Source organism: Nicotiana tomentosiformis, chromosome 2, assembly GCF_000390325.3.
Source record: "Nicotiana tomentosiformis chromosome 2, ASM39032v3, whole genome shotgun sequence".
In the NCBI taxonomy this organism is placed as follows: Eukaryota; Viridiplantae; Streptophyta; class Magnoliopsida; order Solanales; family Solanaceae; genus Nicotiana; species Nicotiana tomentosiformis.
This window is the reverse complement of record NC_090813.1, coordinates 44,871,504-45,015,682: the sequence shown is the minus strand read 5'-3', so window position 1 is coordinate 45,015,682 and position 144,179 is coordinate 44,871,504. Positions and strand designations below refer to the sequence as shown.

The 144,179-nt window shown below is 38.3% G+C and overlaps 11 protein-coding genes, 1 long non-coding RNA gene and 1 other non-coding gene across 15 annotated transcripts; 9 read left to right on the top strand and 4 right to left on the bottom strand.

The window, feature by feature from the left end:
* Positions 1-12,463: 12,463 nt before the first annotated feature.
* LOC138906449 (uncharacterized) lies at positions 12,464-15,573 on the bottom strand. The gene is made up of 2 exons (XR_011413844.1): positions 14,995-15,573; positions 12,464-12,735 (listed from the first exon to the last, which is right to left on the bottom strand). It is a non-coding gene; the product is annotated as an uncharacterized lncRNA (long non-coding RNA).
* Positions 15,574-49,467: 33,894 nt separating this feature from the next.
* LOC138904716 (uncharacterized) lies at positions 49,468-50,328 on the bottom strand. Its single transcript, XM_070193222.1, has 3 exons — positions 50,233-50,328; positions 49,882-50,076; positions 49,468-49,839 (listed from the first exon to the last, which is right to left on the bottom strand). The coding sequence occupies exons 1-3, from the start codon at positions 50,326-50,328 to the stop codon at positions 49,468-49,470; spliced, it is 663 nt and encodes a 220-aa protein (XP_070049323.1).
* Positions 50,329-56,258: 5,930 nt separating this feature from the next.
* On the top strand, positions 56,259-57,830 carry LOC104095424 (glyoxylase I 4-like). The gene is made up of 3 exons (XM_009601565.4): positions 56,259-56,530; positions 56,851-56,965; positions 57,228-57,830. The coding sequence occupies exons 1-3, from the start codon at positions 56,361-56,363 to the stop codon at positions 57,534-57,536; spliced, it is 594 nt and encodes a 197-aa protein (XP_009599860.1). The 5' UTR covers positions 56,259-56,360; the 3' UTR covers positions 57,537-57,830.
* Positions 57,831-60,429: 2,599 nt separating this feature from the next.
* LOC138904715 (uncharacterized) lies at positions 60,430-61,332 on the top strand. The gene is made up of 2 exons (XM_070193221.1): positions 60,430-60,638; positions 60,768-61,332. Exons 1-2 carry the CDS (start codon positions 60,430-60,432, stop codon positions 61,330-61,332), a joined length of 774 nt encoding a protein of 257 aa, XP_070049322.1.
* An 80-nt stretch (positions 61,333-61,412) lies between these two features.
* On the top strand, positions 61,413-62,859 carry LOC138904714 (uncharacterized). The gene is made up of 4 exons (XM_070193219.1): positions 61,413-61,814; positions 62,026-62,185; positions 62,269-62,428; positions 62,604-62,859. Exons 1-4 carry the CDS (start codon positions 61,413-61,415, stop codon positions 62,857-62,859), a joined length of 978 nt encoding a protein of 325 aa, XP_070049320.1.
* An 8,260-nt stretch (positions 62,860-71,119) lies between these two features.
* LOC104095423 (B-box zinc finger protein 19-like) lies at positions 71,120-74,478 on the top strand. The gene is made up of 5 exons (XM_009601564.4): positions 71,120-71,619; positions 72,680-72,776; positions 72,917-73,032; positions 73,125-73,361; positions 74,069-74,478. The coding sequence occupies exons 1-4, from the start codon at positions 71,527-71,529 to the stop codon at positions 73,347-73,349; spliced, it is 531 nt and encodes a 176-aa protein (XP_009599859.1). The 5' UTR covers positions 71,120-71,526; the 3' UTR covers positions 73,350-73,361; positions 74,069-74,478.
* Positions 74,479-75,631: 1,153 nt separating this feature from the next.
* LOC104095422 (fructose-bisphosphate aldolase 1, chloroplastic-like) lies at positions 75,632-78,327 on the bottom strand. Its single transcript, XM_009601563.4, has 6 exons — positions 78,081-78,327; positions 77,039-77,308; positions 76,852-76,961; positions 76,676-76,766; positions 76,129-76,398; positions 75,632-76,036 (listed from the first exon to the last, which is right to left on the bottom strand). Exons 1-6 carry the CDS (start codon positions 78,249-78,251, stop codon positions 75,758-75,760), a joined length of 1,191 nt encoding a protein of 396 aa, XP_009599858.1. The 5' UTR covers positions 78,252-78,327; the 3' UTR covers positions 75,632-75,757.
* A 5,390-nt stretch (positions 78,328-83,717) lies between these two features.
* TRNAE-CUC (transfer RNA glutamic acid (anticodon CUC)) lies at positions 83,718-83,790 on the top strand. The gene has a single exon. It is a non-coding gene; the product is annotated as a tRNA-Glu (tRNA).
* A 20,904-nt stretch (positions 83,791-104,694) lies between these two features.
* LOC138904713 (uncharacterized) lies at positions 104,695-105,931 on the top strand. Its single transcript, XM_070193218.1, has 2 exons — positions 104,695-105,457; positions 105,834-105,931. The coding sequence occupies exons 1-2, from the start codon at positions 104,695-104,697 to the stop codon at positions 105,929-105,931; spliced, it is 861 nt and encodes a 286-aa protein (XP_070049319.1).
* A 2,150-nt stretch (positions 105,932-108,081) lies between these two features.
* On the top strand, positions 108,082-108,627 carry LOC138904712 (uncharacterized). Its single transcript, XM_070193217.1, has one exon. The coding sequence runs from the start codon at positions 108,082-108,084 to the stop codon at positions 108,625-108,627; it is 546 nt and encodes a 181-aa protein (XP_070049318.1).
* A 5,950-nt stretch (positions 108,628-114,577) lies between these two features.
* LOC138904710 (secreted RxLR effector protein 78-like) lies at positions 114,578-115,012 on the top strand. The gene has a single exon (XM_070193216.1). It carries the CDS (start codon positions 114,578-114,580, stop codon positions 115,010-115,012), a length of 435 nt encoding a protein of 144 aa, XP_070049317.1.
* A 6,048-nt stretch (positions 115,013-121,060) lies between these two features.
* On the top strand, positions 121,061-122,877 carry LOC104095420 (probable pectinesterase 53). Its single transcript, XM_009601559.4, has 4 exons — positions 121,061-121,460; positions 121,599-121,788; positions 122,043-122,485; positions 122,611-122,877. Exons 1-4 carry the CDS (start codon positions 121,126-121,128, stop codon positions 122,759-122,761), a joined length of 1,119 nt encoding a protein of 372 aa, XP_009599854.1. The 5' UTR covers positions 121,061-121,125; the 3' UTR covers positions 122,762-122,877.
* Positions 122,878-123,140: 263 nt separating this feature from the next.
* On the bottom strand, positions 123,141-131,138 carry LOC104095421 (PHAF1 protein At3g51130). Of its 3 annotated transcripts, none has more exons than XM_009601560.4 (15): positions 130,821-131,138; positions 130,539-130,621; positions 129,836-129,910; positions 127,200-127,267; positions 126,977-127,082; positions 126,815-126,875; positions 126,544-126,710; positions 125,554-125,616; positions 125,008-125,055; positions 124,781-124,894; positions 124,605-124,704; positions 124,435-124,511; positions 124,023-124,127; positions 123,823-123,881; positions 123,141-123,365 (listed from the first exon to the last, which is right to left on the bottom strand). In XM_009601560.4, exons 1-14 carry the CDS (start codon positions 130,912-130,914, stop codon positions 123,834-123,836), a joined length of 1,209 nt encoding a protein of 402 aa, XP_009599855.1. In that variant the 5' UTR covers positions 130,915-131,138; the 3' UTR covers positions 123,141-123,365; positions 123,823-123,833. The 3 variants fall into 3 exon arrangements, with proteins under 3 accessions (XP_009599855.1, XP_033511802.1, XP_009599856.1); XM_033655911.2 differs by having other exon boundaries at positions 123,141-123,379; positions 130,821-131,063; XM_009601561.4 differs by having other exon boundaries at positions 126,550-126,710; positions 130,821-131,063.
* Positions 131,139-144,179: the final 13,041 nt, after the last annotated feature.

The following is a 144,179-nucleotide window of genomic DNA, read 5'->3' as shown; positions in this document are numbered from 1 at the left end:
TATTTTATAATTTTTGTTCATTATAAGTTCAGTTGTTACTAAAAATTATGAGTACCACATCTCATAACTTGGAATCTAACTTTGGTTCTTAAGGCGTGATTTGGCGATAATTACTGGTAACCCAAATGCTTAAAGTAGAATAAGAAAATCATGGTGCGTAAATATTCATCAACAAAGGCTCACTATTGGAGGAAGAAATACCTTTGTAGTTGCCTTAAGACTCCAGAACTGTCAACCTAATAAGATACTATAAACATTCTAGTCATGGTGGAATTGGGGTGGCATGTGGGTCGGGCCTGGTCCTAAGTGAGCTTCGCGGGCCCGGTGCTAAGTGGGTTGGTCCTAGGCGGGCCGGTCCTAAGCGGTCCCGGGCTTCGCGGGCTTCTCATTGGAACAGGTCCGGGACCGGGACCACGAACTAGCGGTCCCGTATTAAGTGGGCCGGTCCCGGGCCTAAGAGGACCCAAACGGTCCTAAGCGGGCCCAACGAAAACTTTTTATTTTTTAAATTATTTTATACAAGTTAGAGAAAAAAAATGGTAATAAAAATATCTAAGGCAATTCCTAGTAAATTAATTATAGAATTGTCACCTAAATTTTTTAATTCAAATTTAAAGACAAAAATATTGTAAAGAGATATTCAAAGCAATGCGTTATAATATATTTACTATACTATACTATATATACATCTTAAGATATATAAGCTATATTCGATTTACTTTATATACATCTTAAGATTTATACATTAATATTCGATTTATATACTATATATACATCTTAAGATACATTTATATACTATCGAATATGGCTTATATATATACACTAAATATACATCTTACTATATTAAGATGTATATATAGTATATCGTAAGATGTATACTATCGAATATGGCTTATATACTATGTATATAAATATATATATATATATATATATATATATATATAGAGAGAGAGAGAGAGAGAGAGAGAGAGAATATACATCTTACTATATTAAGATGTATATATAGTATATCGTAAGATGTATACTATCGAATATGGCTTAAGATATATATCTATATATATATATATATAGTATATACTATATTATACTATATGTATAGCTTAAGGTATATAAAAAGACAAAAATATTGTAAAGAGATATTCAAAGCAATGCGTTATATTTTTATTATAGCATTAAAAAATCATGGCAATATCTTTCTTAGTCTTCCTCCCCCTTATGGAATGAGCACAACAAGGTTCTAATTCCACCATTGAGAAGAAAAAGAAACTAATCAAGATGTGCCAAAATACAAGTTACATATTAATTTACATAGTATCTCTTACAAATTTCATAAATCCTTCAAGGTTCGGAGGAATTTCCGTTGGTGGTGGCGGAAATGAAGCTTGGTCATCACCGCTTCCAGGCGAAGCATCATCCTCCGTAAGTTCAGCTAGTATTTCTTCATAAGTTTCGTCTACCTCTGGTTGTGATTCAGCAAGTCCAAAATTTCTTTTTTCCAAACGGATCCAATCTCTGAAAAGTACTGATTTTTTCAAGCTCTCCCTCATAGACGCTCTATAATCACCGAGTTGAAGTCTTGCTTGACTGAAAGCGCTCTCTGATGCCACTGTTGAAGCGTGAATAGTTAAAATGTCTCGGGCCATCCTTGAAAGAATCGGAAAGTGTTTTTCTTTGTCCTTCCACTATTCCAAAATATTAAAGGAGTCGTCGGGATTCACTTCCTCAATTCCCTGTGACAAATAAATTTCAAGCTCGTTTAGTTGTGAAAAATCACTAGTACTAGAACCTTGAGAACCCCTGAACCCTGCCCAAGCACTAAGTGCTCTTACTCCCGCAGTTCTTTTAGATGATTGAGAACTAGAAGAAGAAGAAGAAGGAGTTGGAACATTTGATCTAGCATGATCTAGTGCAACTTGATAAGCATTATAAATAGTTTGAACATTTATTTTAATTGAGGCTATTGCGTCCGCAAGTGTAGACAACTCCTCATCTTCAAGTGCTAAACCATTATAAACAGTTTCATACCAAAATTGAGGACCTCCTAATTTCATAGTAGGATTTAACAATGCAGCAACACCATGAATATGGGGAATAGGAAATAAATATTTTTAAATTTTTTTTTCTCATGGAATCAATAGCAAGTTGATAAATTTCTCCACCCTCTGAAAAATGATCAAACAAATTTGCAAGTTCTGCAATATAAACTAAACAGTTAGAAATAGTAGGATAATATTGTCCAGAAAATTCATTTGTAGCAATATGAAATTTTTCTAAAAAATCTACAAACATTTTAACATTAGCCCAATCCGCATTTGTAAGGTGCTCATCATCATCACTTACATGAACATTAAACGTTGAGTTTATGGAGTTTTTATATTCATATGCAATAACTAAACTTTCATACGTGTAATTCCATCTAGTTGGACAAGGTTTAGGAACCTTTCTTTCTCTTAGGCCAAATTCATCGCATCTTTTAAAATATTCTCTAAGTCTACTTCTACGGTTTGAATAAAAAAGCCAATTAAGAGCCATTTTATAAGCAAGGCTACAATATTTGTGTTACTAGTAGCATTATCCATTGAAACTGACATTATTTTATCACTAATACAAAAATATCTACAAATATCCGTAATCGTGCTAGAAATAAACTGCCCTGTGTGACGTGAATTAATTATTCTATAAGCAATAATGCGCTTTTGCATTATCCAATCCTCATCAATCCAATGACTGGTAACAGTAAGGTAATCACAATCATTACCACTTCTACCAATATCAGTTGTAATAGCAACACGATAATTTATATGAGTAAATAAATAGCGCAAATATTGTTCATATTCATATTTATATTTATAAATATCACTCTTTACGGTTGTGCGAGGAAAACCTTTATAAGTAGGATTATAAACTTTTCTAATATAATGCACAAAGTGAGGGTTAGAAGGAAAACTATAGGGTAAGCACATAACAGTAACCATTTTTATCAATTCTTTCCGATCTTTATTTGGATCATAATATAAAATACCACCGGTAACAGTGTTAATTCCCGGTTGAAATTGATTTGACCCGGTACTAAGGTCAACCTGACTAGGTGCACTTGTCCCCTCGGCCAAAGCTTTCATACGAAAATATCTAGCTTTATCTTGAGGGTGTAGCAATATGTGTCTAGTCACGTCAAACCCCCCCCCGACTTCCAACATATTTAAAAACTAACTCTTTGCCACAAGTTTTACACTTAGCCCTATTTTTTTCTCTTAGTTGAGTAAAAAATGGCCAAACAAGAGATGTTTCTGCCCGTTTAGAAGGTTGTCTAGAAAAAGTAAGGGCAATAACAGGAGGGTCAGACGGGAGATCATTTGGATTATTATTAGTTGGGTTAACTTCAGGAGCAGGACTAGTGGGTGTATCGTCATCCGGTTGCGTTTCATCAAAATCTATTTCTTCATCATCATTTTCATCAATAGTTGGATTACCATAAAGAGCATTCATATATTCATGGTTTAATTGTTCATCGGGTGCAATATTATGGCAAAATTGACTCTCGATAAATTATAATAAACTATTATCGCTATCAAGAATAGCAGGTGTAGGACGGGTAACAAGTTTCGGCCGGGGAGCCGGGAAAAGTGGAGGAGGAACAGATTGGCCACTAGATTCACCACTCTTGGATTTTTTCTTATTTTTTACTAAATATTTTTTTTAGGGAATAAGCCATCTTAATTAATCAAGCAAAGTAAATAAAACAAACAAAACTATAATATTAAAACTTAAGAGTTGGAACGAGTTTACCGAATTGACGAATAACTTATTGAAAAATAATTATCGTTGAAGACTTGAAGACTTCAATTCACCAACTTCATAATTTTGCACAAATTGTAACAATTAAGTAAGAAATTATAGAAGAATATTAGAGAGAGATTGAGAGAGATTGATGATTTTGTGAAAAAAATGAAAGAATGAGGGGTATTTATAGTTGAAAATAGGGGAAAAGTGTAATTATAAAAAGTTTGGGGTTAAAATAAAATTTGGGGGGTTAAATGGCTATTTTGCAAATAGCCAACGGCTATTTTAGCAGACCAAACGGCTAGTTTTTAAATGGCCAAACGATCAATTTTTTTTTTATTTTAAAATTATCCGTTGGGCCCGTTTAGGACCGCTTGAACCGGCCCACTTCTGAGCCGGTCCCGGTCTCGCGGGCCTCCCCTATGAGACCGGCCCACTACCCGACCTACCACCCCACGGTCCCGGTCCTATCCGGTTAGGACCGTTTAGGCCCACCGCCCATGTGGGCTTGCGGTCCTGGGCCGGTACCCTATGGTGGAAAGAAAATCATGGTGGATACTCGGTACAGTTCGACATGGCGGAAAAAAAATAAAGAGAAAAGCTAGAAGAAGAAAAAAGAAATTTAAAAAGGTAGAATATAATAAACATAGTGACTAAATATATAAATGAATATATGGTTGTTTGTATTTTTATGTCTCTCTTCCTGAGTTCAACAAGTGACTACGAAAGAGATGACTAATCTGTTGAGGAAAAAGTACAGTAAATAAAAGGGGTTTAATGGTTTATTAATGGATTTTTTTAATAAAAAAAAAGTCTTTCTTAAATTAGGTGGCTTTCCGTTAGGTTGAGGGTATTTTTAAAAAGTTTGGCTAACGGTAAGGGTAGATATGTCCTAATAATATAACGATGGTAGATGTGAATAATATACCAAAATAGAGAATTATATTTGACCTTTTTTCCAATAAAGAAATTATTAAATTTAAACAAAAAATGAGAAGAAAGAAGCAAAGGTCCAAAAGGGAACAAGTAAGCACTTACTGCACACATTCTTAAATAGTTTGACCAAGTACTACATGCACCACACAAGCCCGTGAGCTAACGTGCTCCACCTTTATCCATAGAGAGCATCGACATCCTTGTTATAAACTTACTTTAGGCTTTTCAACATGCTTGATCCTTTTTTAACTATTATTTTAAAAAAATAGCATTATTTATTATTTATTTCATAAAGAGTACTTTTTTTCATTATTAGCATATTATAAAAATTAAGATCAACATTTAATAAGTTAACCGACTCACTAATCACATGAAGTTCTTTTTTTGTCCATCTCCATTCTCCCTTTCCAACATTCATTTTCTTCACTCCATTTTTGAAAATCTGATGCATATGTAAATGTCAACTAAATTCAAGATGTATTGATTTATACGTCTTTTATACTTTGTGTATCAAGTATCACTTTAATTCAAAATGTATTTTTATGTATATAATTTTTGTATATTTATTTGTGAAGTGTCATCTTATTTTAAGATGTATTTTTAATGTATATTTCAAATATATTTTATATGTCAAGTGCCATTTTGATTCAGGATATATTTTTTATGTATATTTTTTTTATATATTTATATGCCATCTTAATTAAATTTAAGATATATTTTAATGTATATTTCACATGTCTAAGTGTCATCTTAATTGAAGATATATTTTTTATGTATATTTTTATATATTTTATATGTGTTAATTCAATATTTTATATATATATATATATATATATATATATATTTTGTATATATTAACATATATTATTATCGAAGTAAGATCTTTGTGTTAAGAAAGGAAGAAAGAAGGAAGAGAAAAACTTAAGAAAGATAATTAAAAAGAAAACGAATGGAATAAATTTAGAAAATATATTGGCTTCGGCAGAAAACAAAATGAAGAAGATGAAGAAAAGGAAGGAAAGCTAATAGATAAAGAGGAAAAAAAGGCATGATTTTTGTACAAAGAATTATTGACTTTTCATTCAAATTGCTTATGTTTACGGATTAATAATTAATATTCCTATTTCAATGGAACCGTGTGCTATAAATATAAATATTTTTCTGCCACAACTGTAATATTGGATTTCATGCTAGAAATTTGTTATATTTCTTTTAAACTATGACAGTTATGTAAAGTTCCCTAAACTTTATTATTGTGATACATTTGTGTCTTTTGAGAAATTTTATTTTGTATGAGACTCACTTATCATGTGGCAAACACAACTTGTATGAGACTCCATTAAACCTCTGCTAGATGCATTTTGGGTCCCACTTTCAGCAAAAATTTGTCAACTCCCAGCCCTTGTCCCATTACTCTCTCCTCTTCCAAATTTCTGCAACTCCCTTAACTCAATGTTTCCATTTACCAGAATTCATTGTTTCTAATTCATTCTCTAATTATCTTTTCTCAAGCAATTGATCATTTTTCAAAGACACTAAAAATTCAAGCCCATAAAACACTTTAAAGAAGAAGAAGAAGAAGAAGAAGAAGAAGAAGAAGAAGAAAGATGTTTTGTACTTCAATACCACACAGGGGGGGGAGGGGGGAGGTGATTTGTGTGATGTCCAATTTTTTGCGTGCACAGATTATAGAAGGACCTGGTTCTTTTATGTATTCCTTATACTACTGTTGCGAAATAATAAATGTGGAACGTAAAGAACATAAGTATTTTTACGGGAAAAATACCTAGCTCAAAAGGTAAAAAAAACCACGACCTACTACCTAGTAGGATTTTTTTCCAACACTTCACTAAATCACTGAGCCAAAAACAGCATTTACAAAACTCTTTGTAAACCTAAGGATTACCTCTAACCCTTTGTGGCAACTAGTCTCTAGTTGTTGTGACAACTTCAAGTTAACTCTAACTTGAATACAACACTCAGAGTACCTAGTACAATTACTTCTAGATAAAGCTGAAAGGTACAACTCAAAAGCCTTACTACAATGAAACTAGAATAAAAGACAGACACTTGGAACTGGTACTTCTATCTGGTTCATATAGCTTTAGGTTCGCACACTTGAATCACACAAAAATTGCTTGCAAAATGCCTTGCTATTTTTCTCTCAACTCATGTTTAACTTCAGCGTTTGTGCGCTCCTGTAAAATGAGAATATCCTACAATATATAGAGTTAGTAGAATAGGAAATAACTAGAGTTCTAATGCTATACTCTTCCATGGTGAAAAAGTTCCAGTTATCTTCTACTTCTAACTCCTCCATTATCTAGGATAAAGTTCTCTTCGAGTAAGGAGTCCTTCTCCTTATCACTTATGCAATCTTTTCGTTCAGGAGATATCATATATAACCACTTAAGCTTATTTCCTTCACGTGCATGCCTTGTGCTCGAATCTGCCCGTGTTTGTGTATATTGTGTATGAATCTGGTTCATACTTGATTTTCTTTGTCAATCATCAAAACAAACTTACTTAGGTCGACAAATTCTCCCTTTTTGATGATGACAAACTCTGTGCTTTTCATAAGCATAAGACATGTTTCAACTCAGCTCAACACCAATACAATGTTAGAATACTTTTCATTTTCAAAGTCACAAATCATCAAGGACCAGGATCATTAGGTTATAAACATCACAGTCCACAGTAAATAAGCACAACATATATTCCCCCTTTTGGCATAATCGAAAAGTTGCATAATTATATTAGATAACCAGATATTAATAGATATTACTCATAGCCATTGTGGCTACTTCAAATGTAATCATGGAGCCAAGCATCATATATCAATCTAATGATATTAGCTATCTAAGAAGCATCAACCAACATTTAGAGCACAAAATAGTTGATTAACATTGTAACTAGTCATCCACAAAGCATAAAGAAAAATAAAGATACTGGATCATAAGCAAAAAGAAATCCCATCCGGGTCATTGGTTTGTCTAACTAGGCCAGGAAGGTTTCAAGGCTGGGAAGGACCAGGTTCTTGGTTTCTGGCCTGAAGTAGCTTTAACATATCATGAAGAATGCCTTCATTCTTCTCCTTATCCTTTGCAAGCTCAGCCCTGAGAGCATCCCTCTCATTTTCTACTTCAGCCAGCCTCTTCTTCAGCCTCTCAATATCAGCATTCATAGCCCCACTTTCTTGCACCAAAGCTCTTACTTTGCTATTCACAGGCACCTTCTTAGATGAACCAAGTTCTTTGGTAGCAACATGGACTTCATAGTCACAAGCAGTCAAGGTGTTTGCTCCAAAATGATCCTTGCTTGTACTAACATCCCATTTCATGAGGGGTACCTTGAAGTGAGCAAGTACAACCGTGAGAATGAAACCATAAGGTATGGCATGAGTTTTAGTGCCAGTTAGAACCCTATCAAGAAGCTGGATGATAAACCCAGGCCAATTGATCTGCCTCCCACTGTCCAGGCATTCCATAAGGATCGGGTCTATGAATGTGGCAATGTGCCTTCTTTCCTGCCTGGGCAACACAACCTTGTTAGAAAATTCAAACAACACTTTGTGGGGTGGCTTCATCTCACTTTTGTATACAGCCTTGGGCTGAAGCTCTTCCTCATTGTCATCAAACTTCCTTGTAATGGCAAGTGAGATGGGGAGGTTTTCTAGGCTTGGCCATTTTAACTTTTTGCAATCATTGTACTCTTCCGCAGATACTCCTAGAATTTCTCTCAATTCCTTGTCATCAAAGCTCACAGTCACCCCCTTACCACACTGGTGACTCTGCCATTTTTGATCTCACAATTTGCCATGAACTCCACAATCTCAGTTCTGGCAAGCTTTTCATCCATCTTAAGGACCTTGTCTTTCCAACCCTGCAGTTATAGCTTTTCCAGCATCATCATCATGCCTTCCTCCTCCAAGTCCCTAAGGAGTCTACCCTTCAAGATGGTTATTTTCCTAAATTTAACCGTCATGTCCTGCTCTTCATCAGATTCCTCTTCTTCTTCACTCTCTTTTTCCTCCACTACTTTCACTTTTCTAGACTTCATGGCAGACCTGGTTCTTTTTGCCGAGGTAGAAGGCTCTGCAGACTTTGTCTTAGAGGGAGACTTCTTTTTGGAAGTCTTTAATTTCTTTGCCTTTGGAGTCACAACCTCCACCTCTTCTGCCTTCTCTTTATCATGAAGGATCAGGTCCATCTCCTCAATTTCAACTGCCTTAACAGGCTCACACACTTTTTTCTTTCCCTTTGCAGTAACTTTTCTTTTACTTTTTGCCAAGGCCTTTTCAAGTTCAGCCTCACTCTACTTCTTCTGACTCCTTGTAGCTCTTCCTCTTATGGGATGAGTCTCTACAGGGATAGAAGAGGCAGCCCTTCTCTTCTTGTTTGCCCTAGTAGTTCTAGAAATTTTAATTCCTAAATTCTTCTTCCTTTTTGGATTATAGATGTCAGACACACGTTTCAGTAGGTATTCGAGGGGTTCCTACATAGATGGAACATGTTCTTTAAACCTCTTCCTCAACTTAACCAACCCCCAACAGCTTCTCCAGACCCACTGCCCCCATTTTCTCTCAAACTGTTTTCCTCTTTAGCAGATTCCTCACTCCACAATACCATAGCTCCTGTTTCTTCAGTCAAAACAACATGAGTGGATGAAGATTCAGCCCCTCCTTCTTTTCCCATTCCCTTCACATCACCTTGAGCACCCTCATTCTCTTTTTCTTTTTTCTTTTTATCTTTACCACCAATTTTCCCAAATTTAGTGGTTTTCAAACCCAGACACAGTTCCTACCAGAACAAACCTATTTTCCAGATTTTCAGATTTTCCAGTTCCTACCAGAACAACCTCAAAAAATATTTCAGATGTAATTTTAGGACCAGATGTTACCTGCTCTGTTTCAGATGAAACCGTCTCTTCCCCCTTAGTAGCAAACTTAAATTATTCTTCAGATTTTTGGGGTTCTTGTGCCTAGGTTGCTTTCAATTGTTCATATAACTTCTTGGATAATTCACTCCCTGCCACTGTCTTACGAGCAATAGCCTTTACTTGTCCTTTCCTGGGTGTAAGGTTGGTTAAAAGTGTGGGTGTGGATTCTTTGGATGGTGATGAGAGTTTTTCAGAGAGGTTAGCCATTGATGATGGTAGAAGGAATATGTGTGTGTTTAGAAGATGAAAGAAGATTAAGAGAAATATTTGGCGGCTGGAAATTAGAAGTGAAGAAACGGCTAAGGCCAAATCAATATAAATATGGAGAATTTAATTGGGTAACGACAAATTTTTCATAAGCTCAGAAGTCTAATCAAACTTGGAGTCATTTTAAAAAGACGTTGAGGACTCTCCCTAGAATCTAGGCACTTATTGCGTTTTGGGACTCTCACTGGTTCATTTTATAACGGATAAGCTCAAGGAATGTTAGGATTAAATAGGACTCTCCTTTTGATCAAAATCCAAATATAATTATTTCAAAATATGCAGAGTGGAGAGTACGTACCAAGTAATCTTGATGAACCAGGTTCTTCACTGAGAAATCTCTTGTGTAAGTCTGAATTTTTTAAGAGAATAAAGATAATATCATTAGAGATTAATGAGATATTTTAGCACATGGCACAAGAGTATACTAGTGAAAGTATGAGACTGAGCAAAATCTAATCTAATTATGTACAAAATTCACAAATTATCTAACCAATTTTTGAGTTTGAACTGGTTCCTTTTAGGTGATCTTAATCATCCCTAATTCTAATATGTTCCTTTCAAAGTGATCTCTACTTAGAGCTTTTGTGAAGATGTCAGCTATTTTCTTGTCAGTAGCACAATATTCCACAGTGATCAAACCCTTTTCATAGTTGTCCCTCAAAAAGTGATGCCTAACATCTATTTGCTTAGTTCTTTTGTGATGAATCGAGTTTTTGGTCATACTAATTGCACTAGTGTTATCACAAAAGATGGGGATACAACCTATATCAATTCCAAAATCCATTAATTGTTGTTTGATCCACAACAATTGAGCACAACAGTAACATACTCAGCTTCAACGGTAGATAAGGCCACATAATTTTGCTTTTTGGTGGCCCAAGACATAAGATATGAACTAAGAAAATGTGCCATACCTGAGGTATTTTTTCTATCCACAAAAAAACCTACATAATCAGCATCAGCATATCCCACTAAGTTGAAATTACCTCATTTTGGATACCATAGACAAAGGTCAATGGTGCCTTTTAGGTATCTCAAGATTCTCTTGACAACAGTCAAGTGAGACTCCTTTGGATTTGCCTGAAATCTAGCACAAAGGCCAACACTGAAAACAATGTTAGATCTGCTAGCAGTAAGATATAACAAGGAGCCAATCATTCCCCTATACAACTTCTGATCAACAGATGAACCAGCTTCATCTACATCCAATTTTGTGGTTGTTGCAATATGAGTGTCAATTTTCTTGGAGTCTTCCATTTTAAACCTTTTAAGCAACTCTTTCACATGCTTCTGATGATGGATCATAGTTCCATTTGAATTTTGTTTAATTTGTAAGCCTAAGAAGAAATTAAGCTCACCCATCATACTTATTTCAAATTCACTCCCCATTAGTTTAGCAAATTCTTTACGTAACTTATCAATAGTTGCTCTAAAGATTATATCATCAATATATATCTGAACTACCGAGAGATCTTTACCTTTTTCTTTCAAGAATAAAGTATTGTCAATTTTTTCTCTCTTGTAGCCATGCTCAAGCAAGAGTTTTGATAATCTTTCATACCATGCTTTTGGAGCCTGCTTGAGCCCATAAAGTGCCTTGTCAAGCTTGTACACATGATCAGGACATTCCTTAATTTCGAAGCCCAGAGGTTGCTTGACAAACACTTCTTCCTTTAGATAGCCATTGAGGAAGGCACTCTTGACATCCATCTGATGGAGAGTGAATTCCATGCAGGCAGCAAAGGCTATAAGGAGTCTAATTGCTTCCAATCTTGCAGCTGGAGCAAAAGTCTCATCATAGTCTATGCCCTCCTCTTGACTATATCCTTGAACCACCAATCTTGCCTTGTTCCTTGTAGCTATTCCATCTTCGTCAAGTTCGTTTCTGAAGACCCATTTTGTGCCAGTTACTGGTCTGTCCTTGGGTCTTGGTATCAGATGCCAAACTTGACTTCTTTCAAATTGGTTGAGTTCATCTTGCATTGCATTCACCCAGTTTGCATCCTGCAAAGCCTCAACAATATTTTTACGTTCAATAAGAGATAAAAAAGCATCAAAAGCACAAAGATTCTTCAAAGAGGATCTGGTTTTGATTCCATAGGTTGGATCAGTAATTATATTCTCAATGGGATGAGAACTTTTATACTTGTAAGGTTTCACAACCAGTTGGTTTCCCCTAGAAGTTCCTTCAATATTTTGTTGCTGAGGAACAAGTTCATGGACAGGTTCCCTCGAGGTTTGAGGATCAGTTTCTTTTAGTTCAGTTCCCCTTGTCACATTGCCTTGGGTGGAAGGACCCGTTCCATCACCTGTTCCTTCCTCTGGTGCAGCTTCAATATGGGCTGTGGATTCATTTGAGTTTTTTACCAGCCCAATTGCTTCATCATCATGTTCCTGCCTCTTAGAAAGTGTCACGACCCAATTCTCTTATAGGCAGTGATGGCGCCCAGCGTCGCCGCTAGGCAAGCCAACAGTGGACTAACCATGTGATTTCCTCTTTCTAATAAATTTTCAAGTATTTAAATTTTCATTAGTTAAAAGATTAAGAAACAACAGATTTAAATAAATAAAACGAAAGCAGCTGAGTGCAATCATAACAATAGTAATAATCCAAAATCATAAAATCTGCTAGTGTGTGTGCCAAGACCTGATTGTACAAACTCTAGCTACTGTCTAAAACAAAAATAGACAGAAAATGAAAGCAAATGAGAGACTCTAGGTGCTGCGAAACAGCTCGGGAAGCAGCCCACCACTAGGCCTTCGGGTAACGGGGATGCGCGCTGGTATGTCCACCAGATGCACCTGCCTCAGATCCTGCACGGTTAGTGCAGAAGTGTAGTGTGAGTACATAAACAACATGTACCCAGTAAGTATCAAGTCTAACATCGAAGAAGTAGTGACGAGGGGTAGACAACGACACTTTTACCATGGGCTAACAATAGCAGTACAAAAGTTCTAAATAAGCATGGATTATATATATATGATAATAATAATAATAATAACTCATTAACAAGCAGGAAATAAATAATTTTTTCACACATCGAAATTTCCAACTTAATTCAATCATATATGATTTCAACCTCTCAAGCCATGAAATGATATCAAATGTATAATTAAACTCCGAGTATTATCACGCACGATTATGCCGAGGTCGTACAGCCCGATCCAAAATAATATGTACATTGCCGAGGATCGAGCGGCATGAACCATAGATGCATTTATCTACTGTCGAGGCGTTCAGCCCGCTTCACAAGAAGAGAGGATACTTTATAAGCATTTGACTTAAACGTTATTAAAGGCTAATGCCTGTTACACCCCATTTTAAACTGGTTAAAATAGAGTACAACATATAGGCAAATTCGAATTTGATTAAAGTAATAGAGTCGCCACCTAATTATTTCTTAAGTGAATTAGGACACCTAAATTGATTAAAGTAATTTAATAAAGTATAACTATGTTAATAGTCTATTTAACCTAAAGATTCTAGGTAAGGGTTCAATTAATCTAAAGGGAAGGTTTTTAAGGCACCCTTTAAGATCAATATGAAATGGTTAACCGAACGGACTAAAGTTAAATAAAGCTAACTGTTGTAATGTAATAAATTGATTAATAGGATTAAATAAAAGGTAATAACTTTGATTTGAAAGAAAGATTGTCACGAAAAGAGCCAATTTCAAAAGCACGATTTGAAAAAATTCGAACGAAAAATTCCATGTTGCTTTTAAAATGGAAGTTATTTCAGAACAAAATGAGTTGAGGCCAAAATGTCTTATTTTGGGAAGAAAGTACACTTCTGCCACACAAATAGGTTAAGGAACCAAGTAAATCAAATGTGATTGAATTTAATACTAAAAAAAAGTCAGGTTTTATTAAACACCCTTGTTTATAGTTACGCCCTCTCCCAATGTATCCAAAACTTAAGAAAGAAAACCAGGTTTTGACTTGGGTAAATAGCGAGCTTAGCTGTTTCAAATACTACCCCAAAATTAAATTGGTCTATCACCCTCACTTCTTAATGAAAATAAAAATCTTCATGCCTATGTCATATTCTATGTAAAAGGTGTCTTCATTATTAGCTAGAGTAAAGATTTTAAATAGCTAAAAGAGTTGGTCATAACAAACCCAGGATCAAAACAAATATGCCACTAAACAAACAATATTGTTAGTCACAATATCGGAAAAGTAACATAAGCTAAGTAACAGTGAAATGATCGAAAGCCATATTTCGGTTTCCAACAGAAGATTTTATATTCTTTGATCTGTTGTTTAGATCAGTTGCGGACCTAAAATTTTGTGCAAGCGGGTTCAATCTTAGAAGTATATAAATTTAGTCGTAAAATAGTAATTGTCAAGTGTGTTCAAATAAAATATTTATGCAAAATTTAAACAGCTTTAATACTAATTTATACATATACACAAGCTGCAAACAACTTTAACAATTTAAAAAAGATATTTTAAAATTGTACACTTTTAACAACTTTAAATGGCATTCTTCGCATATCATCAACAACTTTAAAAAGATATTTTGGTAGAGTAAAAACTACAAGCTGCAAACAATTAGTTTCTTTAGACTAGACAAAACACTATTAAGTCCTAAAAGTATGTCTAACGAATAAATATGTACACTTTTCTGTTCGTACTTAAGTTACTTCAGATAATTCCATATTGTTGATGTCAAAAACTTTTAAAATGTTCGAACATGGACTGTTTTATCTATCAAACGAGCAGACAGGTAGATTTTCCTATAGGCATGCTCTCTAAAACATAAAGTCTCTTCTTTCTTTTTTAATCATTTAAGAGCAGAAAAAGAAAAGAACATAATAGTTTAACAGAAAAACAATTCTTATGTCATATTAACAATTGCTTAATAAAAGTAGTATATTAATACTGAAGTCATGCTCCCTACGTTATATATTGATTAAACAGGATATCCTTTCTTTTACCTAAAAACATGGTATCTAAAGGGTGGAAATAAATCGGCACTAATAGCACTCAAACAAAATAGACAACAAACCATGAATATGTTGCGAAGAATCGACAGAATAGAAAAGAGAAAAAAAAACGAACACTGACCTTGCTGGGTGCAGTGAACTGGGATGATGTTGGCCTCGAATCTACTCTCTCGTTATGAAAAGATTCGAACCTCGATCGGAAGAAAAGTTCTGTAAGAGATTTTTTGAGTGTTTTAGAGACTATAACAGTGATGAGAGTGGCAAAGTAGTAGTGTTCAAAAGGTGACTGGTTCGTGTGTCTAGTCACTAGTGTAGGTGGATCCAGCTCTCGTGTAAGCCTTTAAACTGAACTAAACGACTTTAAGAACCTTGAAGTTCCGAAATGGTGGCGGCCAAAAAGTCTCCCCTATAACAACTCCAAACAATGGTATTTATAGGGAAAAATATTTGAATTTCGGATTTCAAAATTAGTCAAATGGAGCCGTTTGAATTCGATTTTTGGATTCATAATCAGATAAGTGAAAACCCCAGCTTTTCAGTGAGGTTGCAGGGAAAGAAAAAATAAAATCGATGCAAAGAGACGTTGGGTCAAAGCAAGGATGAGTTTGTGCAAAAATTTCGTGTATTAGTTCTGTCGAAAGTTGAAAGGGACTGAGATTTAGCATGAAAGTGGAAAGAGGTTAAGATGGGGTGTCTGCAATTGTTTAGAGACTAGGGCTTTGTAATCTAATTAAGTCATTTGGGCTGCTAAGACAAGTTGCTAAAGGACTTGGGTTTTGGGCTTGAGAGGAAATAATTGGCGAGGAAACAATGGACCTTGTCTTGGCCGAATTTATGGCCCTGTTCTTTCTTCAAATCAATTTCCTTAGGATTTCTAATTAACTTCTTTAGTCATATTATAATATATTAAGTAGATATTAATAATTATATTAAAAATACAGTAGTAGTAGCAATACTAAGGATGTTAATAATAAAATTGATAACAATAGTAATTCTAGTAGTAGTAGTAATAATAATAATAATAAAAATAATAATAAAAATAATAAAATAATAATAACAACAACAACAACAATAATATATAGTAAATGAAAAATAGCATTGTAAAATAAAGTATTTGATGTATTAATAAATTAGAAACTCAAGAAAATTAATTGGAAGAAAGGAGGGACAAAATTGGATGTCAACAATACCCAATGTAATACAAATTCCATTAACGGTCTTTCACAATTACTCTAACAAGTTCTAATATAATTTAGGAACTTTAATTAACAAGTAGGGTGCAAATATTTCAAATAATTCATGATTTGGGACCTAACACTACCCGGACATAAGCATAATTAGTAGCTACGCACGGACTCTCGTCACCTCGTACGTACGTAGCCCCCACAATTAGAAGCAAACATTTATTTAATTCACCTATGGGGTAAATTCCCTCTTACAAGGTTAGACAAGAGACTTACCTCATCTCAAAGCTCACTTTCCGGCCTCAAATTCACTCTAAAGCTTCAACTCGGTACCGAACAATCTGAAACTAGTCAAATGTTGTATAAATCAATTAATATATGTTCAGTTCATATTCTAACTATTAGAGTGATTACCCAACCCCAATTGAAGGATTCCTAAACTTCATCCTCGGGCCCACGTGCCTGGATTTCGGAAATTTTTGAAGAAAGTTGTTGCCCATATCACGAACTTAAATATAATTTTTCACTCAATTCCATAACCATTTTCGTGGTTAAACCCCATTTTTATCAAAATCTAGGTTTTTAGTCTAAACCCATAATTTTTACAAATTTACATATTAAAATCTACCCATAATCTATGTATTTAACTTACATTACATAGAATTTACTTACCTACAAGTAGCTAGGTGAATACCCCTCTCAAGAAGCTCCAAAATAGCCCAAAAGTGAGAGAAATGGGCTAAAAATGGCTTAAGTCCCGTAATAAATGAAGCTTACTGCCTCCAGGACTTTCGCTTTTGCGGCTCCTTGGTTGCATCTGTGGCTCTGCATCTGTGGAAAGGGCCTCGCAGATGCGGTCCTCCCCTCAGCTGGCTTTCCTCGCTTCTGCGACCAGCGGCTCGCTTCTGTGGTGAACACGTCGCACCTGCGCCTTCCCCCGCTTCTGCGATCGTCTGCTTCGCACTTGTGCCTCCGCAGGTGCGGTCCTTCCCCCACTTCTGCGATTTCATGGCAGCCTTTGTTGGGCCACTTCTGCGGTTGCTGGCTCGCTTCTGCGAGCTCACACCTGTGGCTGGCCTTCCGCAGGTGCGATTGCACCAGAAGCTGGATGCTTCAGCCATATCCGCTAAGTCAAAAACTTGGTCTGCGCCTTGTCCGATTAACACCCGAGACCCCTAGGGCCCCGCCCAAACATACCAACAAGTTTGAAATCATAAAAAAGTCTCGCTCGCACCCTTGAAACGCATAAAACAACATCAAAACTAATAATCACCCCCAAACCAAATTGAATCAACTTATGAACTTCAAATTCTTCCAACTTACTCCGAACGCGCCGAAACATACTTAAACTACTCAAAATGACACCAAATTTTGCGTGCAAGTCTTAAATCACCATATGGAACTATTTCCAAGCTCGGAACCCAAAACGGACATCGATAACACCAAAACCTACTCTAAACCAAATTTATAGAACTTTAAAACCTTCAAGGTGCCAACCATCAATATTAAGCGCTGAAACGCTCCCGGGTCATCCAAAACCCGATCCGAACATACACCCAAGTACAAAATCATCATACGAATCTATTGGGATCATCAAATCCTGGTTATGAGGTCATTTACTCAAAACATTGACCAAAGTCAAACTTAGCCTTTTTTGCCAACCTTAAAGAACCGAGTATTCCGATTTTAACCCGAACCCTTCCAAATACCAAACTAACCATACTCGCAAGTTATAAAACAGTAAAAGCACATATGAAAAGTCTTATTTAGAGGAACGAGGACCTAGAAAGAGAAACGACCGATTGGGTCGTTACAGAAAGAATGTTAGTTTTATCAAAAACCACATGTACACTTTCTTCTACACGTATAGTTTTTTTGTTATAAATATTATAAGCTTTATTATGTGAAGAATATCCCAAGAATACTCCCTCATCACTTCTGGAATTAAACTTACCTAGGGAGTTTTTACCATTATTGTGCACAAAGCACTTGCATCCAAATGCCCTAAGATGAGATATATTTGGCTTTCTCCCTTTAAGTAACTCATAAGGAGTCTTCTCAATAATATGTCTAGTCATGCACCTATTTATGATGTAGCATGCAGTGTTCACAGCTTCTGCCCAAAAACTATGAGGCAGTTTACTAGAAAGAAGCATAGTCCTAGCCATTTCTTCCAATGTCCTCTTCTTTCTTTCAACTACTCCATTTTGTTGTGGAGTCCTAGGAGCAGAAAAATTATGATTTATGCCATGCTCATCACAAAATTCATCAAATTTAGCATTCTCAAATTTAGTACCATGATTAAACCTAATTGATGCAAGTTGATTACTTAGCTGTTTCTGAGTTTTTCTAACAAAAAAGTGAACATGTCAAATGCTTCATCTTTAGATGTTAAAAATAATGTCCAAGTAAACCTAGAATAATCATCAACAAGCACCATAACATATCTCTTATCACCCATGCTTAGTATTTTTATTGGACCACATAGATCCATATGGACCAGTTCCATCGTCTTGGTAGTGCTTACCATTTTCTTGCTTTTGAAAGAGGATCTTACCTGTTTCCCCCTTGCACAAGCCTCACAAACTTTATCTTCCTTGAACTTAATGTTAGGCAACCCTATCAACAAGTCCTTGGAAACTAGTTTGTTGAGTTGGCTTAGACTAGCATGTCCAAGTCTTTTGTGCCAAAGGAGGGGATCATTATCCAACACACTTAAGCAAGTGAGTTCATTATCTGAAAGTGCGGACAGATCCACAACATATATTTTGTTCACTCTTTTTCCCTGCAAAACTATCTTGTCAGTGGTAAGATTAATCACAAAGCATTTTGTAGAGGTGAATGCTACCATGTTACCTCTATCACACAATTACGATACACTTATTAGACTGTACTTCAGTCCATCTATCAAGTAGAGATTCTCAATAGAGTGAGGATCAGCCTTACCTACCCTTCCAACCCCAATGATCTCACCTTTCTTCCCATTTTCAAAGGAGACATTACCTCCTTTAAGGTCCTCAAGTGAAAAAAACTGGTTCTTGCTTTCTATCATATGCTTTGAGCAGTCACTATCTATGTACCATATTTGACTGTTCCCTTTCACTTGTACCTAAGTTTTTTTTATTGGATTCTCCAATGGACATAAGTGCTCGTTTATCCTCATCATCATCATCTGAGCTTTCTCTGTAATGACCGGCCAGTCGTTTTAAGAGTTATAACTCTATTTCCCTTTTTACTGCTCATTCTGTACTTTATAAATATTATGTGACTTATCGGGGTAGTCGGTTCGGGTCCGGAGAGATTTCGAAATAAATTGAGACACTTAGTCTCAAGGTTGAAAGCTTAAGTTGAAAATATTGACTTGATGTTGACTTATGTGAAAATGACCCCGAAATAGAATTTTGATGATTCCAATAGCTTCGTATGGTGATTTTGGACTTAAGAGCATGTCCGGAAAATTATTTGAAGGTCCTTAGTTAAATTAGGCTTGAAATGGCCCTTACTCTTTTACACCCCCCAAATACCAAATATAAACCAAATTATAACATATCAGACCCTAGCACACCTTTGCTACCCCAATTTCCCCAAACCAGGTACCTTTAGATTTTTCATCTCTTTTTCTTTTCTACTCCTAGCTATTTCTTCCTATTTTCCTATTTCTCTCCTCTTTGAGCTCGATCAGCAGATTCCCAAACGAGGTGCTCATATTTAATTTCAATTTCGCCACCCTAATCGGCGATCGGAAACTCGTTCTATCTTCTTTTCTCTGTCGATTGTGTTCTTTGGAAAAATACGAAAATATTTTAGGTTCTTCATGCTAATTTCGATTTCAATCATGGAGTTCAATTAAAGTGGAGTTGTCGTTCGAGGTCCGCTAATAGATTTTGGTCGCGGTTCCTGCTCGATTTTGTCGTTGTTTTTCTCACTTGGATTTGAAGCCCTGTACTCTCAGATTTCTCATATATTAAAGAAGATTCGAGCCGATCGGAGTCGGAAAATCGAGCATAAGGCATACTACTTGACTGATTGAGTGTGGTTTGAGGTAAGTTACTTGTCTAACCTTGTGTGGGAAAAATTCTCTTTAGGATTGGTATTGATATGATAATTGTGATGTGTTAAAAGTCGTGTACACTAGGTGACGAGTGTGTACACGGACTAAATATAGAAGATTATGTCTTTAAATCGTGTAGATCACTGTTGCATATTAATTAAATTATTTTATCTTGTTATATTCTTCATCATTGATTTAATTTCTATACTTTAAATTTGCTTGACCTTTTCCTACTAATTGTTTTACTTGTTTAGTTGAAACTTGGTTTCTTTTATTCTATGCATTATTTGAAGTTTGAATGTTTTAAATTTAAATATTATTAATATGAAGTAATTGATATTTTAAATTTGGTATTGAGGCAACGTGTTAAAAATTGTGAAAATATTATTTTTGCTGAGGTATTTATTCTCAAATATTTTGTAAGATTTTTGTACTCATTGTGATTGAGCCGTGAGCTCCCTATTGTGGAAAATATTATTGTTGTTGATTTATTTTGGCAATTTGAAATATTTGAGCACTTGAGGTGCAGATTGTAATAAATTATGATATTGATACGCATGCGGTGGTATAAGGTGTGAGTATTGAAACGCATGTGGTGAGATAAGGGCAGCTTGATACACGTGATTAGCAGAGGAACTACTAGAAGTCATGCGGTGTGATAAGGGTGGCTAAAACGCGGGATGTTATTTCGAAAAAAATGTTTTCTTTAAAATTAATTGTGAAGGCTCCCGCGATGATATAAGAAAATGAGATATTGTAAATTTATTTATGATTTGGGACTACGAGGCGGTACCTCGGGAGTACCCTTGTTGATATTTCTTTATGGTTGCAATTACCTTTGATTATTGGGTACCGCTGTGGTGTACTCATACTACGCTTATGCACATCTTTTTGTGCAGATCCAGGTACTCTCTATCAGCCCAGATATCAGTGACTACCTGTGTACAAAGATTTTGAGGTATATCTGCCAGCGTCCGCAGACTCCGGAGTCCCCTTCTATCCTTATTATGTTGTTTCCTTATTTTCTTTAGACTTTGATGTATAGAGACACTAAGGATAAATTCTTAGAAGCTTGTGACTTATTCCTACTGGGTTTTGGGAGTTGAAATTATTAAATTACAGTACTTATTTATTCGATTGTTAAGGATTAAATTTCAATTTATATTTAGTTATATTCTGCATTGATAGGCTTACCTAGTCTTAGAGACTAGGTGTCATCACGACATCCTACAAAAGGAATTTGGGGTCGTGACAAATTGGTATCAGAGCTCTAGGTTCATAGGTGTTATGAGTCACAAATAGATTTAGTAGAGTCTCGCGGATTGGTGCGGAGACGTCTGTACATATCTTCGGGAGGCTATGAAATTGTTAGGAAAAATATTCACTTCTTTGATTCTTTATCGTGCGTATTTGTTGATTTCGAAATTTTAAACCATTGTCTTTCTATTCTCTCACAGATGGTGAGGACACGCACGACTGAAACCGATGATCAGACACCCACGCCCCCTGTTGGAGCCTCAAGAGGCCGGGGCCGGGGCAGAGTCGAGCCAGAGGCCGAGGAAGACCACGTGGTGCAGCCAGAGCACCTGCACGAGTTGCTGCAGTAGAGCCACCAGTAGCTCCGATTGGAGAGATGGCACCTGAGACGCCTGTTACTACCCCTGCACTTCAGAAGACTCTTGCCAGTTTCTGAGCATGTTTGGCACTCTAGCTCAGGCAGGGTTATCTCCACTTGCTCCTGCCACATCTCAGGCTGGGGGAGGAGCACAGCCTCCCGCCTCCCATACCCTAGAGCCACGGGCCCAAGTTGACCATGCCCTAGAGGTTATACCAGTGCAGCAAGTTGTCCTAGTTCGACACGAGGTGAGGGCAATAGTTTCGGAGGGGGAGCAGCTCGGGCTCGAGAGGTACAAAAAGTACCAGCCTCCCACTTTCAGCGGTTTAGCTTCAGAGGATGCTCAGGGTTTTCTTAAGGAATGTCACCGTATCCTTCGTACTATGGGTATTGTGGATTCTAGTAGGGTTTCTTTCACGACATTCCAGCTTAGAGGATCTGCCTACTAGTGGTGGCGGGCATACGAGTTGGATTGTCTGGCTGAGGAAGCTTCACTCACTTGGACTCAATTCTCAGATATGTTCTTGAGGGAGTATGTTCCTCAGAGTCTTAGAGATGCATGGCACACATAGTTCGAGCAATTGCGCCAGGGTTCTATGACTGTATCAGAGTATGTGGTCCGATTCGGTAATTTGTCTAGGCATGCACCAACCTTGGTTACTACTGTTCGAGAGCGGGTTCGCCGATTTATTGAGGGGCTCCACCCTTGTATCAAATTCAGTATGGCCCTAGAACTGGAGATAGACATCACATACTAACAAGTGGTGTTAATTGCTAGGATATTGGAAGATATGTGGATACGGGAGAGGGAAAAAGGGAAGCTAAGAGGCCCCAAGATTCTGGCACATATAATAATTCTCGTGCCCCAGCTGCAGCCCGTCATGGTAGAGGCTATGTGAGCTATCCTATTCATTCAGCACTTCCAGCTTCCAGTGGTATTCCGGCTACTCCCAAACCTCAGGTTCCATATTATGCATCGCCAGTGTCTACTGTACCTCCTGTACGGGGTGCCTTCAGTGGGCAGTCTAGTCGATCAGGCCCGAGACAGTCTGTCACGATCCGAATTTTCCCACCGACGGGACCGTGATGACGTCTAACATTTCACTTGCTAGGAAAGACAACATTAGAGAATCATTAAACTAATTCCTTATTCCCATTCAGTAATTAACAATAATTAACTAAGATGAAATATAATAAATGCGGAATATCATAAAACTGTATTAATTACTGCCACCCAGATCTGGAGTCACAATTCACAAGCATTCTAGAATTTACTACAAGTAATAGTCTGAAAGAAATACAACTGTCTGAATGAAAGAAAACAGTAGGGCATAAAAGATAGATGGGGACTTCAAGGTCTGTGAACACCAACAGATCTACCTTGAATCTCCGGACAGCGGACCAATAACAAAATCTTGATCAACCTGAGCCGGTATCAAAATCTGCACAGAAAGTGCAGAGTGCAGCATCAGTACAACCGACCCCATGTACTGGCAAGTGTCGAGCCTAACCTCGACGAAGTAGTGACGAGGCTTTGGCAAGGCACCTACAAATCAACTTGTACAATTTAATAGTGTATATACAAATAATAGAAATGAAGAACTAAACAGGAATTGTCGGGAGGGGAACATACCGAGGGGAATACAAGATAAAGAACTACACAGAATGATCACCGGAGCAGTCAATATACCATGAATCAACAGGAATAGTGAATACAGTAAGGAAAAATGCACGGCATCACCCTTTGTGCTTTTACTCTCAATCTCACCATAAAATTAATAGAAACAGCACGGCATCACCCTTCATGCATTAACACTCATAATATGGCACGGCATCACCCTTCGTACATTAACACTCACAATATGGCACGGCATCACCCTTCGTGCATTAACACTCACAACATGGCACGACATCACCTTTCGTGCATTAACACTCTCCCTTACCATAATGCAATGCATAAATAACAACAGGGAGATAGAATAATAAGTACAAACCTTACTTCAACATTTGGTTCCATAATATCAATCCCAACTTTGAAATAAAAACTCAATTATCACCAGAAAATCCGTAAACATGATAAGAGCGATAAATTGAACAACACTAGTATAACATGTAGCAATTTGGCATAGGAAAGAGACAATATAAGAAAAACAGAGAAACATGAAAAACAGGTAAATTGGCGGCGCATAAGTACTCGTCACCTCACATATATGCCTCTCACATGAATTTTACTTAGCAAGTAATCTAAGGTTCCTAATTCCCTCAAGTCAGGGTTAGACACAACACTTACCTTGCTCCGAAGGCCACTTAATTCTCAATCACAGCTTTTTCTTTGGAATTCACCTCCAAACCACTCGTATCTATTCAAAAATGACTCAATAATATCAAATATTGCTAAACGAATCAATTATATTGCATAAATTAAATTTCCCAAATTTTCCTCCAAAAAGTCAAAAAATCGACCCCGGGCCCGCTTGGTCAAAACTAGAGGTTCGGACCAAAATTCATTTACCCATTCATCCCCGAGCCCGAATATATAATTGGTTTTGGAATCCGACCTCAAATTGAGGTCTAAATCCCCAAATTCCCGAAATCCCTTATTTCTACCCTAACCCCTAATTCTACCATGAAAACTCTAGATTTTAGGTTGAAAGTTTAAGAAATATAATGGGTAATTGAAAGAAAATGGTTTAGAATCACTTACCAACACTTTGGGGAAGAAATGACTCTTGAAAAATTGCCTCACACCGTTTGGTTTTTGAGAAAAAAAGAATTTTTGGCTAAATCTCGTGTTTGGATTCTATTAAGTGCTGGGCGACAGTGTTCATCGCGTTCGCGAGAGCACTGTCACGTTCGCGAAGAGTATAGGCTGCCAAGCCTTCGCGTTCGCGAGACAGTTCTCGCGTTCACGTAGGCTACCCTTCCATGGTCTTTGCGTTCGCGAGACAGTGTTCGCATTCGCGATGAAGAAAAGGCTGACTCCCCCTCCCTAGTGCCTAACACTACGCGTTCGCGATGGGCTTGTCGCGTTCGCGAAGGGTAAAGCCCCCATCACTTCGCGTTCGCGACCAAGCCTTCACATTCGCGAAGAAGAAATCACTGCCACATCAGTTTACTCTTCGCGTTTGGCAGAGGACCTTCGCGAACGCGAAGAAGGACATGCCAGAACCTAGACTCTGCAGAAAAAACCAGATTTTCAAAGTCCAAAACATCCCGTGGCCTACCCGAAACTCACCCGAGCCCTCGGGGCTCCAAACCAAACATGCACACAAGTCTAAAAAACCCATACGGACCTGCTCGCACGATCAAATTGCCAAAATAACACCTAGAACTCTAAATTTAGCACCAAATCAAATGAAATTCTCAAGAACACTTTAAAGTTACTATTTTCTCAACTGGACGTCTGAATCACGTCAAATCAACTCCGTTTCTCACCAAATTTCATAGACAAGTCTTAAATATCTTAATGAACCTGTACCGGGCTCCGAAACCAAAATACGGACCCGGTACTAACTATGCCAAACATCAATCAATTCTTAAAAATAAAAAAATTCCACATTTTTAATTTTCATCAAAAAATCATAACTTGAGCTAGGGACCTCCGAATTCGATTTCGGGCATATGCCCAGGTCCCATAATTCGATACGGACCCATCGGGACCATCAAAACACGGATCCGGACCCGTTTACCAAAAATGTTGACCGAAGTCAACTAAAATCAACTTTTAAGGCATAAATTTTTATTTTCATCAATTTTCAACATAAAAGCTTTCCAGAAACCTGCCCGGACTGCGCACGCAAATCGAGAAGGGTAAAAATGAGATTTTTTAAGGCTTAAGAGCGCAAATTCGAGTTCTAAAATATAAGATGACCTTTTGGGTTATCACATTCTCCACCTCTAAAATAACCGTCCGTCCTCGAACGGACCTAGAAAAGTACCTGGGCTGGTGAAAAGGTGGGGATATCTACTCCGCATATCGAACTCGGACTCCCAAGTAGCTATCTCAATAGGCTGACCGCTCTAGTGCACTCGATCTGAAGGGTAACTCTTTGATATCAACTGGCGAACTTGCCGGGCTAGAATTGCCACCGGCTCCTCCTCGTAAGTCAAATCCTTGTCCAATTGGACAGAGCTGAAATCTAATACATAAGACGGATCACCGTGATACTTTCGAAGCATGGACACATGGAATACCGGATGAACAACTGCTAAACTGGTTGGCAATGCAAGCCTGTAAGCCACCTCTCCCACTCTCACCAGAATCTCAATAGGTCCGATATACCTAGGGCTCAACTTGACCTTCTTTCCGAACCTCATTACACCCTTCATGGGTGATACCCGAAGTAACACTCTCTCTCCGACCATGAACTATCACGACCCGAAATTCCCACTTTCGGACCGTGATGGCACCTAACATTTCACTTGCTAGGCAAGCCAACGTTAGAAAAATATTAACCAATTTTTAAATTTATTAATAACAAAAAACTGAACACGGAAGTAAGGTCTGAAATATAGTGATTAATCCATAAAAACAACGGTGTCTAAATACCATCCCAGAATTTGGTGTCACAAGTGCACGAGCTTCTAGAATAATACAAATAAAGGTCTGAAATAAAATAAAGCTGTCTGAAAATAAACATACAGCTAAAGTAAAGTAGACGGGGACTTCAGAACTGCGAATGCCGTGCAGTTATACCTCAAGTCTCCTCTAAGTAGATGAAATCCGAGTAAGTCTATGGTATGCCGCTGGGACCAACTCCAAAATATGCACAAGAAGTGCAGAGTGTAGTATCAGTACAACCGACCCCATGTACTAGTAAGTGCTGAGCCTAATCTCGACGAAGTAGTGACGAGGCTAAGGCGGGTCACTTACATTACCTGTACGCAATATTAGTAACAACAACAATAATAGAAATAAATCAGGTAATTCATTTATAATAATTGAAGCCAACTCAGCAGTCATAACTAATTGTCATTTCCATCAATTCTGTTGTAGCGTGTAACCCGCTCTCACAATATATTCACATTCAATTCTGTTGCGGCATGCAACCCGCTCCTCCAATATATTCATTTTAATCAAGTTTGTTGCGGCGTGCAACCCGATCCCCCAATATATATATATATATATGTATGTCGACTTTTAAATAAGTCTGTTGCGGCGTGCAACCCGATCCTCCAATATGAACTTTTAATAAGTCTGTTGCGGCGTGCAACCCGATCCTCCAATATATTCATTATAATCAATTCTGTTGCGGCATGCAACCCGCTCCTCCAATATGTTCATTTACCAATTCTTATAGAAGAATTTTCCCAATAAATGCAACAATTAATATAAAATTATAAGACAACAAGTATACAATAATTATGATTTAATTATGAAACAAACAAAGGCAAATATCAAATTATTATGGAAATTAGAGAGAAAATATGCAGTTTAATATTTAATATGCTAAATGTCAAATAACAATTAAGGAAAATAATTCAAATAGCATGTAACAATCAATGCAGAAATTCAAGAATTAATATTTGACAAAGAATAGGAGAGAAATAATTATTATAATAATTAATTCATAATTTTTCAAGTAAGCATGCAAATAATTAATTTGACGACGTATAGACACTCGTCATCTCGCCTATACGTCGTTCACATACAATTCACATAACAAATAATTTAAAGTTCTATTCCCTCAAGTCAAGGTTAACCACGACACTTACCTTGCTTTGCAAATTCCAATCAATTACTCGACCGCAACTTTTCCTTTTAAATTTATCTCCAAAAGCTTCAAATCTATTCACAAACAATTCGATATACTCAATACGAATCATAGGAATTAATTCCATATGAATTTACAAATTTTCCGGATAAAAAATCCGAAATTCATTAAAATATTTGACAGTGGGACCCACGTCTCAAATCCCAGAAAAACTTACGAAATCCAAACACCCATTCCGAGACGAGTCCAGCCATACAAAAATTATCCAATTCCGATGTCAAATGGACCTTCAAATCTTAAATTTTTATTTTTGGAAGATTTTATAAAAATATGATTTTTTTCCAACATTTCACGGATTCATGATATAAATGAGTATGGAATCATGAAATATAATTAATATAGGATAAGGAACACTTACCCCAATGTTTTCCCATAAAAATCGCCCAAGAATCGCCTTATCCGAGCTCAAAAATGGAAAGGGGTTAAAAATGGGACGAATCCCATTTTCGAGAACTTAAGTTTTATTTCTGGGAATTTTACCCTTCGCGAACGCGGTCAGTGCCTCGCGTTCGTGAAGCACAAATTTGTGCTGTCCAATTTTATACTTCGCGAACGTGAGGGCTACTTTGCGAACGCGAAGCTTACCTGGCTTGGCCTTCGCGAATGCGAGATGCCCTTGGCGAACGCGAAGGCAATTGCCCTGGCCAGCCCCTTTCCCTTCACGAACGCGAGGCTTCGATCGCGAACGCGAAGCTTTGAACCTCAAGCCTTCGCGAACACAGTCACTATGTCGCGAACGCGAAGCACAAAATGTGCCATCCCCAATTTGCTCTTCGCGTTCGCGAGAGTACCTTCGCGAATGCGAAGAAGAACACACCAGAAGTCTGAAGTCTGCAGAAAACCAGATTTCCTAAGTCTGAAATCATCCCGTAGCCCATCCAAAACTCACCTGAGACCTCGAGGCTCCTAACCAAACTTGTACATAAGTACTAAAACATCATACGAACTTGCTCGCGTGATCAAATTTCCAAACTAACACCTAGAACTACGAATCGGATACCAAATCAAAGGAAAATTTCAAGAAAACTTTAAAACCTTTATTTTTACAACCGGACATCCGAATCACGTCAAATCATCTATGTTTCTCACCAAATTCGACATACAACTCATAAATAGTATAGTAGACCTATAACAGGCTCCGAAACTAAAATACGAACCCGAGGTCAATAAATCCAACATCAGTAATTTCTTAAAAATCATTAAGCTTTCAAGCTTTTAATTTTTCATCAAAATTCCATATCTCGAGCTTGGGACCTTGGAATTCGATTCCGAGCATACGCCCAAGTCCCAAATCACGATACGGACCTACCGGAATTGTCATAACACTGATCTGGGTCCGTTTGCTAAAAATGTTGACTAAAGTCAAATCAGTTGAGTTTTTAAAGCTCTATTTTACATTTTAATCCATTTTTCACATAAAAACTTTTCGGAAAATTGTATGGACTACACACACAAGTCGAGGAATGATAAATGGTTCTTTTCGAGGTCTTAGATCACATGATACTTATTAAATTTAAAGATGACATTTTGGGTCATCACATTCTCCACCTCTAAAACAAATGTTCGTCCTCGAACGGAGTTAGAAAAAGTACCTGAGCTGGTGAATAAGTGTGGATATTTACTCCGCTTGTCCGACTCGGACTCCCAGGTAGATGCCTCTACCAACTGACCTCTTCATTGCACTCTAACTGAAGGATAACTCTTAGACCTCGACTGTCATACCTGCCGGGCTAGAATAGCCACCGGCTCCTCCTCGTAAGTCAAATCTTTGTCCAATTGGACTGAGCTGAAATCTAACACATGGGACAGATCACCATGATACTTCCGGAGCATAGACACATGGAACACCGGATGAACCACTGATAAACTAGGTGATAATGCAAGCCTGTAGGCTACTTCACTCACCATGTCAAGAATTTCAAAGGGTCTGATATACCTAGGGCTCAACTTGCCCTTCTTTCCGAACCTCATTACACCTTTCATAGGTGAAACCCGGAGCAATATTCTTTCTCCAACCATGAATGCAATATCACGAACTTTACGATCAGCATAGCTCTTTTGCCTAGACTGAGCTGTGCGAAGTTGATCCTGAATAATCTTGACCTTATCCAAGGCATCCTGTACCAAATCGGTACCCAACAACCGAGCCTCTCCCGGTTCAAACCAACCAACTACCGATCGGCATCGCCTTCCGTATAATGCCTCATATGGAGCCATCTGAATGTTCGACTGGTAGCTATTATTATAAGCAAACTCCGCAAGTGGCAATAAATGATCCCAAGAACCTCCAAAGTCTATAACACAAGCGCGAAGCATATCTTCCAATATATGAATGGTGCGCTCTGACTGTCCGTCTGTCTGTGGATGAAATGTTATGCTCAACTCAACCCGCGTGCCTAACTCACGCTGTACAGGCCTCATGAAATGTGAGGTACACTGCGTACCTCGATCTGAGATAATAGACACGGGCACACCGTGAAGGCGGACAATCTCACGAATGTAAATTTCAGCTAACCTCTCTGAAGAATAGGTAACTGCCACTGAAATGAAATGTGGTGACTTGGTCAACCTATCTACAATGACCCAAACTGCGTCAAATTTTCTCTGAGTCCGTGGGAGCCCAACAACAAAATTCATAGTGATACGCTCCCACTTCCACTCAGGAATTTCTAACTTCTGAAGCAAACCACCAGGTCACTGATGCTCGTACTTAACTTGCTGACAATTCAGACACCGAGCTACATGTGCAACTATATCCTTTTTCATTCTCCCCCACCAATAATGTTGCCGCAAATCTTGATACATTTTGGCGGTACCTGGATGAATAGAATACCTGGAACTGTGTGCTTCTTCAAGAATTAATTCACGAAGCCCATCCACATTAGGCACACAAATACGACCCTACATTCGCATAACCCCATCTTCCCCCACAACAACCTGTTTGGTATCACCGTGACACACCGTGTCCTTAAGGACAAGTAAATGAGGATCATCATACTGCCTCTCTCTGATGCGCTCATATAAAGAAGACCGAGCGACTGTGCAAGCTAGAACCCGACTGGGTTCTGAAACATCTAACCTCACGAACTGATTAGCCAAAGTCTGTACATCTGCAACTAATGGCCTCTCACAAACCGGAATATACGCAAGACTGCCCATACTCACAATCTTTCTACTCAAAGCATCGGCCACCACATTGGCCTTTCCGGGGTGATACAAAATAGTGATATCATAGTCTTTCAACAACTCCAACCATATTCTCTGCCTTAAATTAAGATCCTTTTGTTTGAACAGATACTGAAGGCTACGATGATCAGTAAATACCTCACACGAGACACCGTAGAGGTAATGCCTCCAAATCTTCAGCGCATGAACAATGGCTGCCAATTCTAAGTCATGAACATGATAATTCTTCTCGTGAACTTTTAACTGCCGCGACGCATATGCAATTACCTTGCCATCATGCATTAATACTGCATCAAGCCCAATATGAGATGCGTCACAATATACCGTATACGATCCTGAACCTGTGGGTAATACCAACACTGGCGCCGTAGTCAAAGCGGTCTTGAGCTTCTGAAAGCTCAACTCACACTCGTCTGACTATCTGAATGGGACACCTTTCTGGGTCAATCTTGTCAATGGGCTTGCTATAGATGAAAACCCTTCAACGAACCGACGATAATACCCTACTAAACCCAGGAAACTCCGGATCTCTGTAACTGAAGTAGGTTTAGGTCAATTCTGAACAGCCTCAATCTTCTTAGGATCCGCCTTTATGCCTTCTGCCATTACAACATGCCCCAAAAACGCAACTGAGTCTAACCAAAACTCATATTTTGAAAACTTGGCATATAACTGATTATTCTTCAAAGTCTGAAGCACACTCCGAAGATGTTTCTCATGTTCCTCTCGACTGCTGGAGTAAATCAAGATATCATCAATGAATACAACCACAAAAGAATCCAAATAAGGCTTGAACACCCGATTCATCAAATCCATAAATGTTGCTAGGGCATTTGTCAACCCAAATGACATCACTAGGAATTCGTAATGCCCATACCGAGTTCGAAAAGATATTTTAGGGACATCAGATGCCCTAATTTTCAACTGATGGTAACCAGACCTCAAATCGATTTTCGAAAATACCTTGGCACCCTGAAGCTGATCAAATAAGTCATCAATTCTTGGCAGCGGATATTTGTTTTTGATAGTGGCCTTATTCAACTGCCGATAGACTATACACTTCCGCATAGAGCCATCTTTTTTCTTTACAAATAATACTGGTGCACCCCAGGGCGAGACACTGGTCTAATGAATCCCTGATCAAGCAAGTTTTGTAATTGCTCTTTCAATTCTTTCAACTCTGGCGGGGCCATACGGTATGGTGGAATAGAAATGGGCTGAGTGCCCGGAGCCAAATCAATACAGAAGTCAATATCTCTGTCGGGTGGCATCACCGACAAATCTGCAGGAAATACTTCTGGAAATTCACGAACAACTGGTACTGAGTCCATAGAAGGAACATCCGCACTGGGATCACGAATATAAGCCAAATAGGCTAGACACCCTTTCTCTACCATACGCCGAGCTTTCATATAAGAAATAACCATGCTGGCAGAATGACCAGGAGTTCCTTTCCACTCTAACCGAAGTAACCCCGACATAGCTAGGGTCAATGTCTTAGCATGACAATCCAATATAGCATGATAAGGAGACAACCAATCTATACCCAAGATGACATCAAAATCTACCATCTCAAAAAGTAGAAGATCAACACTAGTCTCAAGATTACAATTGGAAACAACACTAATGATAGACATGATCTACTATAACAGAGTCTCCCACCGGTGTAGATACACACACAGAAGCACTCAGAGAATCACAAGGCATAACCAAATATGAAGCAAAATAGGAGGACACATATGAATAAGTAGATCCTGGATCAAATAGAACTGAAGCATCTCTATGGCAAACTGGAATAATACCTGTGATCACAGCATCAGATGACTCGGTCTCAGGCCTAGCTGGAAAAGCATAAAATCGGGGTTGGGCCCCACCACTCTGAACTGTGTCCCTGGGACGACCTCTCACTGGTTGGCCTCCACCTCTAGCGGTCTGACCTCCACCTCTAATGGCCTGACCTCCACCTCTAATAGCCTGACCTCCACCTCTAGCTGGCTGAGCAGGCGGTGAAGTAACCGGTGCTGGTATGATGGCACGAGAATCTTGCCGAGATCTGTTACTCGCCAATCTAGGGCAATACCTCCTGATGTGACCAATGTTCCCATACTCATAACACCCATCCTGATGCCGTGGTTGCTGAAGCTGAAGTTGACCCAAATGGGCCGGATAACCGCTGTAGTAACTCTGGAGTGGTGATGCACTGATAGGAGCTGAATATGCACTGAATGCTGGCTGCCCAGAGTAAGGCATAATAGGACTGTGAATCCCTGAAGCACCGGGAGATGTATGAAGTGCTGAATGAAACGGTTTGGGAGGATGACCCCTACCAAAATTACCCTTGCCTCCAGACGAGGCACCACTGAAACCACCGAACGGACGAGGCCTCTTGTCGGACCTCTGCCCTCTCTCTTGTGAAAGAACTATCTCGATCCTCCTTGCGACATTAGCAGCCGCCTAAAAAGAAATTTCACTTCCGGTCTCTTTGGCCATTTGAAGCCTGATAGGGTGAGTGAGTCCCTCAATAAACCTCCTCACTCTCTCTCCCTCAGTAGGTAGTAAAAGGAGAGCATGACGGGCCAAATCCACAAAACAGGACTCATACTGAGTAACAATCATACTGTCTTGCTGTAGACGCTCAAATTGCTTGCAGAATTCCTCCCTCAGTGTGATAGGAAGGAACTTCTCCAGAAATAGCTGAGAGAACTGCTCCCAGGTAAGTGCAGGCGATCCAACTGGTCTGGTTAATGTATAATCTCTCCACTATCTCTTGGCGGAACCCGTCATCTGGAATACAGCAAAATCAACCCCACTGGTCTCAACTATACCCATGTTCCGCAGTAACTCATGGCAGCATTCAAGATAATCCTGTGGCTCCTCAGAAGATGTACCACCGAAGTGAACTGGAAAGAGCTTGGTAAACTTATCCAGTCTCAATAAGGCCTCAAAAGACATGACGGGCCAATCACCGATCTGTGCTGCAATAACTGACTGAACTACCCCAACTGGCGGGGCTGCTAGAGTGGTTATGAACCTTTCGGGACCTGAGCTGGTCCAATTGGTACATTCTGAACTGGAGCCTCCTCCTGAAGATCCACCTAAGGTTCTACAACAGGTGCGGCTGCTCGAGCTCTGGACTAAGCTCTACCTCTGCTTCTACCTCAGCCTCTGGCGCAACTTCGGCCTCGACCCTTACCCCTAGTAGTAGCTGTCACTGGGGGCTTTGGCTCCTGTCCGGTTGTAGACGCAGTGCGTGTTCTCGCCATTTGTGAGAGGACAAGAATAGAAGAGTTCAATCGTCAATGATAGAATAAAATCGCACGACAGAGAAGAATAGAAGTGAAATTGTTCCTAAACTCCATAGCCTATGAGAGATAAGTACAGACGTCTTCGTACCGATCCTTCAGACTCTACTAAGCTTGATCGTGACTCGTGAGACCTATGTAACCTAGTGCTCTGATACCAACTGTCACGACCCAAAATTCCCACCTTCGGACTGTGATGGCGCCTAACATTTCACTTGCTAGGCAAGCCAACGTTAGAATAATATTAACCAATTTTTAAATAATTTTTAAATTTATTAATAACAAAGAAATAAATGCGGAAGTAAGGTCTGAAATATAGTGATTAATCCATAAAAACAACAGTGTCTAAATACCATCCCAGAATTTGGTGTCACAAGTGCACGAGCTTCTAGAATAATACAAATAAAAGTCTGAAATAAAATAAAGATGTCTGGAAATAAACGCACAGCTAAAGTAAAGTAGACGGGGACTTCAGAACCGCGAAAGCCGTGCAGTTATACCTCAAGTCTCTCCTGAGTAGCTGAAATTCAAGCAAGTCTATGGTATGCCGCTGGTACCAACTCCAAAATCTGCACAAGAAGTGCAGAGTGTAGTATCAGTACAACCGACCCCATGTACTGTAAGTGCTGAGCCTAACCTCGATGAAGTAGTGATGAGGCTAAGGCGGGTCACTTATATTACATGTACGCAATATTAGTAACAACAATAATAGAAATAAATCAGGTAATTCATTTATAATAATTGAAGCCAACTCAGCAGTCATAACCAATTGTCATTTCCATCAATTCTGTTGCAGCGTGCAACCCGCTCTCACAATATATTCACATTTAATTCTATTGCAGCGTGCAACCCGCTCTCACAATATATTCACATTCAATTCTGTTGCGGCGTGCAACCTGCTCCTCCAATATATTTCTTTTAATCAAGTCTGTTGCGGCGTGCAGCCCGATCCCCCAATATATATATGTATGTCGACTTTTAAATAAGTCTGTTGCGGCGTGCAACCCGATCCTCCAATATGGACTTTTAATAAGTCTGTTGCGGCGTGCAACCCGATCCTCTAATTTGGACTTTTAATAAGTCTGTTGCGGCGTGCAACCCGATCCTTCAATATATTCATTATAATTAATTCTGTTGCGGCATGCAACCCGCTCCTCCAATATGTTCATTTACCAATTCTTATAGAAGAAATTTCCCCAATAAATGCAATAATTAATATAAAATTATAAGACAACAAGTATACAATAATTATGATTTAATTATGAAACAAATAAAAGCAAATAGCAAATTATTATGGAAATCAGAGAGAAAATATGCAGTTTAATATTTAATATGCTAAATGTCAAATAACAATTAAGTCACATAATTCAAATAGCATGTAACAATTAATGCATGAATTCAAGAATTAATATTTGACAAAGAATAAGAGAGAAATAATTATTATAATAATTAATTCATGATTTAAACAATTTATGATTTTTCAAGTAAGCAGGAAAATAATTAATTTGACGACGTATAGACACTCGTCACCTCGCCTATACATCGTTCACATGCAATTCATATAACAAATAATTTAACGTTCTATTCCCTCAAGTCAAGGTTAACCACGACACTTACCTTACTTTGTAAATTCTAATCAATTACTCGACCATAGCTTTCCTTTTAAATTTGTCTCCAAAAGCTTCAAATCTATTCATAAACAATTCGATATACTCAATACGAATCATAGGAATTAATTCCATATGAATTTACAAATTTTTCGGATAAAAAATCTAAAATTCATTAAAATATTTGGCAGTGGGACCCACATCTCAAATCCAAGAAAAACTTACGAAATCCAAACACCCATTCCGAGACGAGTCCAACCATACAAAAATTATCCAATTCCGATGTGAAATGGACCTTCAAAGCTTAAATTTTCGTTTTTGAAAGATTTTATAAAAATTTGATTTTTCTTCCACAATTTCACGGATTCATGATATAAATGAGTATGAAATCATGAAATATAATTAATATAGGATAATAAACACTTACCCCAATTTTTTCCCATGAAAATCGCCCAAGAATCGTCTTACCCAAGCTCAAAAATGGAAAGGGGTTGAAAATGGGACGAATCCCATTTTTCAGAACTTAAGTTTTGTTTCTGGGATTTTTACCCTTCGCGAACGCGGTCAGTGCCTCGCGTTCGCGAAGCACAAATTGGTGCTGTCCAATTTTACACTTCGCGAACGCGAGGGCTACTTTGCGAACGCGAAGCATACCTGGCTTGGCCTTCGCGAACGCAAGATGCCCTTCGCGAACACGAAGGCAATTGACCTGGCCAGCTCCTTTCCCTTCGCGAACGCGAATCTTTGAACCTAGGGACCTTGGAATTCGATACCAGGCTCCGGAATCAAAATACGGACCCGAGGTCAATAAATCCAACATCGGTAATTTCTTAAAATCATTAAGCTTTCAAGCTTTTAATTTTTTATCAAAATTCCATATCTCGAGGTAGGGACCTTGGAATTCGATTTTGGGTATACGCCCAAGTCCCAAATCATGATACGGACCTACCGAAATTGTCAAAACACTGATCCGGGTCCGTTTGCTCAAAATGTTGACTAAAGTCAACTCAATTGAGTTTTTGAAGCTCTATTTCACATTTTAATCCATTTTTCACATAAAAACTCTTCGGAAAATTGTACGGACTACGCACACAAGTCGAGAAATGATAAATGGTGCTTTTCGAGGTCTTAGAACATAGAATACTTATTAAATTTAAAGATAACATTTTGGATCATCACATGAATGCAACATCACGAACTCTACGGTCGACATAACTCTTCTGCCTGGACTGAGCTGTGCGGAGTCGATCCTAAATAATCTTGACCTTATCCAAGGCATTCTGTACTAAGTCTGTGCCCAACAACCGAGCCTCTCCCGGCTCGAACCACCCTACTGGCGACCGACACTGCCTACCATATAATGCCTCATAGGGAACCATCTGAATGCTCGACTGGTAGCTGTTGTTGTAGGCGAACTCTGCAAGGGGAAAGAACTGATCCCACGATCCTCCGAAGTCTATAACACAAGCGCGGAGCATATCCTCCAAGATCTGAATAGTACGCTCGGACTGCCTGTCCATCTGAGGATGAAATGTTGTGCTCAACTCAACCCGCGTACCCAACTCACGTTGAACTGTCCTCCAATAGTGCGAGGTAAACTGCGTACCCCAATCAGAAATGATAGACACGGGAACACAGTGAAGACGGACGATCTCACGAATGTAAATCTCTACCGACCGCTCCGAGGAATAGGTAACTGCCACAGGAATGAAATGTGCTGACTTAGTCAGCCTGTCCACTATAACCCACACGGCGTCGAACTTCCTTTGAGTCCGTGGGAGTCCAACAACAAAGTCCATAGTGATACGCTCCCACTTCCACTCAGGAATCTCCATCTGCTGAAGCAAACCACCGGGTCTCTGATGCTCATATTTCACCTGCTGACAATTCAAGCACCGAGCCACGTAAACAACTATATCTTTCTTCATCCTCCTCCACCAATAATGCTGCCGCAGGTCCTGGTACATCTTGGCAGCGCCCGGGTGAATAGAATACCGAGAACTGTGAGCCTTCTCAAGGATCAACTCACGAAGTCCATCCATATTAGGCACACAAATATGACCCTGCATCCTCAAAACTCCGTCATCTCCAACAGTAACCTGCTTGGCACCACCGTGTCGCACTGTGTCTCTAAGGACAAGTAAATGAGGATCGTCATCCTGCCGATCTCTGATGTGCTCAAACAAAGAAGACCGAGCAACTGTACAAGCTAGAACATGGCTGGGCTCAAAAATATCCAATCTCACGAACTGGTTGGCCAAGGCCTGAACATCCAAGGCAAGCGGTCTCTCACCAACTGGAATATATGCAAGGCTACCCATATTGACTGACTTTCTACTCAAAGCATCGGCCACCATATTTGCCTTCCCAAGATGATACAATATGGTGATATCATAGTCTTTCAATAGCTCCAACCACCTTCTCTGCCTCAAATTGAGTTTCTTCTGCTTGAACAAATACTGCAAGCTCCGATGATCGGTGAATACCTCACATGGCATGCCGTAAAGATAGTGCCTCCAAATCTTCAACGCGTGAACAATGGCTGCCAGCTCTAGATCATGAACATGGTAATTCTTCTCGTGAACCTTCAGCTGCCGCGAAGCATATGTAATAACCTTGCCACCCTGCATCAATACCGCACCCAGACCAATACGAGATGCGTCACAATATACTGTATAAGATCCTGAACCTGTGGGTAACACCAATACCGATGTCATGGTCAAAGCAGTCTTGAGCTTCTGAAAGCTCGCTTCACACTCGTCTGACCACCTGAATGGGGCACCCTTCTGGGTCAATCTGGTCAATGGGGCTGCTATGGATGAAAACCCCTCCATAAATCGACGATAATAGCCTGCCAAACCCAGGAAACTACGGATCTCTGTAGCTGATGTGGGTCTAGGCCAGTTCTGGACTGCCTAAATCTTCTTAGGATCCACCTGAATACCTTATGCTGATACAACGTGACCCAAGAAAGCAACTGAACTCAACCAAAACTCATATTTTGAGAACTTAGCATATAACTGGTTGTCTTTCAGAGTCTGAAGAATGATCTGAAGGTGCTGATCATGCTCCTCTCGACTGTGGGAGTAGATCAATATATCATCAATAAACACAACCACAAAGGAATCCAAGTAGGGTTTGAACACCCGGTTCATAAAATCCATGAATGCTGCTGGGGCATTTGTCAGCCCAAATGACATCACTAGAAACTCATAATGCCAATACCGAGTCCGAAAAGCTGTCTTAGGAACATCGGATGCCCTAATCCTCAACTGATGGTAGCCAGATCTCAAATCAATCTTTGAAAACACCTTGGCACCCTGAAGCTGATCAAATAAATCATCAATCCTCGGCAATGGATATTTGTTCTTGATGGTGACTTTGTTCAATAGCCGATAATCTATACATATCCTCATCGATCCATCTTTCTTTTTCACAAACAACACAGGTACACCCTAGGGCGAGACACTAGGTCTAATGAAGCCCTTATCAAGCAAATCTTGCAACTGCTCCTTCAATTCTTTCAACTTTGGCAGGGCCATGCGATATGGCGGAATGGAAATAGGCTGAGTGCCCGGAGCTAAATCAATGCAGAAATCAATATCCCTATCGGGTGGCATCCCTGGCAGGTCTGCAGGAAACACCTCTAGAAACTCACGAACAACCGGCACCGAATCTAAGAAGGAACCTCCGCACTAGAATCGCGGACATAAGCCAAATAAGCTAGATACCCCTTCTCGACCATATGTCAAGCCTTCACATAAGAGATAACCCTGCTGGCAGAATGGCCAAGATTCCCTCTCCACTCTAATCGAGACAACCCCTGCAAGGCTAAGGTCAGTGTCTTGGCGTGACAATCTAATATAGCATGATAAGGTGACAGCCAATCCATACCCAGTATGACATCAAAATCAACCATGTCGAGAAGTAGTAGATCTACACGAGTCTCAAGACTCCCAGTGGTGACCACACATAAACGATAAATACGATCTACAATAATAGCATCTCCTACTAGTGTGGACACATATACAGAAGCACTCAAAGAATCACTGGGCACAACCAAATAGGAAGCAAAATAGGATGACACATAGGAGTAAGTAGATCCCGGATCAAATAGAACTGAAGCATCTCTACTGCAAACTAAAACAGTACCTGTGATAACAGCGTCAGATGACTCAGCCTCTGGCCTGGCTGGGAAAGTATAACACCGGGGCTGGGCCCCACCACCCTAAACTATGTCCCTAGGACGGCCTCTAGCTGGCTGGTCTCCACCTCTAAGGGTCTGACCTCCACCTCTAACTGTCTGGCCCCTACCTATGGCTGTCTGACCCCTGTTCTTGGCTGGCTGAGCAGGTGGTGCAACAACTGGTGCCGTAACCATGGCATGAGAACTCTGATGCTGTGAGATGCCCATTGCCCGAGGGCAAAATCTAGCAATATGCCTCGGATCGCCACAAGTATAACATAACCTCGACTGTTGTGACTGCTAGCCCTGAAACTGACCCCGTCGACCTGAATAACCACCATGATAACTCTGGAGTAGAGGTGCACTAATAGGAGCTGGTGGTGCACTGTAGGCTAGCTGGTTGGAATAATGCATCTGAGGGCCACGACCACTTGAGGCACTGTGGGATTCCTGGAGCGCTGAATGAAGCGGCCTGGGAGGATGGCCTCTACCAAAAGTACTCCTGCCTCTAGATGAGGCACCGCTGAACTCACCGAAATGACGAGGTCTCTTGTTAGACCCCTGACCTCCCTGAGTAAGAACTATTTCAACTCGTCTGGCGACATTAGCAGCCGTCTGAAAAAAATCTCACTCCCAGTCTCCTTAGCCATCTGCAATCTGATAGGCTGAGCAAGTCCATCAATAAACCTCCTCACCCTCTCTCTCTCGGTGGGAAGCAGAAGAATAGCATGACGGGCCAAATCCACAAAACATGTCTCATACTAAGTAACAATCATATTGCCCTGCTGGAGAAGCTCAAACTGACGGCAACGCTCCTCTCTCAATGTGATAGGCAGAAACTTCTCTATGAAGAGCTGAGAGAACTGGTCCCAAGTAAGAGCAGGCGATCCAGCTGGTCTGGTCAACAAGTAATCTCTCCACCATTTCTTAGCGGAACCAGTCATCTGAAATACAGCAAAATCGACCCCATTGGTCTCCACTATACCCATGTTCCGTAAAACCTCGTGACAGCTGTCAAGATACTCCTGGGGATCCTCTGAAGGAGCACCACAGAAGTAAACTAGGAAAGAGCTTGGTAAACCTGTCCAATCTCCATAAAGTCTCAGAAGACATAGCTGGCCCATCTCCGACCTGTGCCGCAATAACCGGTTGAATTAATCCGACTAGCTGAGCTGCTAGAGCCTGATACTGGGGAGCTATCTGCTCCGGAGCGGGAATGGTAGGATTCTGGGCTCCTCCTCTAGCCTGAGAGACTGTTGGTGCCATGGGAAATGCGCCAGTCTGGGCCACACTCTCCATAAGGCCCACCAAACAGACCAAAGCGTCCTGAAGTACTGGGGTAGCAATGAACCCCTCCGGAACCTGAGCTGGTCCGGAAGGAACAGTCTGGGCTGAAACCTCCTCGTCAAGCTCTATCTGAGGCACCACTGCTGGGGCCACTACTCGGTTCCTAAGCTGAGCCCTGTCCCTGCCTCGGCCTCTGACACGGCCTCGGCCTCGACCTCTGCCCCGCGTAGGAGCTGTTACTGGAGGCTCTGACTGCTACTCGGCTGAGAAAGCGGTACGTGTTATCTCCATATGCGAAAGAATAAAAGTAGAAGAGTTCAATCAGTATTGAGAAAGCAAAATCGCACGACAGAGAAGAATAGAAGTGAAACTTGTTCCTAAACTTCATAGCCTCTGGAAGATAAGCACAGACGTCTTCGTACCGATCCTCCAGACTCTACTAAGATTGCTCGTGAATCGTGAGACCTAAGCAACCTAGTGCTCTGATACCAACTTGTCACGACCCGAAATTTCCCCCCGACTAGACTGTGATGGCGCCTAACATTTTACTTACTAGGCAAGCCAACGTTAGAGAATCATTAAACCAATTCCTTATTCCCATTCAGTAATTAATAATAATTAATTAAGATGAAATATAATAAGTGCAGAATATCATAAAACTGTATTAATTACTGCCACCCGGATCTGGAGTCACAATTAACAAGTATTCTAAAATTTACTATAAGTAATAGTCTGAAAGAAATACAATTATCTGAATTAAAGAAAACAATATGGCATAAAAGATAGACGAGGACTTCAAGGTCTGTGAATGCCGACAGATCTACCTTGAATCTCTGGACATCGGACCAATAACAAAATCTCAATCAACCTGAGCCGGTATCAAAATCTGCACATAAAGTACAGAGTGCAGCATCAGTACAACCGACCCCATGTACTGGTAAGTGTCGAGCCTAACCTAGACGAAGTAGTGACGAGGCTAAGGCAAGGCACCTACAAATCAACCTGTACAATTTAACAGTGTATATACAAATAACAGAATTGAAGAACTAAACAGGAATTGTCGGGAGGGGAACATACTGAGAGGAATACAAGATAAAGAACTATAACAGAATGATCACCAGAGCAGTCAATATACCATGAATCAACATGAATAGTGAATACAGTAAGAAAAAATACACGGCATCACCCTTCGTTCTTTACTCTCAATCTCACCATAAAATTAATAGAAATGGCACGGCATCACCCATCGTGCATTAACTTTCATATCATGGCACGGCATCACCCTTCGTGCATTAACATTCACAATATGGCACGGCATCACCCTTCGTGCATTAACACTCACAATATGGTACGACATCACCCTTCGTGCATTAACACTCTCCCTTACCATAATGCAATGCATAAATAACAACAGGGAGATAAAATAACAAGTACAAACCTTACTTCAACATTTGGTTCCATAATATCAATCCCAACTTTGAAATAAAAACTCAATTATCACCAGAAAATCCGTAAACATGATAAGAACGATAAATTGAACAACACTAGTATAACACGTAGCAATTTGGCATAAGAAAGAGACAATATAAGAAAAACAGAGAAATATGGAAAACAGGTAAATTGGCTGCGCATAAGTATTCGTCACCTCACATATATGCCGCTCACATGAATTTCACTTAGCAAGTAATCTAAGGTTCCTAATTCTCTCAAGTTAGGGTTAGACACAACACTTACCTTGCTCCGAAGACCACTTAATTCTCAATCACAGCTTTTTCTTTGGAATTCACCTCCAAACCACTCGTATCTATTCAAAAATGACTCAATAATATCAAATATTGCTAAAGGAATCAATTATATTGCATAAATTAAATTTTCCAAATTTTCCTCCAAAAAGTTGAAAAATCGACCCCGTGCCCGCTTGGTCAAAACCCGAGTTTCAGACCAAAATCCATTTACCCATTCATACCCGAGCCCGAATATATAATTGGTTTTGGAATCCGACCGCAAATTAAGGTCTAAATCCCCAAATTCCCGAAATTCCTAGTTTCTACCCTAACCCCTAATTCTACCATGAAAACTCTAGATTTTAGGTTGAAATTTGAAGAAATTTAATGGGTAATTGAAAAAAAATGGTTTAGAATCACTTACCAACACTTTGGGAAAGAAATGACTTTTAAAAAATCGCCTCACACCGTTTGGTTTTTGAGAAAAAAGAATTTTTGGCTAAATCCCGTGTTTGGATTCTGTTAAGTGCTGGGCGACAGTGTTCATCGCGTTCGCTAGAGCACTGTCGCATTCTCGAAGAGTATAGGCTGCCAAGCCTTCGCGTTCGCGAGACAGTTCTCGCGTTCGCGTAGGCTACCCTTCCCTGGTTTTTGCGTTCACGATGAAGAAAAGGTTGAGTCCCCCTCCCCAGTGCCTAACACTATGCATTCGCGATGGGCTTGTCGCGTTCGCGAAGGGTAACGCCCCCATCGCTTTGCGTTCACGACCAAGCCTTCGCGTTCGCGAAGAAGAAATCCATGCCTCATCAGTTTACTCTTCGCGTTCGCGAGAGGACCTTCGCGAATGCGAAGAAGGACATGCCAGAACCCAGACTCTACAGAAAAAACCAGATTTCCAAAGTCCAAAACATCCCGTGGCCTATCCGAAACTCACCCGAGCCCTCGGGGCTCCAAACCAAACATGCACACAAGTCTAAAAATATTATACGGACCTGCACGCGAGATTAAATTGCCAAAATAACACATAGAATGCTAAATTTAGCACCAAATCAAATGAAATTCTCAAGAACACTTTAAAGTTACTATTTTCTCAACTGGACGTCCGAATCACGTCTAATCAACTCCGTTTCTCACCAAATTTCACAGACAAGTCTTAAATATCATAATGAACCTGTACCGGGCTCCGAAACCAAAATATGGATCCGGTACTAACAATGCCAAACATCAATCAATTCTTAAAAATAAAAAATTTCCACACTTTAATTTTCATAAAAAATTCATAACTTGAGCTATGGACCTCCGAATTCGATTTCAGGCATACGCCCAGGTCCCATAATTCGATACGGACCCACCGAGACCATCAAAATACAGATCTGGTCCCGTTTATAAAAAATGTTGACCGAAGTAAACTAAAATCAACTTTTAAGGCATAAATTCTTATTTTTATCAATTTTCAACATAAAAGCTTTCCAGAAACCTGCTCGGAATGTACACGCAAATCAAGGAGGGTAAAATGAGATTTTAAAGGCTTAAGAGTGCAGATTTGAGTTCTGAAACATAAGATGACCTTTAGGGTCATCACAAAGTCCCAACAGCCACGCCCTCCGAGGGCTTGTTTTGAGTGTGGTGACACTCGTCATATAATGAGAGATTGCTCCAGATTTAGGAGGGGTGCACCTCCACAGATTTCTCAGGCCCCACCTATTCCACATGGCCCTCAGGTTTCTCAGGCCATGATTACTGTACCAGTTGCCACTCCACCTGCACAGCCAGCTAGAGGGGGAGGTCGGACAGGTAGAGGTCGCCCTAGGGGGGGAGGCCAGGCCAGATATTATGCCCTTCTTGCTAGGACGCAGGCAGTTGCATCCGATTCTGCTATCATAGGTATTGCTCCAGTTTGTCATAAAGAGGCATCAATCTTATTTGATCCAGGATCCACTTATTCTTATGTGTCATCTTAATTTGCCCCGTATTTGGGTGTATCCCATGATTCTTTGAGTTATTCTGTTTATGTATCTATAACCATGGGTGAATTTATTATTTTTGACCGCGTGTATCGGTCGTGTTTGATTGTTATCAGTGGTTTTGAGACTAGAGCTGATTTATTATTGCTCAGTATGGTGGATTTCGATATTATTTTGGCATGGACTGGTTGTCGCCCTATCATGCTATCCTTGATTGTCACGCCAAGACGGTGATGTTGGCTATGCCAGGTTTACCACGGCTAGAGTGGAGAGGTACCTTGGATCATGTTCCTAGTAAGGTTGTTTCATTTCTTAAGGCTCAAAGAATGGTTGAGAAAGGGTATGATGCGTATCTGGCCTATGTGAGAGATGTTAGTGTTGATACTCCTACCGTGGAGTCAGTTACTGTAGTAAGGGATTTTCCTAATGTATTTCCAGCGGATCTTCCGGGTATGCCACCCGATAGGGATATTGACTTTGGCATTGATTTGTTACCGGGCACTCAGCTCATTTCTATTCCACCGTATCGTATGGCCCCATCAGAATTGAAAGAATTAAAAGAGCAGTTACAAGAGTTGCTTGATAAGGGTTTTGTTCGGCTTAGTGTATCGCCTTGGGGTGCTCCTGTCTTATTTATAAAGAAGAAGGATGGTTCAATACAGATGTGTATTGATTACCGCCAGTTGAACAAGGTTACAGTGAAGAACATATATCCATTGACACGTATTGATGACCTATTTGATCAGCTTCAGGGTTCCAGAGTATTCTCTAAGATCGACTTGCATTCAGGCTATCATCAGTTAAAGAATCGGGAGCCAGATATTCCGAAGACTGCCTTCAGGACTTAGTATGGTCATTATGAGTTCCTTGTAATGTCATTTGGGCTGACCAACGCCCCAATAATATTTATGCACTTAATGAACAGTGTATTTCAGCCCTATCTTGGTTCTTTCATCATTGTGTTTATTGACGACATTCTGGTGTATTCCCGGAGCCGGGAGGATCATGAACAACACCTGAGGACTGTGCTTCAGACTCTGAGAGAAAAGAAGTTGTATGCAAAATTTTCAAAGTGTGAATTCTGGCTTGATTCAGTAGGATTTTTGGGTCATGTGGTAACGAACAAGGGGATCAAGGTAGATCCGAAGAAAACTGATGCAGTGCAGAGTTGGCCCAGACCGTCATCAACTACTGAGATCCAGAGTTTTCCTGGCTTGGCGGGGTATTATCGCCGATTTGTAGAGGGTTTCTTTTCTATTGCTACACCTATGACCAAATTGACCCAGAAAGGTGCTCCGTTTAGGTGGACCGAGGAATGTGAGGAGAGCTTTCAAAAGCTCAAGATAGCTTTGACTACAACCCCAATATTGATATTGCCTATAGGTTCATGGTCTTATGTTATGTATTGTGATGTGTCGCGCATTGGTCTCGGCACAGTGTTGATGCAAGACGGTAGGGTGATTGCCTATGCGTCCATACAGTTAAAGGTACATGAGAAGAATTATTCGGTCCATGACCTTGAGCTAGCAGCTATTATTCATGCCTTGAAGATTTGGCGGCATTATTTGTATGGTGTCCATTGTGAGGTTTATACTGATCACCAGAGTCTACAACATCTGTTTAAACAAAATGATCTTAATTTTTGGCAGTGGAGGTGGTTGGAGTTTCTTAAGGATTATGATATCACCATTCTCTATCATCCCGAAAAGGCCAATGTGGTGGCCGATGCCCTGAGTCGTAAGGCGGAGAGTTTGGGCAGCTTAGCATACTTACCGATAGTAGAGAGGCATTTAGCCTTGGATGTCTAGGCCTTGGCCAACTAGTTTGTTAGATTGGATGTTTCCGAGTTGAGCCGAGTTTTGGCTTGTATGGTTTCTCAGTCTTCTCTGTATGATCGTATCAGGGAGTATCAGTATGATGACCCCCATCTGCTTGTATTGGGCTTTTTGAGATTCTTGAAACAATTGGAGAGGTGGCTAATAGACTTGCGCTACCACCTAATCTTACTGCAGTACATTCAGTATTCCATGTTTCCATGCTCCGGAAGTATCACGGCGATCCATCTCATGTGTTAGACTTCAGCTCAGTCCAGTTGGACAAGGATCTATCTTATGTTGAGGAACCAGTGACCATTTTGGACATACAGGTTAGAAAGTTGAGATCGAAGAGCATCGCCTCAGTAAAAGTACAATGGAGGGGGTCATCCGATCGAGGAGGCGACTTGGGAGACCGAGCACGATATGCGCAGCTGTTATCCTCATCTTTTCACCACTCCAGGTATAATTCTAAACTCATTCGAGGATGAACGTTTGTTTAAGAGGGGGAGGATGTAACGACCCGGACAGTCATTTTAAGAGTTTTAGCCCCGTTTTCCCTTTTACTGCTTATTTTGTACTTTATAACTGTTATGTGACTTTCCGGGGTAGTCGGTTCGGGTCCGGGAAGATTTTGAAATGAATTGAGACACTTAGTCTCAAGGTTGAAAGCTTAAGTTGAAAAGGTTGACTTGATATTGACTTATGTAAAAATGACCCCGAAATAGAATTTTGATGATTCTAATAGCTCCGTATGGTAATTTTGGACTTAGGAGCATGTCCGGAGAATTATTTGAAGGTCCGTAGTTAAATTAGGCTTGAAATGGCCCTTACTCTTTTACACCCCCCAAATATAAATCAAATTATAACACATCACACCCTAGCACACCTCTACCGCCCCAATTTCCCCAAACCAGGTACCTTTAGATTTTTCATCTCTTTTTCTTTTCTACTCCTAGCCATTTCTTCCTATTTTCCTATTTTGCTCCTATTTGAGCTCAAACAACAGATTCCCAAATGAGGTGCTCATATTTAATTTCAATTCTGCCTCCCTAATCGGTGATCGGAAACTTGTTCCATCTTCTTTTCCCTGTCGACTGTGTTCTCTGGAAAAATACGAAAATATTTTAGCTTCTTCCTGCTAATTTCGATTTCAATCATGGAGTTCAATTAAAGTGGAGTTGCCGTTCGAGGTCCGCTCATAGATTTTGGTCGTGGTTCCTGCTCGATTTCGTCGCTATTTTTCTCGCTTGGATTTGAAGCCATGTACTCTCAGATTTATCATATATTAAAGCAGATTTGAGCCGATCGGAGTCGAAAAATCGAGGAAAAGGCATACTACTTGACTGATTGAGCGTGGTTTGAGGTAAGTGACTTGTCTAACCTTGTGTGGGGGAAATTCCCCTTAGGATTGGTATTGATATGATAATTATGATGTGTTGAAAGTCGTGTACACGAGGTGACGAGTGTGTATACGGACTAAATGTAGAAGATTATATTTTTAAAGTGTGTAGATCACTGTTGCATATTAATTAAATTATTTTATCTTGTTATATTCTTCATCATTGATTAATTTTATACTTTAAATTTGCTTGACCTTTTCTCGCTAATTATTTTACATGTTTAGTTGAAACTTGGTTTCTTTTATTCTCTGCATTATTTGAAGGTTGAATTTTTTAAATTTAAATATTATTAATATGAAGTAATTGATATTTTAAATTTGGTATTGATGCAACGTGTTAAAAATTATGAAAATATTATTTTTGCTGAGTTATTTATTCACGAATATTTTGTGAGATTTTTGTACTTATTGTGATTGAGCCATGAGCTCCCTATTGTGAAAAATATTGTTGTTGTTGATTTATTTTGGCAATTTGAAATATTTGAGCACTTAAGGTGCAGATTGTGATATTGATACACATGCGGTGGTATAAGATCTGGGTGTTGAAATGCATGCGGTGAGATAAGGGTGGCTTTATACGCACGGCTAGTTGGGAAACTACTAGAAGTCATGCGATGTGATAAGGGTAGCTAAAACGTGGGATGTTATTTTGGGAAAAATATTTTCTTTAAAATTAATTGTGAAGGCTCCCGCGGTGATATAAGAAAATGAGATATTGTGAATATATTTATAATTTGGGACTACGAGGCGGTACCTCGGGAGTGCCCTTGTTGATATTTATTTATGGCTGCAATTGCCTTTGATTATTGTTGTGATTTTCTTAAAGTTGTAAACTTCTGTTTTCTTTCCACGAGATATTATTTTCCCTTAGTCTGTGTAATTAAAGGTGACATACTACTTACTTAATTTATTTACATTATCATTTTATTGTTGTTATATTGTTAAACATTTCACGTCTTTTATTATTTTCAGTAGGGCATGACCTGACCTCGTCACTACTCTACCGAGGTTAGGCTTGGCACTTACTGGGTACCGCTGTGGTGTACTCATACTACACTTCTGCACATCTTTTTGTGCAGATCCAGGTACTCCCTACCAGCCCAGATATCAATGAGCTACCTGTGTACGGAGACTTCAAGATATATCTGCCAGCGTCCGCAGACTCCGGAGTCCCCTTCTATCCTTATTATGTTGTTTCCTTATTTGTTTTAGACTTTGATGTATAGAGACACTAAGGATAAATTCTTAGAAGCTTGTGACTTATTCCTACCGGATTTTGGGAGTTGAAATTATTAAATTACAGTTCTTATTTATTCGACTGTTAAGGATAAAATTTCAATTTATATTTAGTTATATTCTGCATTGATAGGCTTACCTACTCTTAGAGACTAGGTGCCATTATGACATCCTACTGAGGGAATTTGGGGTCGTGACATTCTCCCCAAGCAACGACCATAGCCTTGGTTGATCCTTTGTTGTTGCTTTTCTTGGGTTGAACCTATTCCTTCTTCCTATTCCTTCGTTCAGCTCGTTCCTTCTTCCATTTAATTTTCCACAAAGGACAGTTTTTGATGTGATGATTAGGCTTTCCACACTTGTAGCAGCCATCATTGGTTTGCTTCTCAGGAGCTTTTGCCTTGCTGTAGCTTCTACTTCTTGAAAAACCCTTTCCTCTCCTCAGGTACTTCTTGAAGTCTTTGGTGATGATAGCCATTTCATCATCTTCCAGATCAGAACCTTCAGTGATTATGAATGCCAAGCTCCTTTCCTCCTTATATACATCCATCTTCATAGTTTGTCTCCTAAGTTCATATGCAGTGGGATTTCTAATCAATTCATCTAGTGGGAGAGTGGCAATGTTCTTTGACTCCTGGATGGCAGTGATCTTGCTTTCCTAAATGATTGGAAAGACCCTAGTAAGTATCTTCTCAACCCTCTCTTCTTCAGGAATAATCCTTCCAAGAGATTTTAGTTCATTTGTCAGTGTAGTGAACCTTGTGTACATCTCTTGAATGGTTTTTCCATCCTTTAGAGTAATGTTCTCATACTGAGAGTATAGTAGAGTTTCTCTAGATCTCTTCACTTGAGTAGTTACTTCATGAGCCACCTGTAGTGTGTCCCAAATTTGCTTAGCAGTGGCACAATCTTGGATTCTGCTGTACTTATCTGGACCAAGTCCACAAACAAGCCATTTCTTGGCTTTAGTATTCTTCTCCTACTTCTTCAAATCCTCCGCAGTGCAATATGCTCTTGTCTTTGGCACATCTACTCCTTCAGCATTTTTCTTTAATGTAGCCGGTAGACCATCAGTGACAATGTCACATAACTCATAGTCCTCTCCTTGAATGTGATCTCTCATTTTATTCTTCTACCAAGAGTAGTACTGGCCATTAAAGAGTGGTGGCCTAGCAGTGGATTGTCCTTTCCAGTTTTCAGGAAGTGCACTCATCTTAATATTCTCCTAAGGTCTTAACCTCTTCAAGGATAACCTGCTCTGATACCAATTAATGTTTTGTACTTCAATATCACACAAGAAGGGGGTAATTTGTGTGGTGTCTAATATTTCACGTGCATAGATTATAGAAGGACTCGGTTCTTCTATAATTTTCTTATACTACTGTTGCTGAATAATAAATGCAGAAAGTAAAGAACACAAGTATTTTTACGTGGAAAATACCTGGCTCAAAAGATGAAAAAACCACGACCTACTACCCAATAGGATTTTTTCCAACATTTCACTAAATCACTGAGCCAAAAACAACATTTACAAAACTCTTTGTAAACCTAAGGATTACCTCTAACCCTTTGTGGCAACCAGCCTCTAGATGTTATGATAACTTCAAGTTAACTCTAACTTGAATACAACACTCAGAGTACCTAGTACTATTTCTTCTAGATAAAGCTGAAAGGTATAACTCAAAAGCCATACTACAATGAAACTAGAATAAAAGACAGACACTTGGAACTGGTTCTTCTATCTGGTTCATATAGCTTCAAGTTCGCACATTTGAATCACACAAGAATTGCTTGCAAAATGCCTTGCTATTTTGCTCTCAACTCACATTTAACTTCAGCATTTGTGTGTCCCTGTAAAATGAGAACATCATTCAATATATAGGGTTAGTAGAATAGGAAATAACTAGAGTTCTAATGCTATACTCTTTCATGGTGGAAGAGTTCTAGTTATCTTCAACTTCTAATTCCTCCCTTATCTAGGATAGAGTTCTCTTCGAGTAAGGAGTCCTTCTCCTTATCACTTATGCAATCTTTTCGTTCAGGAGATATCAGGTATGATTACTTAAGCTTATCTCCTTCACGTGCATGCCTTGTGTTTGAATCTGCCCGTGTCTGTGTACACTGTGTATGAACTTGGTTCATACTTGAGTTCTTTTGTCAATCATCAAAACAAACTTACTTAGGCCGACAAAGAAGTAGAAGAAAGAATCAGAATAGAAAAAGCACCATTAATATCAACATAAAATTAAGTTTTAGCACTGTCCATGAAACCAACAAAATGCAGACATATCTCCTGTCATCTTTATCTTCTCCCTTTCTTCCTCTCTTTTCTTGTTCGAATTCCTATGTCCTCTTTTTATCTTCTCTTTCTCTCTTTTTTGTCTCTATGGAAATAATAAAAAGGCGTACAACAATAGCTCTAAAAAGTTTAGTACGGTGCTATGTTTAATTTTAATTTTGATTTCAATTTTATGGAGAGCTAGAGTAAAAGACCAGATATTTTCTCTCAACAAACATCTTCTTTTTTAAAAAATATTCTATAGCAATTTGATTTTATTTGGGTTAAGTTTTCTCAAAACCTCAAGGAGTGGGGGAGAGAGACTCGCAAGGTCCCACTTAAAATAAAGATACACAAGTAATTCATGGAATGTGGAGCTCACAATTACACTAGAGAAAGCAAAAATTTTTATAAGCGGTGTCGATATTTAAAGAAGTTAACAAATAAATAAATCACTATAATAACATCGTATATAAAGAAACACAATTCAAGTACACTATTATGACTGCTCCAGTTATTTCAAATTTAAGGTTTAAAGGTTGTTCAAATAACCCAGTTCTAGAATGATTTTAAATTACTTGTTGTCAATAATTATGTGCTAGCTCAAGTTGTTTAATTTTACCATTTTCGATAACAAGTAAGGTTAAATCCTTGTTCGCTACAATATTTTTCAAGAAGAAAAACCAAACTTATAAAATAAAAGTGTCCTATAGGACTCGATATCATGTCCTCTTTAATAAATTTGAAGCGCTGAATCAGCGAGCCAAAGTCATTTTTTATGTTAAGTGGTGTCATTCCTTGTATATGTATTAATATTTGGATTTATATTATTCACAAATATATATTTAGTAAATTTTTCCGACTAAATGGAATCGGGTGACACCGCATCAGACCACATGCCCCCGCCCCCGAGTTGCAGACCCATTGAATATGTCTGTTGGGAAGAGGAAGATGAAGTGTTAAGAAAAAAGAAAAGAAGTGAGAAAGAGAAAGAGAGAGAGAAAGAGGGAGGAGTATTTTCTTAAGAAACGACATCGGAGGAGAAGAAGTTGAATAAATGGGCCACAAATCACAAATGTCAATAAATAAGAGCCTCACACAAATATTACATGGCATATGAGGCTAAAAGTAAAATTTCTCGTGTCTTTTGAAGGTTGTTCATTTTGCAGGGACAAACACTATATTTCTCCATTCTTAGATAGGCGACATGCGTTTTATTAGTTTTCTTTTTTTACGCGATATATTCAAGAAAAAAAGTTTATGAAAATTAAAAAAAAGAAGAAATCAAATTGTCAATTATTAGATTTTGTACCTTACAAAAATATCATATCCATATAGTTTGTGAATATAACAGATAAGTTACAAAATAAGATTTGGAATTGCCAAATGAACTATTCTTACTATTAGTACACAATTCCTTTGTTCTAATATTAAAAAAAATGCTTCCTATTTTAGCTACGATCACCTACAATATAAGATTTATTAAGGAACTTTGCTGAACATTTATTGAGGCAAACCATTAATTTGATCTAATTTACATTGAGAAAATTACATAGAATGTATTTTTTATTATAAAATAAACGAATGTGCATGCAAAATCTTAAGAGTACTCATCATCTAACATTGCTTTGAAGAACACAATTCACAAATATCAAAAACTTAAACAATGTAATTAAGTTCATAACACAGTTTAAAAGAGGACAACATACATTATAACGTCCTTCATCTTGATTCTTAAATCCAAATTCCCAAAAGAACAAAAAAATCATACTAGCGACGAACTAGGGTCGTGTGCATTCTATAATGGGGCCATCATCTTAGCAGTGATCAACGAATGTTGATTTCATTATTTTTTATTTTTTATTTTTGACTTTATATATTATGACTTTAATGACGTAATCTTATACACATTATGACATTTTCCTAGCATAATTCAAGAAACTTGTGCATCTCTCAAATAAGTCTTATTCTATTTGAATTGCATTTTCAAGAATCATCCCATATTCCATGACTTAAATCAACCACATCCTTTAATTAAAACAAAAAAACTTAACCACATTCAATTCAAAAAATTTGTTCAATATAATTCTCATTTACTTTGTCCACATACAACCATGTGACTTTTTTGAATGCGCTATTTTGCATAATATTCAAGCCTATTATCCTCCCTTTATGATTGGTATAGCTAGGCTATCTTTAAGAATAATAAAGAATCTTAAATTTACCAATAATATTCTTAAGATTTATTTATTTATTTTCTTTTGTTTCCTAAACTAATTCAAAGTTAAATATCATCACTATATACTTCTATTAATTTTTATTATAAATATTTTTAACTTATAGTTTTATTTATTTAGAGTTCAGTTATGTGATCTTATTCACAATATGGCTTTTTTTTTAATATTAAAATCAGAACTAAAATGAAATAAATTCTAATGTCAAACTCAAACAGTCTTATCCTTCTATCTTTTTTTTTTTTATGATGAAAATTTTGATTTCTTTATTTGTTCTTTATTGTCGTTACTACATTTTCAAGTACTAATTAGTACAATATTATCAAGTGGATTTTTATTAGCTTACCCACTTTTATGCTTAATTTCGAATAGCGGATACATCTATTTTTACTAGTTTTAGTGTACATGTGTTGCACTTATATACGCATCAAGTATATTATATTTTATTATATGCGAGAAAAAAATAGAAAAAATAGCTTGACAAAAGGTTGAAGCATAAAGTCTAATGCAATATGGTGAATGCCATGTTCAACTAAGATTCACAATGAAGAACACCAAAATAAAGATGTAATGATTGAATATTAAAGCAAAATTTAACTACTAATACAAATAACTGAATGCAAAATTTAACTATTAACACAAATACATGAATAGAAAATTTAACACTAATACAAAAATATTTTACTCAAAGAAAGAGAACCTAAAAATCCTTAATTTTGTAGCTGTTGCTCGAACAATAAAGTTTTATTAATAAAAACGTGAAATTGTAGCTTTATGTATATAACAAATTATATAAGGTCAAATTGTGTACGGTTCAAGTAAACAAAAATGTGATAAAAAAATAAAGACTCCCAAACCGAAAAGGAGTTCAAATTTATCTGCATTTAAATTTTCTACTAGGCCGCCTGTTATAAGAGCGCCTTCGTTAAGGCATCTGGAGCGCTGAGGCTAATAATGTGACTATTGTATTTCATAATTGTGTCGAGTAAATTATTGAAAATGGACCTTTCTTTAGCTGAAGAAATTTAATGGGCTATTTTCGGTCGGATAACATTATTATCTTGAAATCGTTAGCCTCCCCTGCTACATTATTTTCGAATAGTGAATAGAGTGGTAAGCAACACAACTAAGTTGCATTAATAAAAAGAATTACTATATCGGAATTCGAACGCGTCATATTACACTTAAATTAAATTGTGGTCAAGTTTAAGGTTGTAGACGTTCAAAAACTTTGAGTAAATCTTTTTGTTTACCTTCTAGCCAATAAAAAATGTCTTTAGCGGCAACAAAAAATGCCTTAAGTTTTGGTCGTTGTACATGGGGCCGCTAAGCCATTTACAAAAGTGCCGGTAAATATTGTTTTTATGCTGCTAAAAGTCGCATGCAATAACAACAATTATTTTGCGGCAATCATAATAGCTACTAAATCCATTCCAAAATTGCTTACTTTTCACCTTTAGCATCCATTTTTATTGTCGGAAAATCCATGTATATTGCCGCTAAAAATCAGAAACTTTAATGGCAATTGTCCAGCCGCAACTATAATAGCTGCTAAATCAATCTTGAAAATAACCTAGTTTGCACTTTAATGTCTATTTCTATTGCTAATTATCGGTAAAAGATCACCCTTTTAGCAATATATATATATTTTTTGAAGGTAATACACAACTATATCTAATGCACAATACACAACTATATATTGTCTCCATTGATATCAAGACATCTGAATTTACCATTGCGTTATTGATTGTAAGGAGATTAAATGAGTTCATTTCCTCAATTTATGTAAGACACCAACACTCTTTGCATATATTAACAAGGTTAGATGTTTGAAGCGTGAACAATATATATAACTATGGAATCAATATTGTTGTAGAAAAGCCAATGTTATATTCTTTCTTCTTCTTCCTCTTTTTTTTTGTTGTACTTTTTCCATGTGCAATTGAAGTACTCGCAACATAACGTACAGTAACAAGGGCACATGAGTAAGGTTCAGTTAATTATGATATTTTGATCCTTGCTCGCTCATTCATGTTTAACAGAATCTTCTCTGTTTGATTTAATTTCCATCATTCAATCTTTGTTGATGATTACTGCGGCTGTGTAAATTAACACATTAAAGCCTCTGCAGTGAAGACGAGAAAAGAACGCTAATCCTAAATCTACACACACACACACACACACATATATGTTGTCATCAGACAAAGTGAAGCCTTAATTTGTGCTGCGCCATCTAATTGTGCAAGGACCCCGTATTTAGTCATGACCAGATTATCGCACAAGTATTTCTGCTCCTTTTAATACACGTGAAATGTATGTGACGCATGCAATCAGGCTAGAATATTTTGGTACAGTTGGGGTTGGTGCTTTGGTGAGGCAAAATGAAAATAGGTTGCTTCCTAATGTATGGTACATCGTTGTCCTGTACTCCATGATAAGAACTTTCTCGGAAAGTTCACACACAATAACTTGTAAGTTATTATAATTAGTATATCAAAGGATCTCCCTGCTGTTATAAATAAGCTAATCTCCCTATCTAGACTTATCCACAACACATCAAGTAAGAGAATAAGAAAGAAAGAAGAAAGAGAACATCTATATCTATAATAGAAAAGAAAACACAACATAATATTGGAAGAGAAGATGATAGTGGAGATTGAAGAAGTGAGCAGCTGCCAAGCACTACCTCTGCTTTCACTCAACCATGTGTCTTTGTTGGTGAGAGATGTTTGGAATTCTCTGCGCTTCTATGAAGATGTCTTGGGCTTTTGTCTTGTTAAACGACCTTCTTCTTTCAATTTCCATGGTGCCTGGTTAGCCTCTATATACCCTATTTAATTTCTATTTAATTTCACCTAAGATTCACTCCTTTATTACTACGTACTATATTTCATGCACGTATGTCTCGTGTTTTTTATGTACATTATCCTTCTAGGACAATGTAAAAGTTAATCTTGCTATGCACCGCCCATTTCATACCATTATTCTTTTATCATGGGAGAATAAAGCACGTTCATATTACAACAGACAACAACAACAATAATAATTACCTCATTACTACAACAATAAAGTTCTTTAATAAGCATAAATAGTATATTTAGGCACCTCAGCTATTTTGTTTAACGTTTAAAAGGTTGTACAACTATGGAGTTGGGATTCACTTGCTTGAGAACGTAGCTATGGAGGATTACGATGCCATCAATGAACCTCGACCCATTAATCCTAAGGATAACCACATTTCTTTCCAGGTAAATTATACCATGCAAATAGGGTTAAACCTAGTTTATTGGTTATATATAAGTTAGTTGAATTTCCTTGACATGAGAAAAATTCTAGTAAAGTGATAAAAGGGGATTCGAACGAAAATATATTGCTTTAGGTTGCATGTCTAGACGTAACATTTCAAATCCACTTGTATAAAATTTAGACTATGCTACTGAATGGAACTTAATTTGAAGTTCTTGTTTTATTAGTATTAATTCTTAACGCATTATATATGGAACCAAGCAGTGCACTGATGTTGAAGTGGTGAAGAGAAGGTTGGAGGAAATGGGAATGAGATATGTGACTGCAGTGGTAGAGGATAATGGCATAAAGGTAGATCAGGTATTTTTCCATGACCCAGATGGCTACATGATTGAAATCTGTAACTGTGATAACATTCCACTTTTGCCTATCTCTTCAACTTGCCCACTCAAGCCTCACAATATTGGCACCAGCCATAACAAATTCACACCCACCAATTGTGGCTGTGGTTTCACGGAAACTGCAGAGATGATGGAAAGCTTAAGCAAGGACATGCTCAACTTTTCTTTCTAATTAAGTATTGTATATTTTCAGTTCAGTTCAGTTCTAATGTCGTGTGTTTGTTACTACTTTGAATCTTTCAATTGTTTAATTTGTCGTTGAAACAAATAGTGGAGAACAGTCACGGGTTATCAATTGTTTAATTAAGTGGCTTTTCCACAAGTCGTGTTTACGTTTGTCTGGTTATACAAGTTAAAACTGGAATGGGTGTACTTCTATTTTCAAATTTTATTTGTATATATGCAAATTATATATAATAATGACGATATCAATCTAAAGAAAGGATAACAATTTGGCTTAACTTAATTAGATTTTTTTTCTTTTTCAGCTTTGTTTTTCCTTTCCTTTTGCAGTATTTAGATATCTTGTGTTTTGATAATTTTTGTCTTTCAATTTTCTCTGTAATATGCTACTCATGATTTGCATGGAAAAAATAATAGCCTCGCGAGTCCGCATTAAGACATCAACAAAAAGAATGATTATATCAAGGTCTATATTCAGCTAGGTGCATATTTATATTACGTGTTTTCCTATATTTTTCTTTTTGGATACAAAAATCATACTCTTCAACACTCGCGCAAGGAAACTTCCTGTCAGGTGCCAACATAACAAATTTTTCATGACGGTATTTTTCTTACTATAGAAAGTACAACCTTCTAAATTATACCTAAATAATAAAGTAGCGTATATAAATATGCAAAATCGCAAGTAATTTGGAGCAAAAAATGAGAAATCGAAACCCTAATTTCAGAGAAAGAGACGATTTCATATTATTGAAGAATAAGGGAAGGAATAATATGTCTTTCTAGTTGTACACGTGCACTACTTTTTTTCTACTTACAAAATACACTAATATTACAAAATAGACTATGTAAGGAAAATAATGTGGGCTCCAGATCCAGATTGGGCCTATAAATATAGGTGTATCTTCCTTTTTTTAGGAGAAAGATGGTATATTATGTGAAGTGTAAATGTACTTTTCTTAAAGCTTGGTCTATGACCTACAGCTCCCTGTGGTTTAGAATTATAACACTATATACAATTCAACAAAAAGGGGATTAAATAATTCTTTCTCTAGAATTCTCTGTCCGTTCTCTCATAGAATTCTCTAGAAGGACTCCATTGGAGCTCCAGATCGAGCTTCAAGCTAGATTTAACTCCTCTCTCTGGAATACGATTCTCTCTCAGCGACAGCTGAAAATGGCGAGAAAATCGAGCACCGGAGGTGGAGGTCAGAAGATCCACAGAAGTCAGAAAACAAATTCAGTGCGTATGGGAGTGCCACAATCGGGAGATGCGAAGAAAGTGAAAAGTGTCAATGCGATCCAAGGAATCATACCTTTGGATATCAATCAGATTTCAAATCCAACCACACCACAGGGAGGGAACAAGAGGAACGATGAAATTTCAGTGGTGAACATGGCGTCATGGGCAGAGATTATCGAAGAGGAAGCAATGGTGAATAAAAATATAGGTTCGACTAGAACCCTAGAATCAAGTACTAAATCATGGAGCAATGTTGTGGGTTCAATTCCGATAGAGGAAGGTCTAGACCTAATTAAGGAAAATAATGAACTGAATGTGAAAATTACAATGGCGGACATTAAGGATGAGGTGGATTACTGGACAACAGCAGTTGTGTGCTATATTTTAGGGTCTAATCCACCACAAGTAGTAATTGATGGATATTTCAGGAGAATTTGGGGAGTATTGGGGATAGACAAAGTAGCACAACTAAACAGAGGGGTATTCCTGGTGAGATTTCATAGTGTTGAAAGTAGAAGCAAAGCAGTGGAAGAAGGTGTTCAAATGTTTGATAGAAAACCAGTAATTGTGAAGCCATGGAAGGCAGATATGGAGATCACAAAGGAGCAAATGGAGAACATTCCTATTTGGGTGAGATTGATAGGGTTAGATATCAAATATTGGGGACAAGTGGCTCTTACAAAAATAGCTGGGTTGATTGAAAAGCATCTAAAGGCAGATGCTGCTACTACGAAAAAGGAAAGACTAACATATGCAAGAGTGCTAGTTGAAGTGAAATTGAACCAACAATACCCGTCAAGTATTAGATTTGAAAATGAGTTTGGAAAAATAATAGAGCAGACAGTCCATTATGAATGGAAACCTGTTCTGTGTGAGAAATACAAAAATTATGGACATGACATTTATGAGTGTAGGAAATTTCTACAGAAGGAAAGAGAGAAGAATGAGAAGCAACAAGAACTGAAAGTACATGAGGAGGTAGTTCAACAGAAAGAAGGGAAAGAGATACACAAAGATCAAGCAAAACAAAGGGGAGCAGAGCAGCAACAAAAGAAAAAATAGGGGGACAATAAGCAGCTAGAAATGGGAAGGAATCCAGCTCAAAATCAGAGGTATGAAGTTGGGAAGTATGTGAGGAAAGCAGTGGTGGTGCAAGAAGCATCATTGAAGATAGGTAATGCGTTTGCTACACTAGGAAAGCAGCAAAATGAAGAAGGGGCAAGTACAAGTCAGGCAGGGCAGAAGATGAAAATAATAGAGAATGGTAATGTAGGACAAAAGGGGGTTGTAGTTGACAAGGGTGGGGGGAGCCCACCAACACATGGATAAAATTGGCTTTTGGAATACCATGGGGATAAATAATCCAGATAAACAGAAGGAAATTCATCTGTTTATGCATAATTCTTAGGTTGGATTATTTGGCCTCTTGGAAACTAAGGTTAAGAGAGCTAAGGCTCAGAAAGCTGCTCTTAACCTATGTAATGGATGGTCCTATAGTACGAATCTAAGTCAACATAAAGGAGGAAGATGGCTCTTATGAAAGCCTTTAATATTTGATATAAGCATAAATAAAGTCACAGAACAATTAATACATTGTGGAGTACATCATAGAGGAACAAGAAGGAAATTTTCAGTAACAATGGTTTATGGATTTAATGATGCTGCACTAAGAAGGAAATTATGGGAGGATATCAAGGAAATTCATGAGCATATGGATGAACTTTGGGCAGTCATGGGGGATTTCAACTGTGTCCTACATAAAGAAGAAAGGATTGGGAGTCCAATTACAATGACAGAAATAAGAGAATTCAAGCAATGTGTGAAAGAATGTACATTACAAGATATGAAGTCTTCAGGGGCCTTCTTTACGTGGAACAACAAATAGGGAGGTAATGACAGAGTATATAGTAGGATTAACAGGGTGTTGGTCAATAATGAGTGGATATTGGCTTTACCATATTTAGAGGTATATTATAGGAATGAAGGGACATTGGATCACTGTCCTGCAATAATTAGATGGGCAGTAGATCAAAAGAAGCAACATATGTTCAGATACTTTAACATGTGGAGCATGGCACCAGATTACAAAGAGACAGTAAAGCAAGGCTGGAAGACAAACAAAACTGGGACCAAAATATATGAGTTGGTGGAAAAACTAAACAACCTGAAGGGGAAATTAAGGCAGCTAAACAAAGAGAAGTTCAGTCATATAGAAAAGAAAGCAGATCAAACACAAGAAATATTAATGCAATGTCAACAAAGAATGCAACAAATACCTCTTAATCAGGAGCTACAAGAGGAAGAAGCAAGGCTAACCAGGAAGACTAAGAGGTTGAATGAAGCAAGACATCAGTATTTAAAACAGAAAAGGAAGGTGCAGTGGCTGGAAAAAGGGGACCTAAACACCAAATTGTTTCATAACATGATGAAGGCTAGAAGGAATATGAACAAAATCTTCTCTATAACAGATGCACAGGGAGTCAATCGAACTGAGGTGGATGCAATTGCAAAGTCCTTTATTGATTTCTACACTACTTGTTAGGCACTACCAACAAGGAAAGGGAGCATGTTAGTAGCATACTGATTCAACAAGGACCAGTAGTTACAGAAATACCAAAGAACATGTTAGAGAAAAAGTTTATAGAAAGAGAGGTTAAAACAGCCTTGTGGGCAATAAATGGAGATAAATCACCAGGTCCAGATGGCTATGGAAGTAAGTTTTTTAAAGATAGCTGGGAGGTGGTAGGCAAAGATGTAGTGGATGCTATAATTAAATTCTTTAGAACTGGGGAGATGTTAAATGTGCTGAACCATACAATGATAACCATCATTCCAAAAGGCTCTCATGCTACAAGTGTGGGAGATTACAGGCCTATTGTAGGGTGCAATACAATATACAAGGTGATATCTAAGATGTTATGTAACAGGCTCAAATTGATACTGCTTACACTGATTTCTGCGAATCAAAGTGCATTCATTGCAGGAAGAACCATAGTTCAGAATGTTCTGATATGCCAAGATTTGGTAAGATTGTACAACAGGAAGAACACTACTCAGAGTTGCTTAATCAAGATTGATCTAAAAAAAACATATGATAGAGTAGAATAGTCGTTTGTGGAAGAAATGCTCCATGCAATGAATTTCCCTCAGGGATTCATTAAATGGATCATGGCATATATAACTACTACTCAGTATAGTATTGCTATAAATGGAGGACTGCATGGGAGTATAACAGAAAAAAGGAGGTCTAAGACAGGGTGACCCCATTTCACCTTTGCTATTTGTAGTATGCATGGAGTACCTAACCAGAATCTTGAATAAAGTTGCTGATATGAGGAAGTTTGGTTATCACACGAAATGTAGGGGACTAAAACTGAATCACTTATGCTTTGCAGGTGATATATTGCTATTCTGTAAAGGCAATTATCAATCAGTAATGTTGATGTTAGAGGTCTGCAGTCTTTTGCAAATGCATCAGGTTTGAACACTAATGCAGGAAAGTCCAATATTTTTAGTGCTAACATGCCAAAACAAGAACGGAAAGATTTATGTGAGGCAACTGGATATCAGAAAGAGTCATTGCCATTTAGATACTTGGGGGGTTCCAATTTCAGCAAAGAAGTTATCAATCATGGATTGTGAAATCCTAATAGATAAGATGACTGCTAGAATAAAGGCATAGAGCTCGAGGAACTTGTCATATGCTGGTAGAGTTCAGCTATTCAATTTAGTTCTACTACATGTTCATACATACTGGTCATCAATATTTATCCTACCTAAGTCTGTTCTAAAGAAGCTGACTGCAATATGTAGAAACTTCTTGTGGGATGGGAGAGAACAGACTAATAAAGCTCCATTGATTACATGGGATATAATATGTAGACCAAAGCACAAAGGAGGACTAGGAATAATGGATTTCATGGTATGGAATGAGACAGCAATTGCAAAGTATGTGTGGAACATTGCTCAAAAGGCTGACAACTTATGGGTAAAATGGGTGGATCACATATACATCAAAGGGACCAGCTGGAAACAATATGTACCACCAACTGATTGTAGTTGGTATTGAAAAAGAATATGCACTATAATGGAAAAGTTCAAGGGAGGATATAGAGGGAATGACTAGCAACAAATAGGTGGAAGGTATTCTATACAAAAAGGATACCAATGGAGGAAAGGGGAGCTGAATGAGTGGCCTTGGGCTAGATGGATTTAAACTCTGTTAATATTCCAAAACACAGTTTTATCAGTTGGTTAGCAGTTCATAAAAGACTGTTGACAAGAGAAAGATTGGAAAAAATGGAGTATGTACAGAAATAAGGTGCAAAATGTGTGGTGGAAGTAAAGAAACAATTCAACACATGTTCTTCGAATGTCATTTTTCGAAGGAGTGCCTGAGAATTCTGCTGGAATGGCTAGGATTGGGGATAAATGAACCAGATATTGATGGCTTGTGGAGAAGACTAACAAGAAATGTTAAAGGTAAAATGTGCAGAAAACTCATTATAGCAGTTGTGGCAGCGTTGGTGTACAAAATATGGCAGGTCAGAAATGATGCAATATGGAATAACAAAGTACCACGTCCAATGGTGATTTGTAAACAGATCCAACAAGAATGCAAAGTTAGATTGAATATGCAAAATATTAAGGAAAGAGAGGAGAGATAGAAGGAAATGGATAAAGGAATTGTTTAGCAAACAAAGATGGTTGGTTTGGAGATTAATAATATTTTTCTTTACACAAAAAATAAAAATAAAAAGGAGGATTTGCAGTCGTACCCTATATTTGTGCCACCTTTTAACATATATCCTATTTTTTTAAAATTATTAATTTGGTAGCTATCTCCCAAAAAATCCGTAATAATATGATAATTACACCCCTGACAAAAGATATAAAACAATCTCCTCCTCTCCTTTCAACAACTTTATAAAAAAATCAGAAACTTGTCTAGATTCATCTTCAGAATCACACTTGTATGAAGTTGTTTCATGTTGAAGCTAAAACTTCATGCTAATATAGCATGAAGTTGTTTCACATTGAAGCTAAAACTTGATGCTAATACATACTGAAGTTATTTATCCTGCAGTCTACAGTTTTGTCATAAATTTTATCCGAAACTTCAGTCTAAACATGCCTGAAGTTATTTAGTTCATTTGCTAAAACTTCAGACTAAACATGCTTAAGTTATTTAGTTCATTTGCTGAAGTTGCTTAAGTTATTTAGTTCATTTGCTAAAATTTCATACTAAACATGCTTAAGTTTTTTAGTTCATTTGTTAAAATTTTAGACTAAATATGCTTAAGTTTTTGTCTCGTAGTATGTAATTTTTTAATGAGTTTTTGCTAATGGATGTTGAAGTTATTTAGTTCATTTGCTAAAATTTCAGACAAAACATGCTGAAGTTATTTAGTTCATTTTCTAAAACTTCAGACTAAACATGCTGAAGTTTTTTAGTTCATTTGCTAAAACTTCAGACGAAATATGCTTAAGTTTTTGTCCTGCAATATGTAATTTTCTAAAGAGTTTTTGCTAATGCATGCTGAAGTTATTTAGTTCATTTGCTAAAACTTCATACCAAAACATGCTGAAATTTTGTAACAGTCTACAGTTTTGTCTTGAGTTTTGTCCGAAACTTCAGTCTGAACAAGCTGAAGTTTTTTAGTTTATTTGCTAAAATTTCAGCCTAAATATGCTTAAATTTTTGTCCTGTAGTTTGTCAATAGTCTTTTATTAAAGAAGGGTAAAATCATCTTTTTAAAATGCTTTTAACAAAAAAATGGGTACGGATGCAAACAGAAAAATAAAACGGGTATAAATTAAAAAGGGGCAACCAAATAGGGCTTTAGGGCGCCCCATGCAATTTTTACTATGACTTACAGCTCCTTGTGGTTTATAATTATAAACACTATATACAATTCAACAAAAAGTTATATGCAGTGAATGTTGGGCCACTAAAGTTCAACATATTTATAAGATAAGTGTTTCAAAAATATGAAAGCTAAGATGGATGCCTAGTCACATAAAATTAGATAAGATTAAAAATGACCATATTTGCCAGAAGGTGTAAGTAGCACACATTGAGGATAAAATGAGATAAAATCGCTTGAGATGATTTAGTCATGTTCTGCATCGACCTACAGATACACCGGTCCATAGGTATAAAATTATGACAGAGCAATGTATTAAAAAGCATGAGATAGACCTAAAATCATATGTAAGCAAGTTGTCTCGAAAGACCTATAAATTCTTAGAATTAATGCAGATGTTGTTAAAGATAGGACACAATATAATGTAGATCAATCTTGATCCGGAGCCCACATTATTTTTCTTACATAGTGTATTTTATAATATCTGTGTATTTTGTAAATAGATAAAAAGTAGTGCACGTGTACAACTAGAAAGACAATTTGTTTTCCTTATTCTTCATTAATATGAAATCGTCTCTCTTTTCTCTCTGAAATTAGGGTTTCGATTTCTCATTTTTTGCCCTAAATTACTTGCGATTTTGCATATTATCATGGTGTCAGAACTAGTGCTTGCATTTTCTTGAGGTATCCTTTGGGTAAAAAGGGCCACAAGCTACGTAACCTTTCTTCACACTTCATTATTATTTTATCATTATTAAAAGTCTGAAAGAAGCATTATCTCATAGTGGACTATTTTCAAATAAATATATTTACAAATGTACCACTTTATAATCTATATCACAGGCTGCAAGTAGGAAGGGATTGAAAATTTATAAATGATGATGAATAAATAAGAAATGAAGCTAGAAGAATAGTAAATATAGAAGTTTTTAGATTCACTTAACGTATTTTTAATTGTTGGTTTTGAATCATGTTATATTTTCAGATTGTTTGTAGCATAAACTATATAATTATGATATTTTAATTTCATCTAAAAGTTATTCAATAATTATATGGTTCATTTAATTTAATTATACATAGTTTTTATTATTAGGTACACACATTAAAATATGACGATAATTATCATTTTGTTGAAACGTAATGAACAACACGCTCAAATAAATTAAATCTTACTTTAATATGATTCATATTTTTAATAATATCCGTGTATTGTGCGGGTACTAATACTAGTTTATTTGAATAAACAATATTATTTTTGATTTATTTCTAAAGTAATAGATTTATTTACCTTTATGACATTTTCCAAATTTAAATGTAATTTTTAAAATAACTACCAACGCACAAATTAGGATCAGTTACCTATTTTATCAAAAATTATTAGTACAAAAAATAAGGGCTTCAAACCTGTAATAATCCATAATTTTAACCAAGGACAAATTGATCATTTAGCTATATAAAAAAAGGGATGAAGCAATTTAAAAGGCCAAAGTCCATCACAGGTATGGCGTGGGTTTGATAAGGGGTTGGAGAGGAGACTTGCCAGCCAACAAATAGAAAACAACTTAGAAAATTGGGGAAATATCTACAACTCTAATCCGTAAGGAAAGTGAGAACGAGAAATTTAACAGCAACTTGGAGTCAAAAACCCAAACTGCTGCTGGGATACGATGCTTGAAGAGGAGCAATACGCATCGGTTCTTTTTCTTGAGTAAAAGTACTCCGTTTGACATCAAAGAGTTATAACAAGAAACTACAAGAACTAACAACGTAAGTCTTCTAGAAGAATTTTGGTTTCATATTGTTTAACTCTTTAATTGGAATACTAGAATTGAGTTTGGTATTTAACTATGGTGGGTAACATTAACATAGATTTTCATGGTAAAATAAACTAGTTCATGAATAACCATGAATCTGGAATTTTAAAAAAAAAAGCTATTAAGAGTTAGTTTTGATGGCAATATAGGTATTCTGGCAGATGGTATTTTGAGTAACACTGAGACATGGGTAATAGAAATTATGACTTGCTATCACTTAAACTTACTGAATTTCGTGGTTAGCATATGGTAACATAAACTTATATTGATTTATAAATTTCATACGAATTGAGCACTTGGATCGATTAGAAGTCATACAGATTGCTTGAGGTGTTTGGTGTTGCGACACGAGTACTGTGAGTAGTAATCTTATCACAATTTGTGTTTTCATAACCTGCATGGTTTATATATGATTTTGAAAATAAATGTGTTACCGATACTTTGAAATTTGCATGTGGGACAAGTCATTTACTTGAGATGGTACCGAACAATTTACTTGAGATGTTTACCGGTTAACCAAAATATTCTCATCGTTACTAGATATGTTTTACCGTTACTTGAGATGTAACAGTTATTTAAAATGTTCTCACTGTTACTAGACATGTTTTACTGTTACTCGAGACATGATTACCCGTTACCGAAATAAAATTACAAGTTTTGATAAGAAATGATATGCCCTTCATTATTTTGAAAATGCTTTTGTACGAGTATTTACTATTTACAAGATAAAGTATTAATGGGAGGAGACTTTGAAGAATCCCGTAGCTAATGGCGGGTTCGTTAGACCTGGTGCACCTTGTATTTACCGATTATCGAGTACAGTTATAGCTCTGGCTAGTGGGAAGGTATAACTAGCATACAGTTACAGTTTTCTCTCGAATAGGGACCTATAATTATATTTGACTCCTTTTACGAAGGGGTCCACACAGTGATATACATTACATGATCTTTTTCTGGAAACCTCCCAAATAGAAAGATTTGCTATGACACAGCATTTACCGAGTTTATTACTGAATTGTTAAATTGATTTTGTTACAGGAAACACATGATGAGATTGATTATTATTACCGTTTTTTTTAAAAAAAAAGGTATTTTATTTTGTGATCATTATACAAGCATGTTTTCTGACTTGTCCCCTATTAAAAACGGTTATCGTTAAGTATTACTACTTACTGAGCTAGCGACTCACTCCCCGCTATTATTTTTACAGAGACAGCAGTAGACACAGGCGAGGATTCCGTTAATTAGAGTACACGAGTTGACAGTTCCTGGTGAGCCCCGTATTTATTCGCGTGGGCAAAGATTGTTATTTATTTGTTATAGTCTCTTTCTTGAAACCCTTAGAGTCGCTCCATAGTCATTTTTACGAGTGTCATAAGCATTCTTTTATTGATATAGAATTGGTGACTCATATTAGACTTTCCTATCGTATAATTGGAGATGAAGTTAGTATTATTGTATTGGAAATATTTCGTGAATGAGGATTATAACTTGTTTGGTCGATATAGGTTGGTTGTGTTGTTGATTTCTAAGACAGGTTTATTTTTGGATAGTCCTAAAACAGGGAAAACTCTGTCCGATTTTCTGTAAAATACCGATAATACTTGGGGGCACTTGCTCCCAGGCGCCGGTTATAATCCTAAATTGGGTCGTGACAAAACCCTCTCTTCCAACTCTCTCAAATTATATATAGTTTATGCACATAAAATTTTCTTAAAATACATATTTGTTGTAATACACATATTACACAGTGTGTGTGATGAATAAATTGAAATATAGACTTACATACATTAAATATATCATTATTATAAATGGAATATTTTATTTATGTACTTGTATTCAATGAATACATGGTAAAACGTTATGTACTACATATATTCATATACTATTATATTATACGAATAATATTTTAATATATATACTTCATAAATAATTACTGTATTTAATATGCATACCACCACTTATATATGGCAAAATCATTCTAAATCTTTAGAAGGGAGATAAAAGATAAGGAAACTTATTTGTGAGTTAAGCGTGAATCAGGAATGCAAATATATATCAAATCCTTAGTATCAGTACCGTATCGATACTCTATAAAATATCCAATTGTCCAAACGAGCCAAAGTATTACAAGTTGTAGGGAATTTTCATATAGGAGTGAAGCTAGCGTAAATGTACTTCCCTTAATGCTTGTTCTATAACTTACAGCTCTTCGTGGTTTAGAATTATAAAACTATATACAGTTCAACAATAAGTTACGTGGTAGTGAATATTGGGCCGCTAAAGTTCAACATATTCATAAGATGAGTGTTACGAAATACAAAAGCTAAGATGAATGCATAGTCACATAAAATTAGATAAAATTAAAATGATCATATTTGCCAGAAGGTATAAGTTGCACACATTGAGGATAAAATGAGATAAGATCGCTTGAGATGATTGGTCGTGTCTTGCATCGACCAACAAATGCACCTGTCCATAAGTGTAAAACTATGATAGAGCAAGGTATTAAAAAAAGGATAGGATAGACCTAAAATCACATGAAAGGAAGTTGTCTCAAAAGACCTACAAATCCTTGGAATCAAAGCAGACTAATAGGACACAATGGAAATCTATATAGATGATACCTATTAGTTGGGAATAGGTTTTAGATCGGGTAAAAAACTTCTACTACTACTACTACTACTACTATTACTACTACTACTACTACTACTACTACTACTACTATTACCACCACTACTACCACTACTATCACTACGACTACCACTACCACCACTACTGCGACTACCACTACGACTAGCACTAGCACTACCACTACCACTACTACTACGACTACCACTACTACTACTACGACTACTACTACGTCCACTACCTACTACGACTATTATTACTACCACTACTACTACTACCACTACTACCACTACTACCTACTACTACTACTACTACTACTACTACTACTACTACTACTACTACTACTACTACTACTACTATTATTATTATTATTATTATTATTATTATTATTATTATTTTATTTTAATAATGATAATGATATGAATTGAGCTAAATGAAAGGAATGGGGATTTATATAGCTCGACCATAATTTGTTTAGGATGAAACATAATTATTATTATTGTTATTGATATACCTCAACAGCAAAAAAAACTTTTTAATCTATAATGAGTGAACGGATTTGTTGCTTTTGTGATAGGAGCATTAGTTTTTTGTTTTTCTATTTTTTGTACTTCTAATTATAACTCCAATTGCATTTATGTGTCTTGGATTGTTAGTGCTAATCCCAATATAATCTTACAGTCCTGTCACTTCTTTTGGTAAGGGCCGGGGGAGGTCTATTTTAGCCATAATCTTATTTTTCGCTCTAAAGTGTGATTTTCATTATTTTACACCAAATTAATAAATATACTATTAAATATTTGCAGATATTTTTTTTTCCTTCCTACTACAATAATCATATCATGCATGTGCTTGATCGACATTGTTACTATATCTATATATCCACACGTTCATTCCGATCGAGCGCCCCAATAAAGTTCAAATGGATGTGGAATCCTCTGACCAATGTATCCATTTCATCTCAAAATTTACTTTATTATTAAATAGAATAGACACTACTAGATATTTGTCCCGTTAATTTCCCGGAGTATCGCAATGGAATAATATCAACAATTTTCTTTATGCTTCTGCAACTTTATTCTCAAGTCTTGATTTTACATGTCTATACCAATCTTAGTAAGTGGAGGAATTAGATAATTAAAGCCACGCCTCCAAAAAATTTGTTTGTTAAAACTTTCTAAACCCACAGTGTCAATCGAGATCTTTTGGGTGAGGGCAGGGAGATTTGAAACCCAACAACAAACAACACCTTAATTCGTAACATTGTGAGTTTTTGCCTCTTTTATACTATACTGCTTTAGACTTCTACTTATGGGTTAACAATGCATATTATTATTCCATCAAAAGAGATATAGACCAATGAGGTTTGATTAGACTTGCCTATGACTCAACTTGCTCCACAACGATCCAAATTTTGATAGATGGAATTAGATGCATTTAACTTATATATACTTATGATATAAACAATTTTAATAAATATATCAAATTACTTAAAAATAATTACTATATAAGTAATTATTCATAATTAGTGAAACTAGTTCAAAAATAAGTGGACAAATTGCTATGATGTTGTAAGTTATAATGATAGCATAATAGTTATATATCATCAATTTGTATAAAATTAAATTCAACTAAAATTGACATTATCAACAACTAAGTAAATACACCGACAAGGCAACTAATGAATGCGGAGTAGTAGCACATGAGAAACTTGACAAAATTATGAAGCATTAGGGGACCAAATCGATTTAGGCAACTCATTGGGATGCAATAACACAATTTACATACGGTAGTTGAAAGTGAAAAGGCAAAGGGGGCACGTGGCGTAATCATAGACCTCACAAGTTGTCTTGCATTAAAGAAAATCCAAAAATGATGAAAATGAAGAAGCATCATTGAATAGACAAGTACACACTATTAAATTCGATGGGCCAGGTCTAAGATATGTAATTGGTGGTTGAGAATTGGAATTTTCATGGCCACCCTCTTTAATCTTGTGGCTGTGGAGCATTCCCTTAGTTGACGCCACCATATATTTTTCTTTAATATAGATCATGGTGCTATTTCTGGTCTGATATTCAAAAACCCAGCCAATCAGAAAAATAATCCTAGTCTCACTTACCATCTTCCATTATCATTATCAATTAGCTGTAGTAGATTACTATCTTTTCAAACGTACAGCAGTTTCCTTTTAAGAAATATTGTTTGTTATAATTAAAATATACTGTAGTTTGTGAGTTGCTTCCTGCAGTTGTCTCAGATTACTATTCAACTTAACGTAAAGATCCAGACTTTGGATGTTATTTGTCGAAGTAGAACTTAATTGATATCGAAAATTGAAGCGTTCTTGATTTGAAACTAATAAGTAATGTTGTTAGCTTTATATTTGTCTACTTATTATTGGGGGAGTCGTAGAAATGAATAATGCGGACACTTTGTGACGTTTGTGAAAGTGCTGCTGCCATTCTTTTCTGCGCTGCAGATGAGGCTGCCCTTTGCCGTGCCTGTGACGAAAAGGTCTAATTTTACTGTCAATCTAATACTATTTGTCCCTTTGTACTTGCATGAAACTTCTATTTCTTCTTTTGGGGTTTTAGAGGTAATTAGTTTGTTGAACTCACTGGAATGTGTTCAGTTTAGCTTTCTATTTGTTGATGGGGTGGAATAATTGTTCAAGTCAACTTAATTATATCTGCAAAAGGGAACGCAAGCACGACTATATTTTGTATAGTGAGTTGCAGATATCTTGAGTCGAGCATAGTTATAAAATCTACAAGATAGGATGATGCTAATTATATTTTAGGACTGAAATTAGCTATCAAAACGTACATCATTGCCTGAAATTATCTATGTGTGTGTCTGTGTGTGTTTTTTCTTTTGATAAGTGCGATTATGTGTGTCTTTATGTTACTTAAGGAGGCTGCAATCAGTTGCTCCTTCATCAACTTCTTTAAGGTCAAAAATCATGCTGACCTGTTATGCAAATTGGCATTTCTTCAGTATTTACAACCAGGGAATCATTGCTTCTTCTCTCTGGTTTTGGTTTCTTCTGTTCATCCACTTTAAGTTAGTAGGAGTAATAAATTTTTCTTAATCCTTAAGGGTTATTTTATATATCTATATGTTGGAATTTGTTTTGTAATTGTGATCTTCCTAGCTGTTGAATTATGCGATCTTCTTATCTAAAAGTTTATGCAATACTAGAGGGACACTTCTATTTATATCTTTAACATGTCTGTTCACGTGTGAGCCTAATTCTTTTTTATGGGTCAAGCATGTGGGAAAAATCTATTGATAATGAATTGTGGTGAGACATGAACCCCCATCTCTTGCCTACTTCTATACCATGTTGAATTATGTGGTCACCGTATCTAAAAGTTTAAGATGTTAGAGAGGATGCACACTTCAATGTTCTTAATTATATCTTAAACACTACTCACTTCTGACCCAGAGGCATGAAAGAGCAAATCTACTGGAGTCAACCTTTAACCAATTAATATTTGACAATGCCACTAAGGGACTTTTGATGTTTTCATTCTTGCGGACCCCTCTAATCATATTCAAATTTGATCAATAGGTTCATATGTGTAATAAGCTTGCTAGTAGGCATGTGAGGGTTGGACTAGCTAAGCCCAATGATGTTCCTCGTTGCGACATATGTGAAAATGCACCTGGTTAGTGGAGTTTAATCCCTTTTATTCTTCAGTTAGTTTTTCTTCTGATTCCTTTGATGTTATTTTGTAGTTTTATCCTACTCAATAGGTCTTGCAAAACGAACTAACTATTGCTAATTTCCTCTGCATTACACATGAAGCATTCTTTTACTGTGAGGTTGATGGAAGTTCTCTTTGTCTGCAATGCGACATGATCGTACACGTTGGAGGTAAACGAACACACAGTAGATATCTCCTGTTGAGGCAGAAAGTTGAGGTTGGTAACTCTGTCGTATTTCAGTTACATCCTACTCTTGATATGTGCAGTGTGATATGCTTTGGTTCATCTTTCTATACTTTCTCATGTAGTTTCCAGGAGACAAACCTGGGCCTACGGAGGAGTTAGCCAGGAAGACATTAGATCCTGGTGAAAACAAGAGGGAATATAGTCACTCACCAAAGCCAATGGTTGAAGACAATCAACAAAATCGCAGATTCTCTCCTGTCCCAGTTTCAGATGGGAGTGCAGATGATCATGCCAAGAAGGACAAAATGATCGACTTAAATGTGAAGCCAAATCGTTATCATGGTTAGGCATCTAATCAGGTTAGGCACTTTACATCTCTCAGAATCAATCCCAGAATAACTTTGCCATATTTCATCAATAATATCTACTTAATAAAGTGAGTTTTCACATTCTCTCTTTTCATTTTAATGCTAAAAAAATTTCATGTGAACTCAACTGTTTGAAAACATATAAAAGATGATGTTTTAAGAGGGAGAATTGACTGGTCTGTAGAAGATAGATAATTTGTCAAGAATTATGAAGTACCTCAAAATAGAAAAAGAAAAAGAAAAACCAAAACAAATTATTACCACTTTGATTTCCAATCAGAATTTGATCAGCATAAGTGCTTATAGAGATGTCACCTTTCATTCTTTAATTTATGGAGAGTAAATATGGTGAACCAGATTACTTTGGAAATGTAAATCCTTTCTGAACTACTGGAGGTTGCTGAAATATCTGCTGAAGAGATGTGCCTTTTCAATTTTCATGTTTTCTTGCTAATGTCTCTCTTATAAGTCTGCTGGAATTCCATTCAAAAATCGTTTTGTATAGAAGGTCCCTGCTTTAAGTTGCAGTCGTCACTGTCCAGTCTTTGTTAACCAACTAGGATGATTCTATTCTTAGCCCAAAAAAGAAGAAGAAAATAACTTGACAGATTGTTCATGAAAAGGTTGATCCCATAGTATTTCCCTATTGTAAGGTTTTGAGCATTACTTTATGAACTGTTTCTTTTTTACCTCAACAGGATTAATACATCTTGAGGGGCTGTTCCAGCCACGTCGCTTTTTATGAGGAAATGTAAGGGAGGCGTCACACTTATAACTCATATGGCGTGCATGTTCCACCTTTGCGCATGTGATAGAAGGTTCACCAATGTTATTGACGAAGCTCATTAGCCCAGATTAGTAGTCCAACAACATTCAGGCAGCTAGTTTATGATAAACTGCATGTTCTGATTGCTTTAAGGTCCTGCTGAAAAACATCGCTAGTAGTTCTTTGCTAGACTCGTAATCAATTTTTGCTTTAGGATTTAGTTTAGCTGTTAAGACAGCATCATAGAAACTGCCTGCTGAAAGTTGTTGATGTAATTGAAGTTTAAGGTGATTTTGGCAGAAGTTGCTGTTATCTTAAAATCTAAGGTCACTTTTGAGTGTAGAGATTATTTTCATTGTTTCTTGCAGTATTAAGGTTCATTAAAATTTTCTTCCCATAAGGACCTAGCCTGCAGGAAATGCTGCAGTTTCTAATTCATCATCTCTCCTAGTTTGGAACAACTGGGAACCAGCACTTGCTGATGCATAGTCTCTCTTCTCTTTCATTGTATTGAGTCTATACTCTAATTATTGTTTTATTTATGTTCTAATTCCTGTGTACTAGCAAACACATTTGGCCTTCAACAAAATCTTAGCTAAGGGGAAGTAATGGACTTGGCAGAATTTATTTATCAAAAAGAAAAGAACTTGAATACGTCTCATCCCCGTAGGATGGTTTCTTTTCTAGCAAAAGGAATGGCAACAGAAACAACCAACGCTTCCTGCTTCGCCAGTAAGGAAGAAGAGGTGACTCCTACATTCGAAAAGAAACCAAATAATTAAAAGAATTACAGAAGCAGCTATGGAGAAAGTTTCCTGCTGAAATGCAGGATTCCATAAGCAACAGTGAGCAAGAAGGAAGGAAAAAGAAATGAAGAAACAGAGTGAAACATGAGTTCAACAGTGTAATATTCGACGAATGGGGAGCCTAGTAATAAGAAGAACTATTGATTTTTGGATTGTGTTACAACTTACAACTAGGTGAATCATATGAAGCTAACTCTTTGAGGGAATGGTAGTGGAAGATGATAGTTGGTGTGATGGCATATCTAGCTATGGCCTCAGCTGCAGTTCTGTAAGGCACAAAACTGTCGAGCAGATAGATTTGTGGACGTCCGCGTGCCAGTATTCAGGTAGGAGTTCAATATGAAAGATTATGAAACAGTTATAAGCTTGTACAAACGGAAGATGTACTTTTTGTCCTTCAACTATCACTAAATTATGTATCTCGTTGTCACAACAGATATGTAATGCTCATCCATGAATCATCCCATCTTTTTTGTAGCAGTTATCTTGCCTATGTCCTTATGTTTCTTTTCTATAGCATTCAGTTTTTCTATTGGTGTACCTGGTCAACTATGCCTACGATCATGCTTTTGGATGTATCTTAGAAGTAGATTTTTTTTTCTTCTTCCTTTCCACTATATTTGATTTTGATGGCATTTGCCGCATGTTACACCTTAACATTGTGAAGAAGTTGAAGCCATAACATAAAATTGAGCAAGCTTGATGAGTGCTATAAATTGCTAAAAGCACAACGGTATATGAACAAGCATTTATGCAGTTCGACTTAGCTACATTACATGCTTCATATTCAAACATCTATAGACTTTGGTAGACACTTAGTAAACGTATCCCTTCACGAACATTCCCTTCTTGGCCTCCTCGGACTCACCCTCACCAGTGTATTTCCCGAGCTGGGCAAGAGAATTGGCCTTTGCTCTAATAAGCAGAGCTTCCTGAGCTGCCTGCACATTTTCTGGTCGTCCACCCCATGTCTTGAGGCATGTGTTCTGAAGGGCTCTTGCATATGAGAATGACACGTGCCATGGGTTGGGACCTTGGTTCATGGCGTTCAAGTTAAGAGTAGCCTCAACTTCAGATTGTCCACCAGACAAAAACTGTGTAGAACAAACCATGTAAAAGATTAACAGTCAAGTTCTTGGAATTATGGAAAAATGTTTGATATAATAGAAATGTAGATAATACTTGCCATGATTCCTGGGACGGCAGGAGGGATTCTTTGGCGGAGGAGTTTGAGGGTGTAGTCGGCAACTTGTTGTGGGGTGGCCCTCTCCTTGCACTCTGCTCCAGGGGTGACCATGCTGGGCTTCAAGAGGATACCTTCAAACATGACATTGTTCTCGGCGAGGTAGAAGAACACTTCAGCCCACACCTTCTTGGCGACTTCAAAGGTCGTGTCAATGTTGTGTTCACCATCAAGTAAGATCTCTGGCTCGACGATGGGTACCAACCCATTGTCCTACAAGAATGAGCAAGAAACTTTAACCATTGTTCGTCAAGCTTATAATATACTGATATTTTAAAAGGAATTTACACTATTAGCGCAATTTCACCTATTATAGCTACCTTATTTTCATGTTAGCATATCAGACTTACTATAAAGAGTACCTACTATTGTAGATTAATTTAACCTGATTTTGTAAAGAATCTATACAGTTTCAATGCACAAAACTTTAACAGAAACTCTTTAAGATTTGTGTGTTTCAGCTTCCTCTATATATACATGCCAACTTTACCTGAGAAATGGCAGCATAGCGAGCAAGACCCCAGGCTGCCTCCTTAACTGCAAGTGCAGAAGGACCATTGGGAATGCTCACAACAGTACGCCTGTAAGATTCACAATTAAGAAGATAGGTTGTTCTTCAAGTTAAGCAATATTGTTTATGTAACATGCAAAAGAAAGATACTCTACCATTTGGCGAAACGGGCACCTTGTTGGTAGTAAGCAGCCGAGCGGGAGGCAAGGCCATCTAGACCTTGACACCATGATTCATCGTTTGAGCCAGCCAAGGGAACAAGACCCTGTGAATTTTCAAACTCTTAGCAATTCATGACCAAAGAAACTTAGACCTTTTAAATCACTGAGGTTAGAGCTTTACCTTGTCAACCTTAATACCGGGAACAATGTTCTGCTCAACAAGCACATCAACCATTTTCTTTCCTTCGACGGTTGATTGATAAAGTGTCTCCTCAAAGAGGATGGCACCTGAGATGTAGTCCCCAAGTCCAGGAACTGAAACAAGTAGAGTCCTGTACGCCTGGCGGTTAGCCTCAGTGTTCTCCAATCCGATTGAAGCTAAACGCTTCCCGCAGGTAGCATTGGACTCATCCATCGCCAAAATTCCACGACCAGGGGATGCAATAGTTTTCTACACTCAATTCATTCGTTTAAATCAGCCACGCATGCTTCATTCATCTCAACAAAGTTCTAAAGAAAGGCTCACTACTTTTAGAAAATGCTTACTGATCTCAGGATAGCCCTTATTATATATATATATATATATATATATATATATATATATATATCACTTTATCTTGGTAGTAAGTTTGAGCAAAAACACCACTATAAGAAAAATGATCAAGAACTGGTAATAATGCATTCTTTCATCTTTTTATCAAGAAAAAGAAAGAAACACTAGCAAAACACTCCTCTATGGAAATGGCAAATAGACAGAGGCAGATGGACTGTATTGTTTATGGATTCAGCTACACTTAATATTTCAACACTGAATATAACTATACAAACAACTAAAATTTCTGCAATATCAAATTTTGGACCTATAATTTTAGAAGTACAAAGAGTTCAATGCTAAGTAACCGTAAGGTTGCACTTATCAAGTTTAAATCATACAACTGCCTCTGCAAATAAGGCCCAAGTAAACAAGCTCATCTTTCGTAGTTGCATATTACCATGCTTTAAAATTTCTTACTCCAGAGGAGTAAGAGATAGCTAAGCAGTTAAAAGAACATAAGACAGCTAACGTGCATGTTGTGACTAAGTAAAACAACTACTACATGAAATAGGGAGAGAATGAAAGTGTGTCATTCGCGATACATAAAATAATTCAGTCAGAGCTGCTCCTGAAGTCAAAGCAAATGAAGTAGCAGCTAGATAGGAAAATGTTATAAAAGAGCATGTACCGCGGTTTTAACGAGCTCATCGGCATAGGAGCTAGCACGGACAGTAAGAACAGAGGGAGCAGCTGGCTGACAGCGGACGACGGAGACTGATGGCTGGCGGAGGGACTGCCCTTTTACAAACTCAATCTTGTCAAGGACTGGAGATGTCTTAAGGAGAGATGCTGATGCCATTTTTTCTTTCTTTCCTTATCTTTTCTCTCCTCAGTTACGAGTTTTTCTTGTGTGTTCAATACAAGCAGAGAGCCCCATGCTCACTTCATTTATAGTTCCAGGAAGATAATATCATTTGAGGCCAGTATACTTTCACCAATCAGCACGTGCCAGTTGGCTTGATAACTTGCTGACCTGGCTCTACTTATGTAGGAATTTGCAAACTGATGGTTGGTTTTCATTGGTTTACTCCTTTTTCTTATTTTCCTTATCATTGTTTTTATCATTTAAAATTGCAGTGTCACAAAATTAGCTCCTTTTTGGAACTTTGTAAAACCAGAAATATGGTTGCACTAGAGGACTTCCAATTTTTGCCAGTTATTTAATCACTGGACCCATTAGATTTGAGGCTCTGGTTGTTCTAAAACACAAGAATACAAAAATTCCTAATGAAGCCTAATTTGGGTTCTGTTGAGTGGCCACAATGCAATGGCGTCAAGATTTAAAAGAATCTCGACTTTTAATTAAAAGATCCACCACCCTGTTACAGCTTCATTACTCGAAATAATTTTTCATTTTAGCAAAAATAAGCTATTTTTTTCCATACAAACTATTCCAAAGAATCTCTTTTGTAAAATAGTTGGTTAGTAGCAAGTTCCTCTAGCTTTATTTCCTGCGAAGGAGGCAGGCAACAACCTTTCAGAGAGTTGATAAATGAGATTGATAGTTCCTATAAATTGACTGCATTTGAACGATCAAGGGAAGCGTATACTTCCTTATCAACCTGGGTCCTTACAAAAATCTCCACATAAATTGGCATTAAATTCACATATTTTTTTTCTCTTTTGCTTGTAACATCTGAAGCTTGTTTGTTGACAAGATGACCATTACATTCGGGTCCATCATGCCCAAAAGATCTGCCAATATATTCCACCTCTAATCAAGGAAAAGTGAGCACATTATGAATCTCATAGCACGTCAATAGGAGCCCAAGAGTAGATGCCAAATTCAGGGATGGCCCATAAATTCAAGAAAACAATGTCATGACTCAACTGATTGGAACACATCTGTCCTTTTCTTTGTTTCTTCCCTATTAACTGTTTGTTATTGCTGAGATGGTGTACGTTCCTGTATCCCTATCACATCCCATTAGGAATTCAAGCAATCAAATGCTAATGAGGAGGGAGTTGCAATTCTTGTACTGCTAACAACATTAAATATAAGCATCAATGGTGTGTATATCATGCATGTGAGGCCTATATAATGGGAGTGGACAAGGAGACCTTACACTTTGCACCTGTCTTAAAATGACTAAGAAAGAAGAAGCTTTCCTTCTACAACCCGTAATCCTTACCTGAGAAACTCATAGCAATACTAGGTGTGGTAAACATCATGAACATTTCCCTTAGGAACTCAGCTACTGTCCTAACTATGTTGAGATGACGAAACAAACGGTTCTATTCAGGTAAGTTGAGGAAACCTACGAAACACGTAGGTTATTGATGAAGTTATCACCTCCAAACTCCTTGGCCCTTTTAGTATGGGTGGAATCACAGACACCATCAACAATGTTCCCAAAAGCCAGGAGAAAATAAACATACCAACTCTGTAACACAATAAAATCCAAAAAACTATTCCGTACGAAAGTTGAGAACATCTGGATTATCAAATGGGATAGGTAACATATGGAGAAAGTCTTGGAATTTACTAACTGAAAAAATATATTTCCATGATTAGCATTGGTGTTTATAACTAATAAATATTCAGCAGGCGCTGTACTAAGTCAGTAGTTGCTGATAGTCATATGATCATAATGTCAAAAAACAAAATAAAATAAGCTAAGGGACTTTGTCATTCACAAAGAGTAAAGAACGGAGTTTGCTCTTTAGCTAGTCATAAATGAAATATATCGTAGCAATCAGGGAAATAACAACTTGAAGAGTTGGACCTTTTTCAGTTGGAAAGAGAAGCGTCAGAGATGCAACGACTTCAGTTGGGAAGGCAATGGAAGTCTTTATTATCACATTTGCAGCTGTTTGGGACAGCCTGCAGAGCACATGATTGTTTTTACTTCCTTGATTTTCTTCTTAATGTCAACTCTTGGGTTCTCTCTCTTGTAGAACTTCTGCACGATTATTTTGATTCAATTGCATCCACACTTGGCTTATGAGCAGGATGCATTTGTTCTAGGAAGTTTCTAGCGGCATGTATCTCATCCTCTCGAGCTTCCCGGCATATTCCAAGTTGTTTGCACGGATCTCATTGATTCTGGGAAAGATAACTGCAGTTGAAGAAACAAGACACATACAGAAGAAAATACATCAACACGAGTAACCAGAAAGAAAAATTATGGAAACTTCAATTATTGATCATTAAGAAATCAACGAGTAGGACATCACAACTCATACGGAAGAGGTTATAATTGGGGAAAGCAGCTCATAAATGAATAGAAAGAAAATGTGTAATGTCTGAATCAGGAAGTTGAGTTCCCAATAGGACCAACTCACTGAAAAGAATGTAAACTATTTGAACCTCACACATAACACTCTTTGAAGGGGTCAGTATTCAACTCGAAGATTAATGTTAGTTTGGAAACTCAGTAAATTGTCATCTAGCAAGGAATCTACAATAACTAAGCATTTTCCTAGATCGACTACATCAATAGTATCCGAGTCCACAAAGTGAAAACGTCTCAAAGAACCACTTAATATAATTCGAGTATTTGAAGACCTTCATGCTCAGGTACCTTTGTAGAATAATATGCTCCAGCTGCTCATGCCTAAACACTTGTGGCCAAAATTTTTGTTGAGGCAGCTAGTCCATGACAATCCCGATGGACAAAACTTTCGATTTTCCCACCTTAACTCTTTAATCTACCTGTCTTGCCAAGTCCCTGAAGTCTCCCCTAGCCCTCTTACTCCACTCGAGTCTGAAGTTAAGCAGCTTTTAGGGACTTGCCAGTGATCAAGTGTAGCAACTTGATCTGCCCATAAATGTGACAAAGATTCATAAACCCACCCAAAGTAAAAGAAATTGATGGTAGCCAGATGTATGACACAGAAGACTTCCTCGTCAACAATCTATGCTCTTCCGTTGCCTCTATCGATCAATCAACTATTCTCAATCCTAAATTAGCTGGGTAGCCATATGAATCTTCTGTAACCTGCGGCTCCATTTTTTCTTCTGTTGCTGGGGAAAGAAAAAAGCTAGTAAGTATTACCTTTGAACCTCAATAAAGGGAACCTTAATGATCATTTCAGACAATGCAAATCCAGAGAACAACATATTCAAAAAGGTAAAGATTATGTGAAGACTGAACAACATATTCACCTAGCATTGCATCCGGGGGCGGCTCAACAGAACTCGGGGCCTAAGGCGAAATCATATCCGGAGGTCCTTAATCCCAGTATAATCCCACTAGTGGGATCTGTGGAGGATAGTTTGTATGCGGACCTTACCCCTACCCTGGAGTAGAGAGACTGTTTCCGATAGACCCTCGGCTCCCTCCCTACAAGAACTCCTCACCTTACTCTTGGGGTGACTCGAACTCACAACCTCTTGGTTGGAGATGAAGGGTGTTCACCACTAGAGCAACCCACTCTTGTCAAATATACTAATTAACGAGGGAAGAAAATTATCATAATTTATAAATTTATTGTATAAAATAACCTTAATCAAGTAACAAAAAATATGCTGTAACACTTTTTTTATTCTAATTATTTATATAAATTATATAATATATAATAGTAACAATAATAATAAGAATTTAAAATAAATTTGGAGGCCTAAGGCAATGGCCTCACTGTCCAAAGCCTTAGAGCCGTACCTGATTGCATCCCCTAGACTTATAAAGAATAATAAGTTCCAATGTTGCATTCTTACTATAAAGGGTAGCCAAGTACATGAAGCTAAACAAGCGTGAAACATTTGCCTGAAACTTATATATGGGCAGAAGCAGATTTCAAAATATATAAAGAGGAAGAGTATAGGATTTCTATTTAGAAAAACAGTTACATAAATGTAACTCGCCGTGACTACAGTAATCCAATCCCACTTCAGAAAGCTTCAATCTTTTTCTATTTTTTTTTTTTTTTTTGTGAAGTTTCAGAAGGTAATAATCTTACAAGAGGGGATGAGGACAAAAGAAAAATCATAAATTTTGATGGAATGCGAAGAAATGATTATGCTAATCGAGTGGTATGCATACTTCCGGAGACTAAATTTTGACTGAGTTTTTAACCAAAATTATATAGGAGTAGGTCTAATTTTTGTCTTTAATATTTATCTTGAGCACTTATTGTCCTTTCTTTTTGTTAAAATGTAGCACATATGATATAGTAAACCCAAATAAAAGGCACAAAACTGACCAGTGCATGTGACAGTAGAAACATGAGCCTAATAGAGGTCGTCTTCTCCAAATAACCAATTCAGCGTACTTGTATGGCTGCAAAAGCAAAACCGCGTGGAAAATTCAGATGAAATTCTTGTCTGAACACAACGTGTAATGAAGGATTAGCATGACTAGTGACATAATCAGTCCCAAAATGGGCAGAATTAAACTATACCATCACTTTTCTCCTTTGTTGTTCTTGAAACTGTTTATAGGTTCGGAATCAAAAAAATTCTGCTCACCCCACAATAGCATAAACATGAGTAATTCAAAAGCCAAGCAAATTATAATATTTCAATTGGACAAAATTTTGATATGATTAGCCAGTTTATTTACTTGAACATGGAGCATTAGCAGTTCCATACACAGTTTCAGTTTACATGTCTAATTCCTATACAAGTTCGGAGCCGTCGGGGTTGAGTTTCTCTTTCATGACTGCAAGATAGAAAGCACGTAGCTTCGCAAGTAATTAGGGACAGGGGCGGAGCTACAGTAGTGGGTGCGGGTTCGGGCGAACCCAGTGACTTTTTTCGGAACTCTGTATTTGTATTGAAATATTTACTAAATTTATATAAATATATACTGCCAAACCCAGTAACAAAAGGGGTTTTGGTTCAACGGTAAGGGTTGTGGGTTCGCTGGAAAAGATGGGGGTTAGATTTTCCCTGTAGCAATATTTTATTTTAAAATTTAGAACCCACGCACTTAAATCCCTAACTCCGCCTCTGATTAGGGATTAAGGGGAAAATGGTGTTTTAGGAAGACCACCTCTATTAGGCTCATGTTTTTACTGTCATGGGATGGGGCCGTTAGGCGCTTTGCTGTTAACTAGCCAACATGTGCTCCATTTTAGCAAAGATAAAGGACTAAGGTAAAATATAAAGGACAAAATTAGACATAATACTGAGAATTTTGGTTAAAAACTCAAATTTTGACTATCTCAACTCAATTAACACCCACCCTCCTCCGCCTGGCCACCTCTAGGTCCAATTACCAACTCCCAAAATGCGAAAAGAGAAGCGGTTTTCTAATAATGGGATTCAAACAAAGTCTGGAAAAGAAATAATTAATGTGCCAATGAAATGGTTAACAACGCCTCCGTTGTAGTCTAGTCGGTTAGGATACTCGGCTCTCACCCGAGAGACCCGGGTTCAATTCCCGGCAACGGAATTTTTTTTTTTTTTCCTGTCTAATTTTCATCTACAGTGACAGTCATATAGGACAAAATTAAATTCTAAGAAAGAGATTTATGGACGTATTGGCTGTTTGTCGTCACCATTAAAATAGAAAATAAAAATTATTTTGAAAAATAAAATTCTGATTTCAACCCATTATGTATTGCAAGAAAGTTCGTATGTACGTGTGTGTGTATATCAAATAAATAACTTAAGGAGCCTGTTAACACTTACGTCTCTTTTTTTTTAATTTTTCATAATATCCTTGTATTGTGATATAAGAAGTAGTCCTCGTTGTCGTTGGGCAAGGCAAATAGAGTACAAAGTACAAAGTATAATGTAAAATTTTAAATTTTAAATATAATACAACACGAATAATGACTTTCGTGCACAAAAGAGAGGGACTAATTTTAATCATGCACTTCCTATTTATGTATTTTATATCCTGAAAACTGTTGGCATTAGCCCGTAGCTTTTGGCTTTACGTGCCACTAGCTGAAAGCAAAGGCAATAGATCAAAATCAAACGTCTTATGCGTAAACGTTGTTGGATTTTGGAAGATGAACAACTTTGGACGACAGGTACCATGTTTTTAGGTTTTCATATCACCTACAGTGTTGTCAATTGCAAAAAATAGTAATGATATGCATCATATCACCATTACTACTTTTTGCACAACTCACGCAAGTGGCGGAATCACCTTATGCTAAGGGTGTCAACTAACATTTTTTCGTCAAAAAATTATATTATTTATTAAGACAAAAATTTATTTTTATGTATATATACTATATGTTGAGTCCTCTTATTTTCTTCGTGTGTTTACTTTTTTATATTTTAATACCCGTTAGTAAAATTTTCAGCTCCGTCGTTGCTTACGCCACCGCCCATTTCCTCAAATTACTAATCCTTTCTCCAAATTCACATGTGCATTTCAAAATGCAAAGTAGAACTTAGGATTTTAAAGCGTTTCAATTATAATGTTCAAAAACATAGTAACACCTACAATTAAATGAGAAAGACATTTGTATTCTTCATAATGAAAGATACGTCTATTGTCATCTAGAATCTTAAACAAGCTGTTATACCTAAAAGGTCCGTTAAATCATATCATTTTGACGACTACTTAGTACACGACTTCTATAAGTTTATTAGGCAAAAATCACCCATCTTGTGCCTCAACTTTTTATTAGCTGAATACATAGACATCTCTCTAAACTTGATTGAATTTTTTTATCTAAACGCATAAACTAAGGGGATTGATCAAGTTGAATTATATAGGAAATAATTGATCTTAGAGGATTTTACTTTAATATGCGATGTAAGCTTTTGAAAAAGATGAACCACTTTGAATTTGAATAAGTCCATAGCAAACTAGCTCTCTCAAGAACGTACCCCAAATTATAGTTTACATGTTTAAATTTTGGGGGCGACTTAATACAATATATATTTATTTGGCAGGTATGTAATATTCCAATCCAGCAGGGAAACCAACAACAGACCAATGGCAACTTGCAAGGAGAACATCTGCTATGAAAAGAGTCCAGAATGTAGCTGAGCAGGTGGTGAATGTGTCAAATGGAATTAGTCCTCTTGGTTAGCATAATTCTCAGCACCTGGTGCGTAACAGTTGTGATGAGGGGAACAGAGGTCAGAGTAGTTGTAGTAAGGATCCCGGGGTTTCAATCACTCCTTTTATCCCAATATGAATCTGGTAACTTGGAATGTGAGGGGCTTGAACAAAACCTATAAGCAAAAGGAGTTCAGGTCGTTTATGAAGAATAACAATATAGCAATCATAGTTGTTGTTGAGCATAGGGTGAAATAACAAAATGCCGCTGAAATAATTGAAAAAATTGCTAAAGGCTGGGGCTGGTACCATAACTACAACTTTAGCAATAGAGGTAGAATATGGATCCTATGGGATCCAAACTACATTAACTATAAAATGATGAGTATGTCTGATCAATACATACATGGGGTGATGACCATTCTGAGGCTGGATTTGATGTTTAATTTCTCTGCCATTTATGGATTGCATACCATTGAGAACATGAGGAAGATGTGGGATGAATTGAGATCACTGAACCATCTACAACTGGAGCCCTAGTTAGTCATGGGTGATTTCAACAACATCCTACACGTAGAGGATAGACAATGTGGAGCACCAGTTCAAGAGGTGGAGATTAGAGATTTTAATGATTATCTGGTGGATACTAGTATGAATGAAATGAGATACATTGGTAGGTGGTTTACATGGAAAAATAGACATGTATTCAGTAAATTGATAGGGCCTTAGTTAATGCTGAGTGGATGATCAGGTTCCCTCAAAAAGACGTTATTGTCATGGATCCAAATCTTTCTGATCATTCTCCTCTATGTGTAAAACTGGATGAGGAGATCTTTCAGGGGCCAAGAACTTTTAGATTTCTAAATTGCATAGATGAGCACAATGATTTCCCGAAAGTTGTTAATGATGCATGACAAATACCTATGAGAGGAGGTTGGATGAATAGTGTGTGGATGAGGCTGAAAGGTATGAAAGAGGGGCTGAAGCAGATCAATACAAAGGAATTCAGAGGGGTAGATATGCGGATCAAGACCTTGAGGCAGCAACTAACAGAGGTCCAAGCACAAATGAGGAGCCATGACCACAACCTAGCTTTCTTTGACCAGGAAAGAGATATCAAAACACAGCTGGAGAAGTGAGATACCATAGAGGAGAGCATCTTTAGGTAGAAGTCACGGGTTCAGTGGTTAAAACTGGGGGATGCAAATAATGCTTTCTTCTTTGCAAATATGAAGAATAGGGTGACCCAAAATAAGATCAGGAATTTGATCAATGTAGATGGTGCTTTACTGAAGACTCAAGAAGCTATTACTGAGGAAATTACTACATTCTACAAAAGTTTATTGGGTTCAGTATCGCCTCACTTGCCAGCTATCAATCCAAGTGTTATGAAGGAAGGCAGAATCTTGGATAGACAGCACCAGCTCTATCTTATAGTACCAGTCACCAATGATGAGGTGTTTCAAGCTCTGAAGGGTATAAATGACCTAAAGGCACCGGGGTGTGATGGCTACACTACTTTGTTCTTTAAAAGAGTTTGGCCAGTTGTTGGGGAGGAAATTACTAAAGCTGTTTTGGAGTTCTTTTTATCAGGTTACATGCATGAACCTGTAAATTGCACCACTATTACTCTCATACCTAAAGTAAAGAACCCTTCAAGTGTGTCAGAGTTAAGACCTATTTCATGTTACACTATACTCTACAAGTTAATCTCGAAGATTCTAACACAGAGACTATAGCAAGTCATGGATATGTTAGTTGATTCTAACCAGTCTGCATTTGTGCCGGAAAGAGTGATTGCTGACAACATTATCACGAGTCATGAATTGGTTAAAGGGTACGGAAGGAAAGGAATCTCGCCTAGATGTATGTTGAAGATTGATATGAGGAAAGCATACGGCTCGGTGGGGTAGCCTTTTCTAGAGCAAATTCTTACTAGCTTAAACTTTCCGGTATTATTTGTGAGATGAATAATGGTATGAGTTAGTATTGTATCCTACTCAATTATTATCAATGGTGTACCTACTGCCCCATTCCAAGCAAAGAAATGACTCAGGCAAGGGGACCCTCTATTCCATTTCTATTTATTTTAGCTATGGAATATTTAAACAGGTAATTGAAGACTCTGAGAAGGCAACCTGATTTTAATTTCCATCTGAAATGTGAGAAGTTGAATATAACCCATCTTGGGTTTGCAAATAATTTTTTTATTTTTCTGTAGAGGAGACCCTACATTTGTTAGAATAATGTTTGACTCTTTTCAAGAGTTCTCCATAACCTCTGGTTTGTCTAGAATGCTGAGAAAAGCTCCATTTATTTTGAAGGAGTATGCAGAGAAGATCAAACTGCCATCTTGCAGACCTTGGGGTTCTTAAAAAGGCAGCTGCCTTTCAGGTATTTGGGGATCCCACTTTGTACCAAAAAGACTAATTTGATACAATTCAAACCATTGTTGGACAGGATGCTGAGCAAAATCACATCATTGACTGCAAAATTCTTATCTTATGTAGGACGAGTGTAGCTGATAAAATCTGTATTATTTTTTATACAAATCTTCTAGTCGCAAGTTTTTGTCCTACCAAATAAAATCGTGCAATTGATTGAATCACTGTGTAGAAGGTTCCTATGGACTGGTGGGGATGACATATCAAAGAATGCATTAATTGCTTGGGACAGACTATGCTATCCAAAATCTGCTGGGGGTCTAGGACTACTTGATATATATGCTTGGAATAGAGCTGCCATATGCAAACATTTATGGAATTTGTGTAGAAAAAAGGACAAGCTTTGGATTCGATGGGTTCATGCCTACTATATTAAGCAAGGTAGAATATGGGATGCAAAGGTTGATAAAACTTTACGGGTAGTGAAAAGACTTTGCATGCAAAAATAGTATTTGAACAAGCTGAATATACTGAAGATGAGGTAACACAAATGGCTATTTTCTCCAAAAAAGAAGTGTATTGCAAGATTAGGGGGGACTTCCAAAAAGTCGATTGAAAGAGACTAATTTGAAACAATCTCGGGTCACCAAGGTGGGTTTTCATTCTTTACATTGTTGTCCACGGAAGACTACTCACTAAAGATAGGGTCGCAAAGTGGAGGCATGTTGATGACTTGAAATGTCCTCTATGCAATAATGAAGATGAATTTTTGATCACTTATTTTTTCATTGCCATTACTCTGCTACCATCTGGGACAAGCTTTTGATGTGGCAAGGGATTGCTAGAAAATTCATGGGATAGCATGAGGAGCTTGATTGAGTTGTGAGGTATGGGTAGGGAAAATCTACTAATGCAATCCTATATAGACTGACGTTGGCTTGCTGTTTATATTGTCAATGGCATGAGAGGAATATAAGATTGTTCCAGCACAAGTATCAAACTGCTGAGATGCTGATAAGGCAAGTTATCCAAGATGTTCATTGTAGAGGCGCGAGGGTACCTAGATTAAATAGGAGGTTGGATAGTCTTAGTTTTTACCCTTAGTGTTTGGAAATAATTTATCCTAGCGGATCGAAGATGTAGTGATGTTTGTTGGCTTGGGGATGTATGTCCAAGTCTGCAGTTTTGATCTTTGATTTTGAGCTATACATATTATACTTGGTAAATAAAATATTTAGTTGTTAATATGTAGGATTTTTGATGGCTTAATAGCGCTTTTTAACTTTTGTTTTAGTCTAAAAGCATTGAATTGTATTCCCAAAACTAATGAAATTATGCAAAATTACAGGAATGCTGGAAGTTGGTCTCCTAAGATGAAATCCGACTAAAAAAAGAGTAATCCAAAGCACAAGGCAATCAAGGGCGCATAAGCACAAATGTGCGGTTCGCAAAAAAAATTAAGGACCGCAGAATTTCATCTGCGGCCGCAAACAAAGAGGAAAAATCTATCAGACATTTGCGCAAAGTACGGACCGCACATGAATAGTACGGCCGCAAAGCTGGGCTAATAGTCGAAGTTCAGAAAGTATGCAAAAAGACCAAGTCCAGGAGCTTCTGTGAATTGCGGACCGCACAAGAGTTATGCGGCCGCAGAAGAGTGCCTTTCGGCCGCAGTCCAAATTGTGCGGACCGTAGAAGTGTTACCTTGCGGCCGCAATCTAAAAATGTGCGGCCGCAGAAGAATGCCTCACGGCTGCAGTTCAAAAATGTGCGGCAGCAGTACTCCAGTTCCTGCCAGATGAAGAAACTTGCGGACCGCACATGGAATTGTGCGGCCACAGAACCTCCCAAGGGGTATTTTTGTTTGAGATTTTTATCTTTGTATAAATAAACGAGTTTCACAAAATTAGGTTAAGTTTTGAAGATAGAAAGTTGTTGTAGCCATTTGTCTTTGCTATTTTAGGAAGTTTTAGCTTATTTGAGTATTTTAACATTAGATTCTATCATTTTAATCTTCCATTATGAGTTTAATTAGAATTTTATCTTTATTTTCTTCAAATCCCATAATGAGTAGCTAGATTTTTACTAGGGTTGTAACCCAACCCTAGTGTGTAAACCTTATGGGTGATTAATTTTATGCTTGTTTATGATTGGGTGTTGATTATTTAGCTTAGTTCATACTTCAATTTTAGAATTAATGGTTGTAAACATTGATTCATGCCTATTGAACTTAGTCTCTACTTGAGAAAGAGGGACCTAGTCGAGGATAACTAGGCTAACAAGGAATTGGGTCAATTGAGAGATTGATTAACCCAATTAAAGGGTTCAACCTAGAGATAGTAATAACCCGACTTGAATTCTTATCAACTGTTTCAGGTGATACCCATTTGTTCTTGAGAAAGTCAAATTTGGCAAAATCACTCTCTGACCGAGAGGTAGTGAGTGGGTAATTTAGAGTTAAAGCTATAATATACCCCAATCGGCAAAACAAGCATTAAAGTCTTTATCCCATTAGAAAAATACCTAGGTCATGGTCATAACCATAGTGTCACGACCCAAACCGATAGGCCGTGACGAGTGCCCTAGTTCTACCTATTGAGCACCCCTAAGCACTCGTCTAAGATATAAACATGAAATAAGTGTAAGTCATGCATAAAATCTGGAAATAAACTATTAATCCATATGAATAACCTACGTGAGAAAACATGCCCAAAAGATATATATATATATATATATATATATATATATATATATATATATATATATATATATATATATGGTAGGGTGAGCCGACAAGGCCACATACTATATAACTATACATGACTGTCTACAGACCTCTATTAGAGTGTACAACTGTATAAAGGATGGGACTGGGCCCCGTCGTACCCATATATGTATACAAACACATCGTACCAAAATTCAAAGCAGCTCCTGATCAAATGGAGCACACCAACTCTCGCTGATCAAGTATCCTAAGAAGGGGGACCGTCAGCCTGTCTACCTGCACCTGCGGGCATAAAACGCAGCGTCCCCAGGCAAAAAGGGACGTCAGTACGAATAATGTATTGAGTATGTAAAGCATGAAAATCAGTACATAAAAGACATAGATGAAACATGGGGTAAAGAATTCCACCTGTGAGTTTAAATAACTTTGTGAATCCTGAAACATTTATAATGTCATGCACGTGCATGTAAATGTCGTATCATGAATAGGTATAGGTGTACATAACATCATCAAGCCTCTGAGGGCATCCCATATTATCATCTCGGCCATTGTGGGAAAAATCATCAACATATACCAGTTGATCAGGTGGTGGTGTGTATATAACGCCGTAACCTTTTTTCATATCCCATATACATATAATATACGCGTATATAACACCTTCTGGTCATGGGTCAATGTACATATATAAATGCATGAAATGCATAAGAAATACATTAATATGATTTCTCGAATATCATAAAATTAATATGCCTTTCGGACAAACTTTATCAAATACGTATTTTTCTGAGACCCATGAATAGATGATATAATAATAATTCACATAGGGAATCAAGAATATAAACACCCCTAGTATTTCTATGAATAGAGTCATTTAATAAAGTTGCGTATTTTGCTCGTTTCGTTTGTATCATTTGGATCATGCCAAAAAGAAAGAAGGGATAGCCTTAACATACCTCAAGTCGTCAATGCAACTCAACAACAAACTTATGACAACTAGCGCGTCAACCCTATAACAAAGAAATGCGTCTACAATTTAGATAGCGATAGTATATTACGTATCTCAAACGATAACTCGATTCTAAACTAAAACGGGCAGCATTTCCCCTGATTTTACTGCTCCCTCAAGCCTGTTATAGGCGAGATAAAAATATAATACAATCAGCAACTCAAAACCAACCTAATTACAATTCGGGACCTTCAATACAACAAAACCTCAAATATACCATAATACACCAAATCAACAAGTTATCAATTAGCCTGTAACTACAACGATGAGCGACCAACCTACTACCCTACCACATGTAGCATTTCTCCACGCCTTTTCTTCCAAACACCATAAATCAGTAGCACAATAGACATCCCAAAAGCAACACGAAACATCCCACAAAACAGTCCACTACAAGTCAAATAACTCAAACTCATGGCTTCCGATCACCGTCACGTGAGTTCTAACTATTAGGAAACAAATTTATCAACTTTTCTTGATATTTTAAAGCTTAAATACAGAAAATAGGAATTTTTATTAATTATTAAATACATTCCAAAACTCAAACTACAAATAAAAAGAGAGGCGATATAGCGATACTTACGCCGTAGGGATCGTTCTGATGTTATCGCTTCTCGATTTCGTACCCGTGATGTTAGTATTATTTGAAGCACTATTAGAGAACTCAAGGACCGTTTTTATGGAGTTCTCTAGTAAGATTATGTGTAAAAATGAAGAGAGAGAGAGATGAGTTAAAGCAATATAACAACTTTTGAAAAGTCAAAAGGTGCTAGCTTGGCACCCTCTAATTCGCCCATCTTCCGACGCTTATATCATTTTATCCAGATATCGTATGAATGAACGATTAAGAGCATTGGAAATTAAATTCCAATACCTTTAATTTTGTATATAATATGTCCCAAAAGGGCCTCATATAGCATACGAAATATATTTCTCAAAAAGCTCTATTACCGAGCAAATTCTTAGTTAGTTTTTTCGCAACTTTAATCCGATTTTTTCCAAACTTTATATGTTTTATCCAAACATCATATATAGTTGAATTATGACTTTAAACTCATTTAAATCATAATTAACAAGTCTCATATTCATTATACGTCACTTTGGGATGCATAGGGTGTAACAATCTCCCCCCTTAGAAACATTCGTCCTCGAATGTTAAACTCCCAAATATTTATAGAAATATTTGGCAGAGTCTCCTCTGTAATGGTGCCACTATCAACCTGTCAGACAGAAAACCCAACAATACAAAGCCACACAGGGCCACAATCAACAATAACACCAATGGTCTCACACGACCAATGACATTAACTAACATAAGAATCAAGTAACATATACATACCTAAAGCTGTGATGTCTCAGTCCGATCCTCCACCGGAAGCTGAAACAAGTGAGGATACCTAGACTTTATGTCTTCTTTAGCTTCCCAAGTCATCTCCTCCACATTATTATTCCTCCAAAGTACTTTAACTGAAGCTACGTCCTTAGTTCTCAATCTCCGAACTTGTCTATATAGTATACAAATGGGAGTTTCCTCATATGATAGATGCTCTGTGACCTGAACATCGTCAACTAGAACAACTCTAGAAATATATCCAATACACTTGCGGAGCATAGACACGTGAAAGACTGGATATACTGACTCCAAGTTGGAAGGTAAGTCTAACTCATATGCTACCTGGTCTACTTTGCATATGATCTTATAAGGTCCAATGTACCGAGGGATAAGCTTTCCTTTCTTACCGAATCTCATAACGCCTTTCATCGGTGATACCTTTAGGAATACCCAGTCATCTACCTGAAATTCCAAGTCTCGTCGTCGATTATCTACATATGACTTCTGACGACTCTGAGCTGCTAATAGCCTTTCACATATAAGCTTAATCTTCTCAATTGCCTGTTGTACCAACTCTGGTCCTACTAACTTAGTGTTCCCAACTTCGAACCATCCGATAGGTGACCTACACTTTCGTCCATAAAGAGATTCGTATGGAGCCATCTGAATGCTGGTGATCATCCCAGCTACCCCTGAAGTCCATCACACAAGCCCGTAGCATATCTTCCCATGTCTGAATAGTACACTCAGCCTAACCATTTGTCTGGGGATGAAATGTTGTACTAAGACCCACCTGAGTCCCCAATCCTTTTTCGAAGGACCTCCAAAAATTAGCTGTAAACGGAGCACCTCTATCTGAGATAATAGATATAGGGACACCATGAAGTCGTATTATCTCTTTAATGTAAATCCTTGCATAATCCTCTGCTGAATACGTAGTCCTGACAGGAAGAAAATGGGCTGATTTTATAAGTCTATCAATAATAATCCAAATAGAATCGAACTTATGCTGGGTACGAGGTAAGCCTATGATGAAATCCGTGTTAATCACTTCCCATTTCCAAGTCGGAATCTCTATAGCCTGCAATAATCCACTGGGTTTCTGATGCTCAATCTTAACCTGCTGACAATTAGGGCACTAAGCAACAAACTCTGCTATATCCTTCTTCATTCCGTCCTACCAGTATATTCCCCTGATATTATGATACATCTTCATCGCTCCTAGATGAATTGAATAACGAGAATAGTGAGCTTCTCCCATAACCTGCTGGCACAACCCTGCTACATTAGGAACACATAATCGACCTCGATATCTGAGGACTCCATCTCCTGTAATCTCCAATGGTGTCTTCTCCTTTTGAGGGGTTGTATCTTTGTAGTGAGCTAGCACGGGATCTTCATATTGGCGTTCCTTCACTTCAGTTACTAGAGAGGATGTTGTCGTGTCTTGAATAATAACTCTGGTACCACCTGAATCTAATAATCGAACTCCAAGATTAGCTAGTTGATGAATCTCACAAGCTATCTCACTCTTCTCTGGTTGTAAATATGATAAGCTACCCATAGATCTACGGTTGAGGGCATCGGCTACTACATTCGCCTTTCCTGGATGGTATAAAATATCAACATCATAATCTTTTAATAGCTCCAACCATCGCCTCTAATGTAATTCAATTCCTTTTGCTTGAATATATACTAAAGGCTCTTATGGTTCGTATAGATATCAACACTAATACCATACAAATAGTGCCTCCACATCTTTAGTGCATGAATCACCACGGCTAACTCTAAATCATGGGTCGGGTAATTATTTTCGTGGTTTCTTAGTTGTCTAGAAGCATAAGCGATAACCTTACCATGCTGCATCAATACAAAACCCAATACAACGCCCGAAGCATCACAATAGATAGCATAACCATCGATTCCTTCTGGAAGTGTCAGAACCGGTGCTGAAGTCAATTTGTCCTTCAATGCCTGGAAACTCCGCTCACAAGCATCAGTCCACTGAAACTTGGTTGCCTTCTGAGTCAACTTTGTCAATGGTGCTGAAAGGGAAGAAAACCCCTCAACAAATCTCCTATAATAACCTGCCAAACCCAGGAAGCTACGAACCTCTGTCGGTGTCGTAGATCTAGGCCAAGTCTTTACTGCCCCAATATTCTGTGTATCGACCCGGATACCCTCACCCAAAATAATATGACCAAGGAAGGCTACAGAATTCACATTTAGAGAATTTTGCATACAACTTCATTTCTTGTAGATCTCTGAGCACAGTACGCAAATGATCTGCATGCTCAACCTCTGAACGAGAATAAACCAAAATATCATCTATAAATACAATCATGAACAGATCTAGAAAGGGCCTGAACACACGGTTCATCAAGTCCATGAATACCGCCGGGGCATTGGTCAAACCGAACGATATAACACGAAACTCAAAGTGCTTGTATCTAGTCCTGAATGTTGTCTTCGAAATATCCTTCTCTCTAACCCTTACCTGATGGTACCCCAACCTCAAGTATATCTTTGAGAAACACCTGGCACTCTGCAACTAATCAAATAAATCATCAATCCTCGGGAGTGGGTACTTATTCTTGATCGTCGCCTTATTCAACTGTCTGTAATTAATACACATCCACAAGGAACCATCTTTCTTTCTCACAAATAACACAGGTGCTCCCCACAGTGATATACTGGGTCTGATAAAGCCTTTTTCAAGCAAATCTCTCAGTTGTTCTTTCAACTTTCTCAGCTCTACAGGTTCCGTTCTATAAGGAGGAATAGATATCAGCTGAGTATCTGGTAATGTGTCAATAGCAAACTCAATATCCCGCTCTGGCGGAAGTCCTGGAAGCTCATCGGGAAACTCATTAACCACCAGAATAGATTGAAGGGTCGGTGACTCTGCTTTCACATCCTGTACCCGAACTAAGTGATAAATATATCCCTTTCTGTTCATCTTCCTTGCCTTGAGATAGGAAATAAACCTACCTCTCGGCGATGCAGTGTTACCTTTCCACTCTAGAACTGGCTCCCCTGGAAACTGGAACCGAACCATCTTTGATCTACAATCAACGTTAGCATAACAAGAAGCCAACCAATCCATGCCCATTATAACATCGAATTCTACCATATCTAGCTCAATCAAGTCTACTACTGTAAAATGACTAAGAACTACTACTATACAATCTCTATATACCCGTCTAGCTATCACTGGATCCCCAACTGGTGTAGACACCTCAAAAGGTTTAATCAACTCAGGTTCTATCCTAAACTTGCTAGCAACCAACAGAGTGACATACGATATGGTGGAACCTGGATCAATCAATGTATATACATCATATGAGGAGACTGATAATATACCTGTAACAACATCAGGTGACGACTCCTGATCCTGTCGACCCGCTAATGCATAAATGCGGTTCTGAGGACCGCTCGAGCTAGATGCTCCACTTATACTTCTACCACGGCCGGTTGGTGCCTGTGATCCTTGCCCAAGGGGCATACTGATGATGATGAACCAGCTATATATCCTGTTGGCTGAACTATACCTGCACCACCTCTCGTTGGACAATCTCACATAACATGGCTTGGATAACCACAAGTATAACAAACACCTAACCCCACGAGGCATTGCCCGACATGTTGCTTACCATACTGAGCACATCGTGGCAAGAGTGGTCTCATCTGACTTGACTCACCCCTATACTGAGATCGAGAGGTCCTGGAACTTTAACTGGGCCCTGAATATGTGGAACGATCAAATCTCCTACTGGAAAATTGAGGGGTGCACTAGCTGATGGCTGAGCTGGATACCTCAAATACTGATATCTCTGACCACCTCGAAACTCACCAGAAGGACCTGAAGATCTCGCTCTCTTACTCTGGCTCCTATCATGCTCACAATCGGCCCTATACTTCTGCTTACACTCATCTACACCCTGAGCGTATGCCTGAATACAAGAAATATCAATGCCTGGATAAAGTGAGACCGACATACAGTCATTGAGCAGGTGTAGCTCCAACCCCATCACGAACTGGTGAACCCGATCCTCCATCTTAGCTACAATAGTGGGAGCATACCTAGCCAAAGAATCAAACTGAAGGATGTACTCCCGAACACTCATATTACCCTGTCGAAGAGTCAAGAACCTATCAACTCTAGCCTGTCTAAGCTCTGGTGGAAAATAATGACGAAGAAAAGCCTCTGTAAAATCCTGTCATACTGCTGGAATGGCATCCTCACCTCTGGACAACTCCCAAGACTCATACCAAGTAATTGCAATATCCCGAAGTCTATAAGAAGCTAGCTCAACTAACTCAGTCGCAGTGGCCTTCATTACCCTCAATGTCCTCTGCATCCTATCGATAAATACCTGAGTGTCCTCGTTTGGATCTGCTCCAGTGAATATTGGAGGGTCCAAATAAATGAAATCACGAACCATCGCACTAATGGCCCTATCTGCATGACCAATACCAACCTCCTGGCGTCGAGCTTGTGCGGCCACTAATCGAGTCAATAGTTGAATATCATCTCTCATCTCCTGACCCGGTGCATCCGGATGAGGAGTTGGGGGTACTAGAGCGGGTGCTGGAGCTGGTGCCCCTCGGATCTCCTCTGGAGAGGGAAGGGTATGTAAAGTCTGATATGGAGTCTCACTATGCGACTCTCCCCTAGACCAGGTAACTCGTGGCGATCTATTTGTAGTCTCATCATCCACGGACTTGCCCTTCTGGGCGGTTGTAGCCTTCTTGGGCATCGCTGAAAACATAACATGTCGTTAGGAAAATGAATTCTTATATCGCACGATCTAAGATAAGAAAGAAAAGTAACCATCCTAAATATCTTGTAGCCTCCTGTCTATAAGTATGGTGCATAACACACCCATAAACAAGACTCTACTAGACATGGTCTGTAGACAACCCTAGGACAGAACTGCTCTGATACCACTTTTGTCACGACCCAAACTGATAGGCCGTGACGAGTGCCCTAGTTCTACCTATTGAGCACCCCTAAACATTCATCTAAGATATAAACATGAAATAAGTGTAGGTCATGCATAACATCTGGAAATAAACTACTAATCCATATGAACAACCTACGTGAGAAAATATGCCCAAAGGACATATATATATATATATATATATATATATATATATATATATATATGGAATACGGTAGGGCGAGCCGACAAGGCCACATACTATATAACTATACATGACTGTCTACAGACCTCTATTAGAGTGTACAACTATATAAAGGATGGGACAGGGCCCCGTCGTACCCATATATGTATGCGAACACATTGTACCAAAACTCAAAGCAGCTCCTGATCAAATGGAGCACACCAACTCTCGTTGATCAAGGATCCTAAGAAGGGGGACCGTCAGCCTATCTACATGCACCTGTGGGCATGAAACGCAGCGTCCCCAGGAAAAAAGGGACATCAGTACGAATAATGTACTGAGTATGTAAACCATGAAAATCAGTACATAAAAGACATAGATGAAACATGGGGTAAAGAATTCCACACGTGAGTCTAAATAACTTTGTGAATCCTGAAACATTTATAATGCCATGCACGTGCATGTAAATGTCGTATCATGCATAGGTATAGGTGTACATAACATCATCAAGCCTCTGAGGGCATCCCATCGTATCATCTCAGCCACTGTGGGCAAAATAATCAACATATACCAGCTGATCAGGTGGTGGTGCGTATATAACGCCGTAACCTTTTCCCATATCCTATATACATATAATATACGCGTATATAACGCCTTCTGGTCATGGGTCAATGTACATGTATAAATGCATGAAATGCATAAGAAATACATTAATATGATTTCTCGAATATCATAAAATTAATATGCCTTTCAGACAAACTTTATCAAATACGTATTTTTCTGAGACCCATGAATAGAGGATATAATAATAATTCACATAGGGAATCAAGAATATAGACACCCCTAGTATTTCTATGAATAGAGTCATTTATGAAAGTTGCGTATTTTGCTCGTTTCGTTTGTATCATTTGGATCATGCCAAAAAGAAAGAAGGGATAGCCTTAACATACCTCAAGTCGTCAATGCAACTCAACAACAAGCTTATGATAACTAGCGCGTCAACCCTATAATAAAGAAATGCTTTTACAATTTAGATGGTGATAGTATATTACGTAATTCAAACGATAACTCGATTCTAAAATAAAACGGGCAGCATTTCCCCTGATTTTACTGCTCCCTCAAGCCTATTATAGGCAAGATAAAAATATAATATTGTTAGCAACTCAAAACCAACCTAATTACAATTTGGGACCTTCAATACAACAAAACCTCAAATATACCATAATACACCCAATCAATAAGTTATCAATTAGTCTGTAACTACAACGATGAGCGACCAACCTACTACCCTACCACATGTAGCATTTCTCCACGCCTTTTCTTCCAAACACCATAAATCAGTAGCACAATAGACAGCCCAAAAGCAACACGAAACAGCCCACAAAACAGTCCACTACAAGTCAAATAACTCAAACTCATGGCTTCCGATCACCGTCCCGTGAGGTCTAACTGTTAGGAAACAAATTTATCAACTTTTCTTGATATTTTAAAGCTTAAATACAGAAAATAGGAATTTTTATTAATTATTAAATACATTCCAAAACTCAAACTACAAATAAAAAGAGAGGCGATATAGCGATACTTACGCCGTAGGGATCATTCTGATGTTATCGCTTCTCGATTTCGTACCCGTGATGTTAGTATTATTTGAAGCACTATTAGAGAACTCAAGGACCATTTTTTATGGAGTTCTCTGGTCAGATTATGTGTAAAAATGAAGAGAGAGAGAGAGAGAGAGAGAGAGAGAGAGAGAGACGAGTTAAATCAATATAACAACTTTTGAAAAGTCAAAAGGTGCTAGCTTGGCACCCTCTGATTCGCCTATCTTTCGATGCTTATATCTTTTTATCTGGATATCGTATGAATAAATGGTTAAGAGAGTTAGAAACTACATTCCAAGACCTTCAATTTGGTATATTATATGTCCCAAAAGGACCTCATATAGCATACGAAATATATTTCTCAAAAGGCTATGTTACATGGCAAATCCTTAGTTGGTTTTTCCGCAACTTTAATCCGATTTTTCCCAAACTTTATATATTTTATCCAAACATCATATATAGTTGAATTATGACTTTAAACTCATTTAAATCATAATTAAAAAGTCTCATATTCATTATACGTCACCTTGGGGCGCACATGGTGTAACACCTAGGCTTTTTATCTATTTGGAATAAGCCTTAAAACAATTATCTCTAGTCTTCTTTCTTTATTTTACAATCATTAGTGTAACATTAGAAATACAAAACATATACTTGTTGTGGGAGTGCAATCTAGATAATCCAATTGCTCAACTTGGAATATTTACCCCTAGTTCCCATCTTAGCTCCTTGTGGATTCGATCCCGACTCTTAGTTGGGTTTCTATTATTGCATACGACCGTTTCATACCTCTTTTGAGGTGTGATTTTGACGTGATTAATTTTTGGCATCATTGCCGGGGAGTTACTCGCGACGCAGTATAGGCTCTTGGTGATGGACGTTGGTATTATGTTAAAGAGGAGGAAAAGGTCTACTCGAGGAAGTCCGAGAATCAGGTGGGAAGACTTAACTAAGGATAAAGCCCAAGAGTTGGAGGGGCGGTTTTCGGTTATGGGAGCTTGGAGGAGCAGTGGTGACGCGAGCAGTATGTGGTCAGCGAAAGTAGACTGTATTAGGGAGGCTGCAAGAGAGGTGTTAGGAGTCTCGACGGGCGTCTCTGGTAGGCACAAAGGAGACTGGTGTGGAATAAATTGGTTCAAGGTAAAGTGGAAGCTAAGAAGGCGGCGTACCTAAAGTTAGTAGGGAGCATAGATGAGGAGGAGAGGCGAGTATGCATGGAGATATATAAGACAGCTAGGAAGGAGGCCAAGTTGGCGGTCAAAGAGGCTAAGACTGCGGCTTATGGTCGTATGTACGAGGAACTGGGTAAAAAATACGGGGAGAAGAAGTTATTGCGGTTGGCTAAGTTGAGAGAGAGGAAGGCTCGGGATTTGGACCAAGTGAGATGTATCAAGGACTAAAATGGTAGAGTATTAATGGAAGATGCCCAGATTAAGAGGAGATGGCAGACTTACTTTTATAAACTTCTGAATAAAGAAGGGGATCAGGATATTATGCTAGGCGAATTGGAGCGTCACCGTGAATTTGGGTACTACAGGCATATCGAGGTTGATGAGGTCGTGGGAGCTATGCATAAGATGAGTAGGGCAGAGCGACCGGGCCAGACGAGATTCCGGTGGAATTTTGGAAGTGTGTGGGGAGAGCAAGTTTGGAGTGGTTGACTAGGTTGTTTAATGTTATTTTTAAGGCGAAGAGGTTGTCGCATGAGTGGAGGTGGAGTACGGTGGTCCCATTATATAAGAACAAAGGTGATATCCAGAGTTGTAACAATTATAGGGGTATCAAATTACTGAGCCATACCATGAAAGTGTGGGAGAGGGTGGTTGAAGTGGGGGTGAGGATGACAGTGTCTGTATCCAACAACCAGTTCGGGTTCATGCTGGGTCGTTCAACTACAGAAGCTATACACCTTGTTAGGAGGTTGGTGGAACTGTACAGAGAGAGGAAGAAGGATCTGCACATGGTCTTTATTGACCTAGAGAAAGCGTATGACAAGGTTCCTAGAGAAGTTCTCTAGAGATGCCTGGAGGCAAAAGGTGTGTCGGTTCCCTACATTATGGCGATTAAAGACATGTATGATGGGGCTAAGACTCGGGTTAGGACAGTAGGAGGCGACTCTGAGCATTTTCCGGTTGTAATGGGGTTACACCAAGGTTCTGCGCTCAGTCCGTTCTTATTCGCCCTGGTAATCGACGCGTTAACACACCATATTCAAGGGGAGATGCCATGGTGCATACTATTCGCCGATGACATAGTTCTAATTGATGAGTTACGAGCCGGTGTTAACGAGATGCTAGAGGTTTGGAGACAGGCTATTGAGTCTAAGGGTTTCAAGCTGAGCAGGACGAAGATGGAATACCTGGAGTGTAAATTCAGCGCTGAGCCAGGGGAAGTGGGCGTGGATGTGAGGCTTGAATCACAGGTCATCCTGAGTAGAGGCGGCTTCAAGTACCTTGGTTCGGTTATCCAAGGGGTAGGGGAGATTGACGAGGATGTCACACACCATATTGGGGTAGGATGGATGAAGTGAAGGTTAGCATTTGGAGTCCTGTGCGACAAGAGAGTGCCACCAATACTCAAAAGTAAGTTATATAAAGCGGTGGTTAGACCGGCCATGTTGTATGGGGCTGAGTGTTGGCCCGTTAAGAACTCACATATCCAGAAGATGAAAGTAGCAAAAATGAGGATGTTGAGGTGGATGTGCAGGCACACTAGGATAGATAAGATTAGGAATGATGTTATTCGGGAGAAGGTGCACGTGGCTTCCATTGATGACAAGATGCGGGAAGCGAGACTTAGATGGTTTGGACATGTTCAAAAGAGAAGCCTGGATGCTCTGGTACGGAGTTGTGAGCGGCTGGTTGTGGAGGGCACGAGAAGAGGTAGAGGGAGGCCTAAGAAGTATTGGGGAGAGGTGATCAGACAGGATATGACGAGGCTCCATATTTCCGAGGACATGACACTTGATAGGAAGATGTGGAGGTCGGGTATTATAGTTGTAGGTTAGGATGTAGTTGAGTCTATACTTACTTCATACCATTGTGGGACTAGCCAGGTAGGGTTTTTGTCTAAGATAGCTAGTGACAATATTGTGTTTTACTACTTCGCTTTTCAGTGCATGTCCTATTTACTAGCTATCGCTTTTGCTTTGCATCTTTCTTCTGCATTTCATGGTTTTCCTATTTTTTCTATGATTGTTGTGATGAAACTAATATTGTCTCCTTTTGTCCTTTTGCCTTTTTGTTTCTTGAGCCGAGGGTCTTTTGGAAACAGCCTCTCTACTCCTTTGGGATAGGGGTAAGGTCTGCGTACACACTACCCTCCCCAGACCCCATTAGTGGAATTTTACTGGATTGTTATTGTTGTTGTTGGTATTGCCGGCAAGTTAAAAACGGTGTTAGCTATATATTTGGGTGTGTTTTTGGAATATCTTCTTTTCCTTCCGTGTTACTAACTTGTTTGAGAAATCGTAGGTACAACCATGGCAAATAATGAGCTCGGAAATATTGCTTTGGGGGATGTGGACGTCGAGGATGAGCAAGTTGATGAGGTTCCTCTTGAACCTCAAGCCAATAGAAGAGGACGTGTGCCTCATAATAATGTCCCCGCTCCACCCCCACTTCTACCACGAGCGGCTCCACACCGGGTGTTACCCAATGATGGATATGCCAGTGCAATAGTCCATCCCCGTATTAGGGCGGACAACTTTCAAATCACTAATGTGATGCTCACTTTGCTAGAGCAACGAGGTTTCTTCACTGATGCTCCAAGTCAAAATGCATACAAACACTTGAAGGGGTTTGTGGACACTTTTTGGGGGAGCAAACAAACAAATGTCTCCGAGGATGCATTGAGGCTAAGGCTTTTTCTCTTCTCTCTACGGGGGAAAGCTTTAGATTGGTTGGAACGTTTGCCGAACAATTCCATTCACACTTAGGATGAGTTGGCGGAAACTTGTATCTCTAAGTTCTTCTTCCGTGGCACATGGCTACACTTGGGGATGAGATTTTGGCATTCAAGAAAGATCCAAATGAACCACTACACGAGATATAGGAACGCTATAGAACAATGGTTAAGTAATTTTCCAATAACGATATAATGGAGAATATGATTCAACAAACTTTCTATCGTGGGATCAACATAACCAACCAATGTGTAGTGAATCAACTTGTCGGTGAGAACTTCATGACTATGTCTTATGCGGAGGCGTATGAGATGTAGATGAAATAGAGAAAACATCATCAGCATGGTAATCCCGGCTAATGTTCTACAAGCTGATCCCAACGTGATCCACCTTCACAAAGAGTTGCATGACCATGGGCAAGACATTGCCGAATTCACTACCACAATGAATCAATTAGCAATGGCTCAACCTCAACAAGTGCAAAATCCTAAATAAGTCAATGCCATGGAGGGAGTGAACATGATGGTGAACAAAAGAAGGACCAAGGGTCCACAAGAGGATAGTGGTTTTGATCAAGACAATTCTTATAATGAACAATAAGAAGAGGTGCAATATGTAAATAACTTTCAAGAGAAACGAAAACAACTTCCAAGGCCCAAACCAACAACAATGGCGACCCCAAAATAATCAAGGCAATTGGAATTCTAACAACCAAGAAAATTGAAGTGGTGAAAACAATCAAAGGAATTGGCATAACAACAACAATCAAGGAAATTGGAGTGGCAATAACCAAGGAAATTGGGAGGATAACAATCAAGGCGTATGGAATAACAATCAAGGCAATCGGGGGTCGGGTTTTCAAAGGCCCCCGATGTATCAACAACCGATAAACATGCCTCCCTATCCTTCCCATGGCCCTAGTTCTTCAAACAATGAGATGGGGCGTATTGAGAACATGTTCAAATAAATGATGGAAAATAATGCCAATTCGGATGCCCAACTTGCCTCACACAACACATCGATCCGTAACTTAGAAGTTCAAATGGGGCAAATATCTCAAGCTTTAAATTCCCATCCTAGTGGGGCACTACCAAGTGACACGGTGGTAAACCCAAAGGGTGGAAACAACACGCGGCATGCCATGGCCGTTACTACAAGAAGTGGAAGAGGTGTGAATGCACCCACCTCAAGTCAAAAGCAACTTGTGGATGATGAGCAAGTGGTACAAGAAGAAGAGGTCCCGAAAAATATAATGCAATCAAATGATGAAGTTTGGATTGATATTGATGATAGTGTGGAAGAGACTCAAGAGGAGGTGAACCCGTCTAGGGATCACATTATTGACATACCGGAGCCGGTAGTGCAAAGGTTTAAGGCACCCTTGCCTAAGCCTCCACGTCCTTACCCTCAAAGACTTGCCAAACAAAATGGCGAGAATAAATTCAAAAAGTTCATGCAAATGATGAAAGGTCTCTCAATAAATGTGTCATTAGTCAAAGCTTTGGAACAAATGCCCGATTATGCAAAGTTTATGAAGGATCTCGTGACAAAGAAACGGTCAATGAATTTTGAAACTATCAAAGTCACTCATCAAGTGAGTGCAATTGTGCACTCAATAGCTCCTAAGTTGGAGGATCCCGATGCTTTCATGATTTCTTGTACAATTGGAAGTGCCGAGTTTGCTAAAACTCTTTGTGATCTTGGGGCAAGTATCAATTTGATGTCCTATTTGGTTTTTAAGTCCTTGGAAATTGGGCAACCAAGACCCACCTCTATGAGATTGCAAATGGCTGATCGTACTATAAAGAGACCTTTGGGAGTGATTGAGGATGTCTTGGTTCATGTTGATAAATTCATTCTTCTGGCGAATCTTTTCATTCTAGATTGTGAAGTTGATTATGAGGTATCGATTATTCTTGGAAGACCTTTCCTTGCTACGGGGAAGGCTCTTTGTGATGTTGAAGCCAAAGAACTCACCTTCCAGGTGGGTGATGAAAAAGTGGTATTTCATGTGTGTAAGTCCATGCGGCAACCAAATAGAAACGAGGTGTGCTCTTTTGTGGACTTGGTGACCGATGTTATTATTGATGATACAAGTGCCACAATCAATGTTGGTGATATATTGGAGGCCGTCTTGCTCAACTTTGATGATGACGAGATGGATGGCTTTATGGAATCTGTGAACTCTTTGAAAGGAATGGGATCGTACAGTTATGCACCCCGGAAACTATCTTTTATCTTGAAAATAGGACAACTCCTCCTACAAAGCCTTCCATTGAAGAGCCTCCTACCTTGGAGTTGAAGCCATTGCCTCCATATCTTCGGTATGAATTTCTTGGCCCTTGTTCTACTTTACCAGTTATTTTTTCCTCTTTTTTAACTAACGTGCAGGTAGATTCTACATTGGCGGTGCTCCAAAAGATGAAGAAGGATATTGGGTGGACATTGGCGGATATTTGGGGGATAATCCCCGCATTTCGTATGCATAATATCAACTTGGAGGAAGGCGCCAAACCATCTATTGAACATCAAAGGAGACTCAATGAGGCTATGCAAGAATTTGTCAAAAATGAGATTATCAAGTGGTTAGATGCCGGGGTTGTTTACCCCATTTTCGATAGTTCGTGGACTTATCCGGTTCAATGTGTCCCGAAGAAGGAGGCGTGACGGTGGTCACTAATGAAAAGAATGAGTTGATTCCTACAAGAACGGTGACCAGTTAGAGAGTGTGTATGGACTATCGCAAGCTCAACAAAGTCACAAGGAATGACCATTTCCCATTTCCTTTCGTAGATCAAATGCTTGATAGATTGGCCGGTTGTGCTTTTTATTGCTTTCTTTATGGGTATTCTGGCTACAACCAAATCCTTATTGCTCCGGAGGATCAAGATAAAATAACCTTTACATGTCCATAGGGTACGTTCGCCTTCAAGCGGATACCATTTGGTTTGTGCAATGCACCGGTAACTTTTCAAAGGTGTATGATGGCTATCTTCACGAACATGGTGGAGGACTACCTTGAAGTTTTCATGGATGACTTCTCAGTGGTTGGAGATTCTTTTGATGATTGTCTTAAAAATTTAGATAAAGTGTTAGCAAGATGTGGAGAAACAAATTTGGGGCTCAATTGGGAGAAGTGTCATTTAATGGTCGAGGAAGGCATTGTCCTTGGCCACAAAATCTCAAAGAATGGAATTGAAGTTGACAAGGCAAAGATAGAGGTGATTTCTAAACTTCCACCTCCATCTTCGGTGAAGGGTGTGCAGAGTTTCTTAGGCCACGCGGGGTTTTACCAGCGTTTCATCAAAGATTTCTCTAAGGTGGTGAACCTGTTGTGCAAAATTCTTGAGAAATATGCTAAGTTCAACTTTGATGATGATTGCATGAGAGCTTTTGAATTGTTAAAGTTTAAGTTGACAACTACTCCTATCATCACCGCTCCAAATTAGAGTGTCCCTTTTGAACTCATGTGTGATACAAGTGACATAGCGGTTGGGGCTGTTTTGGGGCAACGCATCAACAAGATTTTTCACCCGGTCTACTATGCTAGTAAGACCATGAATAGTGCCCAAGTCAACTACATCGTTACATAGAAAGAGCTCCTTGCCATTATGTTTGCAATTGAAAAGTTCCGCACGTACTTGATGGGTGTAAAGGTCATTGTCCACACGAATCATGCGGTACTTCGTTATCTTATGAGCAAGAAATATTCCAAAGCTCGGTTGATGAGATGGGTGCTTTTGTTGCAAGAGTTTGATTTTGACATCCAAGATAGAAAAGGGAGTGAAAACCAAGGGGCGGACCACTTGTCTCGTTTGGAGGAAGAGGGGAGGTCGCATGATGGCGTTGAAATCAATGACTTCTTCCCTGATGAGCAACTCTTGGCTACTTCAATGAAAGAGGTGCCATGGTTCGTAGATCTAGCAAATTTTCTTGTGTGTGGTATCATTCCGGATGAGTTCTCTTCAAACCAAAGGAAGAAGCTCAAACGGGATTGTCAAGATTATTATTAGGATGAACCATACCTTTTCCGGATTTCTACGGATGGGGTGATTAGAAGATGTATGGCAGAAGAAGAGCAAGGTGAAATTCTTGGAGCTTGTCATTCTTCACCATATGGTGGTCACCATGATGGGTCAAGAACGGCGGCCAAAGTGCTAAGTTGCGATTTTTATTGGCCCACTCTTTACAAGAGTGCTAGTGAACTCGTGAAAAGATATGATTAATGTCAACGGGCCGGTGGAATCTCAAAGAAAAATGAAATGCCTCTCACCACCATTTTGGAGATTGATATTTTTGACCTGTGGGGTATTGATTTCATGGGTCCTTTTGTGAGTTCTTGTAGAAACACCTACATCTTGGTCGTAGTGGATTATGTGTCCAAATGGGTGGAGGTCGTTGCTCTACCCATCAATAAAGCGAGAAATGTGGTGGCGTTCTTGAAGAGGAATATTTTCACAAGGTTTGGTACTCCGCGGGCTATTATAAGTGATGGGGGTCACATTTTTGCAACAAGGCTTTCGACACTTTACTTATCAAGTATGGTGTTACTCATAAAGTCACACCTCCCTATCATCCACAACCTAGCGGTCAAGTAGAAGTCTCCAACCGGGAGATAAAGAGTATTTTGTCCAAAACAATGAATGCTAACTGGACGGATTGGTCCAAGAAGTTTGATGATGCATTATGGGCTTATCGGACAGCTTACAAAACATCTATCAGAATGTCGTCATACCGGTTGTTGTTCGGAAAAGCTTGTCACCTTCCGATGAAACTTGAGCACAAGGCTATGTGGGCTCTAAAGAAGTTGAATCTTGATTGGGATGTAGCCGCTAACTTGAGGGTTGCACATTTGAATGAATTGGATGAAATTCGGTACCATGCCTACACAAGTTCGTCCTTGTACAAAGAAAATATGAAATATCTTCATGACAAATACATTTGGAATAGAGAGTTCAAGGTGGACGATCTCGTAATGTTGTTTAACTCATGGTTGAGGATATTTCCCGGAAAGCTAAAGTTTAAATTGAGTGGTCCCTTTGAAATTTTGGGTATGACACCTTTTGGTAAATTGGACTTGAAGAACAAAAACAATAAAGTGTTCCGAGTCAATAGTCGCCGGGTGAAGTACTATTTTGGCAAAGTTGGAGATAGCCACGTCGTGGAGGTCATTCATTTCAATTGATGGTATTCTGCGTCGTGTCGCGACGTTAAATCAGGCACTTCTTGGGAGGAAACCCATGTTTCTTTTCCTTTGTAGTTAGGTTTTATTTTTGTGCTAACTTGATTTGAAGTGTGCTACAGGGATGAGTGTGCCTTACATGAATTATGGACAGACATCAGCCTAAGTGTTGCATCACTTACGGACCGCAATTGAATTGTGCAGACCGCACATTTATAGTTGTTGCAGCAAAAGTGCTCTGCGGCGGACAATTATCTTGCGAACTGCACAAATGGAAGGTGGAAAATGCCAACTCTATGAAGTTGGTTTGTTAGAAAAATGGTCAATTTGTGGTCGCAACAGGAAATCTGTGGCCGCAACAAGGAATCTGTGGCCGCAAGAAAAATTCTGCGGACCGTAGATAAGACACCAACTTAAGCTCACAAGGTAACAGAGTGCGGACCGCAACTAAAATTGTGCGGCCGCACTCGCTCCTCCTTCCCTTAGAAAATCACTAGTATAAATAGAGGGCTAGTGCGACTGTTACACTTTTCTCTCTCAGAGCACAAAATCTTGCACTATATTGAAATTTCTTGTTGAATCATCTGCCCATATGCCCAACAATTGTGATCATTCATCCCTTGCACTCATTCACATCTGGTGTGCTTAAATTCCTTGTTAGAATTTTTTATTTTTTAGTTTAATTTGTAGCTTTTTAATTATTTCTAGGCCATTTGTCAATAGAATTCAATTGTGCATTAATGTGGGGGTATATCTGTAGTTGGTTAACTAATGCATGCTCATTGGGGACTGGGTCAATGTATTTTCATGCCTTTATGTTGTTACCATATCACTATTTGCACAAAAATTGCAAAACCTAGATTAAAAGGCTGGATTGTTCGTAGTGTTTTGAATTCTGCGGCCACACCTGAAATTATGCAGTCCGCAGAAGTTGATTCTAGGGCAGCTTTAGTAAAGAAGGGTATGCGGCTGCAAGAAAATTGTGCGGACCACAGAATTCCCATTGCGGCCGTAGAACAACCCTTTCACTATCATCAGAGAGTCTACACTTTGTGACTCAAATGTACGGCTGCAGGTCTAATTGTGCAAATCGCAGAAATCACGTTGCGGACGCACATCAGCCAATTCTCTGTCATTAGAGAGTCTGCAGATTTTGGGTTTCTGAGATGCGGTCATAAGTGAAATTGTGCGAACCGCACATCACTTTTGCGGCTGCAAAGCTAAATTGTGCGGTCTGCAAGGCCTCACCTGCGGCCGTAGTAAAATTGTGCGGACCGCAAATCCTTACCATGCAAGCATACTGTGTCTGTGACCGAAACTGTATTTTCTGGTGTATTCTTGCATATCTCCTCTGTATGCATGAACATTGAATTGCAACTAACAACCGCCTTTGCTTAATACAGACAATGGTTAGATCTAGAGGCAGAGGCGACACTTCCAAAGGGAGGGTGAACATTCTCGGGGATGAGGCAAGAGAGCTTTACCTCTTTCCCAATAGTAGGAAATCATAAAAAAGACAATAGTCGGGAGAGGGAGAGGTGCAGATCTCTCTGAGACAAGTTCATACGCCCCGTCTAGGGACGTATCATAGGGTACCTCAGCCCCTGTTAAGGAATAATCGGCAGTACAGTCCAGGCCTCCAGGGAAACTTCAACTTAGGGACGAGCCATCCTCATCCCACAGCACTTCCGAGGGATCGAAAAGTGCTAGTCAAGCTTATGAGCCTTCAGCAACACCAGTCCCTAGGACACAGGATATACCCATTCAGGACATACCCGATGATGGTAGAGGGGGAGATTCCATAACTACTGGGTTGAAAGAACAAAAAGGAAAGTGGTTTGGGAGGACCGATTCGTTAGCCTAACAACTTTCACTAGTTTCCGCACATGGTGGCTGGCGAGGTCGCTAACACTTGAGCGATTATTCATATTGATAGATTTAGAGAGGTACAACTCGGCCGTGCTGAAGTAGTTTAGAGAACGCAAAGGGTGGATGTGGTTTACCTAGAGTGTGGTGGATGCTAAAGAATACCTTGTCCGGGAATTCTACGCCAATATGACGCATATCAAAAATGGGACAAAGGTAACAAAAGTGCGAAACCTCAAAGTACGATTTGATCAGCACATACTGAACACATACTTGGGCGTTGACTCTATTATGGTCGGGTACCCTATCAATGTGGGTGCCGTGATGTCGGCCAACATCTCAGTGATCGTTCTGCAGGATGACTCTTTCTACATGTATCCCAACACCATTACAAATTATCTTACGGATGCGGGGGTGGAACTAAGGGATTTTGATACAAAGGTGAGGCGGAAGAAGACTTTCTCATGGTACTTACTTATGGATGCGAACAACCCAAAGAGAAAAGGTCAGCCGTCTACCACCACATGCCAATCTAATGAGCCAGTTGTGGTAACTGCGGAGGCAGTTGATGTTCCATCCACTACGTCCGAGCCTTGCTCTAGTGCCGTAGCTATGCCTCCACCATCATCTTCAGTCCCTACTGCAGTTCTTGCTACAGCTTCTACCTCAGCTTTGAAGCCGGTGCCCATGCCTACTGCTCCACTTTCTGCACTGCGAGTCTCCCAGACATTGGCGAGCCTCAACATCTGGATGTCGACATCAACTGCAAAGTTGTCTGACTTATCTAGTATTGTTGCAGCACAGTATATTGTTCAGGCACCTCAATTTCCCCCAACAGTTGAGGAGACCTTTAAGAAGATCTTAGAGAACCAGAACACAATCATGGCTACCTTGGTATAGCACGGGTCAGTGATCGAAGAGCTGGGAAAAGAAGTAAAGAAGATAAGGAAGTCCCGGGCCAGCAAGAAGTCAGTGGACAAGCTACAGAGACATGTGACCAAGCTTTTTGTAGCCATAGATATCCCCTTTGACATGTTTATTGAACCACACCCTTCAGGCCCAGACCCTGCAGCACCATCAGCACCGGTGGCACCAGCTGGCCAGTCTGAGAAGTCAAACTCTGCTGCCGACACTATCGAGGTAGTGCGTCAGATGTTAACCAACCCAATCACACACAGAGTTGAGGATGATGAGATTCAATTGGATGAGACTGAGGGCGGTGACATTGCTGGGGACACAGAGATGTCCAAGGAGCCATAGGGAGTTTTCTTCACACTTTCCCCTCTTTTACTCTTATTTTGTTAAGCATTGGGGACAATGCTTATCTTTATTCGGAGGAGTGGAGTTTATTGATCATATTTGGTATATTCTTAAATATTTTGCCTGTAATAATTTGATATTATTTTCTTTTTCTTTCTTACTCTATATATATAAACTTCTAATAAGAGAATCTAATAAGAGAATACCCATCCCCAACGGTCAAAAACCAGACCAAACATTCACAGGCAGCCGGCGACCACCCCCACCAGCAGGTAAGCCCCATCTCCCCCCCCCATCTCTCACACCTCCCATTCCTCTCTCTCTCTCTCCTCTTTCTTATTTCCCTCTTCCCCACTCCTATACTTACTAGAGCAACAACACTGCCGGCGACTACTGTTTCGCCGGGCAACAACATCAGCCATTTTCCCTCTTGCTTTTCTTCTTTATTTTTAATTCTTAGTTGCGGGTAATCCCCCCCCCTCCCCTTTCTCTGCTCCTTTCTTCTTTGTTACCTTTTTCTCTTTGTTCCTTTTTCTTTGTGCTTTTTTTGCTACGACTGGGACTTCACTAGTTGTAGCGGTGATAGCCCCACCCCCCTTTGTTTGGCTTCGTGGTGTTTTATGTGTATTTCAGGTTAGGGTCGGTAGCTTTTGGCGGCGAGCAGGACGTGTGTGTGCAAACAGTGAAGAAAAGACCGGGCGACTGTCAGCAAGGGGCGAGGCAGGAGTTGGACGTGAACGTGCAAGGTGGCCACAATACTGCCATGTATACCAAGACAATTCCAGGTTCTAATTATGGGAGTTGATACCTCATGTTTTCCTGTTTCCCTTCATTGTGTTAGTTAAATTGCTGCCATCTTAGTTCATATTAGTTTAATTACCATATTAGCGTGCTTGTAGTTATAATATATCTCCATCTACTCTGGTCTGTGCCTAGTGTGTGTTAGTGATTTCCTTTAGTCTGTCGTAGGTATAATGGTTGTGGTCTAAGATGGTCGAGTGAGGTTATGTCCTCGGGGGGAACGGGGGTTGGGGCGGGAGAGGGTAGGGTTTAGGGGGTGGGAAGGCAGACAAGGGAGGTAAGGGGAACAAGGGGGCCTATAGGTTGAGAATTGGGTCATGGAACATAGGTACATTGACGGGTAAGTCTATAGAGTTGGAAAAGGTCCTCTGGAAGAGGAGGGTCAATATAGCGTATGTCCAGGAGACTAGGTGGGTAGGGTCTAGGGTGAGGGATGCGAACGGGTATAAGATTTGGTACTCCAAAGTCCGGAAAGGTAAGAATGGAGTGGGTATCTTGGTGGATGGGGAACTTAGAGAGTCGGTGGTTGAGGTTAGACGGGTGAATGATAGATTGATGACTATTAAGATGGTGGTTGGAGAGTGCACTCTAAACATCGTTAGCGCCTACGCCCCGCATACGGGCCTAGATGAGGAGGTTAAACGGCGATTCTGGGAGGGGTTAGATGCGATTGTGCATCAAGTCCCGCCTACTGAGAGTCTATTTATAGGAGGGGATTTCAATGCTCATATTGGGTCGACCGCAGGCGGCTATGGCGAGGTGCATGGAGGCTTCAGTTTTGGGGAGAGGAACGGAGGAGGTACTTCGCTGTTGGACTTCGCTAAGGCATTTTGGTTGGTGATTGCGAACTCTAGCTTTTCGAAGAGAGAGGAACATTTGGTTACTTTCCAAAACATTATGGCGATGACTCAGATTGACTATCTTCTCCTCAGGAAGTGTGACAGAGGGTTGTGCAAGGATTGTAAGGTTATTCCGGGTGAGATACTCACGACGCAGCATAGGCTCTTGGTGATGGATGTTGGTATTATGTTAAAGAGAAGGAAAAGGTCCGACCGAGGACGACCAAGAATCAGGTGGGGTGCCTTAACTAAGGATAAAGCCCAGGAGTTGGAGGGGCGGTTGTCGGCTATGGGAGCCTGGAGGAACAGTGGTGACGCGAGCATTATTTGGTCGACGGCAGCAGGGTGTATAAGGGAGGCTGCGAGAGAGGTATTAGGGATCTCGACGGGTATCTCTGGCAAGCACAAAGGAGAATAGTGGTGGAATGAAGTGGTCCAAGGTAAAGTAGAAGCGAAGAAGGCAGCATACCTAAAATTAGTAGGGAGCACAAGTGAGGAGGAGAGGAGAGTGTACATGGAGGGGTATAAGGTAGCTAGGAAGAAAGCTAAGCTGGCAGTCACGAAGGCTAAAGTTGCAGCCTATGGCCGTATGTACGAGGAACTGGGGGGGAAAAGGCGGAGAGAAAAAGTTATTCTAGCCGGCGAAAATGAGAGAGAGGAAGGCCTATGATTTGAACTAAGTGAGATGCATCAAGGACGACGTTAGTAGAGTATTGATGGAAGATGCTCAGATTAAGAGGAGATGGTAGACTTACTTTCATGAACTTCTGAATGAAAAAGGGGATCGGGATATTATGCTAGGTGAACTGGAGCATTCCGAGAGTCACCATGACTTTGGGAACTGCATGCGCATCGAGGTTGAGGAGGTCGTTATAGTTATGTGTAATATGAGTAGGGGCAGAGCGACCGGGCCAGACGAAAATCAGATTGAATTTTGGAAGTGTGTGGGCAGAGCAGGCTTGGAGTAGCTGAATGGGCTATTTAATATTATTTTTAGGACGAAGAGGATGTCGGAAAAGTGGAGGTGGAGTACGGTGGTTTCATTGTATAAGAACAAAGGTGATATCCATAGTTGTAACAATTATAGGGGTATCAAATTTCTGAGTCATACCATGAAAGTTTGGGAGAGGGTGGTTGAAGCGAGGGTGGGGAGGACAGTATCTATATCTGACAACTAGTCTGGGTTCATGCCGGGTCGTTCTACTACGGAAGCAATACACCTTATTAGGAGGTTGGTGGAGCAGTACAGGGAGAGGAAGAAGGATCTTCACATGGTATTTATTAATTTAGAAAAAGCGTACGATAAGGTTCCTAGAGAAGTTCTCTGGAGATGCTTAGAGGCAAAATGCGTGTTGGATGCCTACATTTGGGCAATTAAGGACATGTATGATGGGGCTAAGACTCGGGTTAGGACGGTAGGAGGTGACTCTGAGCAGTTTCCTATTGTTATGGGATTACACCAAGGTTTTGCACTCAGCCCGTTCTTAATTGCCCTGGTGATGGACGCGTTAACACACCATATTCAAGGGAAGGTGCCATGGTGTATGTTATTCGCCGATGACATATTTCTGATTGATGAGTCACGAACCAGTGTTAACGAGAGGTTAGAGGTCTGGAGATAGGCCCTTGAGTCTAAGAGTTTCAAGCTGAGCAGGACGAAGACGGAATACCTGGAGTGTAAGTTCAACACTGAACCAAGGGAAGTAGGCGTGGAAGTGAGGCTTGAATCACAGGCCATACCAAGTAGTGGAAATTTTAAGTACCTTAGGTAGGTTATCCAGAAGAGAAGAGAGATTGAAAAGGATGTCACACACCGTATTGGGGTGGGGTGGATGAAGTGGAGGTTAGGATCTGGAGTCTTGTGTGATAAGAGAGTACCACCGATACTCAAAGGTAAGTTTTACAAAGCGGTGGTTAGACCAGCCATGATGTATGGGGTTGAGTGTTGGCCTGTTAAGAACTCACATATCCAGAAGATGAAAGTAGCAGAAATGAGGATGTTGAGGTGGATATGCGGTCACACTAGGATGGATAAGATTAGGAATGAAGATATTCGGGAAAAGGTGGGTGTGGCTTCCATTGATGACAAGATGCGGGAAGCGAGGCTCAGATGGTTCGGACACGTTCAAAGGAGAAGCCCAGATGCTCCGTTAAGGAGGTGTGAGCGGCTGGCTTTGGAGGGCACAAGAAGAGGTAGAGGAAGGCCTAATAAGTATTGGGAAGAGGTGATCAGGCAGGACATGGCGAGGCTTCAGATTTTCGAGGACATGGCTCTTGATAGGAAGTTGTGGAGGTCGAGTATTAGGGTTATAGGTTAGGAGGTAGTTGAGTCTCCCTTACTTTGTACCTTTGTGAGTCTAGTCTTGTAGGGTTTTTGTCGATGTCAGTTAGTGGCAATGTTGTGTCTTACTACTCCTTTGTTTACTATAGTGTCGGGTCTATGTATTGTCTATCGCGTTTGCTTTGCATCTACTTTCTCATTTCCATGATGTTATTTTCTCTATGGTTTCTATTGGTGATACTGATATTGTCTCTTTACGTCTTCTTGAGCCGAGGGTCTTTCGGAAATAGCCTCCCTACTCCCTCGGGGTAGGGGTAAGGTCTGCGTACATACTACCCTCCCTAGACCCCACTAGTGGGATTTCACTAGGTCGTTGTTGTTGTTTGTTGTTGTTCTTATTCTGTATATATTCTCTCTTTTTCTCTCATTATGTATATTCAGTAATTTTTGTTTATTAGCTTCTTTATTTTTTTTCCTTTGTTAGTTCTTAGTTTGAGTTAGTTGCTTCTTTGTTTAATTTAGTACCTTCTTTTTATATTCTAGTAGATAATAAGCCTTTGGTTTTTTAAATGTCATGGTTCTTTCCAAAGGTAGTTGTTGTGTGAACCAGGTGACTCGTCCCAACGATGGATGGCATGACAACCTTCTTAAGGGAATGAGTCCGTTCTTTGTGTTTAGGTAATAATAGTAGTAGTAATGAATAAAAAGACCTAATTAAATCATGCTCTAAGAGTCAAACATGCTTCAACTAGTACCAACACACTTAACTACGTGCTTATGGATAGAAACAAGGTTTTTGAAAGAAATAGCTCTAGTTAGTGACTTTGTGACTCTTGTGTTGACTTTGGCAACCATAGAATGGTTTAATTGAACTATAGTGATTTTCAATATTGAATGTGGTCGTTGTGGGCCCTCGACTCTATCCTCTTTAATAATCTAGTTGCGTGAGGGGTTAGATGCTTTGTTGCTAGTCCAAGTACTTGTGCGAAAGGTCTAGAACTTTCCTCGAATGTATTTTAAGGCGAAATCATAAGTTTTGCTTGGATTGAGAAGTGATTGTAGGCTTTTCTTGGCCCGTTTAAGTTTTCTATTGTCTACCAATGATGTTATCCCTAGTCAACCCCTTTGAGCCTCGAGCCTTTCTCATTTGATAACCATGTTACAAGCCTTTACCCATTTTGTCGTGACCCCATCTTGGCACCCGAGCTTTCCTTAACACTCTTGAGAAACAAATGGCTAAAAATATAAGTTTGGGGTAGATACGAGGAACTTGAAAAAGGTATCAAGGCACAAAAAGAGAAAAGAAATGATGAGAAGGAAAGGCAAGAAAAGAAAAGAACAAAAAGAAAAATGCAAAAAAGTGAATAAGTGGAAGAGTTGAAGGGATTCAAAGAGAGGTAATGATCCCAAACATGGAGAAATCAAAGAGAGAGAAAATGAATTTAATGATAAAGAAAGAGTGATGTTAAGTCTCTCTAGTCCCCCAAGGAAAAGAAAGTGTCTCAAAGAATTGGCAAAGTATGAGCCGAGAAATGAAAAATGAAGTGCTTAAGGAAAGGTGTAACCACTCACCCATACTGTATCCAACCCTAATCCAAAAGCCTTCATTACATCCCGAAAGAAGTCCTACTTGATTTCAAGCCGAGTGATCTTACATTAGTGGCGATCTACATGAGGGGCAAGCCTATGGTACTTGAAGCCGTACTTGCGACATTCTCTTGAGAAAGATGAGTGAACCTTTCACAAATCTTTGAATTGAGTGCTAAATTTCTTAAGTGAGCCAGGCAAATGGAAAGTAGAGGAGGAAGAGTTTAGAGTCCACCATGACCTACATGATATAGAAAGAGTCCTTGATGAGTAAAGTTAATTCTTAAAGCTCAAATTTCACATTAGAACTATATGTGCATGAATGTTTAACTTGTCGTCTTGTTGATAATATATGAGTAGTATGGGTAATTGTTGGTCCCAACTGAAGTGTGGATGGCTCACCTTTGACTCGCTGAAATCACCCTTAACTTTTGGAGGTGGGAACTAATTTATTTTCTTGAGGACAACCAAAGACTTAAGTTTGGGGAAGTTAATAAGTACAGCTTTTGACGGCTTAATAGCGCCTTTTAGCTTTTATTTTAGTCTAAAATCATTGAATTGTGTTCACGAAACTAATAAAATTGTGCAAAATTGCAGGAATGCTGGAAGTTGGTATCCCGAGATGAAATCCGACTAAAAAGGGAGTAATCCAAAGCATAAGAAAATCAAGGGCGCAGAAGCACAAATGTGCGGTCCGCAGAAAAAATTGCGGACCGCAGAATTCAATCTGTGGCCGCAAACAAAGAGAAAAAATCTAGCAGACATTTGCGCAAAGTGCGGACCGTACCTAAATTGTGCGGCCGCAAAGCTGGGCTAAGAGTCAAAATTTAGAAAGTACGCAAAAAGACCAAGTCCAGGAGCTTCTGTGAATTGAGGACCGCACAAGAGTTGTGCGGCCGTAGTCCAAATTGTGCGGACCGCAAAAGTGTTACCTTGCGTCCGCAATCCAGAAATGTGCGGCCGCAAAAGAATGCCTCGCGGTCGCAGTTCAGAAATGTGCGGCCGCAGAACTCCAGTTCCTGTCAAATGAAGAAATCTACGGACGCACATGGAATTGTGCGGCTGCAGAACCTCCCGAGGGGTATTTTTGTCCGAGATTTTTAACCTTGTATAAATAGACGACTTTCACAAAATTAGGTTAAGTTTTGAACATAAAAAGTTGTTGTAGCGGTTTTTCTTTGCTATTTTAGGAAGTTTTAGCTTATTTGAGTATTTTAGCATTAGATTCCATCATTTTAACCTTCCATTATGAGTTTAATTAACTTTTCATCTTTATTTTCTTCAAATCCCATAATGAGTAGCTAGATTTTTAGTAGGGTTGTGACCCAACCCTAGTGTGTAAATCTTTGGGTGATTAATTTTATGCTTGTTTATGATTGGGTGTTGATTATTTAGCTTAGTTCATATTTTATTTTTAGAATTAATGGTTGCAAATATTGATTCATGCCTATTTGACTTAGTCTCTACTTGAGAAAGAGGGACATAGTCTAGGATAACTAGGCTAACAAGGAATTTGGTCAATTGAGTGATTGATTAACCCAATTAAAGGGTTCAACCTAGAGATAGTAATAACCCGACTTGAGCTCTTATCAACTATTTCGGGTGATACCCATTTGGTCTTGAGAAAGCCAAATTGGGCAAAATCACTCTGTGACCGAGAGGTAGTGAGTGGGTAATTTAGAGTTGAGAGCTATAATACACCCCAATCGGCAAAACAAGCATTAAAGTCTTTATCCTATTAGGCAAACACATAGGTCATGGTCACAGCCCTAGACTTTTTATCTATTTTGAAAAAAACTTAAAATAATTATCTCTAGTCTTCTTTCTTTATTTTGCAATCATTAGTGTAACATTAGAAATACAAAACAAATTCTTATTGTGGGAGTGCAATCTAGATAATCCAATTGCTCAACTTGAAATATATACCCCTAACTCTCATCTTAGCTCCATGTAGATTCGACCCTGACTCTTAGTTGGGTTTCTATTATTGCATACGACCGTTTCATACCTCTTTTGAAGTGTGCTTTGGACGTGATCAGTTGCCAAAAAAATAATTCTCTAAGTTATTGTTTGGTGGCGGAGCCACCTTATGCTAAGAGGTGTTAATTGACACTTTCGTCGGAAAATTACACTATTTAGCTAGGTAAAAAAATTATTTTTATGTATATACAATATCATATATTGGGTTTTTTTATCTCTTCGTGTATTTATTTTTTTATATTTTGATATCCTTTAATAAAATTCACAGCTCTACCAGCTTACGCCTACGCCCCTTTCCACAAATTACTACTCCTTCCTCCAAATTCACATGTGCAAATGCCTTCAAAATGCACAGTAGAACTTAGGATTTTAAAGCGTTTCAACTATAATGTTTAAAAACATAAACATAACACTACATCTAGAATCTTAATCAAGATGTTATACCTAAAAGGTCCATACTTCGTATCATTTTGACGACTGCTTAGGACACGACTTCTATAAGTTAATTAGGCAAAAATCACCCATCTTGTGCTTCAATTTTTTATCGGTTGAATACATAGACATCTCTCTAAACTTGTTTGAATTTTTCATCTAAACGCCCAAACTAAGCTTATGACTTATGGTTAGCCGATCGAACAGTTAATTTTCAAATGACTTGATTATATAATATATGTATAAAAATTTAAACAATGTACTTTCAATGTTAATAATTTGATGCAACTACCTCAGTTTTCTTGTTCAAATCTGTATGTCACATCCGATGGTCAAACACATTGCATATGCAACACCTCCAATTCTTCATCACGGATAAGATATATCATGACTACCCTCATGCAACCACTCCATTCACGCCTCTTCCCCTAATTTAAAATACTCCCTTTTCTTCTTTCTCCCAACTCCAAGCTCTACTTTCTAACTCAAGAAACCAAACCTACTCAAAATCCCAAACTTTATTACTAATATTTTATACTGTAGCTCCGACCCATGAATAGTTTTTCTCCCCCCCCCCCCCCCCCCCCCCCAACTTCCTTTGAAAAAATATATGGTCACGTGAAAAATTAAATAGTTGCCTGTTATACCAAACTCGTGCATGAGGGTCCCATGAATGATGCTAGAGTTTCTCAAAATCCGTTCCTGCTTTATCACTTTAGTCAACCTTCTTCTTCTTCTTAAAATCATTTATCTGCCGCAAACAAGGAGAAATCCATGCAAAATGATGCAATAGCTCTAGAGAGAGTTCATATTTTTTATTGCAAATATAAAATAGAGAATGGCCTGTAATGGCCATTGGAGTTGTGTACAGGTTGGTCGTTTGTGTTTTTTTCCTGCAATATAGTCACGGTTTTCCTCCTCACAGTCCCACTCTCCAGCTGACCAAAACAGACACTTCGCTATCAAACAGTGATAAGATGACAAACAATCGGCCCAACTAAACTCAATATTTTCTACATGGAACATAAATACATGTAATTAAAATTACTAAAATTTTAATAATTTTTTTTTAAACACATAATTTTAAAAGTACAATGAGTTCAACGCTAAGAACGTAACCTAATTAATAACTGAACTAATCAAGTTTAAATCTTGGGTTTGTTTCTGTTTCTGGTCATATAGGGCATATGGGCATAAGGTAAAATCAAGATTCAGGATAGATTGGTCTCAGTGAGCAAAGAAACAAAAAGATAATACGAATACGAGTACAGCCACGACTTGTCAGATTCTCTTCCTATGCTCTTTCTTATTCTTTCTCCCGGACCAATCATCTTTATCTCATACACGTACATTAATTCTTTTTTCACATTCTGTGGCCCTTTATATAGTACTCCTATTTCTGACTCTCATTATCTTAAAACTTCATCACGAGTATAATCATTATCACATAGGGACATGGCTACTTCAAGGATGAGATTACTAGAGCTGCTTTTTATCTTAATGTTACTGTTTGCTATTAGGGCAAATGCTAAAAGGGGTAAGCATTCTAGGAGGCATAATAAGTTGAGGGTGGCTAATGAAGATGGTTTCTTGAATTGGATTAATCTCATGAGTTCTCGCAATCATTCTGTATTCCAAGAAGCGAAGAATAAATTTGAGCCTTGCAAATTTATTAAGGTGAATAAAAACCCAAAGCATGGAGATTTTACTACGGTTCAAAAGGCTATTGACTCAATTCCGATAGTCAATTCTTGTCGAGTGGTTATTTCTGTTAGTCCTGGGATTTACAGGTAATTAATTATGCACATTACTTTCCATCGTCTTGTTTTCTGCATCTTGATTACGTACGATAAGGCATTCAATAGAAGAGAAACATGACATAATTAGGTGGAAGAAATTTTGTCTAATTGAGGTTAAAAAATTTGCAGGGAGAAGATTGAAATTCCAGCAACAATGGCATACATTACACTGGAAGGTGCAGGTTCACGCAAAACAACTATCAAATGGGATGACACTGCAGATAGGTTAGGAAAAGATGGCCAGCCAATGGGAACGTATGGTTCTGCAACTTTTGCTGTTAATTCTCCCTACTTCATTGCCAAAAACATCACCTTTAAGGTAAATTGTGTATTGTGTTTAGTTAAATAAGATGCATGTAGTAATGCTTATTTTTAGGGAATAGCGATGCATGTATTGTCAAGGTATAATTTTTAAGTTTAACTTATTGAAGGTAATTAAAGGCAACGATTGTAACTAGAAAAATTCTGTTCTGTGTTCAGTTTAACATGTTCAATTGCACTAATTTTCTGAAAAGTTCATTTACATAGTTAGTGAATGTCAGATAAATTCATAATTATTTCCTCCGTGAACAGAATGTAGCACCACCACCACCATCAGGGGCACTAGGAAAGCAAGCGGTGGCATTAAGAATCTCAGCAGACACAGCGGCGTTTATAAATTGCAAATTCATTGGAGCACAAGATACACTGTATGATCACAGGGGTAGGCATTATTTCAAGAACTGCTATATACAAGGTTCTGTGGATTTTATATTTGGAGATGGACTATCCCTCTATGAGAATTGTCATTTACATGCCAAAACAAAAAGTTATGGGGCATTGACAGCCCAGAAGAGGGAGAGCATGCTAGAGGAAACTGGATTCTCTTTTGTGAATTGCAAGGTTACTGGATCTGGTGCTCTTTACTTGGGCAGGGCTTGGGGTACTTTCTCAAGGGTCGTATTTGCTTACACTTACATGGATAAGATCATCACTTCAAAGGGATGGTATGACTGGGGGGATAAGAACAGGCATATGTACGTTCCTTCCTTTCTTTTTTTCTATCGTACTTCTTACTGCACATTTTAAACCCCCCCAAAAAAATAAAATTATTTTGTTCGTCTAATATGATTGGTAATGTTCCCATTATATTGCTCTACAGGACGGTATTTTATGGGCAATTCAAGTGTTCGGGACCAGGGGCAAACCACGGGGGCAGGGTGAAATGGTCCAGGGAGCTCACTGAACAAGAAGCTAAACCGTTTGTATCACTCAGCTTCATCGATGGTCATGAATGGCTTCTCAATATTTGATGGTTTCTTTATTACCTATCATACTCATGTACAATTCTTCAATATAACATAATTAAATTTTACACTAGAAAATAATTGTCCCCAACCACCATAATATGGATCAACTTTCTCATCCAGGCATATCTGCATAGTCGCTATTTAAAAGCTACAACTCCAGCTACAACAAAATGAAGAAAACATTTTTTAAAGAAAGTAGCTTTGCTTGCCGAAGTACAGTCATTTAAGAATACGATATATACCCGAACACTTACAAGGTGGTAGTTGCTTTCAAAAACTGTTGTAACTCTTCTCCAAAAGTTCTTACAATTTTTTTAAAAATTAATTTTCAGTTTTGATTGAAAAGTCAAAATCTTTCACCACCTAAGTTGGGCAAGCCAGCTGAAAGATAACATGCCACCAAGCTACACGTAATTGAATAATGATGCAGCAAGCATTGTATTACATAAGCTGGGAGCTATGTATTCAAGTTTAAAAGAGACATCGATTATAAATAAAAAAAATAAAAAACTGTACAACTATAAACAAATGTACATGGTATACAATTCCACCACGACGGTCAGTTGCTTTCTTCACGTAATTGAACTGTACAATACCAACAGGCAGCCTGACAAAAGAGAACTGGAAAAGTCAACAACAAAAAGAAACATACAAGCCTTTAGGGAGATGAAATCAAAAGGGCAACGGAGAAAGACATGCTAGCATTTACTGGCAAACAAATATAAGTCCACTAGCCATCATATATAGAGAACATCATCTTGGGACATGTTCCAGATTGTGGTGGAGAAGATACCCAACTCCTAAAGAAAATGGACACTTCTTAAACAGGAATTCTGGATATATGCAGCAAGGACAACCCACACCACCCCCAAGACAAAAGGGGGAAAAAAATTGAAGCGAGAGAAATTACTGGGAACTAAATCAAGACACACAGCGATGGCATGATCTTTTTTTGCAACCAAAATGCAAACAGTTGTCAACAACTACAGGAAAATGCTACTGTTCGTTTAGAAGAATGTCTCCCTATATCAGAGAAAACTGAAAAGTGAACAGAGGCCACGCACCACACAGATCATTAAGACTGGAAGAGAGTTACAGTCGCAATGTAACCATTCTTCATCACCTGTGACAAATAAGCAAGATCCTGGTAAAGTAATAACAAAACACAAAGAAAGAAAGAAACATAAAGTGTAAAGCAGAACCACAGCTGGGAATGGTCACTATAAAGTGGTATATAGACATTTATTTGAAACAAAAAATTCACCTCAAAGGCAAGATTTTGGTAGCCATATACAAAGGTAGATCCAAATGGATTGCTTGTAGAGCCTTGCGTTTGGATAGCAGCTCGACCACAATCCCCTAGTATCTCCTGCAGAATCATTGCAACTTAATGATGAGTCAGCTTGAAATTGAGACCAGAAAAAGAAGATATCTGATGATAGTTATGGATACACAGATAACACTACACTAACCATTTGCTCATGAGTTCTAAAATATCATATAACATGAGCATATTGAGAGTTTTAAAAAAATGTGGTGGGCGGGGGCTTCTAGAACAAGGGGGAGTAACAATTATGCAGAACACAGTCAGTGAGAACTCCCAACTTGATAACCTCAAAGGAATACCAATGAATAAATAAAATAAAAACATATGAAACACGAAAGGAAGAATCCACCTTAACTTGTTCCCACTTTGAGCTGGCTGTTATAGTGCCTTTAGAGGAGTTTACATCCTGATTATATGACCCAACAACTGCAATCATATGATGCAAAATGTAAAACGAATATCTAACTTTTCTACATTGATATAATAAAGAGGGATTTAGTCTTGAAAGAATCAACTCACAATCAGAACAGTGGATAACAAAATTGCACTTCATATATGAATTGAAATCGGCATGCCCAGGATAGTTGGTGTGCAAGACAAACTTCTTGATCTTATGTGTCTGCAAAATAAGCACAATAATCTGTGAACCAACATCGACTTCATAAGTGCTCATAGAAACTCAGAGGATGATATACCTGCCCATCAAATAGTATATCTATGCCACGAGTAAAGTAGTTGTAGAAGTAATCACCACAAAGGGTGGTCCTCGGTCTGGGATCTGAAGCAGAATGAATCACCATTTGATCGACCTGTATAGAGGACAAAGTCAATCTCCACCAAAAATCTAACATGTAGAAACCTGACAAAAACTCACAAGAAGTTGTGTACGTCAATTTTCTGTTGGACAGTAAAAACAATGTACCTGTTTCTGATGGATTCCGCATGGTCGACCTAATTCGGTCCAAACATCCTGCATAAAGACAAGATAAGATTGCATGGTTGACTCAGTCATCATAACGTGTATAATAAAGTAATTGGACAAAATACAGTCCACAGAAAAGCCAATACCAGACTGCCACACAACATATAGGCACAACTAGATCCACGCGTTCTAAAACCAAAAGTGGAACTACTAAATGAACTAAGTCAACACCAAGTTCAATATATGACCTAAAATAGGTTTTAAGCCCCTTCAAAATACAGGAGAAGTAGAACTTCAGAATTGCAGCCCCTTCCTGAACTTCATTTTCAGTAAAAGGGATATGATAATTAGATGGAATCTAGACTGAAGATAGTATTCATGTGAACACCATTAGAGTTTTCACAACATCAAGGAAAAAATTATTCAATGGAAGAAAGAGATAATTTGCACAACTGTACCAAATAATTAACCCAAAACAATCTAAAGAAAGAGGAGTTACCTGTGGTGATGCACCAAAGGGAAACAATCTAAAGAAAGAGGAGTTACCTGTGGTGATGCACCAAAGGGGATGTGTTGGCCACCAATGCTAAACCATAATTCTTCCCCCAGCTAAAGAAAACAGAAACAAACATAATCATCTGTAAATCAACTGAATTGCATGTCGGAGTAATTTCAATTGTCAAACGTAATAGACGTTACTTGACACATCTTTTCTGATCTAAACTACTGTGCACAAACATACAAGAACTCTGGTCTCTTTTATCTTTGAAATTAGAAAATACTACGAAACTATTCATTAGATTCAGCATTATGGAGCACGGAAAAAAAAAATCTAACAACAAAATCAAACTAGATTTCATACCTTATCTATTTTAAGAGAAAGCAGAAGGTGTAGACGGCAGACACTGCTATTTTACGAATTCTAACCTCAAAAATAATAGGCATTTGCGAGTGGAGTAAGAACTATTAAAATGGAATGGCACCAGATTTAGTTTACTTTAATTCCATGTCCCTTCCTTCACAACTTGAGAGAGCACTAAGATGAAACAAAAGCACCATCAAGTTGATGCAATACTACAATTTTCTTGCTTGCAAGTTTGAATTCTCTGATGATTGATTTATAACAGAGATAGACACACATATCAGTCATAACTGCAAAATCCCAGAGGTCAACTTCCTTTTGCAATGGCTATATAATTGGAAAAGCAACACAAAATCATGAAGAAGCTAACCTAACGGTTCTCTGGGAAAAGAGAGCTGTGAACGGCCAAATTTAAGCAAATTAAATCTAAGCTAAAACTAATAAATTCCAGACGTGAACTTCCTTAAAGATCAGCTCTATGTAATGAAAAGCACCACAAGCGCGCAAAGTGGACATCCTAGAGAGTTTTCTACCTGAGAAACAACTAAGAGATGCAGCTTGAAGTAGGAGGACTAGACTTATTATTAAAACATTATTCAATAAGAAATCACATATAACATTAGAAGAGACTGCACAAAAACTTCAGTGTAGATATGTGAAGGACCGAAATAAACCTTTACATGCACTTCTTCCATGTAGAGGCTGCCAGCAGGAAGTGGAGGAGTACAGGCCTTGTCCATCATAGATCCAACGCCAACTTTACTGCCAGTAGAACTATCATATATTGATACACGGCAAGTAACAGGAGTCGTGCCATCTGGAAACTCCAGAGGTAGTTCCGCTTTTGAAGTGGGAAGAGAAAGAGAAAGAAAGGAGGAAAAAAATTTATAAGCGTAGATAATTTGAGTCTGCACAAGTGTGAACAACAAAAATAGCCAGGAATACCTTCTCCATCACGACAACAGTCTGTATACTGGGAGGGAATTGGAAAAGCAAACGACAATCCCTGCAAAGTTGCAAACCATCAGAAGCCTCAACACAGAACTAAATGATGGATAAAAGAATTGGAGATAAATGTGTCATTTCATAGACATCGGCTGCACATACTGGATAAAATAGAGTGTAAACTCCTCGATCCTTGTCATATGTTCCTGGATAGGTTGGCCCAAAAAGAGTATAGACTGCTACAAAAGTGGCTAAAGTGGACGGCCCACTGAAAGCAACAAAATTAAAAGACAATTTAATGAGCAGAAATGTAGGGGGGTGTAAACACAGCATTATGAAACCAATCCATTTAAAGAGTTGTGAAAGTAACACTATGAAAACTTACCCTATTACAGAGGTTGCATAGCGCATCTGGAGCCGTTTTACATCAAAAATTTCAACAAGGCGCAGCCTCTGAAACAGGTGAAGACTTAGAGAGTCAGAGATGCTTGAAAAATGTTCCCAGACGTCCACTATGCAAGCAGAATGCTCGAGTAGTGGTGGCAAAATGGATAAAAAAAATAATTATCCACCCATATTATCCGTTAAAAATGGGTTGGATAATGAACTCTTTAAAAATGGGCCAAATATGGATAAAATCCATAATTATCCACTTAAAAAATGGATACTTAATGGATAACCGGGTTTAGCTTTTACGTTTGCATTGATTCAAATTGGGGGTTCCTCAAATTTGGGAGACTAGAAATTCTCCCAAAAATGACCACATTCAAGAAGCCATGGATAATATGAGTATCCATATTATCCGCCGGTTAACACATTCTCTAATCATATTAAATATGGGCAGGGCAGATAGTTTATCCGTTTTTGCATTACCGAGTTTTCGACTCACTCATATCCGACTTGATCCGCTCATTTGCCATCCCTACGCTTGAGCTAACTTAAAAATGAAATAAATCTTCTAAAAAAGAAACTTACAAAAAAATAAAGTCATGAGAAAGAAAATTATAAAAGAAGTAAATTTAAAAGAGAATCACATAATTTTGGAAATATTTCCAGAAAGGTATTTCCATAACTCATTCTATCCCAAACCACGTTACGCTTCGGAAATATACATATCAAGAAAACTAGAGAACAAAGATGTCATCACGTTGTTCATACTTTTGCAAGTATATTCTTTATTTTGGGGTAAATCAAAGGAATTTCATTAATGCGAACCGAGATGATGCGAAGTGCTAAGGGGGAAAAGGTGTTTAGCGTTGAGCTTCTAGAAAACTATCCAACGATCTAGAAATAACTTAATCTCTTATTTACACCAAAATATAGGTAAAACAAGGTAATATTGATCTTCGACATCCCTCGTTCAACCCCTTCAGGCATCGTCCTGCTTTTTTCTCTCCGAATCATACATAATTGCATCAGTGCATTTTTTCTTTTGATAACCGAGAAATCCCATAGGGCTAGTGACGCGCGGTTAGAAACTCGACGGATAATGGGCCCACTCCTCTACCCTTTTCCACTTAAATACCAAGCTTTTGGAAAAGTGCATCATGGTATCATTTCTAAAGCTTCCTCCTTTCCTTCCCCATTTCGCTCAGCCTCCACGTTGCAATGGCATCTTCGACTGTGCAGCAAAATAATTACGGAATACACAAAACTCCTCCCTGCCCTGAATAGCGAATAGTGTAATGAAGGAGCGAAAGACTATTGTCTTCCCCTTTTTTCTTGCACATGCAACACTGACTATAGCCATTATGTAACTTCTCCTCCTATAATTGTTGCAACCTAAGGATAACGTCTGATCCCGCTGGTGGGATTTCAGTAGGTTTGTTGTTGTTGTTGTTGTTGTTAAGGATAATGTCCCATGAAGCGCACCAAGCAAAGAAAGCCAATTTTTAGTGGTTTTTAAACCATACATATAGAAAGGCTCCAAAAGGAACACCCCCCCCCCTCCCCATGTCAGCTTTCAATACCATCCTATACTGCCCCTCCATAGTCACTACACTATTAATCTCCAAGGGAATTGCTCCATTTCCTACCACTCCCAATGTTTTATGGGCTTCTCAAAGATATATCCCAAGAAATTCCACAAGTATCCTTTCCGAGTAGATCTGAAATTGAACCTCCATATCATTTGCAATTAAGCATAAATGAGGGTACTTGACCTTTAATTACTTTCCCGCACCACATGTCAAGCCAAAATAGGATACAATTGCCTTTTTCCCATGAAATCAATATATTTTTTTAAATCGATCTTTCCCCTCACTATTCCTTTCAATAGAGAAGATGAATTCACCTTTTAGAAAGGAGACAACAATTCGGACAATCCACAAAAGGTAACAAGGACAAAAACATAAGATGAATTCATCCATACATTTCACAATTTTGAAGGTTCTCTTGGCACTATTTCCTAAATTTACAGCTTAAAGTTTAATTATAAAGCTTCACCACACCCTAAGAAAAGAAAACTCATATTACTCCTTATGAAATTTTTACTATATAAAGGTGATGCGGCACTAGCAATCTTGCACAAAATTAACTTTCACTATTTTTTACCCTCCCTAGGAGTTCCCCCCCCCCCCCATTTTTGCTCCCTTGGTGACTCGAACCCACAACCTCAAGGTTGGAGGTGAAGGTTGCTTACCACTTGAGCAACCCTCTCTTGTCAACTTTCATATTTTTGCTGCCAGCATACTCCAGCTTAATAAATCTTTCGTTTCTCCAACTGCAGTAACGTGCACTTGTTTCTTCCCGTGCTCTACGCCGAATTCAGTTCAATAAAGTTTGCACATCTAATGTGCATTAAAATAAATGATCAGTATTACAAATAAAGGATATAATGTCAGGAAAAGCTGACAGTGTCACCACATTTTAGCTATGCATTAGTAAAGAATGAGCAGTAAATAAAATATCAACAGTTCAACTGAACAAATTACATTCAATAATCTTCCCATACAAGGTAAATGAATCTTCTCATTAACAAGACCCCAGCAGTAAGAGAAATGCATGCAGCAAACCTAATACCTGCGACCAAGGATCAAACCGCAGATGAAATCCATGATCTGGGAAGCTAATGACAATGTCAAGTTTTAAGGGCTCCTGCAAAACATAAAATTGAGCATTGAGCTATTTGTTATCTAATTTTTATGATGCTGGTGCGCAAAACTAGCCATGGACACACTATTGATTATGGTGTATCATATTAGGATAACATGTAAAACCTGAAAATCTCAGAACCATGTTATGCATGCAAATTGCAGAATTTTGTTTATAAACCCATTATGACTCCTACTACAAAATAGATTACGGGCTAAGGAAATGTTTCTATTCAACCAACAAAGGTACAAGCGTGTGACTAAGAAACAGCAGGACACTAAATAACAGAAAAGGGATTATTTAAAAAGCGAAGTGGTCAGCAATTGGAAAAAAGCTTGTTTTGAACTCCAAAGCAACTAAATGTTCAGAGAGTAAAGTTGATTAAAAAAGACATCTAAGATGCACAATTTAATGAGGTCCTCCAGTCAACTCGCTTTAACAAAGACGATATTCAGTTGTTGTTCCCGTAAGCCCAATACATATCCTAGCTGATACAAGAAATGAATCTCACTATAATAAGGAAAATGTACAAAAAGATGAACTTTGTAAAATTCTCCTACAGATATAGTAAAATAGAAGATAGCACAAATCAGCAACAATATTGTCCTAGGACAGACTCGCTGAATCATACCTCATCATAATACTTCACATGGACAACATCGTAAATGTTAGGCTGCTGCTCTATCTGTGCAAAAGCTTCGCAAATAGGCATTCCTGAAACATTTGCAGGCATTAACACAAATCATTACTTGTAGAATCAACAAAACTAAACCACAACAATCACAATTCGACCAACAAAGTAACTAGAATTGAACAATTGATCAATCAATTTAGAAAACAAAACATAAAATAAGACAAATTAATCAACCTAATTGACAATCGATGACCTAATCGGTAACTAAATTGAAATTACCGAGAGTAAAAGGACCGATGCCAGCACCAGGGCGGAGATCGAGAACGATAGCGCCCATGGCTGTGCCTTCGCAGCGGCGTCTCGGCCTCTGCATCCTTTGTTGTCGATGTTTGTTGAAATACGTTTCGTAGAGTCGAGTTGAATCGCGATTGTGACTTTTATGTCTACAGACGACGATAGATAGCTTTAAGTAGGAGGCAACTGACAACGATGTGGCAAAGTCGAATGGATGGAATCTTGTTACGGAATTTGGCACCCAGCACACGAAACGTCGGTAACTTGGAACATCTTTTGTTTTTTTACTTTTTGCTAATGTCTTGTATTAACCCAATTCAAACTTGGTCATCACTTACGGGAATTGTGAAATGGACGAACTAAAGATTAGAGTTAATGGAGATTTTGATAAGAAGTTTTCCTAATGAATTTGCCTGGCATGAATTGGATAAGTTGGGCGAGTGATGTTGTGAATGGGGCCAAACAAAATGAGGCACTCGGGCCTGCGAATGGATTACACTGGGTCAAATGATTAAACAACCCAAAATAAGGTTTTTGGTTTACTATTAGGACCTGAGTTGAGGTACACGTGTTGAAGAGCTATTGAGCAAGAGGAAATATAGTGGTTATAATTATCAGATTGTGCGAGGAAGAAAGCATGCCTATTATTGAAGAAAAGAATGTTTGTTCCTTTCATCTCCTTCCTATGAGTCTAAGCTTCTCATCTCCCTTCTTCTATCTATCCTAGTTACTTTACTTCGCGCAATTCTTATTGTATTTCTGGTATTTGAGTTGTAATCGCACTTCAATCTTATTAGTACATTTGAGAATTTGGGTTTCTGTTACATTAGATTTGAGATCATTACATTGGTGCTTACATCCAGAGGACTCCAATGGCAGCGATGTTATTAGATCGATTCAGCGGCGGCGACAACCCAGAGAGTTGGATTTTTCGTGTCGAACGGTACTTCACCTACCTTGGCTTCTCAGAGAAGGACTGGCTACCTCTTTCTTACTTCTACCTTGATGGTGAAGCTCTTGCTTGGTTCACTTGGTTGCATCGAAACAAACAATTCTTCGATTGGATGCATTTTAAAGAAAAATTGAGTATACGATTTCGACAAAGGACATTCACAAATTCGGTGAGTAGGGAAGATACTCCACGAGCCTGTGTTGACTACGTGAGTTACGCTAAATTTGATCCACCAGCGACCTCTGCATCTTCAGTTGCAACTCTGAGCCATGTCCCGAAATCATCTGACTTGGAAGCTGCCTTCAACCGTGGAAACTCCAAGGCAGCCAATGTGTTCGATAAATTGTCCAATAGAGCTGATGAGCGTGAATCGCCATCTTCAGTTCCATCTCCTAAAATCCAGGTGGCTTCTGACTCTGTTGAACTTGAACCTTTAGTTTATGCAGATAGTGAAACTAAAGCTTTAGCAAACGATGAAGACAAAGTGTGTGACAAAAATTCACAAGGAACTAACTCGGTTCTGCTATACCAATCTTCACATACTGTTTCATTACCAATTTGTTATTACTACTCATTTTTGCTTCCATCCAGTGTTGAAAAATCAAATGCACAGGTCGTGTTTCCCTTAGATTGGCTCTCATTTGAACGAAGGAAAAATAAGCTATGTGAATAAGGTGTTCGCTGAAAGTCCCAACAAAGATACTTCAGAGTTACTTAGTCATGTTTCACATAAGGAATCATAGTTGATTCCTTTTCTAGCTAGATACGAGTATATACATCAACATGATACGAAGTTCATGATAGTTAATGAGCTTTCAGTTACTGTGAAGTCTGTATCTGATGAAACCTTATTTGTTGAGTCTGAAAATCCAGCTTGGGATGAAGAGTTTGTGTTGGTAATTAAGCAACCATTACAATGAGATTCTCAGCTTGTAGGGTTGAGTTGCATAATACTACATGGTTGCTCTACTTTGCCTTCTAATACTTAGAAAACAATTTTGAATACGGTTGAGAAGAATGACGTGATGATGGTAGAGGATTCTATACATTACTATAAGATAGTGACTGACATTTATGGAATTACGCCAGATGCCGCAGGAGAGCTAGTAATGTGCACGGCTGTTTATATACATTCTAATGTTGGGTGGGCATTATTCAGTTCTTGTGCTTGTAGGAGGGGTCAGTTTCCTTGTTCCTGCACTTATCTTCAATTTGCATCCACTTCCACCCTCTCACTTCGGACTTGACTTTCCATTTGACCCCGGTTCACGTTTGCATCCCTCGTACTGGAGCAATGACACTAAGATTGTTGGACTAGGTGTCATATTTAATAACATCGAATTAGAGTTGCTTGTTAATATTGCCTTTTATTTTGTTTTGTTTGCTACTATTGGTAAAGCTGGTGTGTGTTGTACAACGTGCATTGGTATGACCGAGAAAGCTTTACAAGAATTTAAGTGTATGTTGGCTACAGGTTCAAATGCATTTCAGATTCAGATTTCCACTTGGCGTAAACTCTTTAAAGAGCAGCGGAAGCACAATAGAATACATCGAGTTACTCAAGTCACTCCCTGGCCTAAAAATCCCTTTTGCTTACATATATGCAAATGTTTTGATACTGGTCAGATGCACAGGGGTAGCTTCATGTACTTAGCTACGACTGAACTAAACAGAGCAATTATAGAAATACTCTATAAAAATCTTTCAGTAGAAGAAACTGAGGTCTTTGTCTCTGCTGCTGCACAATATAACGCCTCCACGGTACAATTCCTTCTTTATTCCAACATGTCAATAAGTGAACAGAGACCAACTAAAGACAAAGTAATACTTGGGAATGCAAGATGCACTTTGAGCGACATGAATACGACGATATCTAGGGATGGTGTTGTTTATATTGTAGGGATGGTGTCTCTCCCCCTATCTTATACCAAGGAATTCAAGGTAAGTGTGCAGGGAATTAAAGTAACCATTCGTGCAACTGTGGATCTATATGTGTGAATCATGGGATAAGTTCCGCGTTCTTGGCTCTAACTGGTTATACAGAGAATGTGGCGGCACTAATATTGTTGGGCAGTACTGACAAGTTTTGCTTCATTGCATATTCTAACTCTAAGACTAGAGTGTAGGATCTCGGACAACCATGATTTGTGAATTCCTATAATTTACAATCTGATTTGGCCATGTCAGTTACTAGTTTACCAAATTGTGTCGAGGAGATAAAACTGGTATGCATCAATGATGCTCACTGCGCATCTTTTGAAATTATCAATTTTCTAAATAGTGGTGATGGCATCCTTATCAAAGGCAGTAGTCAAAAACAACGGGGAATGTCTTTGGCTCTTGTGAACTGCACTTCTCCTGAAGAACTATGTTGTGCAATAGTGAGAGAGAATAAGTTAACTGAATTATCTCTATTGAGTGTGAACTTTTGGAAAATTAGCACAATACATGCATCTATTTTTGGGAGTGGGTATATGTCAAACATATACCAGGTTGCTCTCTTTTTATCAAGATATATAAGTATTATGATTCTACGTGGACAAAGATTTCAGTTACAACACCCCATGATCAGCCTGCTTCTTAAAGCCATCACTGCTTTTGATCCTTGCTTTGAGAGGATTGTCCGGGATGCTCTAGTCAAGTGTGACCCTCTCCATGCAAAACTCCTAGCTTGCTGCCTTATGATTTGTGGGGACACAGTGCCAAATGATGTCAACATTACAACTATCTCAGGTCACGTTCACAAAATTATGACAGATCACGTCTTCTTATTCTATTTCCCAGCACACCTTTGTATAAAGACAGTTGGCGGAGTGTGCACTATTAACACTGTTCTTAAGCCAAACCTTGAGGACAAGGTTCTTATTCAAGGCAGAATTATTATTGTGAATGAGGCCGAACAAAATGAGGCACTTGGGCCTGGGAATGGATTACACTGGGGTCAAATGATTAAACAACCCAAAATAAGGTTTTTGGTTTACAATTGGGACCCGGGTTGAGGTACGCGTGTTGAAGAGCTATTGGGTAAGAGGAAATATAGTGGTTATAATTATCAGATTGTGCGAGGAAGAAGGCATGCCTATTGTTGAAGAAAAGAATGTATGTTCCTCTCATCTCCTTCCTCTGGGTTTAAGCTTCTCATCTCCCTTATTCTATCTATCCTAGTTACTTTACTTCGCGCAATTCCTATTGTATTTCTGGTATTTGAGTTGTAATCGCACTTCAGTCTTATTAGTACATTTGAGAATTTGGATTTCTGTTACATTAGATTTGAGATCATTACAAGTGATAGTCTGTTTGGTTGGGCGAGTGATAGTCCGTTTGGCCAAGCTGGGAAAATTAGCTTATTTTGAGAATTATTTTTTTTCAAAAGTACTTTTGTTAAGAATTAGTTTATTTTTGGCTAATTAATTTTAAAAGTACTTCTAAACAGCAATTAGTGTTTGGCCAAGCTTTTAAAACGTGATTTTAAGTGTATTTTTCTCAAAAGTGCTTCTCGGAAGAAGCTACTTTTTTTTGCTTCTACTTCTCCTCAGAAGCACTTTTTTCTCCTAAAAGTTTGGCCAAACACTTCAAATTTGAAAAAAAAGTACTTTTTTGTAAAATAATACTTTTAAACTTGGAGAACCTTGGCCAAACAGGCTATGAATTTCTAATATGTTAATCCCAAAAAAATCCGAAATTGATTATGGACTAATTTGTCCTTGATAATCAGGTTGTGGATAAAGGAGTAGCAAAGTATTTTAAAAGGCTATAAAGTCACAATCAGCCCCTAAATTTATCCTTATTTTTCACTTAAACACCTCAACAGACATTTATTTTTATTAAACACTTCAATCTTAATAAACCTACTAGTTTCTCGACACGTGCGTTGCACGTGTGTATCGAGTTCATTAGTACACGTTATTATGAAGTAACATTAAAATTATTAAAATAAAGTTTTTAGCAAGTAAGTATACATGGAAGAATGTAGTATAATATTTTGTGAATGATCATTGAGGATAATCGTCAATTGAATTATTCGTCTAAACATGCAAAGATAAACAATAAAAAATAATAAGATACATGTGATTTGCATACTTATCTATGAAATTGAGGTTAAAAATTTGTAATTAAGTGTATCTCATCTAATACTTCCTTATAAACGATATTCCTCGCGTATGTTCTTTCCATTCGTTTTGGTTGTTCTGTCATAACCAAGACTCTTATTGTCAACATTGATATCCCTCTTGAAAGTGCAATGTAAAGTTGTTCGGGTTTGAAAACATGTAGATACAATCGAACATTGCATATTGTTTGACCCACGCTTTATTTATTGTCATTGTAAAACATAAGTGTACAAAAAAATATTTCCGCGCGAATTTGAAAGGATATCCTTCATTTTCAGGTGGACTTAGTTGGATTCCTGGAATAAACACATGCGTCTTAGCAAATTGACCCGTTGTAATTTTGGCATGTATGACATTGTTGTCAAATCCTCAACATATCATCCTTGTACCATTGAATACGCCATTTGAAGGGTCCAAATTTGTAAGTAGCATGATAGGCGTATTTTCTTTCAAAACTAACCTATTTAAGGAAATATAAATATTTAAAATTTTATATATTGTGAATACAAAAGTGTGTATATATATATATATATATATATATAGAGAGAGAGAGAGAGAGAGAGAGAGAGAGAGAAAGAAAGAGATTAAGAGAAACCTAAGTGACATAATGGGTTTAGCGATGTATCTATGTGGAGGAAGACCATTTGGTGTTAAAGTATTCACGTATTCTTCTTTCTTCTGCAGAGTTAAAACTAATAAATGTCTTGCTTACACTAGGAAACTTTGCTATCAACATTTCACTTAGTAGATCTACAAATTCATTTCTACTTGCTAAGATAGCCCTTTCTGTTATGAATTGCGTAGAACTGCATTTTGATGTAGTCATGAAAATATTTCTCTTATCAAGCATTCCTCTACTTTACCATTACTATTGTGTTTGATAACTATTTGTTCCGGAAGAAGTATCAAATTATCCTTTACTATTTGCTCTTCCCCGTTACCAAGACGAAGTAAGAAATTACTGAAATTTGGATCTGCTCTTGCTCTCATATTTGTTGTGAAATGTATCTTTTCCATTAAAGGTCACAAATATGATTTACTAAACTTGTGTTAACCGTCTCTGCTCTTGTAGATTTTGGAACAACCGGCAATACTTGTCAGAAATTGTAACGACCCGACCGGTCATTTTGAGTGTTGTAGTCACGTTCCCCCATTTACTGCTTTTTTATGCTCAATTGTCATTATGTGACTTCTCGGGGTAGTTGGTTCGGTTCCGGGGATGTTTCAGAATGAGATGAGACACTTAATCTCAGGGTTGGGAGTTTAAAAAGGTTGACCGGATGTGGACTTATGTGTAAACCATCCCGAATGGAGTTTTAATAATCCTCTTTCTTTGGCTTCTTTGAATGTCTCACATTTGTTTCATTAACATTGAGTAAATCTTCAAATGAAAATGGTCCTAGAATGTGATTCAGTAATAATCTTCAAATGATTAGCTACGTAAGAAGTGAATAATAATGTGAATTTAAATAGTAGTTGTCTTACCAATAGCAATTCGACCAATCACAGATCGCGTTTTTCTTTTTGTCCAAATTTTGGGTAGCAGATTCCAGACATAATGCTCTAGAAATTTTCTGTAAAGATCATTTCGTGCCTCGTCGTCTATGGAGCATAATATGCCTTACATTGTGTGATGCCATCACATTTTGAAGATTTTGCTTCTTTCAATAGTACACTAAAGTGTGGAATGTGGATACAATAGTAGAGCATAAATATTGATGTAGTTTCAGAAAAATAAATTGCTATAAATTTTGCTATATTACTTAATTAATTTTAGTACATGCTTGTTTGGCGGGTAGATGTAGTTGAAGGTTAATAATTTGAGGTTGTATTTCACTTAGATTAAACTCATAAATCTTCCATAGTGCTTCTGATGGATACACCCATCGTGCATCTTGAAAATTTCTTATATCATCAACTATTTTTTCTCCATCATCTGACTTAATGTAAAGTGCACACCTATCATATATATATATATATATATATATATATATATATATATATATATATATATATATATATATATATATATATATATATATATGAGAGAGAGAGAGAGAGAGAGAGAGAGATTTTATTGGTTTCACTCCTCAGCAAACTTCTACATTGATATGGCAATTATATCTCATCAACAAATATGGATTATAAGGCACAATCCACTGGTTATTCATATTCATTCCACGAACGTTGACTATTTTTCCATCATTTCTTCTCCTATAAATAGGATATCCATCCTTTATCTTGTATTGATTCGTTGTTGAATGGTCGTGGATAATGAAATTTACATTGATCATCCTTCATGCATAGACTTGTTCGCCGATTTTCACCACAAGGTCCATGCATCATATGCCTGATAACTAATTAATTCACGTGCAGATGTTTGTCCTTATCAGGCAAATTTTGAAGAAATAAATCTATCATACTGATCTGTTATTGCTATCTTATGCTCTTATTTAAGTATTATCAAAAGGTGTATATGAGGTAAGCCTCTCTTTTGGAATTCAACCACAAAAACATGTGATGTAATAAGGTCAAATATTTCTTTCTTAAACTTTTGGTCTTTAAGATCTTGTAACTTTGCTCTAAAAACTCTGGTCACTAAGTCTGTCAAATCTTGAGAGAATTGACCTTCGCACAACTCTTCTTGTGTAATGACTCGGCCGGTAGTTTTGAGAGTTGTATCCCTATTCCCCTATTTACTGCTCATTATATGCTTTATAGCTGCTATGCGACTTGCCGGGGTAGTTGGTTCGGGTCCGGAGAGGTTTCGGAATGAGTTGAGACATTTAGTCTCAAGGTTGAAAGCTTAAGTTGAAAAGGGTGACCGGATGTTGACTTATGTGTAAATAATTAGGGTATAGAGTTTTGATGGTTCTGTTAGTTCCGTTGGGTAATTTTTGACTAAGGAGCGTATCTAGATTATGATTTGGAGGTCCGTAGTTGAATTAGGCTTGAAATGGCGAAAGTTGAAAATTTATAAGTTTGACCGAGAGTGGACTTTCTAGTTACCGAGCTCGAAATGGGGTTTCGAGGGTTGGAGTAGGTCTGTGGTGTCATTTTTGTCTTGTGTACAAAATTTGAGGTCAATCGGACGTGATTTGATAGGTTTCGGCATTGTTTGTTGAAGTTGGAATTCCTTAGTTTCATTAGGCTTGAATTGGGGTGCAATTCGTGTTTTGATATTGTTTGATGTGATTTGAGGTCTGTGGTATCATTTTTGACTTGTGTACAAAATTTGAGGCCAATCGGACGCGATTTGATAGGTTTCGGCATTGTTTGTTGAAGTTGGAATTCCTTAGTTTCATTAGGATTGAATTGGGGTGCAATTCGTATTTTGATATTGTTTGATGTGATTTGAGGGCTCGACTAGGTTCGTATCATATTTTAGGACTTGTTGATGTATTTGGTTGAGGTCACGGGGGCCTCGGGTGGAGTTCGGATGATTAACGGATCAAGATTTAAAGTTTGAAAGGTTGCTGAAGCTGGGAGTCTTCTGGTGCAATCGCACCTGCGGAGCTTTGGTCGCAGGTGCGAGCTGGGAAGCGCATGAGGCTTGGAAAGGATTGGCCAGTGGTCACAGATATGAAGGGCAGGTCGCAGAAGCGTAGTCGCTCCTGCGGAAAGGTGGTCGCAAAAGCAGAGAATGAGATAGGCTGAAGGGGGTCAGGTGTTTTCGTAGAAGCGGACGTGTGAGCGCAGAAGCGTTTCCGCATGTGTAGATTTTGGTGCGCAGGTGCGGAGTCTGGGAGCTTAAGTAAGCTCCATAGATGCGAAGGTTTCATTGTAGGTGCGGGCCCGCAAAAGCGAATTTTTGGGCCGCAGGTGCGAAAGCACTGGACAATGTTTAAATCCGAAGGGTTTCGTAATTTCTCTCATTTTGGACTTTGCAAACTCGGTCTAAGGCGATTTTTGAGAGGCGTTTGGATGAGTTTCTTGAGGTAAGTCACTTGTGGTTAAATTTATTCAATAATTTTGTTTCCTCATTGAATTCCCCACCAAAATTGTGTGGTTTTGATGTGTAATTTTGGGAGTTGAGGTTAGGGATTTAGAGAGTTTAAATTGGGGATTTGGGTGTCGATTTGGCGTTAGATTTTGGTAAATTTGGTATAATTGGACTCGTGGTTGAATGGGCTTCCCGATTTTGTGACTTTTATTGGATTTCGAGACGTGGGCCCGGGGGCCAGTTTTTGAGTCCACTTTTTTATTTTGATTAATAACTTAGTATTTTCTTATGGAATTGATTCATTTAGCCCGTGTTGATTGTATCAAACTGTTTATGGCTAGATTCGAGGCATTTGGAGGCCGATTCGCGAGGCAATGGCGTGTTGGAGTAGAGATTTGCACGATTTGAGGAAAGTAAAAGTTCTAAACTTGGTTATGAGGGTATAAAACTCTGAATTTTGTGTCATGTGATTGGTGTTGAAGTGATGCACATGCTAGGTGACAGACGTATGGGCGTACACCATAGTAATTATGACCCGGTCAATTCCATGGAACTGTATAGTTGAATAATCTTTTTGTTATCTGTATATTATCCATGTTCTATAGAAATTGAACTACAAATCATGTTAGAAATCATGCTTAAGCTATGTGTTGATATTGTAGGGACCCCTAGAGGTCGTGTTACATGTTGAATTATCAGTTAAATTGCCACTCTATACTCAGTCACAGTTTCTACTCGCATATTATATCTTAGTCTTTGTTGTTCTTTATTGATGCATTATAGCATCGATGTTTGGGCTGTTTATCATGATTATTGAGAGCCTGAGAGACTGGAGAGATCGATGATTGAGTGAGGCCGAGGGCTTGATTGTGAGGATATTAAGGGATCGGACTGCACACCGCAACATATTTTTATTTATTTATGCCCGGACCTGGCTTATTATAGCGCTTGGGCTGAAGGAGTCCCTCTGGAGTCTGCACCCCCACAATGAGCGCAATGGATATTATATTTGAGATGGAGTTCCCTGGGCATGGAGTTGCCCCATATATTCACATTTGGGATGGAGTTCCTTGGGCATGGAGTTGCACTATACATTTATATTGAGGGATGGATCTTCCCTGGACTAGACCTGCCACGTACTGTACTGAGTGATTGAGTAATCTGAGAGTGTGAGTACATGAGGCTTCCATTGTAGTGTACCACATACAACACGTACAGTGGCATGTAGATATAGAAATATCATATCCCTCATATCATTCAGGGTTGATCTATTTTACTTGTATTGAGTTTTTATCTGTTAAACTTGAAAACATGCCTACATGTCTGTGTTATTAATTCTATATTGAACTGTACTTGATGAGCTCGTCACTACTTTCAGTTCAGTAGTTAAGCTTGTTACTTACTGAGTTGGTTGTACTCACGCTACACCCTGCACTTCGTGTGCAGATCCAGGTGTTACCGGTCACAGTGGGTATTGATTATCTTAGCAGCTTGATCATTCAGAGATTTCGAGGTAGCTTCCTGGCGTTCACAGACCTTGATTCTCCCTCCCTATCTTTCAGTTTTATGTATTTAGTTTCAGTTTTTCATAGGCAGTATTTTCAGACTCGTGTTGTATAGACGCTCATGTACTGAGTGACACCCTAGTTTTGGGAACTTTCGTATTGAGTTTTAACTTTTTATTCAGTTTATGAAAGTTTTAATTATTTAAACATGTGTTAATTTATTTTTCACTTAAAAGTGTTGGAAATGTTTTGAGGTGTCGACTTGCCTAGTATCACGTTAGGCGCCATCACGACAGGCTAAGTTTTAGATCGTGACATCTTGGATCTCTGCCCATTCAGTATCACATGTCATTGTGATAAATAGATCTGGTCTTTCAAAATGTTGTACCAGAGCCCTAGCATCCATGTAGCGATTTATTGTGTCGTTTCAAATAGACAATAACTTATAGCATTCGTAATAACATAAACAATTTGTGCTGGCAGTAGCTTTTGTTAATGTAGTACAGATTGGAATAACCTTGATAACAAAAAAGTGAAGTAAAGATTCTCTTTAAAAAAAACAAAAAAAACAGAGTATTACCACCAATTATTTGAGCGAGCAATCTTGGGAACCTGTTAGAAGAGTAGTAAACTAATTAATATTAGAGCGAGCAATATAAATTAATGCTTAGGAAAATATGTAATCAAGTTACAATAGCATGAGTCCACAATAGGTCTCTAAACGGAACTTCCAGCTTGCAAAATATTAATAGCATGAGCATACAAGAAATGTTAGTTGCCTTTGATTTAAATTGACTTGTAACATTAGGTGAAATCAAAATGGCACGAGTGACAGGAGGTCCCTTAGCTTAACTACCAGTTTGCAAATTATTAATCATGTGACTATATCATAGCATGAGCATATTGAAAATGTCAGATGCCTTACATTAAATTTGACTTATTGAATTAAATTTCTATAAAGGAGTTATATCAGAACATATGGATAAGTTAGACAGTTTTTGTTAAGCGTGAGTAAGAGGAGATTTATAGAACAAAAGCGTAGTTTAATAGCTTTATAACAGTTTTCAGTTTAATAAGATGAATCGGAATCAACATATATGGTAGCTATTTATGATCCTTCTGATTTGTGTGTTGGTGGCACATAATTAAATGTGTCTGGTCTATATCCTAATTTACTCATAATATATACATCATTATCTAGTCATAAAAGGCCATATGGCCTAAGATACTGTAAAATATTTCACAATAGCTTGGAATCTAAAAAATGAATAGGAAAGAGATTGGGGTTGAAGGAGTAGAATGGGAGATGCATTTGAGAAAACTACTCTCTATAGTCCCTCAAAATTTTAATAGCCCATATTTTTCTCACTTACATGTAATGGCCCTTCAGCCCAAACATATTACATATAATAGCCCAGAATATCTATTTTGTATATTTGTTGTATAGTGACAGTCTATTTTGTATATTTGTTGTATAGTGACAGTCTATTTTGTATAGTGACAATATATTTTGTATATGTTTTTGTATAGTGACAGTCTATTTAGTATATATTTTATATAGTGACAGTCTATTTTGTATATATTTTGTATAGTGACAGTCTATTGTATATAAATTGTAGAGTGACAGTCTATTTAGTATATTTTTTGTAAAATGACAGTCTATTTTTGTATATATTTTGTATAATGACAATTTATTGTATATAAATTGTATAGTGATAGTCTATTTTGTATAATTCCCTTGCACTTCCATGTTTTCCCATTAGGGACCCATTAAATCTCGTGAACACAAAATCCAGACAAACACGACAGAATTCTCAACCCATGCGGCCCACAATCCAAAAAGGAATTTAAGTTCTATAAATTAATATAATTACATATAAATTTTAACCACTTTTGTTAGTGTAAAGATTGCTGGTTAAAATTTGCCAAAGAGCAAGAATTATCCAACTACTACGAGTTAGTATATCGAAGCATACTCTCATTTTAGAAGCATCACATTCAAATAAATCCATTAAGAAATTTCGTCGAGCAACTCCGAGGCATGACAATGAAGACTGCTCCAAAGTGTACAAACTAACACTCACCAAAACAATAGGTAGCTATCAACCTAAGACTAATAAACGAAAAATATTTCTAGAAGCAAATTAAATCTGCCACAAAACTATAAAACGGACATCCGCAGACGAATTTCATCGAACAACTCATATGTAAGGACAAACTTCAAAAACGCTGCTTTAGAGTATAATCGCTGAGGGAGAAGGAAGTTAGGGTTTTGAGGAGGTGGTGGTTGTAGCGTTGGGTGAGGATGAATGGATGGTGTGATTTGAATATGCCCTTATTGCTGAAAGAAAATTCATGCAATAACATTCCCGGGCGTTATAGGCAAATTTCACCCCAGGGTTAGAAGCACATCTGCTAATAAGTTCGAGTACAACAAAGAAACCAAAAACTATAAGGGATTTTTCGAGCTTTTCGGTTCGCTCCTTTAGCGGAGGAGAAGGAGGAGTATTTTCATTTGTATGAGGAGAAGAAAGAGGAGTATTTCAGTTTATCGATGGATGAAGTGGATGATTGTTTTAATTTGCCGAAAAATGAGAAGTATGAGTGTTTTCGTTTGTCGGAGGAGGAGTAGAAGGAGCATTTGGCTTTTGGACGTTGCCGTTTGCTAGAGGAAGATGAGAAGCGTTTGGCTTACAGTAAGAATGTGCAGAATGAAGAGGATGAGCCCACAATAATCTTGTGAGGAAGCCATCGGAGAAGAAGGTGTTTGGATGGAAATAATCAGGGAGTCAGCAGCAGGATTGTTGAAACTATATGGTTAGAAATTTATCCCCC

Excerpts from the sequence above, each read along its gene's own strand:
- LOC138904712 (XM_070193217.1), top strand. The coding sequence starts at position 108,082 with ATGAATGCTAACTGGACGGATTGGTCCAAGAAGTTTGATGATGCATTA.
- LOC138904710 (XM_070193216.1), top strand. The coding sequence starts at position 114,578 with ATGCCGGGTCGTTCTACTACGGAAGCAATACACCTTATTAGGAGGTTG.
- LOC138904715 (XM_070193221.1), top strand. The coding sequence starts at position 60,430 with ATGGTTTATGGATTTAATGATGCTGCACTAAGAAGGAAATTATGGGAG. Across the intron at positions 60,639-60,767 it reads TGTACATTACAAGATATGAA|GAATGAAGGGACATTGGATC; the intron begins GTCTTCAGGGGC and ends GGTATATTATAG.
- LOC104095423 (XM_009601564.4), top strand. The coding sequence starts at position 71,527 with ATGCGGACACTTTGTGACGTTTGTGAAAGTGCTGCTGCCATTCTTTTC. Across the intron at positions 71,620-72,679 it reads GCCGTGCCTGTGACGAAAAG|GTTCATATGTGTAATAAGCT; the intron begins GTCTAATTTTAC and ends TTTGATCAATAG. Across the intron at positions 73,033-73,124 it reads TGTTGAGGCAGAAAGTTGAG|TTTCCAGGAGACAAACCTGG; the intron begins GTTGGTAACTCT and ends TTTCTCATGTAG.
- LOC104095421 (XM_009601560.4), bottom strand. The coding sequence starts at position 130,914 with ATGCAGAGGCCGAGACGCCGCTGCGAAGGCACAGCCATGGGCGCTATC. Across the intron at positions 126,711-126,814 it reads CTGTTGTCGTGATGGAGAAG|CGGAACTACCTCTGGAGTTT; the intron begins GTATTCCTGGCT and ends CCACTTCAAAAG. Across the intron at positions 124,895-125,007 it reads GCGGAATCCATCAGAAACAG|GTCGATCAAATGGTGATTCA; the intron begins GTACATTGTTTT and ends TCCTCTATACAG.
- LOC138904713 (XM_070193218.1), top strand. The coding sequence starts at position 104,695 with ATGCAATCAAATGATGAAGTTTGGATTGATATTGATGATAGTGTGGAA. Across the intron at positions 105,458-105,833 it reads AAAAGTGGTATTTCATGTGT|GTAGATTCTACATTGGCGGT; the intron begins GTAAGTCCATGC and ends ACTAACGTGCAG.
- LOC104095422 (XM_009601563.4), bottom strand. The coding sequence starts at position 78,251 with ATGGCATCAGCATCTCTCCTTAAGACATCTCCAGTCCTTGACAAGATT. Across the intron at positions 76,767-76,851 it reads GGTGCCCGTTTCGCCAAATG|GCGTACTGTTGTGAGCATTC; the intron begins GTAGAGTATCTT and ends TGAATCTTACAG. Across the intron at positions 76,037-76,128 it reads CTGCCGTCCCAGGAATCATG|TTTTTGTCTGGTGGACAATC; the intron begins GCAAGTATTATC and ends TGTTCTACACAG.
- LOC104095420 (XM_009601559.4), top strand. The coding sequence starts at position 121,126 with ATGGCTACTTCAAGGATGAGATTACTAGAGCTGCTTTTTATCTTAATG. Across the intron at positions 121,789-122,042 it reads CCAAAAACATCACCTTTAAG|AATGTAGCACCACCACCACC; the intron begins GTAAATTGTGTA and ends CTCCGTGAACAG. Across the intron at positions 122,486-122,610 it reads GGGGATAAGAACAGGCATAT|GACGGTATTTTATGGGCAAT; the intron begins GTACGTTCCTTC and ends ATTGCTCTACAG.
- LOC104095424 (XM_009601565.4), top strand. The coding sequence starts at position 56,361 with ATGATAGTGGAGATTGAAGAAGTGAGCAGCTGCCAAGCACTACCTCTG. Across the intron at positions 56,531-56,850 it reads TTCAATTTCCATGGTGCCTG|GTTGTACAACTATGGAGTTG; the intron begins GTTAGCCTCTAT and ends AACGTTTAAAAG. Across the intron at positions 56,966-57,227 it reads ATAACCACATTTCTTTCCAG|TGCACTGATGTTGAAGTGGT; the intron begins GTAAATTATACC and ends GGAACCAAGCAG.
- LOC138904716 (XM_070193222.1), bottom strand. The coding sequence starts at position 50,328 with ATGAGAGATCACATTCAAGGAGAGGACTATGAGTTATGTGACATTGTC. Across the intron at positions 50,077-50,232 it reads AAAATGCTGAAGGAGTAGAT|GTGGCTCATGAAGTAACTAC; the intron begins GTGCCAAAGACA and ends GACACACTACAG. Across the intron at positions 49,840-49,881 it reads TTGAGAAGATACTTACTAGG|GAGTCAAAGAACATTGCCAC; the intron begins GTCTTTCCAATC and ends ACTGCCATCCAG.
- LOC138904714 (XM_070193219.1), top strand. The coding sequence starts at position 61,413 with ATGTTAGAGAAAAAGTTTATAGAAAGAGAGGTTAAAACAGCCTTGTGG. Across the intron at positions 62,186-62,268 it reads GAATCACTTATGCTTTGCAG|GTTTGAACACTAATGCAGGA; the intron begins GTGATATATTGC and ends CAAATGCATCAG. Across the intron at positions 62,429-62,603 it reads GAAGTTATCAATCATGGATT|AAACTTCTTGTGGGATGGGA; the intron begins GTGAAATCCTAA and ends TGCAATATGTAG.